The sequence below is a fragment of the Siniperca chuatsi genome, linkage group LG15, assembly GCF_020085105.1.
Source record: "Siniperca chuatsi isolate FFG_IHB_CAS linkage group LG15, ASM2008510v1, whole genome shotgun sequence".
NCBI classification, from domain to species: Eukaryota; Metazoa; Chordata; class Actinopteri; order Centrarchiformes; family Sinipercidae; genus Siniperca; species Siniperca chuatsi.
This window is the reverse complement of record NC_058056.1, coordinates 20,172,900-20,289,428: the sequence shown is the minus strand read 5'-3', so window position 1 is coordinate 20,289,428 and position 116,529 is coordinate 20,172,900. Positions and strand designations below refer to the sequence as shown.

At 39.6% G+C, this 116,529-nt stretch overlaps 5 protein-coding genes and 1 pseudogene across 10 annotated transcripts in view; 3 read left to right on the top strand and 3 right to left on the bottom strand.

Annotated features, from left to right (window-relative positions):
• ppp2r3a (protein phosphatase 2, regulatory subunit B'', alpha) overlaps positions 1–16,560 on the bottom strand; it is a 66,329-nt gene extending 49,769 nt beyond the window's left edge. For 3 of the 4 annotated variants that reach the window (XM_044166324.1, XM_044166322.1, XM_044166325.1), the window contains exon 1: positions 16,372–16,560. The gene's annotated coding sequence lies outside the window, so the exon portion shown is untranslated. Of the gene's footprint in view, positions 1–16,059; positions 16,342–16,371 lie in introns of those variants that run through there. The other variant, XM_044166323.1, reaches the window with a different exon arrangement.
• An 11,407-nt stretch (positions 16,561–27,967) lies between these two features.
• On the top strand, positions 27,968–35,255 carry LOC122861945 (annotated as a pseudogene).
• Positions 35,256–39,296: 4,041 nt separating this feature from the next.
• On the top strand, positions 39,297–46,017 carry LOC122861996 (tumor necrosis factor ligand superfamily member 10-like). Its single transcript, XM_044167141.1, has 6 exons — positions 39,297–39,637; positions 41,225–41,365; positions 41,793–41,838; positions 41,948–42,064; positions 44,242–44,495; positions 45,231–46,017. Exons 1-6 carry the CDS (start codon positions 39,524–39,526, stop codon positions 45,438–45,440), a joined length of 882 nt encoding a protein of 293 aa, XP_044023076.1. The 5' UTR covers positions 39,297–39,523; the 3' UTR covers positions 45,441–46,017.
• Positions 46,018–47,175: 1,158 nt separating this feature from the next.
• On the bottom strand, positions 47,176–53,081 carry msl2a (MSL complex subunit 2a). The gene is made up of 3 exons (XM_044166227.1): positions 51,969–53,081; positions 49,663–51,068; positions 47,176–49,111 (listed from the first exon to the last, which is right to left on the bottom strand). Exons 1-3 carry the CDS (start codon positions 52,108–52,110, stop codon positions 48,809–48,811), a joined length of 1,851 nt encoding a protein of 616 aa, XP_044022162.1. The 5' UTR covers positions 52,111–53,081; the 3' UTR covers positions 47,176–48,808.
• Positions 53,082–54,283: 1,202 nt separating this feature from the next.
• pccb (propionyl-CoA carboxylase subunit beta) lies at positions 54,284–60,582 on the top strand. Its single transcript, XM_044166228.1, has 15 exons — positions 54,284–54,570; positions 55,631–55,750; positions 55,875–55,943; positions 56,050–56,106; positions 56,298–56,411; positions 56,713–56,823; positions 57,060–57,168; positions 57,524–57,644; positions 57,753–57,834; positions 57,928–58,051; positions 58,256–58,363; positions 58,821–58,921; positions 59,243–59,341; positions 59,436–59,535; positions 59,666–60,582. The coding sequence occupies exons 1-15, from the start codon at positions 54,325–54,327 to the stop codon at positions 59,785–59,787; spliced, it is 1,683 nt and encodes a 560-aa protein (XP_044022163.1). The 5' UTR covers positions 54,284–54,324; the 3' UTR covers positions 59,788–60,582.
• A 1,308-nt stretch (positions 60,583–61,890) lies between these two features.
• Positions 61,891–108,756, bottom strand: stag1a (stromal antigen 1a). Of its 3 annotated transcripts, XM_044166636.1 has the most exons (33): positions 108,529–108,756; positions 79,088–79,241; positions 78,588–78,807; positions 78,042–78,162; positions 77,641–77,796; positions 77,202–77,298; positions 77,005–77,081; positions 76,411–76,615; positions 75,837–75,988; positions 75,600–75,673; positions 75,224–75,347; positions 74,931–75,029; positions 74,694–74,773; positions 74,137–74,247; positions 73,781–73,895; positions 73,196–73,313; positions 72,851–72,954; positions 71,759–71,851; positions 71,105–71,398; positions 70,503–70,573; positions 69,980–70,148; positions 68,499–68,591; positions 67,963–68,137; positions 67,648–67,787; positions 66,949–67,050; positions 66,687–66,835; positions 65,695–65,823; positions 65,376–65,578; positions 65,054–65,222; positions 64,631–64,747; positions 64,319–64,433; positions 64,101–64,181; positions 61,891–63,516 (listed from the first exon to the last, which is right to left on the bottom strand). In XM_044166636.1, exons 3-33 carry the CDS (start codon positions 78,614–78,616, stop codon positions 63,493–63,495), a joined length of 3,786 nt encoding a protein of 1,261 aa, XP_044022571.1. In that variant the 5' UTR covers positions 78,617–78,807; positions 79,088–79,241; positions 108,529–108,756; the 3' UTR covers positions 61,891–63,492. The 3 variants fall into 3 exon arrangements, with proteins under 3 accessions (XP_044022571.1, XP_044022568.1, XP_044022572.1); XM_044166633.1 differs by lacking the exon at positions 79,088–79,241; XM_044166637.1 differs by lacking the exon at positions 79,088–79,241 and having other exon boundaries at positions 74,137–74,244; positions 108,529–108,755.
• Between the last annotated feature and the right edge of the window lie 7,773 nt (positions 108,757–116,529).

The window sequence follows — 116,529 nt, the reverse complement described above, 5'->3', positions numbered from 1 at the left end:
TGTGTGTGTTTCCAGATAACATGAGCAGGTAGTGAGTGCCATGATTCAAAATTTTCCAGTCAGCGTTACTGAGCTCCTGGTAGACAGGGAAGGCAGACACACAGTCATCCTGTGGGTATACTGCCAAGTCTTCCATGTCTGTGTCTCACATCTGTTTGCCGTTACACACATGTATGCAAACACTCACACACACACACACACAGTAAGCACTGTAAGACGCATTCGGTCACAAACACAGACGCAAACTCACACCTAGACTTGCACAGTTTGGTGCGAGAGGTCTATAACTCCCACACAAACCACCCACACAAGTTTATGGATCAAACTGCCAGTATTGGCTGAAAAGAGTGTGCATACTTTGCAAACTATTCATTGATAAATTAAGTTTAAATCACATTTGAATGCTTGAAAAGAGGCGTCAACTTCACAGTCAAGGATATGAATTCTTACTTTCTGAAGAAATATAATAATAATAGACTGTCAGTCAGACTGAATAAGAATGTTTTCAGCCCCTTTATATTGCATTAAGTTGCTATTGTCTTATTTCCATCTAACCAGCCAATCAGTACCTGCTTGCAACAGACGAAACTGGTAGCACATAAAAAATATTAATACCTGAACATGGAAAGTTATCATTCTGTATACGTATCTCTACAATTTAAGTTCTCGAAAAAACAAAGAGCAACAAGCCATAATTCAATTGTATACTTGCCATTTTGCCTTAAGTGGCCCTTTCACATCAACAGTCTTGAGGTGTTATTTCCCACTACCAGAAATACACACACAAAAACACACACTTCTGATCCCTCAGGTTTTGGCTCCTCCAGCAGCAGTGACAGTATGACTGTTTTGGCCTTTGAAGTCAGGAGTCAGTAAACCTCTGGGAAACTGGCTTCGATCCTTGCCCCGTCTCCACCCCTCAGTCTGCAACCAAAGAGCAGCTTCCCGAAAAGCCTCATTATAAAGTCAAGAGAGGAGCTTCTTGTTATAATGATCTATTCAAAAAGCCCTGGGCCTTTGTGTCAAGTTAAGTCCAGAGATTGTATCTTCATTTTGGGAAATACTCGCTCATTTCAAAAGCATCAGTCATTCGTCTTTAAAAGCTTCCCATCTCCTCAACTCTTTTTCCCAGTGACACGCTGCACTGTTTGGGATTAAGACTCCGGGCTTTAGCAGAGGAGATATTCTGACTTAAAAGAGTGGAATTGAGAAAGTCCATCATGCTTACAAAGACAGAAAGGAAGGGAGAGAGACTTTGACATATTGAGGTGGAAAAAAACCCTCACATCCACATATGTTCACATGCTCACTCAGAAACACAGAAATGCTCAGGCAACATTGCCAGCAACACATCCACGTGGACGAAAGACCAAGCTAGAGAGAGAGAAAGAGAAAGAATAAAGGCAGAAAAGAGTAAACATATGCCATCTCTTCACCTCAGATGGTTGTCTCTGTTTAGAGAATGGCTTCTCTTTTTACCCCTTCTAATTTGCAATCCATCATCATCCCCTTTCATCAGGACAAAAAGACAGATTTTAGATTCCTGGACTTTAAGGGCATTCCATTACAATGTGACTTATGAGAAAACAGTCTGACAGTGCTTTAGTGTGTGATTAATATGTTGTAGGTGTATGTTGCATGCATAGGAGGAGGGAGTACAGTGTGTACGACCTATACATAAGTCCTGACGCCTAGGGGTAGAGTAGCCTGCATTCCTCTGATTCAGCCTAAACGATGGATATCTTAGATGCCTTCCCTCACTGTCACAGTCTCTCTCTTAACAGCCTACCTTGCCCAAGGGTGAATCTTAACACTGAACTCCTATCGTCACCTCCTTTGCCCCTTTATACTCATGCATGCCAGAAAATGTGCCACTTGATCCCCATATTTCTTCAGGATGCAACAGCAACAAATGGAAACAGGATTTGAATTTGATTTGCATCATGGCATCATGTGGATCGAGAACTATTTTCATCATTTGATTGTAAAATAGTCTTACACATTCCTGAATATAAAAAAGTAGGGCTGTAACTATTTTCATCATTGATTAATCACTTTGTCTATGAAATGGAAGAAAATAGCAAAAAAATGCCAAGGCAACATATTCAAATGTCGTATTTTGTCCAAAAGCACCCAAAGAGTCCAAAACCCAAACATATTATTTTTCCTTGTGAATACCTGTATAATTTTACCTCCAAAAATCGTATTCAAGAAATGTTTTTGGTTAAATTGGTCATCACTGGTAGACAAGATGTCACAAGCCAAAAAAGTTGGGAAAAGTTGGAGTATTTAATCAGTTCCTCAGCAAAAAGTTATGTTTATGAGTTATGTTTTTATGACATATTGTACACTGATTGTAAACATACTGTCAAAGAAATAAGAAGGTGGCAAGAAGAGGAATCAAGGAAATAAGGGATTGAATAAACAACAAAGTACCAAAATATTCCCTGTGCGAGTAAAAGGGCAGATGACGGAGGGATGAAGGAGGAGGAAGAGGCTCCACTCTATTTGTTGTGTGTTTTTTGGCTCTGATCCACGTCTCTGAACTTCAGCTTTCATGTGTATGTGTGTATTCATACATACTGTATCTGATCCTCAGGGCATGTGAACATAAGCATAAGTCAAAGCATGTGCAGCGTGTGCCTGAGTGAACCAGTATGAAAAACACAAAGCTATTTTTTTCTTTCCTGAAAGTTGACATTATAATGATTCCAAGTTTTCACCCATATATAATGGTATGTGATTTTCATACGTGTGTGTTTCTATTTTTGAGCACACGCAGAAACTTTTTTTCTGTGTATGTGTGTGTGTTTGTGTGTGCTGTATGTTTTGGCCCTAGAACTGTGGGATTGCGTTTATCAACAACAACAACATAGTCCCAGCCATCCCTTGGGACCATGAACACTAAAAGCCCTTCTGGTTCCCATGAGCGAACGGCCCACGCAGCCTGTCACTGGATTGTGTTGGTTTTATTGTAAAACGCTATACAGTGTTGCTCCAAATAAACCAGTAAATCACTGCTTAATCACAACGTTACTATGATGAAATTGCAGTGTAATTACACACACAGGCCACATCAATGTAGTCAACATGTAGCTGGTCCTGTCTCCATGTTTCTGAGATGAATGCTTTAAAACTCAGTCTTTAATCAGAATGCAATCAGAAAGTACAGACTGGGAAAGCCAGAGCATGGGATTGTATTATTATTCTAATTGTAGCTAATTTTACCTTGTAGTATGTTGTCATTGTACATTCACAGTCATTGTAACATAACTTTACAGTCTATTTTTACTCTATTCAATTCTCATAGACAGTTATGGGTATAAAGTATAAAACCCCAACAGAGAGATCTTTTACATTCTTAATGTCTAAATAAAATATACTGAGTTGACACTGTGAGTGTGGCAGGAGATATGTAGATAATAGGGAGGAATAACAGAAAAACATAAATCATCTCTAGAAATCAAGATGCATGTCCTTCTAATATCTAAGATATAAATTACTAAAGAAAAAGAGAAAAACTAATGACTTAATGTTTGTGACATGGGAAAAGTGTTAGGAAGAGAGAAACCAACAAAATAAACAAACTAGAAATAACCAAATAGGGAATAGAGCCAATGCATGAGCAAATTTACAAATAAAAGATAAAATCCCTGCATTCCAAGGTTAATCAAGATAATCCAGATATGGATCAATGTATAATCAAAAAGAACAGATTGACTCTCCTGCTGCATACAGTTTCTTTCTCAATATCAATGTAAAATTCAGTGTTTACACTATGACTTACATTCATTCAGTCACAGCAGGCTGTCCTTGGCCTAATGTTTCCTTACATACATTACAAAGATTCCAATGAGTTCTACGAAATGTAAAACAAGCTTTATGTTTCATGGAGTGCTACTGTAATACTCACATGCCCATATGTACAATCAAGGAGTTATTGTTCTCTGGAATTGTTTCTTCTAAAGCGATTTAAACATAAGTGATGGAGGAAAACATCCGCAGGCCTCGTTCTGTGTAAAAATTGATTCTAAAGTTCACCTGAAGCTAATTTTAAGTTAGATAAATCAAGTGGGTATCTTCCAAAGTTGCAGTCTTTTTAGTACAAAATTCCCTCTTTGTGTTACTATCCCTCTCCTGTGACTCAGCAAGCAAACACTATCTGTAAGCACAAAGAGGGAATTTGCAAAACTCTCAATAAAGCTGTAACTATAATATTGGGCACATTACATGCTGTAGTAGCTGTTAACTGTAAAGAGTATGGCACTGCCTAATAACAGATGAAAGAGGAATCGGGCCTGAATTCAGCTACTGAAGCCCACATCATGCACCCTTGGGAAAAAAAATGAATAAAGCTACAAAGATAGCAAAAAATAAAAGAAAATGGGAAAGAAGGGAAAGAGAGAGAGAGAAAGACCCGGTAGATTCAGTGTACAGGTGATGTGGCCACAGCTGCAGCGGTACAACAAGCTGTCTTTGATTCACTGCAGTTCAAACACATAGCAGGAAAATCACCTCACTGATGAAAGAAAGCCAATGATATCAAACTACCACATCTCAGCTCTCCCAGGCATGGGGCACTGACACATACACACACGCATACATACTCACACACACAATATCACACAATATTATACTAAGGGCTGTCACAGGAGAAGAATTTCCAAAGTAACTGTGAAAGCATGAAGATATTTATACCAGCATTATAAAGGCCATAATACAGGTATGTGCAGCAGTTCATCCCCTATACTGTAGGACAGTATAGGCCCCCTGAGGGGCCTGTACCTGGACAGATGTGATGGAAAGTGAAGAAGAAAGTGCCGTCAGGGTTGTCTGAACAGATCAGAAGACAGATGAACGAGATAAAGAAGACAGAGAAAGAGAAGGAGAGGGGAGGGAGGGCAGAAAGAAAGAAAGAAAGCAAAAGAGAGACAGTAAAAGGCATGGCAGAAATTGTTGCTCCAGTAAAACACGTCAAAATCAGTCCTTATACGTGTTTAAGGCTGCTTCCAGAAAAGCAAAATAGATGGGAGGGAGGGAAAAGCTATGTTTCCATTCATCTGCCGAGGGAATTTTGAGTAAACTCCCAAAATGTCACAAAAAACCCCTAAAAAAAAATACAAGCTAAAATGCTTCATTCCCAACAGCTGGGTTTAAGTGAATAAACAGGCTTCCTGAATGTAAAATTAAAAAAAAATAACATCCACAAGGACAATGAAGAGACAAGCTGTTATTGTCTTTTACCGTCAGCAAATTTTGCTCATATTTCATCCTTTCATCCAAAAAGGATAGAAAATAAAAGATATGCAGTTCTATTCAAATGCTAATGCACACATTAATATCCATTCAACCAGAACAGAAAACTTACACATGCAAACAGCAACAGGTGTGTGACATTTCTGGGAGGTTTTTAAAGAATCTGACAGACAACATTTCAAGACATTTCTGGAGTCTTGTACAATAGAACTGAACCACGTGACTGATCATGCCAAACTCATATAATTTTTAAATTGAATCTACTTAAAGTCGGAAAAATGTTTTGCATGATTGGTAAGATTTTATCTAAAAATTGTAGTCTTGCTTTGACTCAGTAGAGACAGGGAAATGTCTCTGATGTCTCTCCAAGACATCAGATGAAGAGAAAAAGAGAAAAATGACCCCTGTTTGAGGATTTCTTGGGTCTCAGCTCTCAGCATGACTCGGCTCTAACAACCGGTGGAAGTTACTCTCATCTCTCTGGTGTCTGTGCATGTCTGTCTCACAGCAGGGATCCAACACTGTCTGTAACCATGGAAACCACAAGGATGTAGCGCTGACAATCATAGGAAGCGATGGCATATTATACAGATGCCACACACATACACGGAAAACCATCTTCCCATGATCAAAGTAAGGAAAAAGTCACACAATTGGCATCCTCAAGAGTCCGCTGGGACTTCGCCACTGTGTTTTGCTGAAGTAAAAAGAAAATGTTTTGATAGGTGAGCTGAGCACACTTACTTCTGGTGGAGTCCTGCTTCACATTCACACAGCTACTGAGTCCTCTGCTGTCAGCTAAGGAGCAACTCCACTAGAGTTGTTCAAGTTCAACATGTTGCTCAAGGGCAACTTGACCTGTTTACTTTATGCCTGTTTACTTTCCTCGCCCAGACTTTCTCAATCCAGCAGCCCTCTGATTATGAGCCCGCTATATCAGCTACAGCCATACTATACAAAACCTCTTCCCTGGAATTCCAGGCCACAAAAACGAAACCCCTGAAATATCCTTTGTGAATTAGCAATCATACCATGTACGTATGTTATGTAAGGTTGAATCTGTTCTAGCCCTCATCTTTCCCTCCTGTTATGCCACTGTAGACTACCTCTTAAAGCAGAATTGCTGTGAAAGTGGGGTGAAAAGACAAAGGTCATATACTGTATAACAGACAATCTTTAGCATTGCTCTCCTTTGAATGAGCTGCAAATGCACAATTATGCAAACACAGAAAAGCATGCATGTCATCATAAAATTAACCAAATGAGCAACTATGAGAGAAAAATACAGAGTAGATCCAAACAAGGTTTTGCATGGAATTATCTCTGGTTTATGGCAAATTCAGTTGCACTGAACTCCGCTGTGCTGTAGAGCAGTTACACACACACACACACACACACACACACACACACACACATAGCCACTAGTGGTCAGACTGGCAGGCAGGAGGGAAGCTTGAGTGTGCTGAGATCTGACCAGTTCACCGTATACTGGCTGCCAACAATCCACCGCACACACACACAAAAACACACCACTGCTTTGTCCATCCACAACTCCTGAGTGTGTGAATACATGCATGTCTATGCGTGCCTTTGCATACATCCATACATGTGTGCGCACAAGAGTATCCATGTGAGTTTGACCTTGTTTTTGTGTGTGCACCGCAGGCCTGCGTATCCATATATATATATATATATATATATATATATATATATATATATGTGTGTGTGTGTGTGTGTGTGTGTGTGTGTGTGTGTGTGTGTGTGTATGTGTATGTGTCTCTGTGAGCGATTGTGTTACAGTGTCCTCTAAGTGTATATGTATGGGAGTGAGGAGTTAAAGACACAGTATAAACAATGTAGGGACTCCCTTGGCTTGTGTTTACTGACCGAGATAAAGGCTGTCATTCCTCTCTCACCACCAACCTACTTCCTCCTCCCGTCCAACCAGAAAAAGGGAGAGATGCACTTAAGCCTTGGCAATGTCAGAGTGATCTTATCTATCCAATAAAGCCTCTTGAATGGATTTAGATTAAACTCAGTGAGGGGAAAAAACAAGAGAGGGCACACTGGTGCAAAGGGGTATTCCCCCCGAGAGAGACCGCTGCCCTCCTCCTCCACTTCTTCTCCTCCCACCTCACATGTTAATGTACTTACAGCTCTGCAAAACCTTCCCTCTGCCCCGAGACGCTGGCTGGCATAACAAACAGGAGCAAAGCCTGAAATAGTCTCTCCCACTATTTCCCATGCTGCACTGGAGTTATTTCCGCGGTAAAGCGAATTCCCGGCGTTGGATCAAATAATCTACCCACTTCTCTGTCTTTCTACTTCCCACTCTCTGTGAGTTTTGCTGGATTACTGTCATTCTCTTTCTGCCACCTTTCCTTCACGTCTCCTCACCCCTTTCTCTTGCTTTACCTCGCCATTTCTCCATCTTTTTTCCCCTCTTCCTCCCACCATTTCTCTCCATCTGTGGTAGGCAGTGAGACGCATGGTCTACCCACACTGACCAATAAAAAGCAGCCCTTTGCCTCTGTCATTTAGTCGGCCTGTCTGTTATACAGCTCAGGATGTTGCAGGCCAGGATATCCCACTGCCTCAGCGGTCGAAGACACAGACTATCTACTTATAATGTCACAGGTTTGGATTCGTCTCATGACCTTTCTTGCAAGTTGTCCTCCCCTTTGCTTGCTATCTTTCTAATCTCTTGCTTCTGTTTTCCAGTCTTTTTAACCAAGGGGTTACTTGCACACATTTACACCTTGAGGAACTGCAACCACAGTCTGACTCTATAAACTCAGAAATGCATTTAAACGCATCTTAATGCAGCACAGGCTTCATCTGCTTCCACTGTGAGAGAGAACACAACAGAGGAGAGAAGTAATGAACAGAGCAGGGAGAGTAAAAGGAGCATAAAAAGCAGCAATAAAATATTTTTAGCTTCAGACCCATTCATGTCTCGAACTAGGGCCAGGAAGAACCACACTGCCATGACTATGAATGGTACTGTTAGTTAGTTAGTATTTTCTTTCTCTTTCTTTCTTCTCTTGCTCTCTTTCTTTCTCTCTTGGCAAGTGCCCTGCCACTGGAGGAATGCTTGGTTCAGATTCACATGTGTGTGTATGTGTGTATGTACCAGCGTGTGTTGAGTCTGGACAAAGAGAGCCAGTGTGGACAACAAAACACAATCAACCACTCAATGGATAGCTATTAACTCATCGCACACAAATGCACACAAACACACACACACACACACACACACACACACAAATTCCAGAGTCCACGGACGAGAAGCAGTGACATTCAGACCCAACCAACCAATCAGCACGATTTTAACGCAGCCACAATGGAGCCAGTCAATGAGCAGCAGAGGATGATGGGAGATCTGTGAATCAAAGTGTACGGCTCCTCATTCCTGTCTCACTAATCTTCACCTCTCCCTCCTCCTCCTGTCATTCTCTCATTCCTCCTTTTTCCCAGGGTGGATCTCTCAGTGGTTAAAGGTGGTTAGAAGAGGCCATCGAGCTTGTCCACCTCCCACACACTCATGTATGAATCACCCCATTGTGGGCTGGGTTTGATTCTTAAAAGGCCTTTACATACAGACATTTTTTTCGTGCGGTTAATTCGCACGTCAATATAGTTTTTTGAACTGTTGTTTTTGTCATGACTACTTTCAGACAGAACGCGAATTTTACATGGCAGGAATTTTTTTTAAAAGACTTTAATCTCTGTTTTATAATCTTGTTTTTTCATGTCATAACATATTTTTAACAGTGTGAATTTGTTTTTACATTATTTCAGTAAACATAATCAAGAAGTACTTTGGGGCTTTCTCCTCTCTCCTCCTTTTTCCTCCTCTCTATCTTCTTTATTATTTGTTTGTCAGTCGTTTTATTTTAACTTGTGCAAACTCAAATTCAAACTGTCTTATCATCTTACAGCTCATATTTATTGCCCCGACTAACTTGCTTTCCCAGATTTCAGCAAATAAGTTTGGTGAGTACAATGTTATCCGAACTGACAGAAACAATGTCCACAACTATGGACATACTGTAAGACCCAAGTTCTAATAAAATGCATACTTACTAACTATGTGTAAAGTTTGGATGTTGTTCTACTAAGAAAACATGTACCTCAATGAGATGCACGTGATTCTAACTTTTTACATGGTTCTGAATATTATAAGAAAATGTTATATCAATATCAAGGAAAAGCTATGCTAATGACAGCAATTTTGCCCACATCACCCACAACTACTTCAAGCCAGCTTCAGGCTACCACCAAAACTGACAAGTAGTCAATCTTATCCAGTCTTTCCCCTGTAATGGTAGCCCACTTTTATGGTTTGCCACAAACCACAACATGCAAAAACAAAAGGTGAACTGCTTGTAAGCTAACTTTGAAGGATCTCCTCTCTCCCTATCTTTGAATTTCCCTTTCTTAATTTATCTGCCTCACTCTCTCTTTCTAAATGCAGAGAGAACATAAAAGGAGACTCAGGTCAAGGTGGCTCCCTTGGTTGATGCTGTATTAACTGTCATTAACTGTCTCTCCTGCAAAATGGGATTTGTGTTATGAAGGTTACCACTGTGAGTGGTGGTAAAAAGTCAGAAAGTTAGAAAATGTATTTTGACTTAACAAGAGCACCAAGGCAGTGATAACCAAGCAGAGCATGTAACCTCGGCTTATTGAGATGTAGCTCCCTGTCCCCGCCTTTCCCCCCTCCCATTTCACTATCACACTCACACTTTCCCTGTCACGTCTTCATTTTTAGCAGCCGGCAGTGTTACATGGAATATGAGACGACCACCCACACACACTCACACACATATGCTGCTGGGAAATGTGAATGACTGTGTCACTAAAAGTGCCATGAAGACACTAAATACAATAGTGCCTTGTGCTGCAGTGATGAGTAACTCAGAGCTTTTGTGTGTCTGTGTGTGTGCATGTGTGCACGCGGGTGTGTGTGTGTTTGCTTGTGTGTTACACAACTAAGGGCAGGCAAGCACATGTGGGTGCAGAGAGCTACATAAATCACACTCTGAATCAATTAGAAAGCATACATGTGAGTCCTATGGCAGTCGGTGGCCTGGCATACAGTTTAATTCTGGCTTGATTACAGACACACCACACCCATACAACACACACACACATCTAGACGAACAGCCAGACACACACACGCACACACCCACAATGAGGGTGTGGATAACTCATAATTACACATGAAAGTAATCCAAAAATGAGACTTAATTAAAATTTTGTATTCTACTAGATTCTGTCTTCTCTTTATGTGCATCTCTCTCTGTTTATCTTTTTATTACCACCTTACGTAAAACACACACATGCAGACAAAACTCGTACTCACACACAGCAGCTGTCTGACAGACAGTCAAACACAGTAGCAGGGAGTTGTCCTGACTTAACCAAAGAGGTGTGTGTCTGTCTATTTTAGTTCAAACAGTTTCTACCTCTGTTACTTTGCTATTACATAACTCTGTTTTATTGACTGCACTCCTGTTGTATATTACCTTACATGTCTGTGCTGGTGTTGCATTCACAGATTCATAACATCTGTATCTGTTGAATTTATGTAACTGGGTATTCTTTCTTGCACTACCACTCCCTTGGTTAGAAAACAATGAAAAATGTTTGCTTAGATAGAGGCCAATAAAGATAGATAAATAGAGGCTAATGAAATATTTGGTACTAAATTGTCCATGGTGCCAACTGATGTAGCTAAATTAGTAAGACAGAAAAGTTTAAAAAGGTACATCCTGTGATTTTTTGCAATGTCCAACAGCACTTTCCTCCCAACTCATTGTTGATGTTTTAAAACTCAACTGTGAACTGCATTGAGTTTCAAAAACAGATTTTAAAGTGGTACTCCAGCGATTTAGCATTGCACTTCCACAAAGCTTGGAAAATTAGCTTTTATCTATCTCTGGCACAATACATTAAAATTGGTGTTTAATATTGTACATGGTCCCTTACAAGTAAATTAAATAAAAATAACTTGCGAAAGACTTAAAAGATTTAAAAACAGAAGGTCAGCAGAGTCTGAGATATGCTAGTGTTGGTGTAACATCAAAAATGCTGGATCCTAAATATAGTAACTAGGGCTGCACAATTAATCAAAATATTATCAAAATCGCAATATGGCCAAGTGCATTATCCAAACCACAGCAGCTGCAATTTTTTGATAAAGGTAAAATGTGTAACAAAACAGCATTAGAATGAAGTACTGCAGTGCTGCAGTGATGCCCTGGCCTACAAATCTTGTTCCCCAGTTTGTTTGGTACAGACCCCAACAAATCATCATGATTTTAATAGTTTTTTTAGTGAAAATGAAAATTGAGTTGCATTTCCCATAATGCAACTCAATAGCATCGTTACACCCTTCTCACCTGGTAAACGCCCAGCTCTTTTAAACTCCACACTCTCAATTTGAAAGAGGCTTTCTGTTACAATTTTGTAGTCTCCAAGCCTAAATTCAGTTAACTCCTGATGACATCTTCAAGGTTATTTTCTCAGACTTTAAAAGGCTCCATCCAGTGCTACAGAAGACAGTAGTAGTCCCAGACAAGTAGGAGAAGTAATCCTCATGGCGAGTAAACTGAACTTCGTGTGTAAAATCTGTGGAGTGTGCCTTTTTTATTTTGATGGACTAATTTAGGTCACACTGGTCTGCACCTCAATACTACAGAACAACAAAAATGCAGTGTCCTTTAATATATTCAATAACAACCTTTTCTTGAATTAAAAACCTGCTCCAACCTGCTCCAATGTACTCCAGGAGACTAGTTAAGTCAAGTCAAGCCAAAAACCTTTATTTAATTATTTTTTTTAAGTGATGAAACCTCAGGAAGATTACTGACAATTATTGTCTCTATTAACCCATTCATTGTTTGGTCTAGAAAACATCATAAAACAATAAACACGATGTGGAACACGATATCCTAGAGCACAAGGTGACATCTTCGAAGTGTCAAATGTCTTCTTTTGTCCGACCCACAGTCCAAAACCCAAAGATATTCAATTTACTATAATGCAAGACCAAGAAAGGCAGCAAAACCTCCCATTTGAGAACTTGAATGTAATTTTTTGCTTGAAAAAGGGCTTAAATTATTACTCACTTATCAAAATAGTTGCAGAGGAGCAGATCAGGTGCCCACCAGACATGACTGATCCACATTAAAAAAAAAAAACATCACTGGAATGAAACAGGGTGTTGTGAGTCTACGTTTTGTGACTCAGCCCACTGATCCAACATACGTCTGCCCTAAACCACCACAACTACAGTCATTACATCAGGACACTCCCAATGTAGTCCTATGGGATATTGTTGCTAGGCACTTACTGTCCTTCTACACCTATGTGAGAAATGGATATAACCCAGATTAATACCACACACACACACACACACACACACACACACACACCTACAAAGTTGCACACACAAAGCTTGGGAACAACAAGCACCTGTGAAAAGACGCACATCTGTGAGGGACTGAGAGAAACCATGGTTCATATAAATACAGTTCCAAAACAGACACAGACTCTGTCGCCCATCCGCCCACCAATCCACCCACAAACCATCCATTCGAGCTGGGAAGCAACAGACCAAGTAGCTGATCAGGCAACTTATCTGGAAGTTAAAACACATAAAAACAACCTCCTCCACAATGTGTAGATGAGAGGAGACGGAAGGGGAGAAATTGAGTAATGGTGTAAAAAGAGGAAGGCAAGGACTGCAGTTATTAAAATGTTCTGTCATTTAACTGGATTAAATTGATATCAGTGGCCCTTTAAAAATGGATAATGATAGGAATAGGCAGCATCATTTGATATGCTGTCATAATTTTGGTATCAAGAATGATAACTCTGGCTCAAGTAAGATGACAAGCACTGAAATCCTTTGATAAAAGAGGAAAACCACAACTACCACTTATTAATGGAGGAAGGGGGATGCAAACTGCGTGACTTCTCTCTCTCTCCTAAAGTGTGAATTTACTAATTTTCCCCCGGTGGATTGAGACTCTAGGATAAATTTACACACGGAGTTGATGTTTGTCCCCAAGCTAGTTGAACATCATGTTTCACTCACCAGTAAAGGTGAAAAACACACGTTTGTTTCTCTCATGCATAAATAACTTCCAGAAACTTCCAAAGGATATTTTCTCTTAACAACACATACCAGTGCAGATTGAGAAGAAGGTGCAAAACACACACAAAAATGCAACTGCATGATCTGCTCAGCCTTCTTCTATCTGACCATAGCTAATGATTCATTTCAATAACAAGTAATCTCTCGAATTAATTAAGATAAGATATTCTATTTAGGGCTGTGACTAATGGATTATTTTCTCTATTAACCCATTCATGGTTTGGTCTAGAAAAAAATCATAAAACAATAAAATATGTGGATCACAATAAGTAACATCTTCAAATGTCTTGTTTTGTCTGATCCACAGTAAATCATTAAATGTTTAGCTTGAAAAATGGTTTAAATGATTAATCAATTATCAAAATAGTTGCATATTTTTTGATCAACTAATTTATGAATCAATTGATTGTTGCAGCTTTACTTATAATCCTTATTAAGCAGATCGGGTATTGGCCAGACATGATTGATTCACATTATAAAAACTTGATTCAGTGATTCCCCCTTTATTTAGTTGTACAGGGTGACAGACTGAATTTTGAGCATCAAGGCAATCCCTTGTACATAATATTGTCATATTTATCCATTTTTGCCATTAGTTATTATTCTGTCATTCAAACTGCATTCTCACATTGTTTCCTGTTCTGTTTTGCTCATTTGTTGTGGAGAGCTAATGTCACTACAAGAGAGACTCATAGCTTCAACCAATCAGTTCCATGCAGTGAAAAAAATTAGCACAGGTTTTGGATTGGCACTCAGTATCTGCAGATACCCTGAGTTAAAACTGGAACAACTATTTGATTAATTAAGTTGTTTTTTTTTTTTACTTTCCTTTATGCCAGCATCACATTTGTGAGAATTAGCTGCTTTTCTTTGTCTTATTTGATAATAAACTTTTAGACTGTTTGTTCAACAAAAAAGCTATTTGAAAAACGGTTTTCAGACATTTTATAAGCCAAACAATTAATCAAGAAAAAAAAACAGCAGATTCATCAGTAATGGAAATAATCGTTAGTTGCAGTCCTACCCTGAGTTTAGGTATCAGAACTGGTGTTGGGAGAGAAAAGGGCCGATTGGTGCATCCTTACAAACAAAGCAGCAATTATTGCCTTAAAATGACTTATTATCATAATTGTTGTCGATTACGTTTCTGTCAATCAACTAATCTGTTAATCAACTTAGTTTCTGTTTCCTGTCATTCTCCACTGTCTATAAGAGTAGCAAAATAATAGCCATACAACAGAAAGGCTATCTGGCAAGTCGCAGGTTTGTCTGTACTGCCAAAGTGTCCTTGAGCAAGACATCCTGACCAGCATCTGTGGTGATGCTATGAAGAAGAAGAAAAGAGGAATTCTTATTTCTAGGTATAAAAAAAAACATAAATGAAAAATATAACAATAAAAGATGAGCTGAAGTGACTAATGGACTCTAACATCTAAGCTGTTCAATTTCAACAATAGGTTGAATCAAACACCTGTAGAGCCGTCTAAACCCAGCTCCAAAACCAGATAATACAAAGAAGAGGACCAAAGGCAAACACATATTCACGCACACTGACTTAACTGGACTGGAGGGCACTGAAATCTAATCATGAAACAGATAAGATGTAAAGGAGACTTATATTGGTGTCAGCATCAAGGAGAAGAACGCGGCCTAACTTAGACGCACGTCACAGTTGTTATAGTCTGTCTATTTATGGAGCTTGAAATAAAGTGGACTTCAGGGTAATAAGCTACAGCAGCCTTGCACAGTATGAAATCAAAGCACTGAGGTCATTATGGGTCATTATTAAAAGAAAAGACGTTAAGCTGACTGAACGAAGATGTTGCTCAGAGTGTGTGTGTGTGTGTGTGTGTGTGTGTGTGTGTGTGTGTGTGTGTGTCACATCTATTCTAGGAGAATTCCAGAGGGGAGACCCTGTGACTGACCCCCACCTCACAGGATCTGACAGGATATCACCACCCGGGCACACTCACACACACTTACTTATGCACATACACACAGAAATAAACAAATGATGGGAGTGTGGTAGGACATACACACACTTGCATGCACAAGAGACACACAGCAGTGATAAACTGCGAGCACCACATGTGTGTATGTAGGTTAGACACACCTTAGTTGATTTTTTTTTTCATTTTCTCACAATTTATTGTGTTTTTAAATGCCATTAAATTGATTTCTTTGCCTTGTGTAAAGCACTTTGAATTGCCTCTGTTTAAAAAGATGCTATAGAAATAAACTTGCCTTGCCCAGTAGGCTACATCTGCTACAGTGATTAACTTAAACAGTGCTTTAAAGTCAATTATCAGGCAGATTAATAGGACACAAAAGTGCACTACAAAAAAAATTACATCTTAAGTAAAAATGATAATAGTCTCATACTCTCCATTTGAAAAGAGTGGGGGGGGAAACAGTTTTTGGTAAGAAAATTCTGCTTTCTGAGCTTTGTATCCAAACACAATTCAGTTATTGGATTTCTGCAATAACTGAATCTAGACAAAAAAAAACATAACAAATTTTTTTTTTTATTGCACTTAAATCAAGGAGATAAGTTGACTTGCGCTAACAGAATTAAGTTACCTGAACATACTTCAAGACCAGCCTTTTTTTCTAAGGAAAAATAAGACTTCACTCACATGAGATCAGGCTAGTTTTTGCAGTAGGCAGGTTGCCCCCTTCACTGATCCGCTACAATCTGCGCGTCCAATCTCCAAACTTCCTGTGACACAACAGGAGGATCCCCCTCTAATAATGTGAAAGAGCACGCGCGCGCACATACGCGCGCGAACAGAAACACTAATAAATACGCCCTAGTTATCAAAAACCCTGCAGCTGACGATACAGGCGATATCCCTGCAACGCACGAGACAGCAGAGAAGACGGTGAACACACGGTAAAGTTTCCAAACAGAGAGAAGAGAAAACACTCATTTTGACACCATCTCTTACCTCTTTCTCCCCCCTCCCCTGCGCTCCTCCTTCAGCCGTTTCCAAACTCTGTCACGACGAGGCTCGCCGCAGACTGCGAAACCAAACACCCGCTTTTCGGTAACCGGGGAAGAGCAGAGAGAGTACAAACGTTTGCTCCAACATGCAGCGACTCCGTGTGTGTGTGTGTGTGTGTGTGTGTGTGTGTTTGGGGGGAATATGTGTATGTGACAGCTCATGGAGAGAATGAGCAGAGAGAGGAGAACCGGGGAACTTAGGGGGAGTTCCCGTTAACAGACATGCGGGGCGGGGGCTCGAGGAGAGTGACAGGCTGGCCAGTTTTTAGGTTCACAGCTCATTTCTCTAGTACATATGTAGGCAGTAACAGATGTGAAAAATACATTTACCCAATTATTGTATTTGTACTGTAGTAATATAATAGTATTTCCAACTTTATACTTGTATAGGGTAAATGTACTTTTTTCTACCAAATTAATCTGATAGGTAGCCTAAAGTCACAAAATATTTTAGCCTATGTACAAAACATATAAGCTCATGAAATATGATATTGCTATAAATTAAAGTTGCAACTAACGATTATTTTCATTATTGATCAATCTGCTGATGATTTTCTCAATCAACTGATCATTTTTGTCTATAAAATGGTGACAAATGCAATCTTCAAATTGCTTGTTTTGTTAACTGTCCAAAAACCCAAATATATTTAATTTACTATAACAGAAAACTAAGGAAACCAGCATATATTCACATTTGAGATGCTGGAACCAGTGAATGTTTGGCATTTTGCTTAAAAAACTTACTTAAACTTATCAAAATTGTTGCAGATTAATTTTCTGTAAGCTAATTGACTCATCTATTAATCAACTAATCGTTTCAGCTCCACAATAAATGAAACTACACAATAGGAGGGCTGGGTAGTTTCATTACCAGCTGTTTTGTATAGTTATAGCTATAAGGGTTATGTTGAGAGAATAGAAATCTACCTACCCTCCTTGTTTTAAGAAGTTGTTCCCTGTCTTTATTTTGAGGAGAACAGTTGGCTACTCTTCATCTTACTCATACTGTATGTACTGTTGTTAAGATTTGGGGTCCCTTTATTGATTATATCAGAAAGCAAATTGACTCAACTGCAACTAAATAGTGTATGTTGATTTTATGTGCTCCTCTTGAGTGTGGCTTCGGTTTATTTGAACTCATTTTTAAATCATGCCCATTGGACTTCCCCAGACTGTGACAATGTACCAATAATATAATGAGAGCTGTATAGGACATACAGTTCAACTGGTCCAGGGACCTTTAAGGGGTCTTTTAGGATGTTACTGTGGCCTCTATAAAATAAGAAGTCTTTTAATTTCCCTATCACTAGAAATTAATCTACTTTAATCACAGGTTTCAATATCACGGTCACTATATCATTGTTGTTTCTTCATGTACAGCATACAGTTATTCAGTTTTACACTAAATCAACAACAAAACATCTTCTCATTTTGGGGCCTGAGCTCTAATGTGTAGCTTTTAGTGGTCCATGGCATGAATCATTTGGGGAAACCGTAGTTTAGCCTACAGTGCAAGTAGTCATCGCTTTATTATTTTTAATTATTAATCTTCTTATTAGGATTTATGCCTTGGTCCTCTTTCAATAATCAATGAATTATGAATTATAAATCTGAAATACAGTATTCACATCAGGCAGCAGGAATAGTTTAGCAGATATAGTTTAACCACACTTCTTATTTGCTGAAGTGCAAGACTTCTGTGCTCAAAATCTGTGTTTCTATGGAGACCAGGTAGTCAACTACAGCACGGACTGCAGATCATGATATTGAGTTTATAAATGTAGACAAGAAAAAAAAATTGAGTTGGACAGGTGGCTGACAGCAGCACCCACACAATGACTTCAGGTGGAGAACGCTGCTTATACCTCTGTTTTTTTATTATTCCTCTATGTTGTGTTAATACAAAAATTAATGGAAATCTGCTCTGTGGAGACTTTAACCCCTCCCCTGTTACACATGCATGACTTCTACTATTAGATCCACATGGTCAAAAGGGGTTGATGGGACTCCTGTGTCCTCCATCAATGTTATGAGAGGCGTTGAGGACGCCGGCGCCGCTTCATCGTGAACCGCATTTTCAGCAGATGACCCAAGAGGGGGGGAAAAAACAGCTAAAATGGGATATGGTCTGTGGTTGCGTCGTTGGCGGTGTGAAGTTACCATGCCGATGAGTGAGAGTAAGACCTGCTGATGGACGATGTGCAGTGGATTTGATTTAAAGCACCCCAGCTCTCACACACACACACACACACACACACACACTCACACCTAAGATCCCCATCCAAATGCTGCTGGAATGTGTCTCCTATAACAACATCAACTATCACAAGGCCTGCATCACATGACAAGAAGGGCCTGTTTGTGTGTGTGTGTGTGTATGTGTGTGTGTGTTCATGTGCATGTGCATGCATGTGCATGCTGGACAGTACCTTGTTCTGCCCACAGGGTAAAAATAAACACTAACACCGTGTTACAGGAAGAGGACTAGATACCGGGACAACAAGAAATTGTCTAAACATTTTAAACCACTTACATAACGAGTCCCTGATGGCAGCAGAGAGCAGAATGCAATTTTACCCTGCATCTAATTTTGTTTGCCATGCCCATGAACACTTCCCAGATACAATACCACATGTACTGCATTCAGTGAAGAACAGCAATAAAGGTAAACCTTAAAACTTCAGTTTACCCAAATTACCAAACAAAAAACATATTTCCTCATTTACCACTGGTGGTATTTATCCACAGAGAAAGATTTGGTTTGAATTGCACAACTTTTAGATGTATAGCCTTTGAGATGTATGCCTCTACCCTAATGCAATTGAATATTGTTTGTGTTGTTCACAGCATTGAAAAAAGAAATTTAAAAAATTCAACGCCGACATATTTGTTCAGAAATAATGTCCCTACTGCTCTGGATTATCCACAAACCTTGCTGTGAACACTTTTCACTGGAACTACTTTCTACCGAGTTCCTGACAGTGACAGTGAGGTCTGTGGATAACCCAGAGTGACAGTATTAGGCTGTTTCTGGAAAGACATGTTGCTGTTAAATTGTTTTTAATTCTGTTGGCACCACAGTTGAAACTCAACTCCATTCACCTCCACTGTACTGATTTAACAGCAGAAATCTTTGAGACAAATATCTCAAAACTTTGGGCAACTAAAACTAAAACTGTCTATGTGCATAGGGCTAAGTGAGAAAAGCTGTTTTTCATAATTTGACTTTTTTGTGACACATGTCACATTAAGAGAGAAAATGCACCTTTAAGTCTGTTGTTTTCCATAAAATTAATTTCCAGCACTGCTAATTGAAACAAATAAGCATCTGGAGGCTAGCTTTGTTTCATAATGAGTGCAGCTAGCCCTGTTAACAAGCCTTTTGTGAGAGAAATCTGAGGAACAGAGCAGCGGCATTATCCCAGAGAAAAGAAAAACCTTGACTAAAATTCAAAAAAGACCAGGCCATCCTGAACTCATGAGAGCTGCAACACAGAGCTGAAAAAGAGACGGAGGAGAGAGGGCTGAAGGGATAAAAAGAAAAGGCAATGAGGGTGCTGACACATCCTGACAAAATGGAACAGGGAGTGTCACTCAGCACCTCACACACCAACATGCATGCTGTACATGAGAGCTTGCCTTAAGGACTAGGCACCTGGATCTGAGCTTCTGCTGAAAGCAACATATGCCAGAAATACAGCATCACCTATAGAGCCAAGGACAAAGAGGTAACACAATCACACACACACACACACACACACCACAGTTCAACTATCCAGGCCTGAATCTGGCAGGCAGAGGTGAGCTTATTGCAAAGCCACAGTTAATAAAACCCTTGACTGCACATGCACTTTTACAAGGTGAGCCCACTTCCCTGGATATTTGTGTGCGCTTATTATCAGCAGGCTTGTCGAACAGTGCATTTGTATCTTTGTGTGAGTTTGGGTTTTGTCTCCACAGGGAAATGTTTGTAAAAGGGGAAGACTTTCATTAGAGCGTTGCATGATGCCAGCTGTCTAAACTGGCTGCCTTCTCCAGACCAAGAAGCTCTGTCTTCAAGCCAGACTCTTCAGCTAGTGTGCAGATGTGCTGAAGCCTCTCAACATCTCAAGGTCCTCCACTGCAGCTCCTGTGTCCAAATGTTCTCATCCTTGCATGTTTGAGGAACTCAGGCTACAAATTTGCTTGAAGAAACCCCAAAAGCCACAACCACAGACTTATGTGCTGATAAAATGGCAATCGCTTACATATTCATTATGTGGATGTGCATTCTGAAAGTGACCCCCACCATATGTCTGAGTATCTGCCTATTCATCTATGTATCTTCTCTGGTTGCTGCCTTCTGCATCAATCACACCCTCTCACCACTGCAACAGCTGCTTCTTGTCAACGTTGCTCTGCAGCAGCTGAGCACGAAGGGAGGAGTGCGAAACCGCGTTTAACAGCCTCGGTTCTGGCTGAAGAAAACGTGGGGAGAGGGGGTGGGGGTTTGGTTAGGAGAACATCAGGATCCCATTTAGACCAGAGGGAGGCTCATGGGAGTGAGAAGGGGCGCCGGCTGAGTACGCCAAGGAGGAAGTGGGAGGTTGCTTGTGTGCATGTTCATCTGCATGTTTTTTTAACGCATGTTTAATCATAGCTGCCATGTTAATCCCTGCAGCCTTATGAGCTCTGCTGTATTGTCTTTAATGTGGTTGTTCGCATTTGCCACTGTTTCCACTGAAGCATCATAATGAGATTGTGTGTGTGTGTGTGTGTGTGTGTGTGTGTGTGTGTGTGTGTGTGTGTGTGTGTGTGTGTGTGTTTGTGTGGTGAAAATGCCGCATCTCTCCTCGGCAGAACAGTACAGCACTGTCCTCATAGACCTCCAGGTTAAAGGTCAGGGCTGAGGCATGTGGCTGACCACATCAGTCTCTATACGACACTTGACCTTTGACCTTGCTCTGCCCAGGCCGGCTGCCAGCCTGATGCTTTTTCCAAACTGTGGGATGCACAAACTAAGGAAACTGCTGCGTTATCTGCTGTTGGCTACAGTGAATGGACTATACCATCCATCTTCTGAAGTCCAGGATCCCCGGGAGACCATTGGAAAACTTGAGTCTGACAGTAACTAGATCTAGAGCTGGAGTTGGTGGTGGAAAGCCTTAGTTGGGAACGGGGGGGAGGAGTTTGACGAAAATTGGGGAGAGAAATTGAGAAACTGGTGATGAAGAACATGTGAATCCTTTTCCCACCTCTACAACTGAATCAATCTTCTCTCACTGACAGCAGTGGTGGAATGTAACTAAGTACATTTACTCAAGTGCTGTACTTAAGTACAAATTTGAGGTACTTTACTTGAGTCATTTATTTTTATGCCACTTCTACTCCACTACAATTCAGAAGGAAATATTGTACTTTTTACTTCAATACATTCAACAGATTTTGTTACTAGTTATTTTACAAATTCTGCCTTTTCCATACAAAACACATGAAGAGCTTATAAAATATGTTTTGTTATACATAAACTACCTAACAGTTAAAAAAGTACAGCTGAAAAGATAATAATAATAATCTTGAAAAGTGTGGATGGGCACTGTTTAAAGATGTCGAACATTTTATGTGAAGATAATAACCATATTATTTTCTTAACTATTGTGTTGCTGCTTTCTTGCATTTCCCCAGAAGCATAAAATGTTAGCATGCAAAGCATTTACTGATAAATATATTATCTTGTACCTTGAACATCTGAAATGATAAGTCGATTAATTAATTAGCCGATTGACAGAAAATTTGTTGGCAACTATTTGTAAAATTGTTTAATTAATTTTTCACGCAAAAATATTTCATGGTTCCAGCTTTACAAATGTGAAGATTTGTTGCTTTTCATTTTTCTGCATTGAGTACTTTAAAGTATTAAAAGTTAAAGTAAATTTTCTTGATTATACTTACATACTTTTACTTAAGTAACATTTTCAATGCAGGACTTTTACTTGAAACAGAGTATTTTTACACTGTGGTATTAGTACTTTTACTTAAGTAAAGTATCTGAATACTTCCTCCACCACTGACTGACAGTAAAGCAAATATTTTAATTAATTCCTGAAGATGCTGTTAGTCAGAGCCTGTCTTTGCTTCTGGCTATTTTGTGTGGGCATGTAATACAGTAAGTGAGATTCAGAAAATCTCTTTAACATATTGTTGTTAGCTGGTCTGTGCATTATGACTCAGAAAAGACTGGGCTGAATAGACTCTAACATCTTTATTTCTTTATTCATTTTCAGTAGATGATGTGCAAACAATGTGACAAAATAAGTGAAAACAGAAGTAAAATGTCAAACAAGACAGTCTACAGCCATGCTAGCATTTCTGTGAGGCTGTACTTAGTCACAGTAGTGCTATGAGCTGAATGCTAATGCTAATGCAAGCTTGTTAACATGCTCATAATAACAATGCCAATGCCAAAACTGCAATAGAAAAATTTAAAAATAAATGATTCCACCCACTAAGATGATGACTGTATTTCTTTAGGAGAGAAAATAGACTTCAACCACTTAAGAAACAGTGTTTACTTGAACGCCTCGCACCAACGACAGCATGCCACCCATTGCAAAACTGATCCTGCTTCTGTTCCCGATCTTTCAGACGTGACACCTTGCTTTGCAGAGGGAAGAATAACAACAGGTTGTTGTTTGTCATTTCAGAAATAGAGTCTGTGTTGCATCTGAAGCATATCAACTGGCCCGCTGTCCATGACATTCCTGAATTCCACAATACATTATCATCACTGTGTGTATGCATGTGTGTGTGTGTGTGTGTGTATTTTAAATGTCAGTCAATGTCATGTTTTAGAGGTAGAATATTAATCTCTCTCTAAGTAACTAATAACTAAAGTTGTCAAAAAGTAGTAAAACTACAATATTTTCCCTCTGACATGTAGTGGAGTAGAAGTATAAAGTAGCAGAAAATTTTAATACACAAGTAAAGTAAAAGTACCTCAAAATTGTAATTAAGTACAGTACTTGAGTAAATGTACTTAATTACTTTCCACCACAGATTCTACTAGTGCTGCTTCATGAGAATGGAGAATAGGAAACCTACCAAACTGCAGCCTCCTCGGCTTCAAAGGTGGCTGTTCTTCCTTACACAGTGGCTGTGGTCAACTTGAATTCATGTAATGTTAGATTTTAGGTGAAATATCACTTTATCTTCCTTTTGGCTCAACTGGCAAAGTGACTACACATCTAACACTGGTGGCAGGTTACCTATATTCAGAGCTTCACCTGTAGAATCATTAAAATGCAAGGGATCCTGTTAGCAAATCGTCTGTTCCTAATGATTCTCCAAAGAGGCCTTTTTCACTGCAGACATTTTGAGTTGTCACAGTAGGAAAAGCACAGGTGTTACTAATAACATTAACAATGACTTTGTTACATTCAAGTGTCCCAGTAAGCCAAGACAGTGCGACAGTGAGCCAGCAGGACCCGAAGAAGCTAAATTAAATTCAGCTATCATTAATTTTATTATTTACACCTGTGCTTTTCCTACTGTGACATGTCAAAATGTCTGCTGTGAAAAAGGCCTCTTTGGAGAATCTGTGAAACATTCAGATTACCAAAGAAAATTCACCCCCAAATTCAATGTGAAAAGAGGTTTAATCAGATAGAATAAGTGAAATCTTTTAGAATGCAAATGTTTGTTTATAACATTTTACCTGGACCCAGCTGGGATATGTATGGTAGAAGTGCACTCAAGTGAAATCCTATCTTTGCTCTGTGTCTCTGTGGTATACTATATGGTGTTGCACACAAAGAGAGACACAGGCACTCCTCCTTCAGCAGTCATAGTCAGCATCCCAGTTGAATTGTCTCTCCCTCTCAGACATATTCAGGGAGAATGTTCGTGATTTTACATGCACATCAGCCACATCAAGATAATTTTAACATATCTATGCAAAAGGGTTTTAGTCTTGGCTTTGGGCTTGGGCTTTAGTTGCAACAGATTTAAAAGATTAAAAAGGAGTGGTGACAAAAATGCCGCTTGAACATTTTCTTTTTAGTTTGTATTCTCTCAGAGCAGTTAGTTTAAGGTGCTGTTTATTGGTAAAATATCTTACTATGCCCAATAATTCATGCTCAAACACATGCATATGCAGTGTCAAGAAAGAGGCTGGACCAGGAGACAGGACTGCGTGAAATGGAAAACCTACATTTCTGCCTCATGTTAAATGACCATAAGTGTAATTCCAGTCAGCGACACAAGAGAGGCCCCCTCTCTGCCCTCCATACCACAGACTGGAGAGAGACGCCAGACCAACAAACAGGAGGGAGGGGGAGCAGGAAAAGGGAATTTTAATGCACAGTCTTTACACCACACACACACACACGAAAGCACATATATCACATTAACATTTACAATTTAAGCTTTCTGCTGACGCTCTCATTCAGACAGACTTTTTGGAAAGAGAGCAAGTATGGCATCTGTGTCTGACTTAAAGTGATCTTTTGAGTGTGAAACACTAACCCCCTGTAGGATTCAGGATTTCAAGATGACTGCAAAAGGTTTCTTTCATGCGTCATGAGGAACAGCAGTTGTGGTCAGCTTTAGGTGTATTGGTTGCTATGGTGAGTTTGAATGGCAAAAAAAAAAATAGTATTAAAACATCCATAGAAACTTTTCAAACCACTTCTGCTCTTCATTCCTATGCTCAGTGTGGTGCAAATAGTCCTTGTTTCACCAAAATATGCATAAAAAACCTACATACCATTTCTTCTTCTATCTATACCAGGTTACACTAAGGTGTGCATACCTAAAGTCACATGAGGCACAGATGAAATCATTTGTATTAGGGAATAATGGAATAATACCATAATGCACCTAACATGTAAAAGGAAAACGGCAGAAAGAGGTCACACTTAGTAGACAAATGAGAGTGCATTAAAGGAATAGTTAGATATTTTGGGAAATACACTTATTTGCTTTCTTGCAGAGAGTTAGATGAAAAGATCAATAACACTCATGTCTGTATGGTTAATATGAAGCTGGACTCAGGAGAAGATAAGTTTAGCTTAGCATAAAGACTGGAAGCAAGGGGAAACAGCTAGCCTAGCTCTGCTCAATCCCTATAAAAACTCTCTGGAGTCTCCGCAGGTTACTTGGCAACTGGTCCAAGCCATGAAATAGTCCTTCACTTCAGGAAGGGGTTGGGACTGATTAAACAAACAAGATACAGTGTGTTAATTAGAGAGCTTTAGAAGTGCTGGTAGGCAGATTTTCTTTCCTTTGGGACAGAGCCAGACTAGTTGTTTCCCCCTGTTTCCAGGCTTAATGCTAAGCTAAGCTAACCAGCTGTGGCTGTAGCCTTATTTTGCAAGGACAGAAATGAGAGTGGTATTGATCTTCTCATCTAACTCTTGGGAATAAAGTGAATAAGTAAATATTTATTGACATCCATTTGGAGTTTGTATATGACATTACTGTACATGGTCATCATCCATAATTTTTCATACATTTTGCAGGGCACCTCAACTGCACAAACAACACAGAGTTAAATGTTTTAACACTTTGTCCATTTCCAATACGAACACACATTTACATTTGCAATTCTTGTCAATTTTTGACATCAAATATTACTAACCAGGATTTTTGAGTAAAGACATCACTATGATCTTCTGCTGCCACCTTTCCATGTCTTCCAAGAGGCTAATCTGACATGGTCTGGTGGTCCGGCTGCTGTGTTTTGGAAAACCAGCCCAGTGGAGGGGTCAGATCCTCATCAGCTGATGTTTATTTACATTCTCACACAGGGCCACCAGAGACAGACAGTGTCCATTTAAAATTTAAACCGTGGGAAGAAACATAGCGATAAATAGCACAGAGAGAGAGTGACACTGAGACTCTTTGTCCCCAGCTACACTGTCAGCTACAGCACTACTTTCTGTGACTGTGACCTGGATTCAGACCAATCTTGAAAATCACGTGGGACGTCACTGTGGCCTTAGTGGTCTAAGAAGCATACCACGTAATTATATCGTCCTCTGTTTGAATTTGGCTGGGGACCTTTGTTGCATGACTTCCTTTCTCTCTCATGTTTCCTGTCTGATTATCTTCTGTACTCTGTTAAAAAAAAGCAAAAATGCCCAAAACAAATCATGAAAACAAGAAAATCGGCCGATGTCATGCCAAATCATCACTGTAATCAATTTAAAAGTCATGTAAACAGCCAATTTCCAGGGTTTTCCAGGATTTTTCACTTCAAATTAGGTCTGATTGGTGTGATCTTTTATCTAAAAACAGATGGAAAGACAGAAAAGTAAGGAGGTAGAGGTAGAGGGATCAATAGCCTGTGAACATCATGATGAGTCTGCGCTCTTTCCAACAACTTGCATCACTAATAAATTCCAGTAAGACTTCAGTCCAGTATTGATGTTTCCACATAAAAAGGCCTAAATAGTCACTGAGACTTTACCAGATGTACAGGGCCATTACTTCACACCAGATCATTCCCCTTCTTGTTTAAAACATTCAAATAAATCACAACTAATAGTGTTTAATACAATGTTTTTTTCTGCATCCCTGTAATAATTGTTGTAATTGACCTTTACAGCATTAACAGGGATTATGCATTTTTACTATTATAAAATGTAACAGCTGAATTGATAATTAACTAATAGTCAAAAGTTAATACACATATATCACATTCTGATTTATTTTATTAACCAATATGCTGTGTTTAAACTTTATTAACAGTTTTTTCTTTTCTCACATTAATGGGAGATACATGTTGGTAGGATTATTACATTATTATTGGTAGGAGCATATTGTTATGGTCTTAATGATGTTTTGCATTAACAGAAAACTGAACATTGATTCCATCTGCATTTTCAAAACAGGTAACAAAAGATTTTCAATTGTTAAAGTAGCCCAGTTCTCCTAGCCAACTTTGTTATTGCAGTAACTACATTTTCACTGTCCTGGCTGCAGTCTGCAGCTCTATTGTGCCTCTCCGCGGTCACATGTATGTAACACAATGTGGTACCCACCAACAGCTGTCACAAGAAACTTCATTTCCTAGATGTCCATTCGTTGTTGTCCCTCTGCCTTCAGAATAAAAGCGTGAGCCTTGCCAAGTTTCTAAAGAAGAAACGTCTTAAGTTTACCATGCAACCATACCAAAATACTATGGATTTTTTTATTAGATTAAAATCTAGCAATAAAAAATACTACAACAAAAACAAATTTGTAGGCTTATAAATATTACGTGGCATTCGTAATATTTATGAAAGAGTACTTTACAAACGTGTAACTGTAACCATAGATATTTCGTATTTCATTACTATTTTTTAAAATTAAGAATAGCAACCATATGCAGTGACTGCAAAGTTATATTACTGGCTTCATTCATAACGATACATTATCTTTAAACAGATCAAATCTTAATAGATTTAGTCCAAGTGTTGCCTTTCAATCAATTAATTTAATCAATTTAGTTTCCAGAAGACAGAGTAAAAGGGACGTCAATAAAGGTTTTATTTTGAAGATTCTTTGAACGGAAGTGTTTAATTCCGTGCTTATCGGTCCCTCAGAGTCATTTCTAGTGCGGACTGTGGAGCCCGGTTGGCCCTCCCAGTCCCTCCAGTGACAAATCAGAGAGTATCAGCTGCAGCCAGCAGAGTCAGCCTGGATCCTGTCATCTGTCAGCTCGCCCAGGAGTCACTGAAGATAGGCCACTGAAGCTGTCAGATACAAGATGAGGCTGCTGCCAGGTGTTGTTACAGTGTTATTAACGGTGGCGGTGGCTTATTACGTTTACATCCCGCTGCCTGATGCCATCCAGGAGCCGTGGAAGTTGATGATGCTGGATGCTGGATTCCGGACAACGATGCACCTGGTAAGAGAGGAGATGTATTCACTGGGAATAAATTCTGGTATATGTGCTGTAAGTGGACAGCTGGATACAGCAGGTGCAGCAACTTCATCTGTGATCTAATCTGCACAAAATCTTCACCCTTATCTGCGCACTGTTTCAGCTAAATAAGATCAAATATAGCAGTTGTTATAAATAAAAGACCCACCTCTTAACCTCCAACACAGTAACACACCTGTGCAGACAAGGACTTTGACCCTCCCTACTTATGCCATGTGTTCAATAACATTAACCCTGAAATGCCCAACTTTAGCGTCTGCATAGTTGCAAAATCGTTGTCTTACAATGTGTATTTATTTGAAGTTACAATTAGCAGCAGTTAGCAGTTATATTAATAATAATAATGGATTACATTTCTATAACGTTAGCGTTTTATCTTGATACCCAAAGTGCTTCACAGTGAAGGGGGGAAACTCACCTCAACCACCACCAATGTGGTTAAGTTAGCTAACGTTGCTTTAGCAACAAGTAAAGCTTTCTGTCCATCTGGAAACTCCATAAATCTGGCAAACTGGCATTATAACATTACTGACATCTTTATGACAAGTCCAAATGGTTTCACTTCACTTGAGGTCAAGGGAATTATTCATGACACAATTATAATGGTCTCATGACAGTCATTGTCAAAACCAAGCACATATGACAGTATAATGTAATTTTAACACATAAAGCTAAATCGTTTGATAATTAAGCCTGCTATGGCATGTTTATGGTTATGTTTTCTTGTTTAATGTCAAGTTGTCATAACAAAGACATCTCAAACAATGTCAGCTTTGCATTAAAAGTGACATAATTGACCGAATGACACTTAATGACAAAGTCATAAACCTTAATAAAGACTTCATTTTCATGTCAGGTGTCTTCACATCTTCAAATAAAGTGTTACCGAGCTTTTTCAGTAGATTAACAGGTTGATATTTAAAACTGTCACGCTGGCTGTCATAATGCTAATCTATTGCAAAGCTGTCACCAGGGAGTTTATTCTGGGCCTGTGTCTTTACCCTCACCTTTGTTCTACATCGACACGGTAGGTGAAGAGTAATGTTATCAGTTATTGCCACACTGGCTGAGGGAGTTTGCAGATTAATGTGCTGCTTATGAGGTCTTGTTTGCTCCAAAGCAGATAAAACTCTTTATACAACATTTTACATTTTATTGTATCTTTCTTTTCCAGATAATGAAGTGTGAAAGAAGCCACTGAGATAAGATTAAGTTAGGTCCTACTAGTGGACTGGTCTGCCATTGTCATTTTGGTTTAAATGTGTTCTTTTAACATTTAAAACAGTCCACAGCATCTAGTTTGAGTATGATGTACTGTAGAAGAAGAGGCTTAAAAGGCTTTAAACTGCACTGAGATAAATTGCTCTTTTTATCTTTTCTGCAGCTGACATTATGTGCAAGAGTGTGTTCACGTATTATAAATATAACAAAGTTGTTTTAAAAACTCACTAGTGAAAAAATAGGTTTTTGATAATAGAATGGAATAGAATACAACTTTATTGTTGTTGAAAATTGCAGCTCACATAAAACATAAAAGCAGCACAAGAACACACAGAATAAATGTGATAACTGAAAGAATTCAGAAAAAGTACATAAAACAAAGCATTAAAAAGCATTAAAACATCAAATGAAATACTGTGAGGCAAGATTTGTGACTTTGTTTTTTGGGTTTAAAATGCTGATTGCACTTAGAATGAAATATTTCTTTTCTTTTATTCCGGGTGCAGTTAGCTAAGGAAGTTTATTAAAATACATCCAAAGAAGGGATGCACTGATCTCATGCGTGGAAGATACTGATTTTATTAAAAGAGTACTCCACTGATTTAGCATTGCACTAACACTGTCAGACTCACGATGGACAGTTTAAAAAGAAAGGGAGCAAAATTGATACAGTAGAACTAACTCAACACCCCCAAATTCTTTTCATCCAACTGACATTTCAAGTGACATTCAAAAGTCTAATAAATTGATAAAACCGATATTTATTAAGGCCAACATGTCTCGGTGTAGCTAGCTGGTTCTGAGCCCCCACTGTGCCAAGCAGCTGTGTCTGCTGGCCTTGGTTGAACCCAACTATTAAGACAGTATGAGATGTTTGTGTGGAGGAGGGCAGACATGCTGAGAAACATCAGTAAGATACAGTGCAGAAGGACAGAGGTGACTGGGTGAGACACTTGTGTCTCAAGTCTCTGCCAAGAGATTGTCTTTTCCCAAATTCCTTTCTCCCACCTGCTGTTTACACTAGTTGCTTGAATATGTCTTGAATCTTTCATTTGTCTGCTATGAAGCTACACTCAAGGTGTAGTTTTATTTACTCTTCCCTCCCTTCGCTGTCTTCAGGCCTCTTTGAAGGCTTGGCTGGGTTTTGACCATTACATCAAGTCAATCAGGCAGTCCACAGAGGGCTTCGAGGGCATGATGAAGGGGCTGCACAATTCTGAGTCCGGCGGGGGGGTCATGCCTGGAGTGAAAGTCAGCGACATCACTTTCGTCGGCATCCCAGTTCGTGTTTATGAGCCCCCGGCTGGAGGGGAGGGGCACCTGAGGAGGGGGTTGATGTATTTCCACGGAGGAGGCTGGGCCCTCGGCAGTGCCAGTGAGTACGGACATTCTTTCTGTCTTAGTAATATTAATATCACATAATCAGAAATGTTTTTGCTTTACAGGTGCAAATAGTGCACCCAGTGTTAGTAGCACAATGTGCATATTATTTCTCTCTATAGTTTTTGCTCTTAGCCCTGTATTCAGTTGGAAAAAGGCTTGTTTTGTGAGCTTTGTTTCTTTATTTTGTATTTTAAATATTATTAAAAATAAATGCAAACCATAAACGCAACATTAATATCTTAAATTTGGCCTTAAGAAACCTGCAGATTGATAGTATTTTCAGTTGTTTTATTGAATGTGATATGTTACATTGTCTGCCTTTAAGGAGATTGATTTGTCCAGATTCCACAAGAGGAGTAGTAACTAAACTTTCAAGTAAATGGATAATTCAGTACTCCTCCATTTCTCTCGCCCATCCTCAGAGAAGGGGTCATATGATGCTATCAACCGGATGTTGTCTGACGAGCTCAACACCGTTGTGGTCTCTGTTGAGTAAGTGTGTCTCCTCCTGCAGCATTAATCTACTGTTGCTGATACAGATCTATACTTTAAGAAACATAAAAAGCTTATTTGTAAGTTAACTCAGACTTTGGAAAGCTCCCTTCAGAGCCACAGATGATATTATACAACTGTTTTTACAGGTTGACTCCTCACGTCAAGTGAACTGAGTGCTTACAATCACATTTTCCAAAGCTTTCTAAACCTCCAGTAAATTATCATTTGTCAATCAATGTCTGTGTAGGTATCGTCTGTATCCAGAGGTGCACTTCCCGGTGCCGTATTTAGACTGCCTCGCTGCTGCCAAGCACTTCTTGTCCCCAGAGGTTTTGGCCAGGTATGCAATCGACCCAGAGCGTGTGGCTGTGTCAGGTGACAGTGCTGGAGGAAACCTGGCTGCTGCGGTCGCTCAGGAGGTACATACAGAAGCCATCTCCTGTAGCATTGTGTGTAACAATGCACTGTAGAAATAAATCAAGAGATTAAGGCCTTATATGTTTTTATATTTCCCCAGATTTCCATAGATGACACTATGAGTGTGAAATTCAGCGTCCAGACGTTGATCTACCCAGTGCTCCAGGCTCTGGACTTCAACACGCCCTCCTACTTGCAGAACCAATACATACCCATCCTCTACCGGCCCCTCATGGTCCGCTTCTGGCTGCAGTACCTCGGTGCTGACCTCTCCCTGCAGTCCCAGTTGATGGCAAACAACCACAGCTCCTTACACCACTCAAACATCACCCCAGAGCTGAGGGCACGGCTAGACTGGACCGTCCTCCTGTCCCCCGAAATACAAGAAGAACTACAAGCCTCTGATTGTGGAAAAAGGTACACAGGGGGCAGTGAAGGAGTTGCAGGGGCTGCTGGATGTGAGGGCAGCACCACTGTTAGCAGGACCAGAGGTTTTGGCTAAATGCCCTCGGGCGTACATCCTAACATGCGAGCATGACGTGTTGAGAGATGATGGCCTGATGTACGCACGGCGCTTACAGGATGCAGGTGTCACAGTTACCAACGACCACTATGAGGACGGCTTCCACGGATGTTTCAGCTTTATAACCTGGCCATTGGAATTTGATGTAGGGAAGAGAGCACTCAGGGGTTACCTCAACTGGCTCAAGAACAACTTGTAAGAGCATGTGTGTTTGTGTTTCACTGATAAAAATGCACTAATCCTTGCTTTATGAATCACAGACTTGCTAAGGGCTTGTACATCTGCTCTTTGCATAAGAATATAAGATCTAAGCTCAGGGCCTTTATGTACCTGCAGATACACACGCATCACCTTGGTACATAAAAAGTTTATATGATATTTAGAAGATTCTTTAAGGTCTGCATTGGAGAAAGGCAAATAGTTAACATTAACATGGCTGACACAGTGACCAGCGAACAACAATACTTAATAGATGCATAAAAATACTACAGCCACAAGCTTTCCACTAATGGATAAATTAATCAGCTGCTTCCACTGGGAGGAACCACATCACTACACTGATTCTTATCCACACCACAAACACACGAGCAGTATATGTCACCAGGGTTGTAATTGGAAAAAGTATTATAAGTTGGAAGCCACCGATCAAAAGTTCATGTTAGCAGTGGCAGTGGTTTAAAAAAAAAACTTTGAGCCAGCAAGTTATGTTTTGTCATAACGCCTCACAAATGTTGTGTTACCAGTGTTGAAATAATATGAAACCAGGTTTGATGCAATCCAGGCTATTTCAACAGTGTTCAGTATTTCAGTGTTTTTAGCCATGCTAAAAGCAGATGGCTCTAGGGATGGCAATGTTAGTCTGTTTGTCAGTCCACCACTTTGGTCCAGACTGAAATATCTCAACGACTATTTGATTTATTGCCATAGTTTTGTACAGACTGTCATGTTATCCACTTTTCCTCTAGGACCACAATGAGGTTGACATTTGTGGTTTTGAGTGAAATGTCTCTACAACTATCAGATGGATTGTCATGAAATTTGTCACACACATTCATGTCCCCCTCAGAATAATTTGTAATAACTTTGGTGATCCCTTAACTTTCCATCCAGTGTCATAATCAGTTGAAAGTTTTAATTTGTGCAAAACTTTGCTTCATGACCAAACACCTGCAAAACTAATGACATTGCCTCATCTGTACTTTGTTTAATGCTAATTGGCAAATGTTAGCATGTAAGAAAGTGAATATGGTAAACATTATACTATGCTAACATCAGCATGTTAGCATTGTCATTGAGAGCATGTTAGCATGCTGACATTAGCATTTAGCTCAAAACACAGCTGTGCTTAAGAACAACCTCACAGAGCTGCTTGCATGGCTGTTGACTCTTCTTGTAGTAAGAAAGAACAATGTTCACATCACACATGGGACAGATAACATTTGTAAATCATATTGTGTCTCTCCTCACAAAAAAATCAAGGCACACTGCTTTGTTAAGGTACTTTTTTTTAAATTGGGGAATCCATTAATCATTACCTTTCTTGTGGACAGTATTGAACTTTTTGACAACTCATCTAGCTGTAGTAACACCCATCTACCCTGACAGATGATGTTGACACTTGAAAATCACTAACAAAATGCACTATTTCCTTAAGTTTCCTTCCATTTATTATTCACATTGTGTTCTACTTACAGGACATTCTATGTATCTGAACATTTAAATGATTTAAATGCCTGAATAGGGATACATGGGACATGAATGAATCACTGAAGTTGCAAGTTGCATTCACTTGTCAAAATTAGTAGTAAATCATTCATCCCAATATCCGCTCTGCTGGGTCAGCACTGGCTAAAGAGTTTTCAAACTGAGAATCTGCAAGGGCTTCAAATAATGTCATTTTATTTCTAAATTTAATTTTCACAGCTTTGAAGCATTTCATATGGGACACAAATGTCCTCTGCTCTGTCCACTGTTGTGACTTATGAAGGAACTGGTAAAGGGTGTCAATAAAAAACATGAAGTCATGCTCATGAAGCACAAATTGTTGTGTTTGTTTGCTACTTAAAAAAACTAAATCCACTTCCAGAGACACTGCTATGCATCATCAGCCTGTGATGTTCAATGTGTCAAATGTTATTTTGTAACTAGGTGGATTTTTTATGTTTTAGTTTTCAGTAAAACTGCTTTTTGCTCAACCTCCCTCATTAGTGACATTCACGTTTCCCAGAATGCCTTTTAACAACCCTGATAGTAAAAGTGTGAATGTTGCAGCTTCACTGTACCTGGAGGCTGTATGTGACTGAAGCAATGTTCACTTTGACTGTTGTACATGACTTGTTGTTGCCGTGTTGCATATTCAGGTGCTTTTGGTCATATAAGATGGCAACATGCACCTTGTAAAAGTAGAAAAACTGCATATTTCTTGTGTTGATTAACATTGAGTAACATTCAGCTGCAGTGAGTCAACAGGAGAAAATGCTCGTCATGCATAAAGATTATGCTTCAATTAATGCATTGGACAATGCCTGTTGTTCATTACTTAATCTGCAGCTGCTATCTGTTTATTTGCTATCTATTTAGTACAACTTGTATTTTAACTTTTGCACTTTTAACTAAGTGCAATAGTTAAAAGACTTTAAATAGACTGAAAATAATTAATTAATTAAACACATCACTTTTTTTTTTACTACTGATTGTTTCTAGGGTCTCCATGCATTCATTAAATGTATCATCCAACCAACATAGTTATTATATGTCACCTTTAGCTCCTCCAAATTTGGATGCTTATGTATAAATGCATAAAAATATGTGTAATGTTTTTCAACTATTCTGTGGATATGCTTTCCAGTTATTAAAAAAAAGTAATTAAAAGTTTGAAAAAGTCGTAAGTTGGTCACAAATATATTAACCAATAGGAAGCCAACACAGAGAAAGAAAAATTCCTTAAATTAAACAGAACCACTTAAAATAGATGTTTTAATATACCAGAAAGACATGAATAACAGTGTGGCTGCTGAATAGATAATTAATGTTGCATATGTACTCTACATTGCTATTATTAGAGACTGCAAAGACCCCATGGGCTGTTTCTTACTTACAGAGAAAGTGTATTTCTGGGTCATTAAATCCAGCAGCACCAATAATCAATGCAACACCTCCCTCTAGTGGGGGAGAACAACATGAACCTTTTATGGTCTTAATCTAACACACATTTGGTAATTACACATGAATGCATTGTAAACAATAATCCAATAATAAAACATACAGTAATAAAACACTCACCGGGGCCATTTTACTGCATGTTAAATACCTTTGATACTTTAGGTACATTTAGCTGATAACCCTTCTGTAAATTAAAGTTTTTGAATGCAGGACTGTTACTTGTAATGAAGCATTTATACATTGTTGCATTGCTATTTCTACTTAAGTAAAGGGTCTGAACTCTACCTGCACCACTGTGTAAATATAATCCTTAGTCTAACCCTAAATTTAACAACAACATACTAACATTAAAAATGATAGATGATAGAAATGAATGACCTGGCTCTGTTTCTAAGGTCCCACATTCACATATACAGTAATTTCCTATCAGGGAAACACCCTTCCACTGACACAGTAACTAACTCATTGGCAGCTGCGTGCATTGTGCTGCTGTAGCATTTTTCAGCATTACTCTCTCTTTTATAAATGAGACAATGAGCAGCTGTAGTGCTCAGACGGGAATTTAGGGAGATTCCATGACTTTACCAAGACAAGCATTGGGAGGAGAAGCCTCAGGGGAGTGAAAAGGGGAGTGGAGGACAGAGCAGGGTGGATGGAGCGTGATCTGTCTTTTAAATCTATTATATGTCTTCTGGGTATTATTCAAGCTCTTCGCTTCAGGGGAAAACTGCTTTCATTTCCAGAGAAGCAGCAGCTCTCCTTTTGTTTTCCTGTTTCCCATTGTTCTTGTAACTGATTTCAGATTCAGGGTTTGGAAAATAGTTTTTCTGAGTCACTAAGTCGAACAGTTTCACAGCAGGACTGTGTGTTCCTCACAGAGAGACAGAAGTTTTTGATGATTTTGGTGTTAACCAAAGTTACGTTCCAGTTTCAGGGTTTTAAACATTTCAAATTTTCATGAAATGAAACCCTAATTTTGATCCTATTTGTGGTCTGCATTTTTCAGCAATAACAATTCAATGTATTTACATTTTGTATTTACTTTTCTATATATTAGTTTTTATGGTTAGTGGCGGAGACCGCCATTCCAGCACTGAAGTCAAATTGCCTTCACACACAGGAGGGATTCAAAGGAAACTATGCATGTGTGTAATCTAGCGATATTGTTTGTAATTTTAACTAATTGATATTAGCTTCATTGTTTACTGTTCACTCTCCCCACAGCCGAAAATTAAAAATATAACAGAAATAGTCACATAACCCCACATAAAACCACAACTTGTTACTTTTACACTTTGTAAGGATTAGACAAACGAGACATAACATTCTCATTTAACTCTTGGCAAGAAGGCAAATAATCATATTTCCCAAAATGTCAATCTATTCCTTTAAACTTTAAAACACCAGGGGATTAAAGCCAGTCAGGGCCTGTTGCATGTGGACATGTCTGACAGAGGTCAATGGTCACCGGCTGATTGGACCTAAGAGGAAGAAATAACATACAACATGATAGGAAAGGACGTTGATGAAAATGTTAAAACATAGTTGAACATAGTTGTAAATGGCTGTAATTTCTGCAATAATTCCATACACATACCTTCTCTCTGTGTGTCTGTTTGCCATGGGACTGTAAACAGGCATGTCTCTCAGGGTGTCATCTTGCCTGCCTGAGGCCAGACAGTCGTCTTCAAATACCACTCACCTTCTCTTCTACTTCTCTCTGACAAGCCTGGGAATTGACTCACTTCAGGGAATACAGGAATCTCTTATCACTTTAACTTCCGCATTTTGAGATTTTAATCAGTAAAGTTAATAAACTAAATACTTATTTTCCTCAGATGTTGTCCTCTCTTACACTTCCAACATTTTCAGTTTAATCTAGTACAGTACCTACCTCTGTGAACCTGTGAACCTGCTGTGAAATGTATGGTGCATGTGCATGACTGTGTGAACATAATAGCAGCATGTGTGCCAGTGTGAATGTGTTACACATTTTAACACAGGTCTTGATTGTTGGGAGGGTCATCCACATCCAGGAGCTGTGAACTCTCTCAGCTCCACTCTCACTTCCTCACACTGACAATGGAGCAGGGGTTAGAGGTAAAGGAATGAAAGTAAAGGAACCACCAGGAATCATTCAAGGTTAAGTTCTGCAGATTGAATGACTCCCCTGTGACAAATACTACTTTGAGCTACATTGAAGCGTTAACAATGGCGGGTCATTTGGCACTAATCGGCTAGCATTCTCTCAGATCACTTCACAATAGCAGGAAAGAGAAGAAAAAGGTCTTTTTTAATCTTACTTTCAGATGCTGATTATCTGCTACTTGCAAATTTCATGCAGTGATGCTGCCTTCATGTGCTCCACTCAAGCTTTGACTTCTGACTTTGACTGTCATACATACAACTCATCGCATCAAGTGATTTTGGTGACAACATGACATTACAACATTGTTTTATCTTTTTTAATCAAGCAACAGCCAGTCAGAGGTACTTGGATCTGCAATGCAGGAGTCAAGAGCAGTAAACAGTGGAGTGAGAATAAAGTTTGAGTTACAGTAACTTATTGCACAGCATTTGTTGTACTTTAATTAACTTTGTCTGCAGCTGTTTAACCTTTAAACACCAGAGAACTTCCAAGTATTATACAGACAAAATTGTGAGAATGAAAAGTTACAACAAAGAGTGATTAAAATACAGACAAAAGGCCAGATATCTTAATAAAATACATCATTGTAATGCAATGAAGTGCTTCTTGCGGGAAGTAATAAGTAAATTAACCCAGTTACAAATTGTGGCTGATGTTGGGACAATGGGATTTAATGGGAACAAAGCTACTTTGAACTACACAGAGGAGCAAACAATGTCAAATACTGAAAGACTGCTGCCTTCTACAAACATCTGCTTCACATAACTACAGGATTTTACACAGCACAGAAACCTGATCTACTTTTTCTATCTATATAAAGTTCCTTTATGCTCCACATACTCAAAAACAATTAGTTTGAATGTTTGTTTAGTAACTTTTGGACTTACATTTTTTTTATTACCATGACTTGATAGATATAGGGCTTTTTTATAAGCCTGTAAAGTAAAACATGTCTGGTTTTCTTTTAAATGTTATTTTTATATATACATAATATGCAATATTAATATAATAATAGAATTAACTTTAAAGCTCAACTTTTGAAGCAAGCATAGACCAAATGTCCTTAAAGTGCTCCAAAAAATGGAAATTTGAACATATGTAACTACATGACAACTGGGAAACTCCATCTGCTGATGAAAATAATGTGATATGATTGAATGCTCCAGAACAGTTATTAAATGGACCTTGAAGTAAAGAAAATAATCTGTTGTATACTGTAGCTGCAATGACATGCTGCACTATCTTGTCAGTGGTATGTGTATCAAAAAGTGGAATCTGAGTAAAATATTTCAACAATTTAAAGAACAATTTAAAGATCCAAATTATCATTGTTTCTTTCACAAAATATATCAGGCCACATGTGAGGTGCATCAGCATGTTATTGTCATAGCCTTTTAATACGCTGTCATCTGATGTCTCACACAGTCAGCCCAAGTTGTCTTCATTAATAGTATTTGCCTCTTATTTGGGTTGTACATGTGCATGTGCTCTCAACTCAAAGTTTCCATATTTCCGACAGCACTTGAAGGCGTCATAAAGTTGCATGTGCAGCATCTAGCTCCCAGCTCATTTCTATCTATTAACAGTGACATCTTGAGGCTGTTGTAATCTTCCATACCTACTCTCTCTCTCTCTCTCTGCTCCACCTAACTACAAACTGCCGCGCTCTCTCGCTCTCTCTCTCTCTCCCTCCCTCCCTCTCTCTCTCTCTCTCTCTCTCTCTCTCCCTCTCTCTCCCTCCGGAGCAGAAATGCAGCAGAGCTTGATCTGACTTGTCCCCATTGCTGGAAGTGTTGTCTTGCTTCTCGGAACTTATTTGCGTGCCACACTCGCGCTGTGATATGGCCATTTCTGTTTCTCTCCAGTGTCTGGGGCTCATCATACTCGCAGCAATCCTCCTCCAGACCATCGCGGTTGCCGTCAGTTTTATGTACTTCAACAAAGTCCTGAGCACGGTAAGATATGCGTTTGTCTTCCCCTTCAGATAATGATAGCATCAAAGTGACTGCCGTCTCACTGGGGGAAAGGGGAGGTTTGACACATATTTTAACAATGACAAATTAACTTTAGCTACAACACAGAGCTTCATAGTTATGTACCATTCATTATGCAGGGGTACCACAGGGACACAATTTTATGAGTCTCCATACGATTATAAGAATGGGACATTAAAAATACCACCTTGAACTCACTATTTAGTACCCCAGACAGGGCTGGCCATAGACCTTTGGGGGCAGGATTTGGTTTGGGGGCCCCCCTCATTGTAACGTGTTTGCGCTGAACCAACTTGTATACTGTAAATATTAGTTTAAGCACACATAATGTACAAATAAGCATGAAAAGACTAAAGTAGGACCTATTAGCAGCAGAGGCAGTTCTCATTCACTTTTCATAGTTGTACCTATGAAATGTAATGCACTATAATTGGTATATAACCCACGTAATAGGGAGCCAAGAGACAGTTAAGTTTATCATTAGGAGGCGACCTCTAGTGGCCTCAGTAATTATGGTGGGATCAAAGGAGGAAGTCAGATGAGGAAGTATAAAGAAATTACTATTACTACCTAAATTTTCCATTTCGCTCGTTTCTGAGCTTATTGTTTTGTCACTATTTGTTGGCAAAAATGGCACGAAATGTCAATTTTTGTTTCGTTATGATCTCATGTTCATTAAAAAAAATCTTTTCTAGGGGGCCCCCTAAGCAACTGCTTATATCGCTTAAGGTAGGGCCAGCTCTGACCCAGACATTAATACGTAACAATGAAGTGGTCGTTAACAACTTGAATAATCTTCTGCAGACACACTTTCTGTTCCTTCAGGGATTAAATACTGCAAGATTCATATTTTAGAGAAGTTTATTAGGTCATATGAGCTAAAAGTCCCAGTTATGCAAGAATTTCTACCATTCTAACGTGGGACAATGAGAGAGGAGAAAGTTGGCAGAGTAGATAACAGAAAACAATGGCAGGAAATGAGACTAGTCAGGACTCAGGGGTTGTGACACCCTAAAGCAACACATCTCAGGCTCGAGCAGACATTATGACAAGCAGAAAAAGCTTTTTGAAAAAGCTGATAGATCTGGTGCTGAGTTCTGATTGGCTGAGTCCCAGTAAAATGCCCACCTCACCTGTGACCACGTCAGAGTTAATTGCATATTAATGCACTAATTGGCATCCACCTGTACAACTTCTGTATATTTTGTTAAATAACCAAGGGACTATTACTCTGACAAAGAATATTTTGAGTTTTTTAATTAATCAAGATTAAAAATATGTATTGAAGTATCATTATTTTCATTGTAATGATGTGTTGCCACCATATTGTCGAAGCCAAAAGCCACATGAAACTATGCTTTGCTATCTATTAAACCATTTTGATAATCAATGAATTGTTTCAGTAATTTTTCCAGCAAAAATACCAAATATTTGCTGTTGTTGTTCCTCACTGTATTATCAGTTAATCAAGAAAATAATTAACAGATGAATCGACAATGAAGATAATCGTTGGTTGCATTGTTTGTTTTACTAATTTTATGTTGACAGATGCAGGAGAGTTTCTCCCAGAGTAGCGTTTCCTGTCTGATTAATGCAAATCTGCGCTCTGACTTTGAAGATTCAGCAGAGGACAAGAAGAGCGACCCCTGCTGGCAAGTCACGCAACAGCTCCACTACCACATAGAGAAGGTTTTTGATTTTTTTGATTTTTTTTTTTATAAAACTTAAATTCTTCCATTATCTGTTGTTTTTTGAGTGCAGGGTTAATTTGGTTCTTCTTTTTATCATATTTAAGACACCAGTGGCCATTTTTTACAGGATTGTCCACACAGTACATGTTCTGTCCACAATGTTGCAGCATTTTCAGAAATTAGACTTATAATTTGTTTGTACATTAAATGCAGTTACTCAGACACCACCCACAGGGGAATACTGCTATGACCCAGAGTCAGGACTGATTCATGGGGGTGACAAGGTCCCTGGTGAATTACTGAATGTTGTTAATTTCGATCTAAAGATACCCAAAAGGCATAATAACTGAAGAGGACAAGATACTTTAACTTGCCACCCATTCACTCTCTTTTTCTTTCTGTCTCTCTGGGTGTTTTTCTTCCAGACGATGGCTGATAGATTCCAGAAGGAGATATCCACTGCCATGAGAGGTGAGAACAATCCCTCCATTCACTATCAATTACTACTAATTGAAGTAAGTATGTCTTTATCCACTAAAAATGTCCTGCGTGTTTTTCTTATCTGCCTGTGTTTTCACAGATAAGCTGACAGGAGTGATGCCTATCCTGAGCCCTGGGGTCCGAGGGGTCCCTCTTCCTAAAGTTGCTGCCCATGTGACTGGTGTCACCTCGTCCACAGAGCCTCCAACAGCAGATGGTGAGGATCCTTTAATGTTGTACAGAAGTAAAATATCCAGTATGAACACCAAGTAGAGTCAGTTACATTTGGAATGAAGTCCTGGAAAGCATATCTGACTTCTTGAACACAGGGCTCGTGATTTCCTGACACATAATCACGATGTTCACACACCTGCGAGTACTATGTTGCTTCACCCATACCTTTCCAGAGTGAGGAATGTGCTTCATGGCTTCCCAGGCTGCTCTCAGATTCAGTAACATCTTCATACCTGCATGTTTGTCAGGACCTGCAGATGTTCAGCTGCTTTATCCTTGTCAAAGTGTCTTGTAGTTGTCTTTTTGACTAGTCAATGTCTCACTTACTCTGTGTCCCAATATTAAACAAACATATACAGTATCTTCAGAAATTCCAGGTGTGTGGCAGTCCTAAACTGATACAATTTTAATGTTTTTATGATTCGTTTTATGGCATTTTCACATTCATTTAGCAGACAGAGGCGATAGCATGCAACTTGTACGATTACGATATGTGTGATAGACCACTTGACCATGAAAACACCCCTAGTTTTCAACTCTTTTACTCAGAAGATGTTTATTTTATCACCAAATTCTGGGAAACACACATCTCTAACAAGGAGGAAAAAGCATCCCACCACAAGTCATTAAATTAAAGTTCAACCATTCAACCATTTTAATTCGTTTTTGAATGATGCAAGGTACTCAGCAATTAAAAAAACTTTTTAATTTCATTTCGTTTTTATTTTCATTTAGTTGAGCCAGTTACAAATACATTTGGTTTCACTCCATTCAAAGCCATAGCATTTTTCAAATTGTTCTGAGTTTTTAAGTTTTTGTTTCTAGAAACTTGTTAAAATCCCCATTAAAATGAGTAATATGATAATAATATATGTTATTAATATCCTTATTCATATGAGTAAGTGACAAATAATTATTTGAATCTTGAAAATTAGTGCAGTCTATGTGCTGCCCTCAGACCATTCATCTCTGTATCCTCAGTGAGGTCTGTGGGAAGGAGGGGGGATGTGGGGAAGCAGCATGCATTACTATCTGCCACAGTGTCTTTTTTGATACTACCACTGGGGGACGCCAAAGTCAAAGTTTTTGTAATTCTACACTGTTGCCTTTAAAGAATAAGTCTGGTAATGTTCCCTATTTATTATTTATTTATTTATTGTGAATAAATTCCATGAAATGACTAAAATCAGCAATGAACTGATCCTACTAACAAGCATTGCCCATGTAGCCAAAGCTTGATATATCTTATTATTCTGAGCCATAGAGCACCATCATTGTCCAAAAACAATTAAAAACACATCAGTGGGCCACACCGCTGCATTGGGTGACATATTCCTTAATTATAATAAACCTGGGCACTGTAGTTTATTTTGAGTCAATCCCACATACACGTCCTGCTGCCTTAAACACTTACTAGAGCACCAAATGTGTATTGATCCGTGGTGGAAAATAGTCCCCAACAGATGCACTATTTACCACCACACCTGTTTGAGCAAAGTTTGCTGAAAACTACAGTGCCCAGCTGTTTTAGGAAATTATTTACCCTTTTAAAAAAATGAAAGTATATATTTTTGACGCGTTTTTAAAGATTTGTGTCTATAATGGGAACAAATGTGCTCGAGGCTGATAGCCACAGACAGAATGGAGAAGTTGAAAAGTATTGAGAGTATTTTCATTGGACTTGTTAAAAATATAAGGATTTTGTTGTCCATAAGGAATATATTACTGAATATCATAAAACTAGAAGGTTGGTCAACCTTCTTTCTTTACACACATACACATCCCTCAGCGTGGCTGGATCTCATCTGTTCCTTCTGGTGCTCTAACATGTGGTTGTTGTCAGTGAACTTTGCAGATCAAAGTATCATTGCAGAAAGAAAAACAATGAATGTTTTTTTAGCACACATAGCTGAGTATTATTTTAGCCTATCAGAGAAGCAATCGTTGTTGGGCAGCCACTGGTCTGTGGCTGGTCAATATTATTGTATAATTGTACACCTTATTTACATTTGTTCCTTATTTGAATAGCAGTGACTGTTTATACTCAGTCAACACTCCACCCTGTAATCTCAAATGATCTTGCATCATAGTGAATGGCCTTAGTCGTTGTGTTTATGTGCGAGTTTCTGCTTGTTTGTGTGATTTTATGTGCGGTTGCAGGCTCGCGGAGCAGCAGGGGGTACCTGGGGGAGCGAATCAGAGCGTGGGAGGGCCAGAGAGGTTTGTCCTTCCTGCAGAACATGGAGCTGAGGGGAGGAGAGCTGCTGGTGCCCAGAGCAGGCCTCTACTACATCTATGCACAGACCTATTTCAGACTGCCCTCCACGGGGGAGACAGATGGGGAGGCAAAGGGGGAGACAGGGGAAACAAAAGAGGAGGAAGGAGTACAGCTTGTCCAGTATATCTACAAGAAGGTTAGGCATTCTGCACCCTATTAAAGGATAATACCTGGAATTGGAACATGCTTGAGATAGATTATCCATTACAATGAACATTTAGCCATAATTTGATTCAGTTAACGTCATGTTATCATTGCGTGGTAATACAATAGTGAACAAGGACTGTTTGAAATCTTCGAGCTGTTCAAGGACATTTCAGCATCTGGAGTTGAGAGTAGGCTGCCGAACAGCAACCTTTTCAATCACTCACTTGAATGAAAATTGCTTGCCTGGCGCATAAGCCAAAAAAGTTTTCTAGCTTCCAGGTTTCCCACTCGGCCCATAGACTTTACACTGGGATAACGTAACACAAATAAAAATCACTTTGCTAGGCTCTGGGAAAGTTTTACAAACATAAAACCTCCATGGATTAAAAATGCACAATACAAAGAGTAATAACCGACCTTGTTTGCAGTTCGAGGTGTCTTGTCAACAGAATACAATGTCAGGCTGCACAAAGTGAAGCAAATTCAGTCAGTTTATTGTGGGTAATAATTATTTGATAACACAGCTCGTGAATGCAAGCCAACTCTCAAACCTCAAATGTCAGAGTGTCCTTGAATGCACCAAAAGTAAGAAATGAAACTATTCATTTAAGACGGTATCAGAAAGATATAATGCTTATAAATCAATGCTATATGCTAATATAATGTATAATGTAATGCTTTGTTTATGTAGGTTTTGATCTTGTTTTTGTGATATGGTCCACAGATGAGTTCCTACACTGTGCCCATCCTGCTAATGAAATCGTCCCGGAGTGCCTGCTGGCCTCGGGGTCCAGAGCCTGGTCTCTTCTCCCTGCATCAGGCCGGAACTGCCTTTCTACAGCCTGCTGACCGCCTCTTCATCACTGTTAGCAATGCCAGCACCATGGAGATGGACGGGAGGGCAAGCTACTTTGGGGCCTTCCTTGTGGGCTAAAGAGTGGGAACCTTGGATTAGAAATGTCCAGGACATTGATATAGACATCAACAGAACGTAACCCAAATGTCAGGGGTTTGCTTGATAATATGAGCAGCTGTCTGAGGGTACAGGATTGGTGAATAAGAATGCACTCTGAGGAGTGCAAAGGACTTCTTCAGGACCATGGAGCTGTAGGGATATGATCGAACTGAGCTGCTGGCAGACTCAGTGACCCAAAATGGCGAGGAAGAAGAGCCATTTGCTGTGTATTTACTCCAGCAGTCACAGTTAAACCTCACCTAGGTTTTTAACTCTGTTTTTAAGGCTGGTAAACAGAATTTACTGTATGACAGAGCAAACATGGACTATGTGGTGCATTCGGAGTACTGGGCATTTGGAGCAGTACAATAGATACAGATTAAATGTTGTGCTCTCATGTGTGAATGACTTCTATTGAGAACAGAGTGAGCTGTTTTGCCTGCAGGTCAAACAGTTGACTTGTTATGCCCAGGAAATGACAGTGCTGTTGGACACATGACACTTAACTGGTCTTTTTTTATTAAAAATAAGTATCAAAACATGCTCAAAAGCTCAATATTATGAATGCAGCGTATTTTTTGTTTACAGTACTTATGGTTCAATTTCCTCTTTGTGCAATGTCTTGAATGAATGTGTGGCGTGACACAGTTCGCAATGTCCTGCGGCCTTAAAGAGAATCAATGATCTAGTATGAATGGTCTTAATAATAATAAGGCAAAGTGAAAAAAACAATCCACATATTGCATCACTTAGCCATGCTGGCTAGCGGCATGGCTCTATGGGTGGCAATATTTCAGCAACTATTTAATGAATTGCAGTGGAAATTTGAAGACATTCATGGTCCACAGACGATGAATCCTAATGACTTTGGTGATTCCCTGACATTTCCTCAAGGGCCACCATGGGGTTGACATTTGTGGCTTAGAGTGAAATGTCTCAACAACTATTGGATGAATTTATATTAAATTTGGTTCAGACATCCATGTCCCCTTCAGGGGTAATTGTAATAATTTTGGTGTTGCCTTACCTTTTAATTAAGTGCCATCATCAGGTCAAAATTTTACTTTGTCCAATACTTTGGTTGATGACCAAATACCTACAAATAACATTCCCATTACCTGTATTTTGTATTTAGTGCTCATTAGCAAATGTTAGCATGCTAACACACTAAAATAAGATGGTAAACATGGTAAATATTATTCCTGCTAAGCATGTTAGCATTTTCATTGTGAGCTTGTTGAAGTTAGCATTTAACTCAATGTACCGATGTGCCTATGTGCAGCCTCACAGAGCTGCTAGCATATCTGTAGACTTAGTCTTGTTATACTCAAGGTTCCTGTACAGATTACTTACTTTCCAAAGGTCTTAATATTTTTAACTAATTTGAAGATTTTAGTTGCGCAGTATATGTGGTAATGGAGGTGTAGCAAAATGACCAACCTGGATTGGTCCATTATTTTTAGGTTTTCCTAACTCTCCCATCATTGAATGGGAAATACGGTATAAAACAGTCACATTTATCAGGGTAAACAATAATTGTCCATTTTCCAGATTCTTCCCAGTTTGTGCAAGAAAGGAAAAAAAGCTTATTAGCCTCAACTACAAATCTTCATCCACTGCTGTGTTCACAGTTCTCCCCTGTCTGCACCCATCTGGGACCAAGTTTTAAAGTAAACTTGAGTCAAATATCTCTCTACACAAAAAGACACAAAACTGAAAAAGTAAAAAACTATGATTTAATTCATGTTGTATTACATGTTTCCATATTATGGCAGTGAATGTTTCAGCAATAACAAGAGTCACTCCTCAAACAAGAGTTTTTACATTAAAAAAAAAATACCAAAAACTAATCAGGGTTCAAGTAATGCCCAAAAGAAATACATTTTGAAACATACACACACGCAGGAAGATAGACCAGATTTTCTGATCATACTGTAATCCACCTGCTACTTCCTGGTCTATGAGTGGAGAACCAAGGTGTTTGTTTGGTCGGCCTGAGTCCTCTCTCTCCTTCAGTCTCTTTTTGGTCACCATGACTGGACTGACAAACATGTTGTAGTTACAGCTGAGACAGTAAACACAAACACAGACAATACACAGCCTCTTGAGTTATAGGAGGGCTTCAAGGTGCTTTAACCAAAAGACAAAAAAAAGACAGCGGTACCAAATCTCAAACATTTGGTATCAAAAATAGTCTCTGAGTTGGTCTCTAATCAGTCAGGACACTACAACAGGGGGGAAAATGCACACGCAGAAGATATTTTGTCTTGTTAATGACAACCTATGGCTTCAGTTTATCTAAACACACACAGTCATGTACAATCCCATAATCAAAACATAATGGTGTAATATTTTAGAAGACAGTCAGTTATAGTCTATATAAATGGCAATACTGTAAACAACTGCGTGTGCACGAGAGATGGGAGGCTTCTTGTTGGTGATCCTATTGCTATGGTAACCAAGAATGGTTTTAGTTGTAATTTGGCCAATCAATCAGACTAAGTGCTTACAACCCACCATACGCCTCCCAACTCACATTACAGTAAATCTCAGCAGGCGCATACACACTCACACACACACTTACACACAGAGAAACCGTGGAGCCAGCCAAGTGCTTTGACATTATTTTGCTGCCTGTACAATGCCTGCATCAGTCAAGTTCATTAAGACAAATTCATTATTAGCTGACAGTACTTGGATTGAGTGAGTTAACGAGATAGAAAAGGCATACAGTCTTGTGTGAGACAGAACTTCTCCATAGATTAGTCATAAGATTAATTCACAATTAAGGTGTGAACACATACAGGGTTAAAGATTAGTAAGGGCCGTCCTAATACCAATTATGCATTTCTTAAACATACATGGAGTAATACTCAAACATGGAAAATGCTGTGACAAGTGACTGAGATATAATGATGCAGTTATCGTTACGCACCAATAATCACACATACACACACACACTCAAATCTATAATTGTGTGCACACACTAACAAACACAAAACCTGGTATGGGTTCCTATTGCCTCTTACAGTATGTCTGTGGTCTATGAACAAAAAGCACCTCTGAAGTACAGCCTTGGAACCGAGTATAAGTGTTTAACTACAGGCAGGTAACAATACACACTGGCACACAGGCACAATACAGGAGGCTTTGGCACACCCATGCTAGTCTTACTACTCAGCATTTTCCAACACAGAAGAAGAGCAGGTTACAGGACAGGACAGACCCCATAGCTGCCTTAGATTTTCCTCCCCTCTGGGGGGTGGGGGGTACAGGTTGGACAGACACAATGATCAGCCATCACATTCAATCAGCACCGAGCTGTCTGTTTTTTGAGTCCCAGCCTCTCATCCAATCAGCAGCTCCAGGCTGTCCTCATAGTTGGGCTCTTGTGGGGGGCTGGGGGACAGGAAGGCCGTGGTCACGGGGGTCCCCGTTGCTGTGGCAACATTGAGGAGGGTGTTTGCACGGATGCTGGTGGTTGCTGGGTTGCGGAGTGCCGCGGCCGCCGTGATGCTGGTGAGGTTGATGCCGAGTGTGAGCCGTGTCTGCTCCAAGGCTTTCTCTGGCACGGCAAAGGCCTCTAGCTTCTTCTCACCGTTGGCCATGTAGGAGTTCTGGCAACCTCGACAGATACAATCCAAGCATGCCTGAGAAAGATGACAAAAAATAGACAAGGAACATTAGTGTATTTGCATCACACCAATGTAACATAAAAGCTGCAAAATTATTTCTGCACCAACCTTGAGTAACTTTGAGAATCTAGTGAATAAGAACAGCATGATAGTGCATGAATTTAATTATGAACAGGCAATCTACACAAATGTTCTTCTCTTTACAAATGTGGTTTAAAAATTCTTTCATCTTTACCTTAAAAATAAAGCTTCGAGACAGGCCAATTAATGGTCTTACAATTCATAGTTTGTTCATTTGAATTCCCATTTGTTGTAATATTGGCGACAACTACTCTTCCAGGGGTCCATATAATAATAACAATTTTTAAAAAGTATTATAGTTTTATCAACAAATGTTACATTTACAATACATAAAATTGTTAAAACAATAATCTACACCCAATCACACGATGATGCCATTACACTTCTGAACTGCTAGTTAAATAAAAAAATGTAGCTTGTGGTCTGTAAAAATCAATGAAAAATTGCCCCCAAACACTCCATATATGCAATGGTCATAATCTCACCTTGCGGTTTGAGTAGCAGGGACAGCGTTGCCCCCTGCAGGTCAGCACAGACGGATTCTGGGTGGCCCTGCCACACTTACAGCCTTTCTTCTCCACTGGCTTCTTATATGGAGGCCTGACAGGCGCTGGGGGCACAAGGCAGCCTGACATCAACCGTTGGTCTTTGCTTCCATCCTTGGTCTTGGAGCCTCCACCACTGCGGGCCTTCGCATGGGGCTTCTTAGGGCCAGGATCGACATGCTTCCTGGCACCTTTATTGTGGTTCGGGGCAGGGCGACTGGGCTTGGGAGTAGCCCCATTAGGAAGGGACGAGTATGTGTGTGCTGGTACAGTTAAGGAGGGTGTGGGTGGTTGCGTGTGCAGTGTCTGAGAGGGATTTGGAGTGTGTAAATGTGAGGAAGAGCCCTGCAGGATAGAGGCAATAGGGAGGGGTTTCACCTTTTCCCTGTCACTCTCTGAACGAGATCGTTTACGTTTAAGGCGGACTGGCGGGGGCTTGGAGGTTGGAGGAGGATCAAAGGAGGATGTGTGTATGTAAGCACCATGGCTTGCCACTGTGTTAGTCCTGTCTGTTCGTATCTGTGTGTAGTTGTGAGCTGCGTCCAGCTGTATGTACATTTGAGTGTGTGCTCTGTCCGTGGTTATGTGTGTGTGAGTTCTTTCTGCCTGTGTATGAGCAGAATCTCGACCGGGCTGAAGGGGATCCAAAGTTTGTAACACCTCCTCCACACTGAGAAGCAACACCTCCCCCTCCTCCAGTTCCCTGCTGCTAGATCCCCCATCCCTGAGTGAGCACACAGTGCCTGGAGTTGGGGCTAAAGGTCCAGTGGTCAGACTGAGTTCCAGACCACCACAACCAGTATTGGACACAGACAGGCCTGCCTGTGGCTGCTCCTCTACCAGCTCGCATACTTCCAGCTCAGGAGACGAGGGATCCAGGTCCTCCAGCACTTCTCCATTGCATTCCTGTAGTCCATTGGAACAGGGAGGGTCAGAGGACGAGCTCTGTGGTACAGCTGAGAGCTCTGCAGGAGCAGGTGGTGCCTCTGTGGGGGTAAGGGACTCAGGGGCAGAGGGATTCACATCTTCCTGTGCTAGGCTTGGGTGCTCTGTCTCTATCTCCTCTTCGTGTGACATTAACACCTCCTCTAGCAAGGCCATAACCTCTGGAGACCCTCCTACATGGCTGCTGATTGACTGCAGCAACGGCGAATGAGTTACATAGAGGCAGAGCTTTCTGTAGCATTGCACCAGCAAAGAGAGCTGTTTGTTCTCCTGGAAGCAGGAATTGTCCTTACAGCGGCTGCACGACGGCCTGATCTGCATCTTTTGGCCTTTACAGCCCAAGCAGACATAATGCTGACACTCTGGATGTGTTGGGGAAATGGGATCCTGGAGCAGTTTACCTGAGACAAAAACAAGAGCGAGCTGTTCATCCACGTGTATCCACTTTGCACTTATATACAGCAACTATGGCACAATCAACTAGTTGTACTAGAATAATTTAAAGTCATATCCATTCACTGTCAGGCCTCTAAAGAAACAGTTCTAATTACCATTAGAATTGATTAATCTGCCAATTATTTTCCCAATTAACCATTTGGTCTCTAAACACTAGGAGACAATGAAAAATGTCTATCACAATTTCCCAGAGCCTAAGGTGATCTTGTTTTGTCTGAACAAAAGTCCAAAATTCAATGCGAGATTTTAATCATTTCTATACCTTAAATGCTGGTGTTTCTTTGACTTTTTTCTTAACTTATCTGTCCCAGTATTAAATAAACAAAAATAAAGGCTCCAACCTGCGTAATCATTATGTTCACATTACTGATTTTTACTGCCAAAAACACCATGCATAATTGACAGAGGTCAGAAATACTGTCATATAGCATTCTGCCAATATTGCCCATCTCTAAATGCAAGCTGTGCCAGTGTTAATATTCCACTAGCTAACCGGAGTGAGCAAATAAAGCATGAATAGAAAACACATGGCTCTGCAGCAGACACAACAACAGAGGAGTCATCTATCTTGACAAGAGGACAGATGACTGGGGCTCAGCCTCGGTTGCTAAGGAGACCACGGTGGTGAGCACGACAAATCGTGTCAACTGCTGCGGGCACACGCACGCCCACGGACACTTCAGTCAATATGAATAGTAAGGTTATGAAAGACTCATTCACTTTAGCAAAGTGAAACTAATTTACGGTACGAAACCAATGATCATCTTGCAATGGGGTAACACAAAACAACATTAGAGCGAATGATATGTATTGCTATTACACCCTAATACTTTAAGGATGCTTACCACAAACGAGGCATGCGAGGGACTGTCGGAAGAGGGGCAGTAGCTTGTACATCTCTGCGAAGGTGCGAGGCTGCCGCGGGTCACACTGCAGCACTGCCCGGCTGGCGGACACGTACAGAGCGGTTGCATTAACGGGGTTCATAGCGGTGCAACTTACTCCGCAGCCTTAAGGAAACACGGCCCGGGAAAAATATCCAACCACTCTGCGACGGAGCTAAAGATAGCCAAGTCTCAGTGTGGATGGAGGAAATATAAACTGGCCTGGCGGAACAACAATCAGCCACCCCAGTGTGTCAATGGAGACATATGAATTAATAATAGACACAATAATAGACAACGAACATGGTGAAGCGGTTATCACTAAACGCGCACAACGTTAGCTCGGCAGGCGGCTAGCTAAAGGTAGCATCACTGATTCGTAGTGGTTCCTAGTCACCGAGAGCTTTCAGATCAGAATTAAAGTTTCTGTTAATTCGGACCAATTAGACCCTAGGTTATAATTACTCACATTATCCCGAACGCTGCCTAACAGCTAACAGTGACTAAAATTATCAAACGACCCATGATCAAAAGGTTAGCATTATGGAGCTAGCGTTAGCTTATGACATCAACCAAACGTTTTACACGAGAGATGGTCGAAGTTAGCCATATAATCCATTTACTATCCAACACTGTCTCCTCATCGATGCCCAATTGAACGAAGAACTACTCATAAGATCACAAATTTGTTTGGTTAGCAATTAGCTACCAGATCCCAGGCGGGCACTTGATGTAAACAAAGCTAACCAGCTAGCGTTAGCATGGCTAGCCAAATTAGCTAGCGAAAATTCAACCGTATCACTACCCCCTAGAGCCGCCTTATACCTCACGCGAAGGAGGGAAATGCAAGCTGTAAATTGAAATCCTGCGATTTGTGTACGTTTTACTATAATACTTGGCGAGCAGCGACCGGAACATAGCTAACTAGCCGTTTTACAAATCATCAATCATTCGATTTTCCACTTTTCCTCGCATCAACCCCTCTCGACAGGCATGATCTTCACGCGAGACTTCGCCTAGTTACCCTGGTTACCGTAGTGTTCGAAGGAATCGCATTCTGTTCTGTATACACCATCCATCCATGGTACACACCGCACAGCGCCTTCCTGGTGCCCTCAATCACTTTCTTCACTTACTGCCAGAAACGACACAACAACTTGCCAATTCTTTCAAGAAGAGTGTGAGATTAAAGTCTGGCTTGATTAAAAGAATAAAGATCGAACCAAGGAGCTATATCATCAACTTTTACCAGTTCCATTTCCAATTTGTGTTATATAGCGTAACTCTTTTAAAGCATAAATCAGCACTGTATCATACATTTCAGAAGACCGCAGCTGAGGGGTGTAACCTTAAAGGATGTGTCTTTCCACACATCCCAATGAACAAAAATTGGACCGTTGAATATCAAGTTGCAAATGATGGTGCCATTGACTGTGTCGGTTGCTACTATAGAGAAAATCAAAAGTGAATAGGCTTACATCCATTTTTGTTTTCTTTTGTATACTGAATTGTCTCTGTCACATCTATCAATTTATTACCATAGAATAAGTTTGGAAAAGTAATAGTTTGTACAGCATTCATGTTTTAGGATAACCTGATAGGCTACCAGCCTAACTATAACTCCGGTGTTACTTTTAGTAATATGAGGTGAAAGGCCCACTTACTATTTTTCCAGAATGTCCAATCGCATCTTTTGAGTAAATATTATTTTCTCAAACTACTATTTCCAAGGCCAAGAATGAACCTTCAAGCTCATATTATGACTTGTTTAGGACTGGAAACACTTTCTAAAATGTCTCAAAGACTGCAAAAAACAAACGACACTATGTTCTTCAGTGCAGAATGATATCAGACACAATTGAGAATTTTGTTGTATTAAATGTGTATAAGTGTTAATTCAGTTACATTCAGTTGAGGCAATAGTTCCTGTGGACCCCAGTGATCCTAGAGACATTTAATTGCAGTTATTATATAAAATTATTTCACTGGCTTCAAGTTATTTTAATTACAGTGTATTAGAACAACTTTTCTCATGGGTTGCAATGTCTGTCCTGCTTGTATAACCTCACCTACATACAGACATGTCTGTTTACGTCAAGTTCAGGGCAAACAAATCCTTTAACTTGACTTTCAGGCGAAGACCATACAGACTACGACGAACTACAAGAAAACTTGATCCCCTCCAGGTCCCGCCCATTCATCATTGCTACGAATTCCTTCTTTCTTATTGGTTGTGAGAGCTCGCCCCCCATTCGCTATTGGCTCAAATCTCTGTCTTTCATTTCCTGCCCGCTGTCACCCGAGAACACGCAGGGCAATGATGGCGGCCTTCAGTGTGGCTCGAAGCAGCTGCGGACTGATAAACAGGTTAAGGATATCTTTCAGGAGTTTGGCGCCAGTGAAACATGGCGCAGTCGCTGCCGCAGTGCCTCAGACGAACCTGCTACGGGACTGCCGCTGGTATTCCGTCAGCCACCTGTCTGTTAAGGAGAGGATTGACAAGAAACGGAAGGCGGCGCTAATCGGGGGAGGTCAGAAGAGAATAGATGCACAACACAAAAGGGTAAAGTCAGCTAACATTGATTTTCTTTTAATGTTAACCTGCATATATGCTAACATGTGTGCGTTTTTTTCATTATGTTAACTGACAGCTGGAGTGGTTGTGGTGTGAAATGCCTGGCTCAAGGGCTCTAAGTCAATGGTTGCTACTGGGGTGTTTAGTTTTTTCCACACTCACTTTTAAGTGACCTTTAAAAAACAACTCTCAAGCCCTGCTAGGGTTAGTTAACTTAACTGTTAAATCTCAGTGGCACTACTCAGCAATGTCCTATGTTGGCGAACATCCATCTCGCTGATTCCCAGTGCCCTTGAGCAAGGTACTAATCCTCTGCCAACTTCAGGTAGAAGTTCCAGTTGGCAGGTTTAACAATGACAACAAATATTCTCACAGTTGTGATGAAATACATAAGGGTGCCATCTAAAATTGACAATTCCAGTGTCCACAGCCCAATGTGATGGACAAAAATGAGACAACTTGATATGTGATTTTCCATACCTATATATTGTGACATATTTCAATATAATAATAAAGTTATTTCTGGTTATCACCAGCCCTGATTTGTTGGCACAAGTTAATGGTTATAAGGATGGATCTGATGTTTTGCTCACAGTGAAATCCGTAGATCTAGTCAGTATACCTATACAAGTAGATGATATCAACAAAACCCTCTGTAGATATATGTAATTGTAAATTATGATATCAAAATATATGGCGATATAGTACATTTTTCAGAAAAACAGCGGACTAACTATTTAGGGATAAAGTAACAGACTGGAATGTTTGTTTTTGGCTAATCCAGCAAATTAAATACCTGACAAATCAGTGTACTCATATACAAATTAGATACTGCTATAAAGCAGCCCTTCTAAATGATAGACAACAATGGCCTAATACAACCAGAGACATTAAAGGGATATATAGGTACCACAGTATAAATGGTATGGAAAAATCTCAGACAGCTGACAAATTTGTATTGTGTCATGGTATATATCACTGTAACACACAACCGTAGTTTAGTGTTCTTTCAGGTAAATGTGTAATAAGTTTGTGTTATGTGTTGCAGGGTAAGCTGACAGCCAGGGAACGAGTGGAGCTTCTGCTGGACCCAGAGTCCTTTGTGGAGTCGGACATGTTCGTGGAGCATCGCTGCTCCGACTTCAACATGGAGCAGGATAGGAACAAGGTAACAGGGCGCACACAGGCCACAACTCCGCAACATCATGCTTTATCCACTGGAAACAAGAAACTGTTCCTTTCTCTGGGGTTTGAAATATTAATTGTCATATCTTTTTCTCTCTCTGTCATAGTTCCCGGGTGACAGCGTCGTGACAGGTCGAGGCAGGATCAACGGCAGGCTGGTTTATGTATTCAGTCAGGTACAATGTGTATTATACTGTAAGAATCCTACATTGTGGCAGTACACAGCAGCTTGGTTTCACCTGTATAATATTCTTTCTATCTTGCCCTTTCTGTTTCTATCAGGACTTCACAGTGTTTGGTGGCAGTCTGTCTGGAGCCCATGCACAGAAGATCTGTAAGGTAAACAAAACTGAGATACTGAGGGGTGTGTGTGTGAGTCTTTTCCATTAATAAACGGGCCTTGTCAACAATGAGAGTAAAACTTAATGTCTGTGGGTGTATTTGTTTTTCATCAATGCATCTTCCCATTTGATCTCAGACTTTTCAAAATACTCATTTGAATCTACAACATTTAAATGTTTTGTGCTCAGATTATGGACCAGGCCATGACAGTTGGAGCCCCGGTCATCGGGTTGAACGACTCTGGAGGAGCTCGGATCCAGGAAGGAGTGGAGTCTCTGGCTGGATATGCAGATATATTCCTGGTATGGTTATTTTGTAAAGAGCCTTTGCACGTCACTGCTCATTGACTGAAAGCTTAATATCAAAATCATACTTATCAAGCTCTGTGTACAAGGCTGATTATATGCAGTGCAAAATGCAACAAGTGATAGGATCATTTCATGACACGTTCTGGGCTGAGTGGCTGACACTATAAGCACCTCACATTTTTGTGCATTTAACATATTCCCAATGTTAACATTTTGAAATACACATGGCTGGAGATTTAGGGATTTTGGACACTATAAATGGAAAAAGTAAAAACAAAACATTCTCCTTTTCCAGAGGAATGTGATGGCTTCAGGAGTCGTTCCTCAGATCTCCCTCATCATGGGTCCCTGTGCAGGAGGAGCTGTCTACTCTCCCGCCCTGACAGATTTCACCTTCATGGTTAAGGTAGGGAGCTGCACAAATACAGCTAAAATACCAATCCAAATTTTTATTATAATTAGTAATCATCTAATAATCAACACTTTATTGTGGCTAAAAATGAAATAGACACCCAAAATCAAATGTTTCAGTGTTTCTAAAGTCTTAGCATTCTACAAATTTTAGCTTTTCTGCAAATAATTATGCAGTCCTGTTTCTAAGATTGTATTTTTACAACTGTGCGCACACGTGTGTGTGTATAGGACACATCATACCTGTTCATCACAGGACCTGATGTTGTGAAGTCTGTCACCAACGAAGACGTGACTCAAGAGGAGCTCGGTGGAGCCAAAACACACACCACCGTGTCTGGTTAGTTTGTGTTTAAAAGCTATATTGCTCCTGATTTTCTTGTTTTGCTTTGTTGAGGAGTTGAGTTTTATTAAATGCCTCCTTCCAACATCAATCTCAGGGTGCTGTTGTCATGTATATGTTCAGCTGTAGTAGCCACTGGCTCTGTTTACCAGCATCTTGCCTTTGGCTCTGTCACAGTCACGTCCCATATTGTGGCCATATTTCTAAAACCTTTGAGTGTATGAAGCTGAACCAGGATTACTGGTCACATCAACATATCAACTGCAATAACTCATCTGAGATGAGATTCAAAAAGACCAAAGTTCAAATATTGTCTTTAGGGTCTGAAAAGTGTCTCTTGTCTTGTTCTCAGGAGTGGCTCACCATGCATTTGAGAATGACGTTGAAGCCTTGCTCAACCTGCGAGAGTTCTTCAACTTCCTGCCGCTAAGCAATCAGGATCCCGCTCCCATCAGGGAGTGCCACGACCCCAGGTAACCAATCACCTTTACCTCCACTTTACAGAACAACCAATCACCTATTCTTAAAGGGAGAATATGTTTTTATTTCAACTCATGTCTGATATCTCGCTCTTTTTTCAGCGATCGTCTGGTACCTTCATTGGACACCATCGTCCCCTTTGAGTCAACTAAAGCCTATGACATGTTGGATATCATTCAAACAGTATGTGCGCTAACAAACACCCTCACGCTCTATTATGTGCTCAATTCATTTCCGCAAGTAGTAAAAGTTTCCCTTCTTAATGCATCTGTTCAGATAGTGGATGAGAGGGACTTCTTTGAGATCATGCCAAACTACGCCAAAAACATTGTGGTGGGATTTGCCCGCATGAACGGACGCACTGTAGGCATTGTGGGTAACCAGCCCAAAGTGGCTTCTGGTAAGTAAAATAATTGAAGGGCCAAAAGTAAGAGGGGCACTCAGAAGAGATACATTGTCAGTGTTATGTGAATAAGGTCTTTTCCTTTTTTTAAATTATACATGCAAACAAACCAAGTCCTAAAAAGATGGTGGGGGAAAATAAGTTGGGAACAAAGGGATTGTTAGTTGCTGTTCAGTCCTTCATTTGTGTCTTGTTTATCAGGTTGTTTGGATATCAACTCCTCAGTGAAGGGAGCCCGCTTTGTACGCTTCTGTGATGCTTTCAATATTCCCATCATCACCTTTGTGGATGTGCCGGGCTTCCTGCCAGGTATTCTCAGAAAAATCTCACAGTGCACATATACATTAACATGCATTAAGTAGTCCAGCTATTGGCCATACTCTAGTTTACATCTTAATTAGGTTAGGATATTGACCTATGTTTTTCTAGTCAGTCGCCTTGCCTCCATGAATAATAATAATGCTCATACCTCCACCTGCACAAAAACCTGGAAAAGATTTAGCTGCCAGCTCAGGGAAAAGAAATGAGAAGCTCATAGTAATACATACTACAGTAACAAGTTTTGGTATGGGAGTAAGCCAGGTGTCTTAACTAGGATATTCATAAATATTGGCTAACATGACTATTTTGTGACCTATGTACACGAGCCAAAAACTGGGTTACTTTACATGTAAGCAGAAATATTCCTTGCAATGAAATGTAGTTACTGTCACATCTGACAGTGCACACTAACACCCATTATAACTGCTGCGATGGTCATCAACAGGTACCGCTCAGGAGTATGGAGGCATCATCAGACACGGAGCCAAACTGCTGTTTGCCTTCGCAGAGGCCACCGTCCCGAAGATAACCGTCATAACTAGAAAGGTGTGTGTGAAGAAAATGAGAAGAGATGTCTCAAATATTATGAAGTGAAAAGAATGTAGGATGAAGGTTAGATTTATAAGTTGAAGTTTATAGGCTGGGGTTAAAGTTATGGAACTAGTGTAGAAGTTTAGAGTTGAGGGTTTAAATTTTCCCTAACTGCAATCCTTCAAATGTGCAGTGAAACAACATTCATTCCCTAACCCCAGGGTTTGATATATTATATGGGTGTGTATTTTAGATAGGGGGTCAAAATAAATGTTGTACACTATGTACATAGATATAAGACAGATGACTCAATGTGTGTTTGTCTGTGTATCCCAGGCTTACGGAGGAGCCTATGACGTGATGAGCTCTAAACACTTGAGAGGAGATGTAAACTACGCCTGGCCCTCAGCTGAGGTTGCTGTCATGGGTGCCAAGGTACAAACACACTTTTCTTTTTTCTGTTTGTTTCTCTCCCTATTTTCCTTCCTTTGATTTGACAGTGTGTATGGTCTGTTTCTTTCTTCCTCAGGGTGCTGTTCAGATTATCTTCAGAGGAAAGGAGAACCAGGCTGACGCAGAGGCTGAATACGTGGAGAAGTTCGCCAACCCCTTCCCTGCTGCTGTCAGAGGTAAACTTTCTCACTTCTATATAGCTCTCCAAAAATCTGCCACCCTTGACCTTGCGTGTGCTTAAACTGCATGCACAAATATAATGCATTATACACTTCTCTTTTTTGACCAGCCAAATGTTTGTTTTAGGTTTTGTGGATGACATCATCGAGCCGTCGAGCACTCGCAAGAGGATCTGTAGAGATCTGGAGGTGCTGGCCAGCAAGAAGCAAGTCAACCCCTGGAAGAAACACGCCAACATTCCTCTGTGAAACACCCAAACTGTTTCCACATTAACACTATCAAAAGGCACTCGCTCTGGGATTTTCTTGATATTGACTTTGCATTCAAACTGCAGTGGTACCACATGATGACGACTTGCTTGGCTGCCAAGCAGATGTTGGTTGTCATATTTAACTGTCATTTACCACTCCACTGAAAGCAGCACAAAAAGATAAACACCCTGATTTTGTAAGTGCTTAATAGCAGCCCTAAATTTCCTTCCAGCTCACTGCTTATGTTTTGAACTAAAAACTGTGTTAAAACATCAACCTCAAGCTGTGAAAAGATTTGGGGGAAATATTGATGCTCTGTAAACAAAATCATCACGTGTATCTTTACATCTTTACCACTAATATGCAAGATAGGAAAATTCTAACACATATTACAGTACCTGAATGGAATAATGCATTGGTCACACACATTTTAAGGTAATCATCATGTCAGTAGTGGCCATATTGGTCACTATTGTTGGTAAGATTTGACATTTTGAGAACAAGATTGTATCTGAATGGGCAGATTTAAGTATTGCTGATAAAATGCAACTGTCAACTTGATAGTTTTAATGGAAAATGCACACATGCTGTAGTCTGTTGTCATGTAGTGTTTCCAAAGTTGTTAATGTACTGTATTAGTTCTTGAGGTTTCTGGTGTGTACAGAAGTTTGAGTTTTCAGATTCACTCGTGTGTTTCATGTCCTCCGTTTAGTCATCCTTACAACCTGGAACTGTGCCTTTTCCCGCTGGCAGGCTCTGCCCTGCCATTTGTAAAATAAATCATTGAACCAATGCCATGTGTTTCATTTATTTTTACCAATGCAATATTTTCTATCTCTAGTCAATTCGCAGTGTGTGTAAATAATATACAGATAAATATGATGTAGCTATAATCCCTATATTCCTATAAGTATTGGTGTTAAAGATAAAAACAGGTGGTTTGAACTAAGTGGCTGCTTTGTCCGGCGTGTGAGATTCGAAGGTACAACCAAAATTTCAGTGAAACTGTTAGAAATTCACAGACCTGAAATATTCAAAGAATTATACTGAATGAAAAGTGTACCACTTTCTTTCCGAGCGATAACGCTAGATGAGAAGCTAATATCAAGCTCCCATTTCTGTATGATAACTAAGCTACAGCTAGCGGCCGGTTAGCTTAGCATAAAAACCGGAAACGGGGGAAACAGCTAGCATGGCTCTGTCCAAAGGTAACACACCTACCAGAACCTCTGAAGTACGGAGCCCGGGAGGTGTCTTGGTGAAAAACAATCCGCGCTCTAGATTTAGGCCCGTCACCGTGAGGTCGCTAGGCATCCATTGGAAACTCCTGGAAGTGACTGCACCCGGCCAAGAAATAGTTCATCGTTTTTAGTCTTCCGAACAGACACGAGAGCGGTATCAATTTTCTCATCTAACTCTCGATGAGAAAGCGAATGTATTTCGTATAAGTTTAACAATTACTTTAATGCTTTGAATGTAGTTGTAAAATCCTTGGTACTAAAGGGAAAACAGAAGTTTGACATCAGGTGCTATTGAGGATAAATGTGATAAAATTTGGTTATTTGCTTAATTTCCTCCATCTCAAATCAATTGAAACTACAGGGTCTTTTATGATTATAACCACAGTGTACATTGTTACAGTTGAGAAAATATTTTTCATTCAAGATTCACTAACTCGCTTGTTCCGGAGCCTTTGACTGTATTACATGGTCCTCATCAGCAGATTGAGTTAGCTGAGGCGCCGTGGAACCTTTGAACATTTCAACTGTGGAGCTCAACTTTTAAGTCAACATGGATGAGAAGAATTAGAGGAGTTCAGAATTATGGAAAGTTTCCATGGCGACTGAGCAAACTCAACCTGCAGACGAGGATCACCTGAAACAGTCAAAAGTTCCAGAACAAGCCTGAAAGTGAACCTTGAGTCGAGATTGTTTTGTCAACTGCTGTTTCCAATGTCAAAAACGAAATATGAAGCACAGATATGCACAGATATAGTCCACTATGTAAACTTTGGCAAAGCTGTTTTTGACCAAAAATGCAACTGTTTCGAACTATACTGGGGCTGTGAAACAAAGGCACACAGAAACACTGGTCCATAAATCGATTACAGATTTTATTTTATTAAAAAGAATTTAGGTTCACAGAAAAAAAAAAAAAAAACAGGCTTTTAGAGCATTTTAGGGCAACTGATGTCAACTGCACTGCAGAAAAGATCCAATTGTCTCTGATATTTACAGGAGGACTGCCAAACCAGCCAAGGAGAAAGGTAAATGATTGATAAACAGTGTGTGAACGACGATATGGCTGGAAACATTCAAAACACATTCAAACAAATCTGTCAGACATAGAGATCCATCACTGCACTGGATATGAACAATGATAACAACAAATCTTAAAACTTCTTGGATCAGTTAACACTGTAGGTAGGTGTAAAAACGTAACTTGATTTGACCTGTAAAATGAACAAATCTAACAGATAATCTGCTGTAATACTGAACTGTGAAACGATTACAATCAGACCATACAGCGCTTAAAAGCTGGTATCCCACAGCAACAATCTGAGCTTGGTAACCTTTAGATATGAGTTACAGGTGTAGGGGAAGGGGCTGGAATATACTTTAAGTATGTAGGCCACAATTTGGCAACAAACAAGATACATATTCAAGAAAAAGCTGTACAAACATCAGACAAAAACAAAAACACACTCGATTTAAAACTTTAGTACTAAAGCTACAGAATTCAAAATATGTTTATTGTCTTTTTTTAAAACTTTTTAACTTCAAAAAGCTGTTATTTGGGTGGGGGTGTGTGAGCAGAAGGTGTCCGAGATCTGAGAGGGTGGGGCTTCTGTCCGGGGGTCAGTTTGGGGGAGGGTAGGGGAGGCTTCGCCGTCAAATGACAACACTCATTTTGCTTTGACATCACACACAAGACAGTTACACATCACTTCCTCCAGGTCGGTGTACAGCTGTTGACCTCTGTGTGCATGTGTGACTACTCAACCATCATCATCACCACCACCAACACTTTACACACACATCACACACCAGCACCACATACATGGACTCAGATGGCGAACAGAGAGAGGAGAGGGGTCGGTGGGTGGTAATAAGAGCAAAGATATAGAACATTTAGTATTGAGATCCCCTCTATGTTGGATTTAACCAGACGGATCAAAGTGCGACACCAAAAGAAGGGGGGTCTGTACAGAGTGTTACGTTGCTCCGGCTGCTGATCGGGAGCGGAACCAAACAACTGTACATCTGTGTAACAGGGAACCATAAAAACTGCGAGTACTTATCGGCTGGCAGCCAGAGCGCCATCAGAGCTACCGCTAGCAAGAGCTAAACCAACAAGCTGGAGAGGAGGAGGAGGAAGATTAGGAGCAAGACGAAGCTCTTGAATATTCCGGACTATATTCTGGAGAATAATCTGGATCCTCCGGCCTGCCTGAAAGAACAGAGCCGACCCTGGCCTCACACTTCCAGGTGTGATCCAGCCGATGTGGGATCCATCAATAGATCCCACTTGACAAACATCCTTCCATCATGTCTTATAGAAAGAGAAAAGTACTTCAACAATGTTTTTTTTCATCTTCTTAAGAGTTTGATTGGCAGGTTATGTGGGTTAGACGTCCCAAACCCCCCCTTGTGTTTACTCCTGACATGGATCCTGATCTCAGGATCTTTGCCTCTTCCCAGATCAGAACATGGGCATGCTGAATCCCTGGAACAATGGAGAGGAGAGCGACTGTCAGACAATCTTTAAGAGAAAATATCTCGGCTACAACCCTGCAGTAAGCAGTATGCATCACTGTCTGCCACAGTGTCTTTTTTTTGATCACCACTAGGGGTCACCAAACTCGAAGTTTTAATTCTACACATAGTGGCTTTAAAGTCTGATGTGGAAAAAGTCTAGTTTCAATCACAATCAAATCACTGATGTACTGTATGTAATTTGAGATGATTAATTTACGCATAGGGCTGCAACGAATGATAATTTCCATTACTGATAAATCATTAGGTCAGAAAATATAGGAAAATGTCCATCACAATTTCCCAGAGCCCAAGGTGACATATTTAAATAGTTTGTTTTGTTTAAAGATATTCAGTTTACTATCATAGATGGCAAAATAAAAACATTTTAGAGGCCGCAAGCAGTACATTTTTACATTTTGCTTTGATTTACTGATTATCAAAATAGTCGCGTAGATTAATTTTGTGTCAATTGGCTACTGAATTAATTGACTAATCATTTCAGCTCTACCTACTTTCTTGACTCAAACTGTCGAAGTGCAAAGTTTTACGTACCGACTCATCCTCAATCATCGCTGCAGAGTCAAAGAAGTCTGGTCTTAATTCCGCTCTTTCACGTCTGTTCCTCGATGGCGGCTGGGAAGGACAAAAGCCCAAATCAAGACATTTAATGAAGAGAAATAATGAGACAAGGGACTTGATTTATCTTTATCTTTATTTCTTCGGTGGAATTTCACAAGTCAAATTTGGTGAGAGAAAGCAAAGTTACTGACCAGGTCGATCACCATAGTGTCTTCAAACTCCTCGTTCATGTCCTCCAGCTGGCCCCGCGATGACATCATCACATCCTCAAAGATCGGCTCTGCGTCATCCTCCATCAACCCACGCCTAATGGGATTAATGTCAAAAATTAGAAAAGCAGCATATGCATCGGTTTATTATCTTTTTCCTTATTACCTCTTCAATCGTAAAAAACAATTGTGGCGGCTCTCTAATTTAACAGCGGACTGACAAAGCGTGGTGCAGGTATGAAGCCAGGCTTAATCACAGTTTGTGCTGCTGGTTTAAAAGCTTAACACACTTACACAGTCTGCCGGACGCCCTGATTGCTGCGTGACTTGATGTAGTTCATGCCCGTCCGGTCCTTCCTGTTCACCTCGTCCATTTTCTGCTGGCCGAGCCACGACATCTGCATCTGAGGACTGACGACAAACAGAGGGTCAACATACTCCACTTTGATATCACTTCTGTGTACTTGCTATTACAAAAAGGCTGTTCAGTAATGCACAGGTTTACATAAGTCAGTTCAATATGTATTCATAAGTGAATAGTAGATGCTGACTGATACTAATCTTGTCTGTCTTTAAATGATGAATAAAAATCAGCCGTGACAGATAAACTACAGAGTGAAAGGTAATTCATGAATTAGTTTTAACTTCATAAACCATTTTATGTTGAGTGTATGGTGTATATGTATGTGTATATTTTCACTATGTGTACACACTCACTTGTGTACAAAGTCGTTCTCTGATCCGGGTTCTGAGTCCGGGTCAGGCATGTGTTCTGCTGGTCTGTTCTCTCTGAGGACTGTTGAGGTGAGCTGAGGAGTCTGCAGCGCTCCCGGTGTCTGAAGTGTGTCATTCCGCATCATCCACGAGCCCTCAACACTACTCTCTTCTAAAAATGAACGCACAGACAAAAGTTGACAGTATCAGTAACACAATGGCAGGTGAAGCATCAACAGATACATTTCCCGAAACAGATACAGTGCAGAAAAGCCAGCCCAAATACACAGAGTAACCCTCATCTCTGTTTGTGCCCCTGTCTCACCCTCGATGCGTTTCTTGTGTAGCGGCGGTCGTCCCTTCTTGCTGCGCACTGAGCCAGTCTTGCTGCTGGAGCCCGAAGTGACAGACATGTGGTCCTCTTCTCCTCCCGTCAGCAGGCTGTTCCTGTAGGAGATCAGCGGCAGCCACACGTCCTCCCGACGCTCCGACATCGACTCTGACATGAACTTCTCCAGGTACGAGTGGCTGAGGAGGCACGCAGCATTTTAGCATAATTTATTTATTTTGAAATTACATTATGAAAGTTGTAAGTGACAGACTGAGTTTTGTCTTAGGAAAAAAATATATAAGGGAGTACTTACACTGTCTTTTTGTCTTGGCGGATTAATTTGGAGGAAAATTCACTCAGAACCTCCAGGAAGGCGAGGTTGATAGGAGGAAACTCTGGTCCTCGAGGATTCTGGTACTTAAATGCAAACTCTATTCCATCCCTGATACGACAGAGACAGCAAGACAGAGAAAGACATAGAAACGGAAAAATAGATAACAAGAGACGTGTAGGAGTGAGAAAATCAAGTAAAGACACAAAAAGAAAAGAAATGGAGAGCAACACAAAGTGAGTGACAGAGACAACAAAAGTGACGTAAATAGAAAAACTAGTAACTTTTTGGACTCACGAGCAGAAAATATTTCATACATTAAAAGACTCTTGCCTTTAATTTATTGGATGTTGAATTGACTTTTCCCAACTTATCTTAAAATATAAAAACGTTCACTTTCACCAATGTTTGGTTCACTTTTCCTCAGCATAGAAGAAATTTAGGCATTTTCACCTATACTGTAGCATCCTGTGTATGTTAGGATGAGTGGAGGCTGTAGTACTGAGCAGATACAGACAGGTAGATGTACATCTTTGTACATCCTCAGTAAAGTCTTTCTTAAAACATACAGTAGACCTGTAAATGGTTTATTTCCTATTTTGCCTTTTCTTGATCAGACTTATTAGTCCTGACTTCCTCGGGGCCACTTAGGGAAACTGAGTTGCATTTCAGAATGCATGATAAGTTAGCTAGATAACTATAGAAAGTGTTATTAAAGTGTTAATACAAAACTATTGTCAGAAAATCTACCATTAAAAATCGTCTATCAAATCAAATCCTAATATTCACTTTTTTATTTACAGATTCAAATCAGCATCACTAAAATGTAGCACAGTCATTTGAAAACCTTCTAATCCTTCACGGTCTTTTAACTCACTTTAACCTCAACTAAAGCGTTCTCAACTCCCTCCATGTCTGATTAGTGCTGTGAGCCCAGTCTAGCGCCCCCTAGAAAAGAGCGCTCATTATCTTACTTGTGCAGTGTGGCAACAGCCTCTCTGGTCTTGATCTGATCCAAACCGAAGGTGAGGGCAAAGCGGCGGGCCAGCTCCTTGATGCCACTGACGTGAGACGACGTTCGGTCCAAGTTGGGTCCTTGGTCCTGCAGCAGCTCGTTGAACAGCTACAACACACACGTTGACAAAGTGTTTGTTGGTGTGTACACGAGAGTACTTACAGGCTAAAGCCAGGGAGCTGTGTATGTAGCCTGTAATATTGTCTTTATCAATGTCTCACCTGCTGCAGACTGAGGATGAGTGTCTTGGCACAGAGAATCTTGTCCGTCTGTCTGGTTTTACTCAGAGTCTCCTTGATGATGTCTCCATAATCATTATAATACTGAGGCAGAGAAACAAAACAGTTAAAAACATGCAAGATGACAGTTTAGTAAATTAAATTTGACATCAACTACAAATTTTCATCGACAATTGCAATCAAAACCAGAATTTACATCAATAAAATTTGACATCCCAACTTACTTTGTTTAAAAGAAAAAAAAAATATATTAATGAAACCTTGAGCTCTAAACTAAAATGGATTAAGATTGATCCGCCACATCCTAGAGCAGTCTCATTTTCACATTTAACAACCACTCACAAACTTTACAATACCATATCATTATATATAATAGGAAATCAAAGATATTGCTAAGGGAAATTGCTGCAAAATCTGTTCTGCAATCTAGATTCAAGAATAAAGATAACGACATTTTTTGCTATCAGGCCCTTTTATCAGATTGTTGATCAACCCACCTGAGGTTAGCAAATCTTTTAAATCACCTCTTTTGATACAGTTTTAATAGTTTCTCGATGTTTTTAATTTCTAATTTTGATCACATTATCAGTTTTATCATCATCTTATAACCACATTACCTGCTGACTTATTATTTCAAGTTGATTGTGTCAATATTCATGTGAATTACAGATAAACAGCCACCTTCATGTAGTGTTTGAAGATGTCGGCAGCAGCGGGCATGTCAACAATGTCGTAGATGATGAGTTTGCAGAAAGCTGCGAGCAGATTTCTCCTTTTGTGGAGAGCCTCGATCTTGTTGGCTTCGTCCTCCTCGTCTCCCTCTACAGGCAGACAGACAGAGAAATGATGAAGAAGACAAAAGAAGAAGAGGAATATATCAAATGAACAGGGGGCATTTTGTTGATTTTTCAAACTATCTAATTCCTAAAACAATGTGCTTGGACCTAAAACAGAGTGCCCCATAAAAAGTGTGTTCTCTCTCTCTCTCTCTCTCACCCATGCTCTGACTCTCATCGTCCTGGTCGATGAAGACATGGTCCAGGACGAAGTTGAGCAGCTCATTCTGCAGAGTGCTGTCTGGGTTGAAGACCAGCGGCTGGAGGCCCTCCCTGCCTCCAGACGTCAGCTGGTGACTGAAGATCATCAGCAGGTCGCAGAGAAGCATGAACGCCTGAACAAGAGGCACAAATGAGAAATTATGATTTGATAAAAAGTGTTACCTGTTCATTTTACAACCAAACTAGATTGATTTCTAGATAAACAATTCCAGTCCTAAAAATGTGTTTGATACTATAATTCAATTTTCTATACTCTACACAGAAATAGTTTAATCAATCATGTTCTCATAACATATCACAAACTGTGATGTTGTGTCTAATTTGTAACAAAGACAGTACACGCTTTCTAGTTTTTAACTGATTCTGTTATCCTGCTCCAAACATGTTTCTGACAGTAATGAACACAGTTTAACACTTCTAATCTTTTAGTGACAGTGAAGGTGTTAGCAGGTCACATCAGGTGTGTGTTGTTACCTGTTCTTTGACTGGTGTGTTGACATTGGACAGGCACTGCTGGCACACAGCCAGGAAAGACTTCACCACTCTCCTGAGAGCCAAAAGGTCATCCTGCATACACACACACACACACACACACACACACACACACAAACATCATTAGCCAAGTGTCACAAATAATGAGCACAAATCGATGTTAAACAGCAGTATCAGTCAGTCAGGCTAAATGTCTTGCCCTGGCTAACTGCACCAGTGAAGTAATCAAACTTTAATGACTTCAATGAATCATCAACTAACTCCATTGAGGCAGAAGATTCAATACACTTTGTGTTGACGCTGGTGGAGTCTGTCAAAGGGCTTAGAGAGCAAAGCGGGACATGGTAGACTGATCAACTAATGATGATCATGTTTTCTTTCTTTTTTTATTCGTGACATGTTGTCAGCCCAGGCCATTGTATTCTGCATAATTAAATATGTGATGCCTTTATAATGTATTTTACATCAGCAAACAATACATTCCTAAAAATGCTAAATAAGTAAATAGACTTACGTTCTTGTCAATTTCATAAGAAAGGATGTTAAAACTACAGGTGTCAATTGCATTTTATATTAATATTGCTGCTTGTTTCAAGCGCACTCACTCCGTAGGACTACAAGTTAAAGTTTGAAAAAAAGTGGATCTGATAGATAATCAGCAACAATTTTGAAAATCCATTAATCCATTAAGTAATTTTTAGCAAAAATGCCAAAAATTCACAGAGATTCAAATATTCAAATATGAATATTTGTTCATTTTCTTAGGCCTCCACAACAGTAACATTTGGGTCTGTTCTGTTCGGACCGTTGGTTGAATATGTCAACTTAGGCTGTAGGAAATTATGGGTATTATGGGTATTTTTCCATATTTTCTGACATTTTATATATCTTGACTTATCTATGTCTTATGTAAAGCACCTTGATTTGCCTTGTTGTTGAAAGGTGCTATACAATATGAGAAAATAATCTTTAGCTGCAGCTCTAGTTAATAGTGAAGAATTAAAAAAGACATAATGGGTGCACATGTGGAATCTTTAAGCTACTGTAGGTCAGAGTGCAGAACTATTGAACTTGAGCTAAAAAGACCATCTTTCAACGTCAAATCCTGCACTGTAGGAGAGGGGCAAAATATTCCCCAGCAGTGGATTAGGGGTTAAACTGTCTTGGAGGTTTGGGCTTCAGTCCACCACAAAATAACAGCCTTGGGATCTGTGCGGTATTTAAGTGTTAAATGAGATAGATTGGGGGTAAGCCCCTGAATCGGGGGTAAGCATCTTGTCCGAAAGTGAGATGAATTTTCACACCTAAGCTGCCCCTCTCTGCAGAAATACAGATAAGCTCCTGTCCCTCCGGGTCACCAATGCTCAGACACAGCAGTCTTAACTCTGAGCCCCTGACCGAAGATAAACCTGGGATCTGAGTGTGCGGTGTTAAGAGCTCTGTCAGCGAGGTGAGTCCAGCACCTTGCTGGGAGCCCCCTCTGTGATCTTGACCAGCTGCCAGAGGATGGAGTAGTGGGAGCACTGCAGGGCCTGGACAGCAATCTGCTCCGGCATGGATCCCTGCTCGATGCCCGCCTTCAGCAGCCGGTAGCAGTTCCCAAATAAATCCCACCGCGTCAAGTCGTGGGCACTGAGGCAGGAAACAAGAGGAAAACACATTAGATTTCTAATGTTAAATTAAATAATTAATTAAATAACTAGAGTTATTTAAGTCATCAAATTTATTTAGTGGAAGTTTTTATCCAGTACTTCAGTCAGTTTTACAATAACTTCAAAGAGTATGTTTTGGTATGGTATGGATGCTTTGGAGTGCTAGTAGGAGAAAAAAACCCATCGACTTGGGTTTTAGGAAATTGCAATGGACATTTTCTGATATTCTGATATAGACTAAACGATTACTTGAGAAAACAGCAAATCAATAATGAAAACAATCATTACGTGCAGCCCTAAACAGATGGAAAGTAAGAAGTAAAGAGAGACTTACTTGTGGAAGGCTGTGAGTCTCTTGAGAGTTGATAAAACATTGTAGATATCGTCATCATCAGCCTCCTCAGCCTGCAGAATAACAAACACCTGTTAGTACACAAAGACTAAACTAATATTTCTGCGACTCACCTAAACACACAAAATAAACACCAACCCTAGACAAAATACTGACATGTAACCTGTTTAAGATAGCACAAATTTCTATTTTTCCTGGTTTTTCCTGTAGTTAAGTAATATGTATATCTTTAATTTGTATTTTTGTGGCTACATTTGGGCCTGATACAACTAATTTCTTTAAAACAAAATGATTTAGATATTCACAGATTTATAAATCAAATCAAATAAAGACTTTTTTTTGGCATTTTGCATGTTTTTGATAGTGACAATAGAGATACAGACAGGAAAAATGGGGGGAGAGAGAGAGAGGGGTTGGGGACGTTGTGGTTATATGTATGCATCTTAACAGTACAGCAGGACACCTCAAAACTGCATATTTCCCCAAGACATGCTCCCCTTAAACATTATGGATCACAAATACACCCGCACACATATTTTCACCAGTCCCTTTCCAACAAACACCTGCTACTCTTCCTGTCATACCTCCTGCAGCAGCTCTTCGACAGAGTGTGTGAAGCGATCAGTCATCTCGTCAATGAGCTGTGAACGGGCGATGTCCACACGGTTCATGATGGTGTACTCCTCAGAGCAGAGGATGCTGTAGGTCTTACTGCAGGCCTCGAGCACATCCATCTCAATGTGCTTCTCCACCACCAGCCGGATCTGCTTCAGCAAAGCGTCCAGGTGTTTCTCCATGCGCCCAGCGCTGTACACATCCAAGTCAAAGAACTGAGGGATCTGCAGCAGGTTAGCTACCTTCTCTGAGTCTGCCTGGTACTGTGGACGAGGAGATGGAGAGGCGGGAATTAGATAAAGACAACTTATAGCATACAGAAAAAAGTCACAAGCAGACATACAGAGGCAGAAAAGAGAAAGAGAGACCCATCAATCAACACCTGATCATTTGTTTCTGTTTCCCAGTCAGTGAAATGGTCGATTACATTTTAAGTATTTAGCCAGCACACTTGTCCAGAGTGGTATACATTCAACAACACTTCTCATGACTACATAAGTCACACCTTGATCGATTATTTCGACAAACAGATCAGTCACCCAGCCCACTCATTAATCAGTGTCACTGGCCTCTCTGTTGCTGGCACTGTGCAGGCTGCAGGCTGGCTTTCAGGAAGGTCTTACCTTGGACAGAAGCATGGGCAGAGCCATGATGAAGTGCTCTGTCAGTTTGTTCTTATCATCTATCTGGGTCTTCCTCTCCTTTGCTGTCAGCACCTGGACAAGCAGACACAAAACTTAAGGTCAAATGTACTAGTAGGTGTAAAAATAGGCAGTATAAGTATGATCAAACATGATTTTGTGTTGGATGGAATATTGGGTCCTCTCAATATCACCAGGAAAGTTATTCATGGACATGCTCCATGTGCTACCTCTGTCCCCTGCCCATAAATCTGCCAAGGATTCTGTGTCTTGCTAAAGTGGATGCCTGCTGAGACAGGGGTTTGAGCTGAGGTCCTTCTACATTGCACTCAGATTACAAAGTAAGTTACCAGCGACACTGGTGGCCCAGTAACGGGCAAATACAATAAATAAGAAAATGTTAATATTAAGTTAAGAGAGTGTTAAGTAAATAGATAAAAATACAAATGAGCAAACAAGCCCACTCTGTTAGATATTCAGTTGTTACTTAAAAGTAGCCATTATTATTTTGGCAAATTTAGCAAGATTGGTTAACTCTTTGATGTTCTTAATTTAATTTTTTTTTTAATTTAACAGTGCTTGGCTTAATCATATAGTAGCACTTAACGTTTCTCTCATCGTCAAAACCACCACAAACTAATCTATAATCTACTTGATGTCATGTGAAACAAGTAAAGTACACAGTCTTGGAACATAGTCATGTAAATATCTCTTCTTTGAAATTGGCAGATTATGACTACTACGTCTAAAATTAGACAGATTAGTGTACAAAGAGAAGGGAGAACATGCAAAAAGAGCCATGGCCTGGATTTGAACCCAGGGTGTCACATTAAGAGACAGCATTATACGCCTTAGCCTTTTTAAACACAGGGATAAGCACTGTTGACTTACTGGGAACCAATTTTGCCGCCTTGAGCAGACATTTAGGTAACAACACATGAATAAATATTTGTAAATATTGCTCAAGGCTTATTCACCTCATCACATCAGTCTCACCTTTTACTCAACTCATGTACAATTCAAAGTGAATGCTGAAGTAGTGGTAATGGTGTATAGTGTGCATACTTGACCTACCCGTTTGCCAGTGCCTCTACCAACAGGTGGATGTGCCTCTGCTGCCTGTCGGATTGTGCACACTGTGAGCTCTATCAGAGCACTCTCCTGTCTGTCTGACAACACTGCAGAGAAAGACAGAGGGAGTTGGAGCAAAGGAGAGAGAGAAAGAGACAGATACAAAAAGAAGAGAGAGAAATAGACAGTTCCTCAGTTTCAAGGAACAAGATTTCATGGCATCATCTCTTCTAGCTGGTTTTCGGCTGTGAAGTTGTGCTTGATGTGAAGTAGCCTAAAGCCATTTCAAAGGCTTAAAGAGAGAACAAGAACAGTGTGTGTGTGTGTGTGTGTGTGTGTGTGTCTTACACTCCTCTCCCTGCACTGGCTCCTCCAGTAGAAGTTCAGTCATACACTCCCAGTCTTTCAGCAGCTCCTGAGAGCTTTCCCACAATGAGTCCACCAGGTAGGCTGCATGCTCATGGAGCTACACACAGAAAGTACATGATCAGGTTTAGCAGGCATTGTGTGAAATTTTATAGCTGACATCCATAACTTTTTTCACCATCATCAACTATAAAGATGGCAACATTTTGCATTAGCAGAGCAAATGTCATTAAACAATCAAATAACTCAAATGTAACAGTTTATTTACTTTATTGTGCCAATAAAGCTAATTATTATTTATTTTATTGGCACTGTCAACCAGGGCAGGACGACCTGACAATAATGTTTTTCTCAAAAGCAGTATAGAGTGTCTCCAACGATGTAAATGTAGCAGTTTCAGGGTTTCACCATCCACCAAAAGGATACAATAACAATATATTATTTAAAAACAACAAAGATTTTAACTTAAAATATAAAGTACCTTTGTGCATACACAGTATGTATAATTTGTCACGTGTGCATCATGTGTAGTAACAGTGACAATGTGTATCCGTAAGTGTGTGTTACCTCACTCTCCAGAAAGAAGAGCACCAGCATGCGGATGAGATTTCCGTTGGGACTGCTCCTCCCTCTGCGCTTAGCCAGCGCTTCTTCTGCCTGTGGGTCATGACGACTGAATAATCTGTAGAAAGAGAGATTGAGAGATGGAAAAGAGAAGAGCGAGAAATCATGAGGGAAATGTAGAAAGAGGAATAGACAGAAGGAGGCAGTGAAAAAGTTTAAAGATAGTGAGAGAAGCAAATAAGACAGACATTATAAACCATTATTAAATGACAAATAAGATCCAAACTAAAAGTCAAAGGCACAGATTATTTCATGTAAAAATTGTTTTAAGATAATCTAGGACTTCAGGATGGACTTACTTCCTGTGCAGGAACTCTCCAGCAGCAACTGCCACTGGTCGGTGGGCGGAGTAAACCAGGTGGTACACATTCTCACAGTCCTCATTGGACAATGCGTCTTCACTGCCCCTGCAACAGATAATCAAAATGAGAAAAGTGTAAAAATCAAGGAGTACAATCATCAAAAATACTAATGTAGGACTTTTTTCAAGAGAGAATAAGAGTTACATGAAACTAAATTTATCAAACATATAAAGGGATTTCCATTGAAAAAGTGATTTGAGTGAACAAATGTCACACTGAACTAACTATCCAGGATATGTGTGGGCCCAGGTGTGATGATCATTCTAAGTAAACTGACCCTGCAGAACAAACCTAGTTAAGTTCCTGGTGGACAGACAAACTGCTCGGTCTGTTCCGATCCCGCTCTGAAGCATCGTGACTAAAACAGTGACTAGTGACCCTAAACATGACAGTTCTGTGATTAAGACCCATTATGAATGAACCTAGATGAGAATAGTGCAATACTCCAGATTTTCATGTGTAGGGATGGAAAAAAAGGCATAAAAGTTACTCACTGCAGGATGAGTGTGACCAGTCTGATGGCCTCCACAGCCACATCATACTCCTTATCCAGCGTCATTGATACTATACGGTCCTGTCAAAACAGATATAATTGAACAGGGAAGGAACTGGGATAAATATGCAGAAGTGCAACAGAAATCAGAAAACATAAAATCTAAGTATTACTCAGTCCTACTGTTGAGTGTCTTATAAGCAGTCACGATTCTTATTTTCATTCTTGCGGGTGTTACCTTGAAGCGGTTGGTGAAAAGCTCTAACTTGGGGAACAGTTCTCGGTTTGTGTACAGGTTCTGCAGAGCCTTCAGGCACTTCAGACGCACCTCTCCTTGCTGAAAGAGAGAGTTAAAAACATCTCAAAGAAAAGCACACTGTGGTGGGCTAAAGGTCTACCATGTAAATATCATCAGACCCATTGAATCAATTTAGTAGTGGTGGACCAAAATATCAAAAAAACATCAACCGAGTCTTGAAGAAATGTGAGAAAAAAAACAACAAGACAGTGGTGGTGTGACTGTGTGCTTACCCTATCGTGTAACGTCCAACCAACATATTTCAGGTAACTATCGTTAAGAAAAGCATCGCTGTACATCTTCATCCACACTCCAATCTCCTCAATACAGATGGCTCGGATTTCAGCAATTGCATCCCTACAAGAGAAAGTATACAATCACTATCATCATGATTATTATTATTATTAAGACGAACAAGGCTCTGAACTGCTTTGACAGACAACTTTTGACAAAAATTGGTCTGACTGGTAATTACTAACATTATTAATGCTTGGTCACCAACTGACACACTGCCCACTGACAGTGGGCTGTTAAGCATCACTACAACATGTAACATTACCTTTTAATAAACTGCAAAAAGCAATGATCACATCAACAAGCACAAAGTACCTGTAGCGATGCACAAAGATTCCCTTGAAGATGGAGTTCATCATATTCTCTATTTCATCTTGGTTTTCCTGAAGCTGCAAAGAGAAAAACACCAAGTTTTAGGCAGGACAGAAAGTGGACAGGACATTTTAGAAACATTTTGATATGTAGCTCAGTACCCCAACAAGCTAAACAGTAATAAAAGCTGTTATTCCTAATTATTAACAATCTGAAAGGTCATATCAAACACCAGCCAACCTCCTTCCTCTTCTGTAGCAGCAGTTCCAGCTTCTCATTGGCTCGTTTGCCAGCTATCTTGTTCCTCTCAGCCTCATACTGTCTCTGGGTGTTGTCCTGGTGAATGCTCAGATTCAGCGCCACATTCACCAGCGCTGTCATCAGCTTCATCGCTATGCAGAGACATAAATGCACATATTAAGGCTCAGTAATACACGCATATTTGTACAATATCAAGTTTACCACACAGAAATCACAGTGAATCAAGTGAAATTTTTATTGTGGCAAACAAAATAATCAGATGCAAATACAGTAAATCAAAAGCATGAAGGCGTAACAGTAATTTATTATCTTTACAGACACTCTGAACTTCTTTCAACATGAATGAGCAAATGTATATATCGTCAATACCTGCCACATGTAAGATGTAGCACTAAGAAAACAACATCAGTGGTGTTATCATTCAGTGCCAGCCAATGTGGAGGTTTGTGTAACTCACTTCATTACTGTTCTGCAACGTGCTGTACAAATAAATGTCTTATTGTTATTGTAATGATAAGAACTGTTGCAGTACTCATAAAGCTGGTTTCATTACCTGCTAACGTGGAGGTGTGTCTGAAGGCTCGCACTTGAGAGTCGGACAGCCCGGTGAGGAGGGAGATCACTGTGTCCATCATGTACTCGTCGTAGATGATGCTATACTGACACTGGCGGATCAAAACGCTGATGAACTCGCAGAAGTTGTAGCGGAACTTCTTCCACATAGGCCCTGGCATGGTGAGAGGGTAATCCCCGCTGTCCTGGTGACAAAAACATAGTGATCAAAGAGACTTCATTATTGTTTATCGAAATGCGTATGCTCTGAGACATGTTTTCAGCAACATACTTCTTATGATACTTTAAAAATATTATCCAACTTAATTGAATATAAAAAGAAAATTGGTTTGAGCTGTCGATAGAGACATGAAAGTATCAAATCCATTTGAAGCCTTCATTATCCTGTGGAGGATTATTCCTCCTGCTATAACAAAAAACCTGAGAAGAGCGCACACTATGCACACAGCTTCTTTAGAAAAGCAACTTATTTGCATTGCTAATAAATGCAGCACTACATCCTACATTGCAACCAATTACATGACAACGATTTCACTTGAACATAAATTACTCTCTGACTGAAGCAGACAGTTACCTCATCAAACTCTTCAGTCATCTTGCGGATGATCTCTGCGTTCTGCATGTTCCTGAACATCTCAATCCTCACAGTGCCTGGTTACACAACATTAACAACAGGATTTAAATCAGATTCAGATTTTTTATTCCAGCTGTTTGACACATGTACACAGAACAACTGGTTACACTAAGTTGCAGCAGTTTCACTAGTCTTACCTTTGCACCCTGAGCACTGGATGAAAAAATTGATGAGGTCCAGCAGCGCCAAGTCTCTGTCTTGTTTATATGACTCGATCCACTCATCCACCACAGACTGTATACACACAGAAAGACAGAAACACACACACACAAACAATCACAGTGAGGTTTTTAAACATCTTCCTTTTCAACAGGAAAACTTATTTTACAAAGTCTCAGGAGAGAAAACTGATTTTAAACAACAGGATATGGTCTGTTAGTACAAAATGGACAGGTGCCACTGGATTGAGAAGTGCTGTTAAACCTGAGTGCAATACAGGTTTTTTAAAAGAAACATCTGGTGAGATATAAGCAAGAACAACTGAATATATTTAAATGAATAATGCATTTATTTTACAAGTTTATATTCTGAGTATGGCCACTTCTAAAAATGAAAAACACAACTGCATTCACCCACCTGCATGGCACTCTTGCCCAGTTTGACCACTTCAAACAGAGTGACTGGGTCTCCAGCATCTCCATTATGTTGAGCCACACCGTTTGCTTTCCCTCGACCTCTTGCTATGCCCACAGCCTTGTCCGCCGGTGACTTTCGAGGCTTCTTATTGGATGTCTGTGGGGAGGGAGATGTCAGTAACACAGGAAGGAAACAAAGAACCAAAACACTGATATTCACACAAGAAACAGAAATATACACATTCAGGTACACACAAACACAGACATACATACACTGGGGGTTATAGGAGTTGGTTTCCTCATCTCTTCCAACATACACATACATGCCCACACTCAAACAACCACACACAAAAACAGAGACAATCACAAACTAATTTTTGCTTTCTTAACACAGACTCATACCGGGGCTTGTTTTCCAGGCCTCCCTCTCTTCTTCTTGCTTTTCAGCTCTGGATCTTCCATCTCACTCATGCTCATACTTAAGCCCACTGCCTCTGTTGCCCCAGACTCATTGGATGAGTCCCTGAGAGAGCAAAACACATATGACTCATATGCATTCAAAAGCTTTTATTCATCCGGAGAAAATTAAATCTTTAGTTCCAAAATGACCAATCACAAAAGTGAAATTATAAGGGTGAAAAGCAAACCAAAGTTCTTGTTTTTGTGAAGTATAAACATTGACACACTCACTTGTGTTTTCACATATTTGAGCAGACACAAATGTAAGTCATTCACAAGTTAAAAACAAAGGTTTCATTAAGGGCCACAGAGGGGTTACCAGTATCATCCACTCCTAAAAAATAACATTTATATATGGTAAAAAAGCATGAGCAAGAGCATTTTTGCAATTGCGGATTCAATGCAATGCTAATTATTTTTTCTACAGTACTGTAAATGCATGTAAATCATGCAAATTTTCTCTTTCTGTTAACTGTGTTATTCACTCACTGTAGGACAGGGAGCTCCGATGTGATCATCCTGCTTAGTGGGGATGGTGGTGAGGTGTGTAACTATGGTTATGTGCGTCTTCAGGACTGAGTGTGTTTCAGGTCCAAAGATGGAGGTACAAGACAGCAGCTCGGTTGGGGGAAAGTTCAGGAAAGGGCAGGGAGGAGAGGCTCCAGGACGGTCTGCACTCAACTTGCTGGCACTTAACTCTCTTCAGCTCCTGGACAACAAACACAGAGAAAGAGAGAAAATGATTATTAAGACATACATTTCAAAACAAATCCAACCAGTAACAACCATAAATGATACATGTGCTCTGTTGCAGCTACACTTTGTGCGATAGTTAAGCATGTGCACATAAGCCTGATTTAGATGAACGGACGCTGTCAGGTTATTAATGAAGTAATGAAGTGATCCGCTTCAAATCGCTGATGATTTATTAAATAAAACTGTGACAAATAACTGCTCTAAATGGTTTGTAACATTAGTTAACAACTGACCGTTTATATGATGTGTGAAGGCTCAGTGTCCAAAGTGTCACAATTGTAAAATGTCACTGAAAGCAGAGAGAGACGGTCCAATCTTTCACTCTGGTCGAGCAGGCTGTTGAGGTGTAAATGGGGAGAGGAGGACACCAACTGGCCACTTTGAGAACTACAACAGCAAAATATTGTGGGACGTGTAGTGAGGATTTGTGCACAGAAGTGTTGTTGTTAAACAATTTCAGAAAAACTCCTGAAAACTGCTAGAAATTTACCATAACACATAAATTAAGCTTCCTCTATTAAATTAAGAATAAGATCAAAGATAAAGTGTGACATTGCACTATTTAAACTTTGTGAAAGTAGAATTATACAGACGGCAGAGAGGTGCTATGACATAATCAAAGTGAAACATAGTGTTTGTTAGACAAAGGCTGGAAATAAATATTTACTGAGTTGTGAAAATTCCCAGGTGCCACAATTGATGCAAACTCAGTGAATCCATCCCAAAATGCCTTGGAGCCAGAGCTAAAGAGAGAGGGTAAATTCTCATTGGACTGGCAGCTAAGTTAATTATAACATTTGTTATTAACCTGTTCATATGCTAATGAGAGCAAAGAGCATAAGAGGAGCATTACCACACTTAACCACAAGAGGCAGTATGATCCACAAAGTCCTCTGCCTAAAGTCTATCTCCAAACTGCTTAATTGAGTTTTAACTGGGGAAAGTAGGCTTAGAAAAATCCTTTAACACTCATTTAACTCACAGCTCGGTTCCAGTCCAGTTCTGTTCACCTACAAAGTGTTTTAAGGGTGTATTTTCCCCAGAGTGTGTGTGAGTGTATACGTGTGTGTTTGAAAGTAGGTCTGGGCAACAGTAGGGGGCAGGCTAAGAGAGTGTGTATTTAAATACAGTCTTCCACACAGTGTTTGTACTGAGGAATAGCATGGGCAGGAGAGCCCCCTGTTTCACCACACACACACACACACACACACACACACACACATACACACACACTTGCTCACTCGCTCAATGGCAAGACTGTGAGAACGAGACTCCAGGTGATTACAGGATTTCAATCATTACAACTACAGCCTCTATTTTAAAAGTCTGTAATCCTGGTGTCTAGGTGGTTCTAATAATATTTAATAAAATCAGAAGTTAGCCTTTTTCATACATCTAAGCTCCAACTTCAATAGGCAGAGCTCACAGAGGTGGAAGGGTGTTAATGGCTGGGATTTGACCTGCTTGCATGCACATAAGCTTCTGATCAGTTTTGGCACTTGATATTCCTGCTGCACAGACATTAAACCTACAAAAGGATAGAGAGGCCTGATTCTGCTGACATGGCAGCACATATAAATAGTGAGGGAAATAATCCTGGCTATCTGTGGAACAGCATTCGAAAACTTGGATGGACAAGGCAGAAATGTTAACTTGCACAATGCCACAATAAAGATGACAAATCCACCTGCTTTTTAAAATGTAACCTGAAGATGTTTTTCTGCTCATATAAGCTCTGCATCAGCATTAGAAGGACATGTAATAAAATGTTTGTGGGAATGCAATGTGAAAAGGCTGACATCTAGGAAAACAAACTGAATAAAAATAAAAGGCAATGGCTAACATAGCCCAAACTTTCCTGTGAGTCAGTTAGGTTTTAAGTGATGTAATCTTAAACATGAAAAAAGGCAGTACTTGAAATTATGAGAAACAGAAAAACGTAACATAGAATACTAGAATTAAAAAGAATATGAACTCCTTAAATTTAGGGACGTCACACACAGGGTGCTTACAAGTTTCATCAACAGAGATGTAAATAGGTGAATAAAGAGAAAAAAACTTTGTGCACAGCATGTGCTTCAAGGCTGTGTTAAGGCCTTCACCTCCAGCCCTGAAGTACATGCTGCATGCAAAGCTATTTTCTCTCCTTTTTAGATTTAAATAGATTTGAGACTTTCAAATACTTTTTAAAATGACAGTAAGAATGAAGAACAAGACCTAACTTATTATTGAAAACATTTAAAAGTAAAACAACCATTAACATTTCATAAAACACTACAAACAACATGACTGCTTTAATTTCTCATCAAACATTTTAATATTTTTAAAACTGAATGTAAGAATTAAAATGCTATATTTAATAGTCTATAAAACCATTCATTTAGATAACAGATATTCCACCTGCACACAGAGCACATAAAAAAATCACATCCCTCCTATAAATCATTTAACAATTGTAATGTACCGGGTTTTCACAAAGTTAGTGCCCACAGTATATTTATACAGGTAACCTAGGAGAGACTAATTTCCCTCATCCTGGCTGTTTTGTTCTCTACAAAGTCTACCCACTAAGGCCTGGGGCACAGATACAGTACAAACAAACTGAGAACTTGAATTGGGACAGAGGGATGTGATCTGAACAAACAAACAAAAATCCTTCCAGTAAAGGTAAACAACGTGGAGACAGGAACACCTACGAAACGCTTGAGGTTCTGAACAGATTCCTGTCAAAAACCAACTATGATGGAAAAAACGTTAAACTCTAAATTATCCCTGTTGTGGAGAAGTGGTAAGAGAATGACAGTAAGTCTGACAGTAATTAACAGGACAATGACTAAAGATGCTGGTGTTAATGAATTACCACCTCATTTAGTGTTGTCTAATCATTTTAAGTGATTTTACTTTGCGGATTAATCCCACTAAAACTCTTCACATCATTTAAAGAGACAGTTATAGCTGAAAATAATCAAAATGTAGATGCAAGACACCATACGCACAGTGAAATGATATTGCTCCTCCAGTCACTGACACTTGAGACTGGTAATTAGCATAACTTTATAACTAATTAATAATGAGCAATCACAAAATGTAGCAAAATAAGTGGATAAAGCCACAGTCGTGCAGCTTCAGATGACTGACAGAGCACAAAAGAGAGGAGGCAGGACTGCTCTTATTATGTAATTTCACCACTGTCCCACCTGCCAACTCTCCCCTCCACTGCTGGAGATGCCACTGCCACCTCCACCCCTCTGTACTTCACAGACTGTTAAATCTCAGTGCCTTGCTCTTCTTTTTTATCATCAGATTATCTTCATTTGAATCAATTCTTGCGACATGTTTTTTTTTCCAGTCCTGAGTTACACAGAAAGAGAGGAACAGCGAAAGTGTGTGTGTGTGTGTGTGTGTGTGTGTGTGTGTGTGTGTGTGTGAGAAAGCTGGGAGCCTGCCTGACCCATTATCGACCAACAACTAAATAATCCTCGATGCACATTGGCTTTCCTCATTTTCTCGATACACTGGCACTCTCTCTGGCTTTCTCACACCCACACACACACACACACACACACACACACACACACACACACACACACAGAGAGATTGTAGCGGCTTCAACAGGAGGCTATGAATAATTTGCAGTGAGTCTCCTGAACTGTTCCTCAATTTTGGAAGACAGAATATAAGCTGCCAACCGCATTAACTTTGCACCTCTCTTGCCCTTTCTGTGTTCAATGCTGTTTACTAATGGTATGAATGCAAACAAACTCTACAAAATAAATAAATCCCAGTTTTAAAATAACAACAGTTACTGCCAATGCAGAATAATAAATTATACATGTAAAGCCACTTTCCTGTTCGCTCAGTTTAGAACATTTTGGCTGCGCTGTGACATGGGAATAAGAGCACTGAACTGACCCATGGTATTATGGTTCTGTACAGGAGCACCAACTGTGCCCGTCTGTGCCTTAAACTGAGCGGTGTTGTCCCGGTTAACTGATCAACATGTGTGGTCATGCAAGTTAGAGAGAAAATGCTAGTTCAAACGTGTTTGTATGTATGACCAGCAATCCAAAACCCAAAGGTATTACATGACAGAAGACTAAAACAACCATCAAGAAAATAGACAAATTGTTTCAGCTCTAGTTTACTTTAATCTAATAGATGGCAGTTACCTCACATCTTCTGATCCACTATACTATATGGTATATATAATACTATATACAATATGTAAATTTTTCAGCACTTTCTTTTTGCATGTGGACCAGTTTTAAATATTGCAAGGGGAGTAAAGGTAAAAAAAGACAGCCACCCCAGTCAGCTGGTTGGATGAAGAGCAGCAGGTAAAGAGCGCCAACCTCTAAAACGTCATTAGGAAAACCACACATTTTACCATGGCTTCCTGTCATATTGAAACCACTCGTTCAGTACCTGCATTGTGAGCTCTAATCACAGTTGCTCAATGTATAGCATAGCATGGATATCCCAAAAGCGTTAACCTGCTGCCTTAAAGAATAAAGAAAAATAAGAAAAGTTAACTAATTAACTAATTATTAACTATAATTAATTATTAACTAATTATATTTAATAGTACAAAACAGGGCTAATGTTCTCACTAAGTAACACTTGTACATGCACATAATCACTTACAACCCTGCCAGCAGAGGAGTTTAATTCAGGCAGTAAGAGTGCAGACAGTTGTATGTAGGAAATATTTTGCACTTGTTTCATTTCAGCTAAGTGTGAGAGTCTTTACTGCGTTTTGCTGTCATTTATGGTGGTAATGTAATTTGTTAAGCTATGATCAGAGGAGATGTCCGCTGGGCTAATTTATGCAGTGTAAAATGCCATAGGCTTAAGCTAATAATGGTGACTAGCAAAAATCAATTGTTTTGTCTATGAACCTTGACAGTTATACCCCCCTAACCCGCTCTGCCCCACAGCAGTCAACCTAGGTGAAACACTGCTTTGTGTCTCTGCTATATATTTGGGACAGGCTATGTAAGTCAGAGCTGGATTCTCACATGATCAATTACTGTATCGTTATATATACCGTTATCGTGACATAAAATTACATATACCGTGATAGAAGATTTTGGCCATATCACCCAGCCCTAGTTGTATGGCTAGTAGCTGGTTGGGGCCAGCCTCTCTACTTCAAGCATTTCAAAACATTTGCCCTGACATTCCAGGTGGTGTGACAGACTATATTTGTGTCTGTACATTTCATCTCAAAGGGTGTAAAACAGGACCAGGGGAGCTTGATCTCTAACAAAGCTGTCCAGAAACTTCACCTAGGCTGAATCTAATATTCCCTAAATAAATAAAATGAATTACAGCCCAGTTAGAATAATAAAACTTCATTCAGCCACTTCGAACAGAAAGGCCGGGCAAACAGAAAGTCTGTCTGGTTTATGGGGAACATTAGAAGCTAATAGCCATATAAACTGTAATGTGGACTTCTCTGTTTGGAACAAATAAAGTTGTGTGCAGGTTGTTTTGCTTTGACACAGAGGTGGTGGTGAGTGTCTGAAAATCTCTAAAATATGGTCCAAAAACTGAACACCGGGTAATACAAATTTCATATTGGAGATCTACAAGTTTTAGGTTGACTGGAAAACAGTGAACTAAACAGAAGGAAAAGCAGAATATTTTGCTGGGATGTTAAAGGACAGTAAAAACTTTTATACTGCTGTGAGACATACACATCTTTGTTGCTACAATGCTGTGTTATCTACACATAAACACATGTCAAGCAGTTGAGTTTTATTCCGATTTTATACACAAAAATACACAAAAACTTTATCTAGCACTTTATCTAGTTTATAAGTGGTAGGAAATTCATTTAGATATTCAGCATGTAACTGTAGCCACTCTGTAGCTTAAAGAGACACACTGGGGGTTAGGCGATGCAGTTTTAAGTGCTGCTTCAGAGGTACTAAAACAAACCCTCATAACTATCTCTGGTCTGTTGAGTAACTCCATCCTCTGTGTGTGTGTGTGTGTGTGTCTACTTAAGAGAGAGTGCTAGACAGAGAGACAGCGAGCGAGCATCGGAGAATCACTTAACATGCATGATATGTTCTCTAGGAGGCAGGCCGTTGTTGCTATAGCAACTGGTGTGGGTCATAAGCCCGGCGGTGACGGCATATTTGATTGGCTGAGTGAAGACAGGAGGGACCGCAGTGGGGGGGGGGGCTAGCAGAAGAGAACGGGACCAGTTACAGATCCAATCAGTGCTCCATGAAATCTGGCTTACTGGCTCTTACAGGACTCCTCCAGTGTTGGAAAAAGTTTTTTTCAGATATTTTTCTCTCTCCCTAAGACAATTCTGTTGATGTCCACACACATTCGTCACATAGTTAGCTAAAATGAAGCCTGGTGTTTCCTTACTTATGGACACCATTCAATCCCATTCATGATATTGCTAAAATTTTACAACAAATCTTAACCTAAAAATGGTGCAATAATGTCCAGAGAGATTTATGGATAAAGTGTGAAATAAAAGCAAGGATGCTAGGTGACTTCAGGAAAAAAAACGCAGTGTTGTCCTGCAAAACTGGGGTCTGGCAGAAAAAACCCCCACAGGGTTGCCCAGTAAAAAAGTTGAACCTATCTTAACTTTGCCACAACACAATGCAGCGTCATCTTGAAAAGCACAGCATTTGTCATTTAAATATTTCTAGGTTCCCAAGGTTTCCCTTGCGATTGTGATGACAAGAGACTAAAATAATAGTTACTGTAATAACAGTATAATAAAGAGTTGTAAAATCTAGTCAATTAGAAACCATTGTGCAAAGTTTTGGCATCTGATAAGCATGAAAAACAACTGTATCTATTTCTCAAACTGGCCTTCCTGGATTGTACACCATCTCAACAGTACCTGAAACAAGTGCCCCCATCAACGCAGCGCTTTGGTTTTTCAATGTAGTACCGTTTTCTGAACACTTCTAAATAGGTCTGCCAAAAGGTACCACCAGAAGGAGAAAAAAGTTATTGATAGTGCAGACAACATGGAGCAAGTTGAAAATAGGCTCAGTAATCGTTACTGCACAAATTTGGATTCTGTGATCTTGCAAAGCCATTCCCAGTGCAGAGTTTCCCCTTGCCACTAGTGTCACTATTAAGAAGAAGTAGTAACAGGATTACTTTGGCTATAGAATGATTGCATAGCAATAGACTCCTTTTGTTGTAGCTAGACAAATTTGCACTTTATGTTCAAGCAGGCAAAACAATTTCCACAGGCAAACTTCTGTCATCGGGCTATATCACTGAGCTAATAATAGAGTGTAAACAGAATTATGTTGGGTATAATGAATGCATGACATAACCTGATAATGTATTACACATCCAGCTAGTTATGCGGCAGTGCTATGACAATCAATGGGTGAAATGTTGGCCAAAAATAGTGTATAATAATCTGGCTTCATCATTCCTCACAAATATGACATTAAAAATACTGCTCTCAAGGCAAAAATAAAAACAACACCAATGTCATAAAAGGAAATATACCAAAATGACACTTTCACTAACACCAGAGGAGTCCTTTACAAAACTATTAAGCACCTCTTGACAGCTCTGTACTAAAAGAACAGCAACACCATTACGGCAACAGGAAGATTGTCACAAAATAGCATACAGCTTATCATTATGTCTTATTTCACTGATCCCCAAAGGAAACCTCTCTCTCCTTCTACAGGGAGATCAGAGAGTGCAGAGTCAATCACACTACAGTACCACTGCAGCTGGTAATGATTCAGCATCACTTGCAATAGTGACACTTCAGCAAGGTGGATGCCAGTAGCCTTGGAGGCTCAACACTTTTACCTTTATATAAATGTTTCAATATTGCAAATATGACATGATAATGTATACACAAAACAGGTGGATACGCAGCCCTGACATATAATACTTGAAGCTCTTCTCTAACACTGAGTTGCACTTGGTATTGTACAATCACTCCCTTTAATTAGTTAAAAGGTTTTAAAGCACCACAAAGAGGATTTAACAATAAGGTGATAATTGCAAAAAGAGCTGGTCTTGCAAATATTTTTGCTGAAAACTCAGACACAGACACACACACACACACACCTTCCTGTGGCCGTGGTCCCTGCTGGCTGATTCTTCTGACAACTATAACCTGTACTGCATGTGCTATAATTGGCCATTATCTCTAGAGACGGAGTGTAGTAAGCTCCTGTTCCCAATACTGTGGGCTACAATTGTGCAGTGTTTGAGACAGAAAAACACAGGATTGGTTGCCCAGACATGTCCTTTTGTATGTGTTGCCATCAATAAAGCCAATCGAGACTCATGTACTATTTCTGTCTCTACAGTCAATATTTCAGGATATGAGACAGTGATCCTGCACTGGTGAGTAAAGCTGGGTAATAACACTTCCCACTGGGGCCACCTAGGAGAGGAATATGTAAATTTATAAAATGGGATTAGGACAGAACAAAGTAGAAAAACAGACAAAAAAAAAAATCAACAAATAATGGGAAAGATGAACTGAAAGAATTATTTTGGAGAATAACCCAGGGAAAAAATAGATTCCTTGTATAATATATTGGTCATTTATATGGAAATGAATTGTAAGATTGGAAATACAAACAACTCAAGACAACCTGACAGAGATAAATGTATCAGAACGTTGTAAAGTCCACTAAGATTGATTCTCTGCGCTGGTGTGTGAAGGCTGAAAAGGAAAGCTTGCTTTCAGTGTATTTTATCAAAGAGTTACCAGCTGTTTGCAAGTCAATGCCTTTATTGTCATGTTAATTAGGCTACAATACACAATTAGCCTGTTTTTATAGTGTTGGTGTCACCTCAGGTAGGTAGCTGGCACGAAGCAAAACATCAGAGTGTGCTGCTGTTGAAAGCACAAAGAGATTCAAGCTCACAAGAGGACAGATTGTCAACAGGACTTCCCACAATTCATTCACAATGCAGTAAAACACAAATAAATAATAAACATTTTAGCAGAGATATACAAGACATTTCAGCAAAATATGCTAAAATCTACATTCTACTTAGGAACTTGAAACTGGAAGAGCACAAGTGTAATTTATAAATCAGGATTAGGAAGGTGGTCCTAATTATTTTCGCACACCATTTTGTTTCTGTCCAGCTCACTTCGTATATCCTTTTTGGATAAGTAGTGCCATAAAGTCTGTGCTCAGACTGGTGAAAATTAGGTTTCTTCAATTAAAAATAAAATTCCCTAAAATCAAATGAAATGTACCCCAAGCTTCAGAGTAGCAGGGTAAGATGTGAGTACTCTCAAATGTCAGGAATGGACTTGATAGCTTCAAGAGCCAACAAGGTAGCTAATAATTATAATTAAAATGATCATCTGTGGCTTCATTATGACCCATTTCAGAACAATTTAGTCTTACAGAATTTCCTCTGCAGCAGCTCCAAGAGTCTTAGTGGATACCAGATAGCAGATAACAGGTAAATTATTGATGGGTTTCCACATGACAAGAGTGTTATTATCTGTTTTAGTAAACTGTCACAGAGATACACTGCATTTAGTCAGTCTGGGTCCCATACAGAAAGTGCTGACTATCTTAAGCCCCAGACGTGTAACACTTTACATGTTAGTGTATACTTGGACAATGTACAAAAAAAATAAATACAAATACTTCCATACAGCTAAGAAGCATTTCCCCTTTATGCATTCCACCACAATACCATGCATCATTTCTTCCCTTGCTGCAAATTTCCCCTAGTGGGGCAATAAAGAAACTTGAACTTTGAATTGCTCAACATATCTGCAAAATAATTTTACTCTAAAGAGCTTCTTCTAAAGAGCGCACACAGATAACAACACGACTGCATGCCACAGGGACTGCGTTTCCTCACTATCTCCTCAAATTCACCTCAGCTCTTCAAACAGACAGGAAAAAGGGAAAACTTAATGCGACATAAATAAGCTATTTAGGGAGATTCTAAATCATGACTCCAAACAAATAATCAGTATTAAAGCAAAATCACTGTCCTTACAGCAAACAAAAAAGCTGGGTAAGAGTGAAAGCCAGTTAAGAGAAAACTACCCACTATATTACTTAATGAACTTTTGACAAGTCCATAATTAAAACAAGACAGTGCTTAGCGGAGCCGGACTGAAGAAAATTCTACTAGTAGAAATTGGGAAGGTATTATTCTCTCTTTATATTTCAGCCATAGGCTCAGCAAATGTACTGCTCTGCAGAGCTCTAACTGACTGGCACAAGCTAAAGCTGCTTAACTTTGTCTCTCCAGTCTCTACACATTATAGCTGCTGACTTGCTGAGCTGATGTTACATCGAGCTCAGGCTGAAGTGGATTAACTTTTATACCTCTTTCGCTTGTTCTGTGTGGCTACATTCAAAAGTGGTCGGTGCAATAATTTGGCAGGCTATTATTAAAAACTGATCGAACGTTCTGTCTGCGCAAATGCATACTAACCCCTACAAAGCACTAGTCTTTACACGGTTGGTTTCCGTAGCAACATACCCAGTACAGACCTCAAATGAAGTCATTTTCTGCTCTACAGCCATTTATTACTTTCATTGTTTTTTCAAAACAATTTATCTTGACAGTTTCGGCTTGTGGAGAATTTGACCCAAATCAGCCTCAGCTGTTATCTGTAACTGTAAACCATGCTGCGTATCTGCTCCCTGGCACACTGTGGTGTCCTCACTATACTTTTACCACCACACTTTACGACAGTGTTAAGATGCTGTAAGGCCAAAGAGTGAGTTGTCACTACTCTTCACTCATCTGTGGTTTATCCCTGATGAGTAATGCAGCAGTATCTGGGGTGAAACCTGAATGCTTGAGGGTAGTGGACTAGTTTGGATTTAAATGGATTCAATTAACTTAAATCTTGGTGGACCTACTGGCCTGAGGGATCATCCTGTGAATGGAAAATGAGAGGGTCAATCCTCCAGACGGCCTGAAAGCACCAAGAACTCAGCAAATGTGTCATTCTGTGCTTTGACACCTCTGACTGTATGCATGTTTAAAGTTTGTGCTTTTGAGTTACAAGAAAAAACTATTCTTGAGCAGAATTTGCATTAAACAGTGTGAAATGATAAAAAAGTTGATATAAAAAAAACCTTAAATAGATTGATGATGTCTGTCAGAGCTAAATTAGCTGTTTTCTACAAATGCCAAAAGGGTGAAACATTAAAATAGATAAGAATGTATGTAAATGTATGAACCACCTGGTTAGTTGTTATACTGCCCTCCAGACATATTCATGTCTGTGTTGTAAAGTACATCACAGCAGCTGAAAGTATGACAAATAGCCTGCAATCAAGTCAGACAGCTGCATGTGTAGTTCTGAGCTGGAGAACAATTCAGGAAGAGCCAGTTTTCCTCAGCTATCACTGCTCACACTGATAATTACCGCTGTTGTTTTTATAACACTGTTACTTAACACATAAAAGGGTTATTGTTATTATAGCGAAACATCTGTTATATCACTTCACACAAGTTGGGACAATGTTATTCTCTTTATGATCCTTCAAAATTCTGATATATCTCGCCAATGAATTTTAAAGCTTGTTTTAATGTTGTATTTGATATATAGTTCAGCTTCCAGTTGTCGGGGCCTTGCAACATGTCGAGCAGGTGCAGGGCGTAGGGCCAGTCAAAGACTCCAAGCTAACTAACTAGTCTGTCGCTGGTCAGGTTTTGATACCAATACTATGTTGAGTATAAACTTGTTTTTCTACACAAATTCTTTTTATTTAACAAAATAAGCCAAATTTCTCAAGTACATCTGTGTTTTAAAGTCCAAACTGAAACAGTTACACTTCACAAAATCTTTGCTGAAATTAAGTAAAGTATAAAATTAACTCATTTTTTCAATTAAATTCATTTACTTATCTCTTGCTCACAAAATTCAGCAAAGCAAACAAACTAATGCATTTCAAGCTGTAAGCTGCTACACAAATATAATTAAGGGAGAAAGACTCATAGCAATGGCTTAGCAGCACTGTGAATGGCAACCAGTTGTTGAAACTGACATACGATGTACTTCTATAATTAAATATAATAGTATAGTGCCTATCATCACAAACCACTGGAGGAAAACTGGTAAATCTGAAGACTTTTCTGTTCTACAAAACACTCTGGCCAGTGGCCAACATGCAGTCAGCAGTTGAACTCTGAATAAGCTGCTCAGTTTTAACATTCTGGATCTGCAGGGCCAATGAGGTCCACGCAACAGTATGATTAGTAAAACATCCCATCTTTAAATATTTCAGTCAACCCAGACCTTTCTGTCTGTCATAGTATCAGCTACAGACGTGGGACAAATTAAAGGAAAAACCTGAATAAAAAAACGGAGAAACATATCAAATGCTTCCGTGCACCAGGGCTCACTGAATGGTTTGGTGAGTTTGAAATTGACATGAATAAAATGCTATGGCCTTTACTGTCACCAGATCTCAACCAAGTTTCACACCTATGGAAGATTTTGGACCAATGTGTAAGACAATGCTCTCCACCACCATCACCATAAGACCAAATGATATAAAATAAACTTTCAACTTCAAATCTATTTAGTGGTGTCTATAACTGTCTCTGATGCTATATGTCCTTTTGTTATGTCTGGCTATGTTTGTTTTTCTTTCTTTCTATCTGCTGTACTCATGTCTCTTTTGCAAAAGAGATATTGATCTCAATGAGATTACATGATTAAATAAAGGGTGTATATATAAATGAGGCAATATCTTGTGGAGGAAATGTTTATCCCTCCAGTAGAGTTCCACAGACTTAGCAAGGAGCACTGAAGCTGTTCTGGAGGCTTGTGGTGGCCTGGCTTCATACTAAGACACATGTTGGTTTTTCCTTTAATTTGTCACCCATCTGTATGTTTTTACTGAAAATGCTTCAGCCAGGAGTCCTGCTGCATCAGATAGGGTGGTGCTTATTTTACCATTCTGGTATCTGATTGCAACAGACTGGTGGTTTCACAGTTCAGATCTGCAAAACACATCAAAGGGAAAGGGGAAAAAATGTGGAAAAGTGTGAACATCTTTTAAATGTGCAGCAAGAGGCTATAATACTCGCACAGGGAGAACATTTTTGTCACACAACATTTCAGATTACAGTGTTCACTTTTGAGATGCTGTTATTCACTCATTCAAAAAGTCAGGCAGTATGTTGACGTCCACCCGGCTATAGTGACTAACCAGATACAGATAAGATTTGTGTGTATGTATTCTGTTTTATTCTCTCAACATCATTGAAAATGAGGGCATGCCCTCAATGATTCCTTGTGATTTAAATAAAGGCTGAATGAATAAAAAAATTACATAGTTTGTTTGTTAATTGGGTTAATGTCTGAAAGGTGTGGCAGTCTGCAGGAAGCGCATATACTACAAATTAAGAGAAGAAAACAGAGAAAGCTGAGTTGATGTCTTTTTTCAAGGTGAATATACACAGCACTTGCCCTATTAGGTGGAGTGTTAGGAGAAAACAGAAGTGACCTTTCTGGAACGTGTGTGTAAATTCAAACCACAGAATAAAACTAGACTACGCAAAAAACAAATCAAATGGCAAAGCAAAAAACCTAGATTTGTTAATGTGGTATTGCTTTTTACAGCCAGAGTAGTGCTTTAATTTAATTATAATAAATTTAACAGTGCAAATTAAGCAAACGGACGAGTGGCAGTTGTTCATTTACAGACAGAACTGGTGTAAGTCAGGTTTAAGACTGGCTCAAGTTATATTGTCAGAATAAACATTTGGTAGAGCCTTGAGGTCATCCTGCTGTAAGGAGATCAGCCGCTGGTGTTTACGAGTACCACAGCTGCGACATCTGTAACAAACATGCTTGAAACTTGCAAAGCCTTGCCAAAAGTGTCACTCAGTACTGTACCTGTGTGCTACTCAGAATTGCATTTTCTGCTATTTTTTACTTACTAAGTAACCACAATGAAAAAGGACCAAAAAAGATCAGCAGATGGTACGTAAGCTACGAGCATGCAAAGAGGCGCTGCTCAATGCGTTGTTTGTTGCAGTATTCTCCGAAACGCCAGGGGGTGTACAAACAAAATATTCTATGAATAGGCAAGAAGTCACAGTTACCGGAAGAACGTCATTATCCAACATGGCTACATCACTTAATGTTATTTGATAGCGAATTCCGCTGCCTGTTTTTTAAATAGCCGAGTGCACAAGCATTGAATGACAGGACGATACGCTGGGACTCTTGTTTAATTTCTATTTGCTCCCATGTTGTATATGAAGCGTTCTGCTGGATATTCATTTATTCATCCATGCAGTTGGCATGATTGAACATTGTAAATACATGGAGAGACTGATGGGCTGATTATTATTATAAGAGGGTTTTTAAACTCTTTTGCTCCGGTCGCACCGAGAGGGGAACATAGTTTTTATAGACTGATCTGATATGAGAAGATCGATATCCTCAATGCCTTATTACTGGCCCTTCCACTGTGTTTCCTAGTTTATTAAACTGCTTTTGTGCAATAAAGACGACTGAGATACAACATTTATTACAGTGATCTTAGGAGGCAGTACAAGACATGCATGTAATCTCTCTCTGCATGTTTCACCTTGTGTTACTGCAGCCTTTATGTTAATCTGATGGCATTCAAATGTTACTAGGTCTGACCTAGTAAGATTGCTGTCTATACTTTTACATAAAAGTGACCAGGGTGCTTATTCAGACATGAGACCAACATGTTAAATTGCCGTCAGATTAACATAAAGGGGTGCATGTCTGAAAAGGGCTTTGAACTCATATTCCAGTGTGCCCACTGTTACAATGTCAATGTGTGAACTACAATTAGGAAATGGGAAATTGCTTCATGGATTCTGCTAGTCAGTACAAAGCATTTGAGACAAAGGCAGAGAGGCAGTCAGGGAAGAAATATCAAGACAGATGCAAACCCAACAGGTAGAGATGCACTGGAAGATCAGACAAATGATCTGCCTGTGAAAAAGGAACAGAAGCAGAAGATGACAACAGCAGGCGGTAACCTGCAGGATCTGTACATGCTGCATCAATAACTACAAACAGGAAGTTTGGGCGTCCCTTGTGACTCAGCAGACCAAAAGGCATAGCCTATATCATGTACTTGCAATAGCTTTAATTCATATGCACTTCTCAACCTAAACTGCATGACGCCTCACATACATTCTCACCAGGGTTCTCTGTGGTTGCAGAAATTAGTTCTGTAAACTACAGAAAGGCAGAGCTGGGAGACCTCCTAATTGATTCATTCAATATAGCACCTGCCAACTCCAATTAAAATGGCCATTAAGTGATGTCAATGTCTTTAAAACCCAGGATAAATAACAACTGAAATACAGAACACGCCATTCACTTCTGCACAATTCATAAACATATAGTTAAAAATTATACAAGGCAGACATAGGGATGGGTAATTATGTCATCCACACTGCTTTTAAATTATATTGTGTGCACTTTACTAATCCCTTTACTGAACCTACATGACAACAGTGTTTAGCATAAGGGTGCCTCAGTAAACTCAAGAGTCTCCACTTTAAAGACTGTAGCCTATTTTCTGCTACAGAAATTATCCTGGTGCCACAAATGCATTCTGCTCTCTCCTCATCCCTGAAAAATATGTAACACTGAATTTGTTTATGGCCAGAAGACGTGTGAAGCCAGAAGTGGAGAGTGTGTCATTACTGATCTTGAGGTGTTTGATTTCCAAGAGGGAAAAATAAGGATGTACATGTTTGACCACTTACAAGCACCAGGAACTTGTGCAGAGAAGTGGTATTTATAAAAGTAGAATTTGTTTACCCTTGACTACACCAGCGCTGAAACAATTGGTAGATTGATAAAGTTGATCGACAGAAAATTAAGGCAACAATTCTGATAACTGTTTAACAAATTTTTAAAGCAAATATGCTATAAATCCACTGTTTCCAACTTCTCAAATGTGAATATTTAGTGTTTTTGTGATGATAGAATATATTTGGGTTTTGGACTGTCGGTTGGACAAAAAAGCAATTTAAAGCTGCAACAGAACAGATTTTGGGGGCAGTAGAAAGTAACTGGACACAACATTGATATGCAGTACTATAACCATGAAAGTTGATATGGCTAACCTGCTAACAAATAGTCACTTATTTGGACATCCAGTACATAGGGAGCAAGATCAGTATTCATTTGGAGTTGTGTTTTCTGGTCACCTGGCAAATGTAAATCTAATATTCACTTTCCTTTTAGCTCTGTTTTTGGTCTCCACCAACTCCTGAGGGAAATACCTGGCTCTTTAGTTGCTAAATGCTCCACTATGTTCGGCAGTTAGTTGCTAACTGTTTGGTGCTCAGCAGGTAGCGTACAGTTTCAATGAAAACAGCTGCCTGCTGAGACCCAAAATGTTGCTATGAGAGTAGATTATAGCACTTTAAATATGTCAGATTGGGCCCTTGGAAATTGTGATGAGAGATTCTTGTCTTTTTAAATAATTTTCACATTTCTCCTTCCAAGGAGTGTGGAATATAAGTCCAGACTTATAATCAAAGTCAAAACAAATAGTAAGACATAAAACTCCTATAAAGAATGAAAACAAAGAATCAGCAAGCTCTCATTCTTTTAAAACATCTTCACAACCAAGGCTAACCAGAGCCTGATTTGTGAGCTTGAACCATAATGGGTCCCTCTGGGCCACCGCTATGAGCTGAACCACCAAGAAAATAATTGCACTTTATCATGCTGCCAGCCCCCATACATACTGAGACCAAAGAGCCTTGGCCTTAAAATGTGGAACAGCCTTGAGGCCAACTGTGGCCATCTGGTTTAACCAGATTATGATTATGTCACACAGAAGATTACCCATCCGACACTGAGAGTTACAGAGGCAGATACATAGTCATGTTCCTGCACACACACACACACACACACACACACACACACACACACACACGCACACAAACACACACATGCAGCCATCTGTTATTGCCACAAACTACTGTACGCTCGTTCTCTGCAGCACACAAAGCCTGATCTTAGCAAAGAGGAGGGGAGGGGAAGGATGCTGTGTAAACTGCACAAACTGATAAGATTTCTGCTGAAAAACAGATTTTTTTTCCCAATCTCCTGAGAACTACTTCTGTGAATAAAGGATAAATAGATCATAAGAAAAAAGGGCAAGGCTATGGAAAGACATAAAAAAGACAGACAGAAGAGGCAATGGATGTTTCTCCCCCTCTCTGTGCAATGGCTGCCTGCTTGGCTGCAGCTGACACAAAATGGAGCCGCAAGAGCAAGGAGGGAAGACGGGGGGGATTTTATGGGGGAGTGATGGGGCAAATGCGAGGAGGGGTAAGGTGGGTAAAGAGAAGGAGAAAGTGTGACAGAAGCACAGAGGGGAAGAGCAGCAGGAGAGAGCGTAGATTCTAAAAAGCAAAAGAGACTAATTTGTTCTTCTCTCATCTGTCTGGGCTCCTTCTCTCACCTTGGCCCAGATTTTCAGTCTGCCTCATATTTACTTCTAATAGAGGGGGAGAAAGAGGAAGGACGGGGCGGGATGCACACACACACTCACAAACTAACACACAGACTGACACACAACCCTGGCGGAGGTCACACCGATTATTACTTCCAAATGATCTAGTGGCACGTCGAAGATTTCACAGGAGCGGGAGATGCCTTAGGATCTGAGCAGGTAGATGTCAAAGCAAAAACAATTATGTTATGTAGGAATAATGTGCAGGCAGCTGAGGGGAATAATGACTGCCCAGATATAGACTGAGGGTGAGGGAATCAGAGGAAGAGGCTACTGAGCTATGACTGAAGCCAGTGTTGCCAACTTATCAATTTTGTTTAGAGTCGTGAAATTCGGCATCAGTAAAGTTGGTGCATTTTATGAGTAGGCCTTCTGACATTACCCATCGCAGGGATTGGGGGTCATCACTCCTCAACCTCCAGGAATTTTAAAACGTTTTAAAAAAATGTAAAATTTTAAAAGTTTAAAACGTTCAGCCAAATTCACAATTTAAAGGTTTGAGGTTGCTATTGGTGATTTGATATTCAAATTTATAGTACCTCACTATTTTAAGATTGCTGTAAATGAATGTGTTAGCTTTTGTTTAAGTCCAGTCTAGTGCTCTTTATTATGAGTACAAGATACCTTCTCACTGTAACTCAAAATACATGCCTTTTTACTCCCTTTAAAAAAATGGCTTATATAGGAACATAATCCTTCTTACATGTATCCATACTTAACTTTTACATTTTAAGATGGTAAAAGACATCAAGTAATCAATGACACAGAGATCAATTCATCAAGCTTGCTGTTGTTAGGGATGCATCATTTTTTAAATTTTTCTATCACAAAACCAGTAACGTTACGTTACCAAGTCTCATGGTCAATATGTGAGAGTTGGCAGCCCTGCTGAAGCAGATGGCTGATTTAAAACAGTACTTCAAGGAGCTAGTGTATGTAAATCCCAGCCAGGTGTCAAAAATGGCAAGACAAAGAGAAGGAGGTAATTTTAAAAAGAAAATAGCAACATATTGTACAGTAATGTTTTGAGATAAACCTCTCCTGCTGAGGGACACGCAACAGTTTTGTCTACTTGGAGCTGTTTGAGCGTTTTGGACAACACATAACAAAGAGATCATTACTTCGGAGTGGTGCAGAGACAAATTCGATTAAGCAATTAGTCAAATTTCAGAAAATGTACTTGACAACATTTTGATAATTGTTTCATCACTTCTGTCATTTAGAAAATTGTGTTTTCTCTGTGATCATATCTTTGTTAATAGAATACTTGTGTTTTAACTGTTGTTCACACATAAAGCAATCTTTAGAAATAATGTGAGATTCTGTTGACTTTAAATGGGGTTAAATGGGTGACATTGAATAATTACATAAAATAATATTAGATATAAGATATTAATTAATCATGGAAGTGATCACTAAGAACTGAAAAGATTTAGACAATTAATTGATTGGACACAAACCAACCAGAATCTATGTTGATCATTGATTGTCTATAAATTGAATATCTTTGGGTTTGTTAGGACAAAACAAGCTATTTGAAGACTTCACATTGGGCTTTAGAAACTTGTGATGGACATTTTTCACAATTTTATAGACATTTTACAGAGCCAGTGATTCATCAATTAATCGAGAAAATAATCAGCATGTTAATAGTATGAAACAGTAATGAAAATAATGGTTAGTTGCATCCCTACTCCAGAGTTGGGGTAATATCATTTCTTATTGTAAAACAGCTTGCCCCATTGAATGTTTGGCAGTTTGTGGTAGTTGCCAGGCCTGGCTGGGCTCAGAGTACAGAGCCAAGTAGGGGAGACCACTCTTTCAATCCCATTCAGAAATCCCAAGTGGAAAATCAGCCTTTACTGCTGGTAAATCGTGACTGTAGATTAGGGATGTGAATCACTGGGTAAGTCACGATAAGATACTATCATAATACGTTGTCTACAATAGAACTGAAACTATTGGTTGATTAGTAGATTAGTCGATGGACAGAAATTCTGCATGATTGCATGAATGATTCTGATGATCGATTAACTGTTACAGCTGTTTAATCAAGCAAACTATCAAGCAAATATTGTCTGGTTCCAGCTTCTAAAATGTAAAGATTTACTGCTTGTCTGTGTTTATACTGAAAAACTTTGAATTTTGGATTGTTGGTCAAACAAAACAAGACATTTCAAGATGTCACCTTGTCTCTTTGGAACTTGTAATGGGCATTTTTTTCTATTTATTTGACATTTCATAGACTTAATGACTACTCTATATTGAAATAATCATTACATGCAACCCTACTCTACAATAACAGTGGTACCCTGATGAACATGCATTATGAGGAATTATATTGTATGACATTGAGGTAGGAATACATCGCCAAGTCATCTATGAAATTGCAAAATCATTTAGAAGTAGGAACTGGTCACATACTGTTACTTTATTCACTCAGTTCATTAAAAATTAGTTTCTGTTTATAAAACTACAGAGACAAATTAAACCAGCACACACAGTCTCGACCTTTTTAACATACACACAACATCATGAAGGCTACACGTACCATCACTCACAAGCAAAGTGGCCATAAATTGGCAAAAAGAAAAACAGTTTTCCAGTTTATATTATTAGTGCTGAATGAATGCCATTTATTTCTCTCTTACTAAATCAAATCGGTAAAATAACAATAGTGGTACACATGTATTAATAATATATCACATTAGTAAAATAGTAATTATGTCTGGGCACTGATAAAGTCCATCAGCCACTGTAGATGGTGTTTAAAACAAGGCTAGTCTAACCTTGACTACAACAGTCAACGGTTTAAGGAAGCTGTTGGCAGTGGGTTTGTCTGATACTGTGTTGGACTGTTTGGTTTACATGTGGATAATGCTGGCAGGATAATATGCAGTCAGTAGGGAATAAGGAAGGGGGTTTATGGGTAAATAATCTGTTGGGTGTCAGCCACTGAGGGCAGGGAAACCTGTTAATCCCCCGTACACAGGATGAAAGAGCAGATGGGGTCTGAGAGATACAAACTAATGATGTCTCAGGGCAGGGTAGTGAGTAAATCTAGGCCGTCACATCTCCACTTGTAGGAGACTTCAATGGGATTCATCTGAAATCCTTTGGAAACATGTACACTAGATAAGTCCCAGCCCCTGTCTCAGCATCAAACCAACTCATGAGTCCTTTTTCTTTTTCTGCTCTAAAAAGCTTTTCCAGACCTGAGTTGTTATGCAGAGACTCTTTTGTGAGACTATCAATTAGTTTTGTTTTTTTAAACGGTAAAAAGTTTTTCATGATGTCTGCTTCCACTACCAATAAATATTTGGCACATTTACAGTTTCCAGACCTGCGAGGAAGCCCTGTCTAGTAGCTCAAACTGAAATTTCCGTTCTGAGACTACTTAATATCCACTCTGTACAGCCACAGAACTGACTTGGCACAGGCCAGCAAATCAATATTAAGTAAGAGTGTGTACAAATAACACTGACTGCTGAGACACACACTGCCACAGCTGATGCTGAGGAGGTTGTATTTGCTGGTGCTTGAAGCTGGTTGTTAACCTCGCCTGTATAAATGACACCTGAAGGATTTGTGGGTCTGGACTGGAGCCAAATTTAGATCTGGCTGCTCTAGCAAACGCAAATCCAAATAACAAGTCAAAACCCTCTGAAGCCAAGGCGAGAATTTACTTATCCCCCAAACATCAACCCTTGGAGACTCTATAAGCAAGATGTCAATCTCTGCCTTTGAAACCAGAGGCACTCTTTAATGCCCCACAAAGAGATCAATAATGTATCATAACCTCTCTTTTCCATTCATAAAAAAACAAACAAACTATGGACTGCTCTCCTTGAGGACATAGATACAATTCACATATATCAATCAATGTTTAGGCAAATCCAGGAGTTCACTACCATACTGTTGGCCAATGCTCCAAAAGAAATTCTTTCCACCCAGGAATTAGGAAACTGACAAATGAACAGTTTTGGTGAGCTAGCTTTTAGTTTTTCTGCTCTGAGCTGTTGTAACAGCCTGCCAGAAGATCTGAAAGCAGTCCTGTAGCCTGGCTCTTGATTAAAATGTTTTATAGCCATTATTTCTTTTATGTAATTTGTTATTTTATTGTATTCATGTTTTATTCCCTCTTATCTATTTTATTTGTTATTGTCTTATCTATTTTACTGTTTTTTTCTATCCATTATATTATATATTATTTCATTTGTATCATTTCTATTTCTTGTGTGGATTAGTCTCAAATTGTTTTATTGCTTACATTGTACATTACATGTACTGTTGTATTATCAGCTTGTCAGTCATCTGTAAAGCACTTACATCTTAATAGCACTAACCTGTATGAAAGATGCTATACAAATAGTTTGATTATGCAACTTGAGATGTGAAATAATGAATAACTCCCCATTTTGCATTTATAAGCACTATATGAGCATTTAACAACACACTATAATCCTGTTGGATGCAGATATAAGTGCATTCATAAGCATACATTTATGTACAGTATTTATCAGCAATTATAACTTCTCCTATAAAGACATATTTAGCATCATTACAACAGTGTTTTACTATATTGTTATTCATTATTGGTTTATACACCAGTATTCATTTAGCATATTTAGCATCATTACAACAGTGTTTTACTATATTGTTATTCATTATTGGTTTATACACCAGTATTCATTTATGTGGATGCCTCACAGGAGGAGTTAAAGTTGCTAACAAAGACTAAACTAAACTTAAAATGTCCTTATATCTGTGTACAACAATATTATAGTGTGTTATAAACCATCATTTAATAAATATATAGGGGGCTGGATTTTTTTATCCAGTGTCTGTAGTCTTTTCTAATATATTGCTTACATACGTTGTCAGTTAAATATCTAAAATGTGAATGTACGGAGACCTGCATCTGCTTCTTCACACAAAGACTCACTGTTACCACCTTCAACTCTCCCCTGCATTCAATGTGAGTGAAGCACTGCTGGCAGTCTTTTCTTTGAGCTGTCTGTCTGAGGCTCAGTCTTTAATAACGTGTTCCAGTCTACAAAGCTCCACTTTACAGCGCTGATGTAAAAATGAACTGCTGTCAGTATCAACAGATCAGGCAATCCAAACACAGGTGGGAGCAACACTTCCTCACTGTCCTAATAGCAGAAGGCAGATAAGACAAAACATCCATCTAAACATCCTGCAACATGACTTTTTTCAATGAATGCCAAAATGCACTCATTTCACTATCTAATATGACAATGATTTACAAAATCTTATTTTGTAAATCATTTTCATCAAATACTAGTTGTTCAATATATCTGCACTAACTGTTTTCATGGTGAAAAACACTTCCAGATATAACATCACATTTTTACTGCAAGTGGACTAATCATAGCAGTGATTTCATTCCTTTATATAGACTGAACTGTAACGTGAAAAATACCACAGCTTTGGCATATTAATTGGATGTTTTTCAAGTGAAGGAAATAACAAGACAGTAATGTTTCACCTATTATGCTGCCAGTGAGAGAAAAGTCTGTGGTTGCAGTCAGCTTAAACAAGGTGAACAGACATCTAATTAACACATCACAAATCACATTCACACTATTCAGAATTACAGTAATTATCTTGTTTATTTTTGTGTTGTGTTACCATGGATTTACATCACATTGAGCCATTGTGTGGTTAAGGTTAATGATTCATTATAGGCTTAAATGAGTACAGAGGCAACGGTGGACTGAAGTCATTTACTTAAATACAACTAACAAAAATTGTATGTAAAAATACTACATTACTTGTAAAAATCATGCTTGTATGTGTACGTCTTATACTCAGATTTAAGGTAAGCACAGAGAAACTTTCCCCTTTCAGCAAATTAATTTGGAAACAGCCTTTTAGTGTCAAACTCTGCACATAGATCATTCTACACAACAAAGGTCAAACATCCAAGTGAAGTAACAATAAGCAAAATTAAGCTGTAAGCAGTAATTTAATGTTGTGGCTGTTTAAGTGCTTTGCATACTGCTGCTAGTTTAACCTCCAACAATACATCATATTTTATGAGCGTTTGTTTCACATATAAAACCTTCTTTGTCAATTTAACTAGTAACTACAGCTTTTGAATAATATCAGGAACCTAACCGGACCACAGTAACATTTGCAGGTACATTTACATGCAGTTTAATGTGCTGCAGCTGCGCTGCTAATTAGCTAGCTAGCCTGCAAACTGACGTTAGCAGTGAACATTTCCACGGTGAATGTTTGTTTGGTCGCTTGTTCAACAAGCTGCGGTGCAGGACAAGACATGTGTTCATGTTTATAAGTTGGATAAGAAGGAGACTTTAGCAGGAAAGCTAATGCGGGTTGTTGTTCAAAGTCTGTGGCTCATGTTTTGTGTAGCCAGCTGCTGTCTGGCTCAGTGTGACCGTCTGCGCTGTCTGTGACAGAACACTGACGTTGCTGCTTTATGCAAGATTTGATTGGCTGCATTGAAATAAGGTCTCCATCTACTTAGACAGACACCTAACAGTATGCCGTCAAATGAATGTAAAACTAGTGGGCGCGATCATGAAACCAAAAAATATCAAATATAAATTTCTCCCTTTTGGTTTCTGATTATTATCTCAAAGGAGAACACAGGCCAAGTGATTTACAGAGTAGATATGTATGCTGTAGCAGACAAAAAAAAAAAAGCTATTTAATTTCAGTTCACATCTGTTCAGCGAGATAAGTGTAAAGCAAGCTAACCATAGATTTTCAAGGCCAGAGGAGTTAGCTCAGCCTCATTTGGAGGCTTTGTTAAAAAAACAAAACAACTACAAATAGACTCTATCAGTATTTAGGTTTGCAATATTATACATGTAGTAAAGCTGTACAAGGAACCCAGGATCAGCTCATGATGCTGAGACTCATAATTGCACTAAAGTAGCAGTATGTCTCAGTCAGATCCAGGATGGGAGTATTTCTTCTTAAAGAGAAGTGTCTTGACGTTGGAAAGTAAAGCCTTGGTAGTGTTTTCCCATTCTTTACTCTTTATAAAACTAGTAATAGCCACTACCAGTTGGTAGCTTGGCTGAATCAGCAAACACACTTGTGCGTCAGCTGCAGGTAAAAGCAGCTTGCTCAGCCAAGCAACCATTGAGCCATATAGGAAAATCAGGGAGAGATCACAAACCTCTAAAACACACACACACCCGTGACATGATGCACCTAGTCTCATTACTACTCAACCTGACAGCTGAATAGCATTACTTTAACAAATATCCTCTGACTACAGATTTGCCTCCTATACTGGAAATAGAATCACGTTATCCGACCCATCATTATGTCAACACTGTATTACTATGCTATCTGATATGCAATTTTTCTTTCCAATCAGCCTGGCATTTTCCAACAGACTCAGCTTAGTAATATTTTGCATTATTACACCACTGGTAGTTTTAGCCATGTGATAAAAGATGAGCCCAACCATCTGTAAAGCACAGCTCAGCTGGCATTATCACTTAGAATACAAGCTAGAAATCCATGTAATCCATTTTGATATATGTGTATAAACATCTACAGGGGAAAACTTCCCAGCCAGTACACACGCTGTGGTCACCAGCTGGTGCTGTAAACTTGTTGTCCGTTTTGAGTTACGGGGGGCTTGGGGATTGTATTTGAATGCAGAAAATCTATGATTACCAAATATTTTAAAGTTTGTTTTCTATGCTGCCACCCTGTACTTGAGCACTAACATATTGATAGAGTTGATAACTGTGACTAATAACTTGTGTATGAACAATTAATGGCATTGTATATTATTACTTGAATTAAGTGACAATGTTGCTATATATCATACCAAAATACCAAATGCACACTTCCCATAGTTAATAAAATTAACTCCTTGGCCCACAGCTCTTCACACTTTGCTACGCATGACATTTCCAAACAATCACTATTTAAGTTAATGGTGCCTGAGTTTTCTGTGTAAGTGTAATGGCTTTAAAAAGGTCAGAACCAATAGGTGACATTGCTCAAATGACGATGTGTAATGAGGCTGCAATGAAATAATATTGTGTACGTGTGGTGAATTAATCTGCATTCTGTGTTGAAGCAGTAACTATGAAACTGAGAAAACGTATAAAAACAGTTTTGTTAAACCGCAGAAGCCTGGTACCATTTAAGAGCTATGTCGACAATTTATTTTGTCCTGCTTTTAGGAGTGCAAAAACGAACTAGGTGATGTATCTAATATGAATTTTTATTTTGCCTACAGTGCTGCTTCTTTACAACTGTGGTACACAGACTCATAAGCTCACATGAATAAAGAAAATGCTGAGAACTACTGCTGGACCTCATTTCAGCAGCCTACAGTTAAGTAAACAAATTCAGCTTGGCTTTACAGCAATCTTATTCCCGACTTGACCTGAGTTGCCCTGCACAAAAAAGTGAAAGTCAACAGATCTGACAACAGAAATGCAGCTACTTACACAACAGGACACCACATCACAAGGAAAGCCAGCCAGGGGTGACAAAACTATTTTAGAAAGTGTTACACAGGTGTCTTTGCATATTGAGTATGCTTCAGGGCTTTCCTAAAAAAAAAACAAAAAAAAAAAAAACCTAGTAATTGCACTACTGTAGCACGATAATTTCACAATAAGGTGTAAAATGCCTGCCTTATTTTATTATTTTCATAATTTGTATTGATCTTATACTGAGAGGAATTATCTCTAATAACTGTGCTTCTCTTCAGTTAGTTTCATTGTTTAAAGATGTGTTATATGATTAATATTAATATTATTAATAGAGATTTAAGCAGGCTAATGAGGGCAGATGGCAGCAATATTCGGTTTTTCTTTGACATTGGACAACAATACGAACAGGAAATATTGTTCTTTCTATAGCCAGCATCTTGAATCAAGGTCACTGTGTAATAGGCTCTGACAAATGTCAAGCCCATTACATAATCTCCTGAGCTGTGTCATTATAAGCATATGCCTCTAACAAAAAGCACACTGCATTTGAGCGGTGAGAGCCTCTGCCTTAGTAATGACTATATGGAACAAATCATAATACAGAATCCAGGTCTGCTCTTTCCAATTTGATTTATTGTCTTAAACAATACTTGTTAATACCTTTATGTTTAAAATAATTAAGACACACAGTATCTTGCTTTCATTAGGACCAATTTATAAAGTACATTTTCTTTGCAACATATGGACAAGCCATTTGCTTTTCTTAACCTGAAACTAATTCTCCTCAAAACAAATAACCATTACATATTCACTACTACCCATTGTTACCTTTAAAATGACAGTATGTGTGTGTACTAATAAGAACCATTATGGAATTCTCTGTACTTTATAGACTTACTATGGGAAGCCAGGGCAAAGAGCCAAGCAGTTCAAGGGATAGAGGAAGGGGGAGGGATTATTCACCATTTCTGTTAACCCTCAATGTTATCTAAAGGTTTGTACAACGACATTTCTTTACATCAGCCACCTTTAGAAAGTTATGCAAGAAACGCCACTGAATCAGCTTCAAACTGTTTCCCAAGCTTACTATATTCCACAAACAGAAATGAAAGCTGTGCGGATGTTTAGAAACTCTGTGGTTTTCTTCTTCAGGGATAAAGTCATTTGTGAGTATCTTGTCCAAAGAGGATTTCTTCAATACAAGCCAAAACACAGAGCACTTCTGTTCGGCATCAGACAAACTATATACATTCCTATTAACGTGTCTGTATCTAAACCAACAATTTGAGAGGCAAATAAACTGTGTCTTCCTTAATGGTGTATGTCTGTAATACAACTATAATTGAGTGTTTTAGTGAGTCCAAATACTACAGCAACAGACAATAGCCCATATGTGTTCCTTGATGAAAAAGTTAACGACTGCCGCAATGTAATCTGACTACTAATGTGCCCTGGCATCAAAACATGAGGCCTGCTGCTCTGGGAGGCGAGGATCTCAAAGGACATACAACATATCACACCGAAGGATCCTCATTATGCAATAAAAGAGCACCCAAGATATTTTCCTTTAACCAGTTTCTACTCTAAAATTTCCAAACAGGACTGTGTTCAAACCTAATCTTTTCCAGTCTATACAGATGTACATGACTACACCATTCCAGCAGAGTTTTCAACAAATTCACCCCTTCAGTTGTGTTTACACGCAACCTTTTGAAAGAAGACATAATAAATACAAAAATAAAGTTTTGGGAGAGGGACAGATCTCTTTGGGTAGGCCACCCAAATAAATGTTATGTATTGGAAACTGGTTCACAGTTTAGAGACCAAATGGCAATAAAACAGGACCTGCTGTAATAATCATGCAGCAACAGTAGTTGCCCTACTGCACTTGGCTGACTGTATCAGGAAGTATCACATTCAAATTCAGTTTCTAACTGGACTGGAGTAATGTGTTAGCCTCAGTCAGATTTTTCCCATAAGAACGTCTTCAACACCTCTGGGTGTATTAGACCATTTTCTGCAATGTTACAAATCAATATGCAGGACTGCTTGTGTCAAAATTGAATTTTCATAATGATTGTTGTTGATGGTTGCATCAATGTTATGAATTTGTCAGGTACTTAATTGCTGGATTTGCAAAAAAAAAAAGACATTTATGACTCAACTGATGATGCAAAAGAATTTCTATATCACAATATATATCAATAATGTGATATAAAATTACACATATCATAACAGAAGATTTTATATACATCATCCACCCCGATATTATGCAGCTCTGCTAAGCAACTACAATTATGAAAAGGCTTCATTTTACATGTGTTTTCAGAATGTGGTTATGGAGATGTTTGAATTTGTTTAAATTTGGCCAAATAGTGAATGTGTGCATAATATAATTTTCAGCAGCCATTCATTTAAAAAAAATATATCAACAGCACAACAGGAATAAAACTAATTTCTAGAGAGCAAAACTGTGAACAAGGGCCATCATATATGTCATTAACACATGCAAATGTAATGAAACCATACAATGTTCAATATGTAGGCTATTGCTTAACTTGTTCTGCAGGATAAATGAAATATGGCTTGTGCTGTATGGGTGGAAACATTGAGTGATAGTGGAAGACAGGTTGGCAGGCAAGCAGGCTGCAGATAACAATCCAAGACAGCCTGGATAAAAAAAAAAAAATCACATGGCTGACTGTAAACAAAGCAGTTATGCAACAATCTGAGATTCAGGCAAACTGCCAGGAGGCACTCTGACCCACTATCAACGATCCCTAACTGCACTGCACAGAGTGAGCTGTACCTAGGTCACTGTGGAAGGGGAGGGACGGCCAGAACTGGAGCCCATTTAGACCTGTAGGGATGGCTGTTGGAGCCCATCCCCCCTAATGTGACTCATGTTTCCCCGCTCAGTGTTGCCTGCTTCCCGCACAGAAGGGGGCGGGAAGGGGGAAAAAGCGCCATAATAATGTTATGAAACATGCACGAGTCCATCCTGCAAACATTATATTAAAAAGCAATCACGTGCTGCCATTCACTGAAAAGCAACATGTTTATTAGCGGTGTGTAAAGTCACCACTGCACTCTGAAAACTTGAAGGCAAGAAGGAGCTGGGATGCTGATGTTGACACAAGAAAAAGTAGCAACTAGGAACACGTTCATATCTCACATTGTACATCTCTGAGTATGCATAAAGAAAAACTGCCAGGGGTTGATAACAACAAAGTCAACAACAACGTTGCACTTGCGTTGATGACAAACCTAACCAAATAAAGCACTGCACGGCAGGAGGGCAATACTGTAACGTTCAATCATAATACGGCTGTGCAAATGAGAGAAGGTGATGCTCTGAATCCTGCCTTGCAAAGAGCAAGAAAACACGTCACACCGCATGGCTCTTTATTTGTTGACAAGCTCAACTCCAGCGCCGGATGGAAATTGGTGGCAAAACAGGCCGCCGCTGCGGCAACCACTTGCCCCTCTAGCAAGTTGTCTTGGCGAAATTTTGGGGCTAGCTCGCTAGCTAATGGCTCTGCTAGGCTATAATGTAACTGAGGAAGAGAGAAAGCACATTCACCTCCGTTAGCCGCTAACGCCCATCCCCCAACCAACCAGTCCTCCCTGTCTGTGTCCACCATCTTTAATCTGTACTCCGTCTCCCTTCCCACCGCACAAAACACGACAAAAACACAAGACACTCACCTTGAACGACCATCCCCGAATCGATTTTCACCTCCCGAAATAATAAATCGATTTTCGTTTTAATATCGTGTGTATTTTAATATTGAAAATTGGCCGTGCTAGCGGAACCGCGCCTTGAGAGAAGAGCAGCAATCCTAAACCGCCATCTGGTGGTATTTTCCTCTCTGTGATGCAGCGGGAGCGGCGCAGCCTCAGACCGAGACACAGCTGCCCCCTGGCGGACACACTGGGCCGCGGCGGACACGCGCCTCGAGGGGGGGCTGGGGGTTTGGGAAGGGAGGGACCGCAAGACATCGCCAACACAACACTCACGGGGACGCGCACAGGAACAGAGAGACCCCCTTCTCTTTAAGTTCAATTATTATTTTGACAGGACTGTCTAATGAAATTAGTAAATCCAAAGCACTCAAAAACAACACACAAATAGGTCTCCGATTACCTTTAGGCCTACACATTACAGCAATACATTCAAAAATGATACAACCACAATCATTCAAGATACATCACAAAATCCTTAAGTAATACCATGAGAGATTAAAAGATACATTGATAGGATATGATACAGCCTACATGTATAAACTATAGGGCTGCAAGTAATGATCATTTTCAACACTGACTAACCTGTAGATTTTTTTCTCGATTAATCATTTAGTCCATGAAATGTCAAAAAGTAGAGAAAAACAAGTATCACATTTTCCCAGAGCCCAAAGTGAGGTCTTCAAATGTCTTGCTTTGTCTGGCCAACAGTCCAAAACCCAAATACATTTTATTTACTATCATATATGACAAAAAAACCCCAGCAAAAACTCCCACTGGAGAAGCTGGAACCAGTAAATGTTTTGGTATTTTTGCTTGAAAATGATTGAAATGATTAATCGATTATCAAAATAGTCGCAGATTAATTTTCTTTCGATCGACTAATCGGTTAAAAGACTAATCGTTGCAGCTCTAATAAACATTGTAGCACTTGTCTGTATAGAGATATTAAGGATTTTTCCTTAGAGTAAAATTTCCAAAACAATACAAAGTCACTCAGTGCATAAATGACCTTTAACCTGGGGGTTATGTTTGATGCTTTCTCTACCTCTCTCTCCCTCTTTTTCATCTCTGCCTCTCTACCTTAGATGGAGAGAGAGAAAGAAAGGAGTATGTGCACATGGCCAAACTCCTATGCCACCCGTCTCCATGAGGTCCCTGGTTCTGGATTTGGACGTGCATAAACCCAATTACAGAGCCTGGATGTACACACATTACTCACTCCTGCTCACATTGGCCTGCGACTGCCAGAAAGAGAAACAGAGAAACAGAGAGGTTTCAGTTAATTATATTAGTCCCACTGGAGAGTCATTAAGTGGATATCAAACACCTGCATCACGTGTGTGAGTGTGTAAAACAAAAAGAAAGGCTGATGAAATTATTTTGTGCGCAGTTTTAAAAAAATCTGAAAATATCTTGTAATAGACAAGGCAGTGATGCGCACTCCCACCCACCCACACACACACACACACACACACACACACACACACACACACACACACACACACACGTAACAGGTGGTGTTTCATCTAATGGACGCACTGTTGTTTGCTATAGCAACAGCACGTCTTCCACATAAAAGCTGCAGCCAGAGCCTCCCCTCAGGGTTATTTCACAAAAACAAATACACACACACACACACACACAAATATTCAGACATTATTATTCTTTAATATTTGGTGTGATGAGGCATTCCACAGGTGCCATGTGTGTCAAAAAATATCAAGGCAAAAGCAATAATAAAGCTGCCCTCTTTCATAATTCCTTTGAAAGAATCCTTAGAAAAACATTTTATAAAATTGAATTATGTTTTAACAAACCAAATGGAAAAAAAAAGATGTAAAATTCTTATCCTTTCTTTTTTCTGATCACCCTGCACATGCATTAAAAGACTGTGAGTATTTGAATAATATGTGAATATAATAATAATCATCCTTTTTGTATAAATCCACACTTACAAATCTGTTCTGTTTTTGCTGAGTACACATACTCACTTTTACAGACACACCCATACACACACCGACAGACATATTTACACATGAGAACATGTCTGGAGCTTTAAGTGAATTGCTAACGGCCACTTCAGGTAACGTCTCAGAGATTCACGGCCACCACCTACATCTACTCGGTTGCTCTGGAGATCCAAACCAGTGGAATAATTCACATTAATGTTGTCTTGAGGTTCTCTGCTGATTCCCATAAAGAAAACGACATCTTTTCTTGTTCCCCTTATTTTACTGAGAGGTCAGAGGTCAGCTGCAGAAAAGCAACACTGGAATAAGCAGAAATTCAGTGTTTGTCTCCAGGACAATTCATCAGGTCAGAGGCCAACATGGTGGATGATCTGCGTATCAGTAGCCTGTGCCATCTTGTTACCTTTTTAGTTTATTTATCAGGTTACATGATTCATTAAAGATGGAAAATAGTAAAAAAAAAAAATCTCTAACACTCAAATCACCTCTCTCAAGGTAGATGGTCCTGTTGAGAGAATATCCTTCTCCAGAGCAAAATTACATTGTGTATACAATAGCAAAAAGATGTAAGAACTGGGTCAGAACTGCAGCATGACGACAGCAGAGGTTACCATTATTTTTTGTCCAGAAAAACAAGACAACGAATTACATCAGTGCCAGAAATGGATGATTTTTCAAGGCAGGAGGAGGACATGGTGCGTGTCAGAGTTTCACTGATGGGATGGCAAAATATCTCTTTATATTTTTATCATCTGTGTTCTGTAGCCATCTTTTGTACACAGTTCTCTTTTATTTACAATATTTTATTTACAACACATGTAGAAACTGTTTCTGCCAGATAATGACATTGTACTGTATTTAAAAACAGGTACCTCTATGACAATATCTCACTTTTGAGATGCCATTATTGTACCCTCTGGTTGTTGACCTGTATGATGCAGTAATTTACATTTCTCTTTCTTCTTCTTTTAAAATTTAATATACTGTATGTTCTAAATTTAGGATTTCATAACTGTCATTGCTTTCATTTACACATGTTGACTCACAGCAGTGATGTAGTATAAATAAACATACATAATGAACAGATAAATAATACAGTTTCATATATACATTCATCACTTTGCATATTTAACCTCTTAAATTGCTCTGAGAAATGCTGCATTCGCTCATTATTTAGATCTGTGCTATCACAAATTCAAGCCTTGAAACAGGCAACGAGCACACAAACACTACATACCACCACCTACGAGACACTGTCTGGCTTATTATCCTCTTGTCTTGTACATTTTTTCTCAGACAAAAGGGGGCTGTCTGTACAGGGTGTTGCAGTATATTGCAGTGTTTTGCTCTTGTTTTTCAAGCTTTTCATCTTTACTTTGGGCCATAATCCTCAACATTAACGGTCTCAGCCTCTTGAACTCATTCTGCAGACACTTGCCCAGGTTAATCTGTTTTAAATCTACTCAGTATTTAAGCTCATGAAGGCGTTTCATTCAGACTACACCTTATTTTTTAAGTATGCATGGTGCAGTGTTGACTTACATAACCAGTAGACTTCCATGGCGTCTGCATCAAAACGTCTGGATTCATGTTAGTGTTCGCATTGCCCCAATTTGGACTTTTTTAATGTAGATTCAGAGAAACTGCGGCATACATACACACATAAACATGGCCATACTTGGATGCACACACATAAAATGCTCAATCACGGCATCCACCATGATCTAAAAACTTATCCCAGGGCTGTAACCATGGCAACAGGGGCTGTCTGGCGTGGCATCAGCGGAGCAAACCATTTTAGACTGTCAAGGTAATCACAGGTTATCACTCCAACAGTCAAGAGCACTGACAAACATCACAATCTGTGGGAAAACACAGGGCCGGGGGCCTTCGAGGGTGCTTTGATGACGGTTGCATGGGCTCATTTCAAACCTTCTGTCTCTAATTATGCTGAAACACACTCATCTGACGTATTGAGTCATGCAATAAATGTCTGTTTTATTCTTTGCTCTGTCTCATCTCTGCTGTTGACTGACACAGAGGCTTTACGTGGCTCTTCTACGTCTGTACGCCTGTTCTATTTTTAATTTCCTCTGACCTTGCTTGCAGCGTTTTCACTCCTGAGGCTTTTTTTTGTGCCCACTACCTCTCTGACACCCTTTTTCTGACTCTCTCCACATGTCTCTCTTGCCCCCCGTCTCTTCCTGCTCTTGCCCTCCCTCCCTGTCCCCTCTCTCTTCCTTTCCACCACAGTGGTAATGCAAAATGTATGAGAGTGCTATAGTAGCTGGAAAAAAACCCCATAACAGTCTATCACAACCTTACTTGTGAACCAGGGAATCACATCCACCTCCCTCGCTGGAACACACACACACAGATAGTGGACAGTGTCAAGGTTTGCTGCTGCAGTGTGTGTGTGTGTCATACACCACCAGCCCAGGCTCCTAATTTCCATTGAAGATCCTCATCTTATCCCCATCTTAATCTCAGCAGGGGTGTTTTGTCCACTTTTCTTTTTTGAATCCCTTCTTCCTCCCCTCTGCCGCAGAGGCCTGGTAATGAATGTGTCCTGTCTGTGGTTGCGGTTCACTTATTCCTGCTTTCATCAGCTCCTGCTGTAATAAGAACAAGTGCTCAGACATGCAAGGACCCATGCTTTGAATGATGACATCCTGTTTATAGTTCATAAACACCAAACGCCCATACCAGACCCATTTAATCTCCCGAGTGAGAGTGAGAGGCAGTGTAGTGAGGAATATTGATTGATGCTGAATACAAATCTATATCAGTGAATACCTCCTGTTTATTTATTATAGAAAACACCAAACTGTTAAACTGTTAAAGAAACAGAAATAGATAATGTGTGTTTGAGAGGGAGATTGAGGAAGAAAAATTCACACAGGAAAACACAGATGAGGTTGTAGCATAGATAGTGAAAGACACTAAATGAAAAACCCAAGTTTAGCGCAAGTTGACTTTTCCCTTTCAGCTGCCACTCTGTCCTTTACCATACTCTATAATTCATTTCATCCTGACCAGACATGGAGGAAGAGAGGCAGACAGTACAGAAAGCTTCTTGATTCTTTGTTCTCACATGTGCTTGAATTCATCAAAAACCTCTCTGCCTCTCCCATACTCTCCATCCTTCCCTCTTCTCTCCACTTCACCGCTCCCCCAACACTTTGCCTCCCTCCTCCTCCACTTCCTCCCTTCTGTCAGCGCATCTCTGCTTCCCTTAGCATATTCTTATCACAGCAAGTCACCAACTCCTCCCTCGAGTCTGGATATGATGAACCTATTCCCAAAACCTGGCCATGAAGTAGTTGATGGGATTTAAACAGTGCCCTAAATAGCTGGGTCCAATGCACTCTTATTCACTGTAACCATGGAAACACTAGATATTCCTCCTCATCCTCAGAGAAATAGCCGAAAGCAAACGCAGGGATGAGATAGAGAAAGAAAGAAAGAAAGATGTGTAGTCAGTTAAATTCTTGACCACCATGCATCTCTCCCAGGAGCATGGCCACTATAAAAATAGCCCCAGGGACAGTACATGAGGAAATGAACTTTTTCTATCAGTGCTCCAATTGTCCATATTGAACTCATTTTTAAGGGCCAGTTTGGGTGGCATTTCCAGGGCAATTATGTAAAAAAAAAAAAATCTCCCCGGTTGTGTTAAATAAATAAACAGTACAAGTTTAGAGTCTGACATCGCTGATTTACATAGTGTTCATGATTTTTAAGGAGAACAGGGCTCCTGAGAGTAAGCTCAAATTCTGTCTTCTGAAAAAGATGAAGCAGGGTAGTTCAGATGGTAGTCCAACTTAAAAATATATGAAAATTAACATCGATAATCCTTGTTATATTCCAGCATGTTTCAACTAGATGCCGAACATTTCGAAAGCACTGTTGCATGGAAAAACATTGCTTTTTGATTATGGGCTTTAAATGGGTGGCTTCATTTAATTAACATTAAAAATGAGTTCAGTGTTTATAGAGTTGCAGTAAACCCCATTCTTTTAAAGCTGCAGTGCAACGAGACTTTGTGTGTATTTCTCAATCACATGGAAATTATTTAGCATCTGTTACATCAGCTCATTGTTTTGGTTTTATGGCCACTCTTTTGGTTCAGTCTCACCACTCTTGTCAACCTTGTTTTCAGCTGCAACAGGCAGCTGTTTTTGGCCCAAAACTTCAAAAAAAAAAAATTAGCATGGCCTCACTAGACTAATTCGCAAATGTGTATTAGTCTAGAACCTCTCAGTTCATTTTAAATCACCAAGGGGCGTTATCAATGGGCACAGACCAAAATACCTCTGGACGCAATTGGAAAGACCTAAAACCAGTCAGAGCAACGAAACATGCTGAGTGACACATGCAAGTTGGGGCGGTGTTTGGTCTGTTTTCAAGCAGGAAAAAATGGCGGCCTGGTCACAAACTTTCTCAAACTACAGCTACAATACTGAGTAGCTGTATTTTGTAGTACACTAAAATGTGTTTCTGAAAACATTTGAGGTGGAAATAGGCAATGCAGTAACAGAATCTTGATTCATATTTGATCAGCACTGCCTAGTTTGACAGCTTGATCTGAATTTTGTGAGCCTGGTGTCTTGGTCTGTACGAGCCAATCAGAGCAGCGAAATGTGTGAATCCAAACCTGGACCGGTAACGCTCCTCTGTCAGTCATCGTATCAAACCCGCCCCATATTAGATAAACGGCTGTTGGTCCAACCAAATCCAGGACTGGTGGAAATCAGTTTGAATTGGAGAGGGGCCAGACGTACCTGCCAGAGCAAATGAAACAGGAGCCAGGCAGATTCGTCTGCTTCCCTGGCTAAAAACCCCCACTGTGCACTACTCGTTCAGCACCAAACAGCAGACAGACAAAGTTAGCAACTAGTGAACATAGTGGAGCATTTAGCAGCTAAAGAGCTAGAACATTCCCCAAAGCAATTAGTAAAAAACCAAACAAAAGCTAAAAGGGAGAATTAATGTTGGACTTACATTTGTTGGGTGGCCAGAAACAACAACACAAATGAATGCTATTTTCTGTGTCTGCTTAATGTGTAATTAGGCAACTGTTTGCCTACTACTACAGTTGCAATTAGTTTCCTAATTACAGCAATAGTCAATATAATATAATATAATATAATATAATATAATATAATATAATATAATATAATATAATATAATATAATATAATAGTCTACAGCACAGATTATCCATTCATTGTTTGCAAATATTAAATGGCACTGTTGACAGTAAAATCGATTTTGACATACCCTCATCACAGAGTAGCTAATTAGTGAAATCATGAGTAGGCCTGATTGGTTGGCAAGGAAACCTGCCCACTCTCCAAAACATGTAGTATAGAGACTGGTTACCTTTGCTCCAAGTGTTGCTGATGTTTATTGATTGCATTATTTCCATAATCCAAATATCTGGGGCAATAAGTGAACATGGAGAGACGTCTTTTGCTTCCTATCATAAGCTCATGGGTACATACTGTATTTGATCTTGATATTGACTGCTGTGCATCTCCCAGTGGTCCCAGTGGAGATGTCAGTCTCCCGTGCTTACAGCTAACAGCGTAGCAGCAGCCAAAGGCTTCTTCTTAAACAGTGTGACGGTCCAAGCTAACAACAGTGAACCCAGCTGCATTTGGCAAAGGTTAATACAGCCTGAAATGGAACAGAGCACACAAGTGTAATGGCAGCAAAATGTCAAAGCAATTACTGTCAGCTTGCAAAAAGATGCACGTGTGTGAGATTGTGCAGCATTTGTAAGTCAAACAGTGGAGGACAGAGGACAGCTCTGAGCTCCTTTAAAATCTGCCTCCTCTTTATTTCATCTCTTCTCACCAGTCTCAACACTACTATCACCATTACATTCAATTTTAAACAGCACTACATGGCCCAAGGTATGTGGACAGACACCCAAACACGACACCCATCAATAATTGTTGACAAAACCCATTACTGTGATGCTATAA

What these genes read in the sequence shown, in the direction of transcription:
- LOC122861996 (XM_044167141.1), top strand. Translation starts at nt 39,524, where the DNA reads ATGGCCATTTCTGTTTCTCTCCAGTGTCTGGGGCTCATCATACTCGCA. An exon ending in TCAACAAAGTCCTGAGCACG is followed by an intron (nt 39,638 to 41,224) that starts GTAAGATATGCG and finishes TTATGTTGACAG; the next exon opens with ATGCAGGAGAGTTTCTCCCA. An exon ending in AGAGCCTCCAACAGCAGATG is followed by an intron (nt 42,065 to 44,241) that starts GTGAGGATCCTT and finishes GTGCGGTTGCAG; the next exon opens with GCTCGCGGAGCAGCAGGGGG.
- msl2a (XM_044166227.1), bottom strand. Translation starts at nt 52,110, where the DNA reads ATGAACCCCGTTAATGCAACCGCTCTGTACGTGTCCGCCAGCCGGGCA. An exon ending in CCTCGCATGCCTCGTTTGTG is followed by an intron (nt 51,069 to 51,968) that starts GTAAGCATCCTT and finishes TTTTTGTCTCAG; the next exon opens with GTAAACTGCTCCAGGATCCC. An exon ending in CCTGCTACTCAAACCGCAAG is followed by an intron (nt 49,112 to 49,662) that starts GTGAGATTATGA and finishes CATCTTTCTCAG; the next exon opens with GCATGCTTGGATTGTATCTG.
- pccb (XM_044166228.1), top strand. Translation starts at nt 54,325, where the DNA reads ATGATGGCGGCCTTCAGTGTGGCTCGAAGCAGCTGCGGACTGATAAAC. An exon ending in GATATGCAGATATATTCCTG is followed by an intron (nt 56,412 to 56,712) that starts GTATGGTTATTT and finishes CTCCTTTTCCAG; the next exon opens with AGGAATGTGATGGCTTCAGG. An exon ending in TAACCGTCATAACTAGAAAG is followed by an intron (nt 58,922 to 59,242) that starts GTGTGTGTGAAG and finishes TGTGTATCCCAG; the next exon opens with GCTTACGGAGGAGCCTATGA.
- stag1a (XM_044166636.1), bottom strand. Translation starts at nt 78,616, where the DNA reads ATGATCACATCGGAGCTCCCTGTCCTACA. An exon ending in ATCTTTGTGCATCGCTACAG is followed by an intron (nt 75,348 to 75,599) that starts GTACTTTGTGCT and finishes TTTCTCTTGTAG; the next exon opens with GGATGCAATTGCTGAAATCC. An exon ending in GTAGAGGCACTGGCAAACGG is followed by an intron (nt 71,852 to 72,850) that starts GTAGGTCAAGTA and finishes CTGCTTGTCCAG; the next exon opens with GTGCTGACAGCAAAGGAGAG.